The 113,663-nt window shown below is 39.3% G+C and overlaps 3 protein-coding genes across 4 annotated transcripts in view; all 3 read right to left on the minus strand.

The window, feature by feature from the left end:
* Positions 1-13,414, minus strand: part of rassf3 (Ras association domain family member 3) — a 76,405-nt gene extending 62,991 nt beyond the window's left edge. Inside the window, exon 1 of one of the 2 annotated variants that reach the window (XM_039791563.1) lies at positions 12,780-13,414. In XM_039791563.1, coding sequence (XP_039647497.1) covers positions 12,780-13,305 — 526 coding nt within the window. In that variant the 5' untranslated portion in view covers positions 13,306-13,414. Of the gene's footprint in view, positions 1-4,103; positions 4,349-12,779 lie in introns of those variants that run through there. The other variant, XM_039791564.1, reaches the window with a different exon arrangement.
* A 615-nt stretch (positions 13,415-14,029) lies between these two features.
* Positions 14,030-21,221, minus strand: LOC120553692 (apoptosis facilitator Bcl-2-like protein 14). Its single transcript, XM_039792379.1, has 7 exons — positions 21,072-21,221; positions 19,169-19,565; positions 18,459-18,560; positions 18,022-18,089; positions 17,259-17,420; positions 17,013-17,126; positions 14,030-15,017 (listed from the first exon to the last, which is right to left on the minus strand). Exons 2-7 carry the CDS (start codon positions 19,554-19,556, stop codon positions 14,979-14,981), a joined length of 873 nt encoding a protein of 290 aa, XP_039648313.1. The 5' UTR covers positions 19,557-19,565; positions 21,072-21,221; the 3' UTR covers positions 14,030-14,978.
* Positions 21,222-29,648: 8,427 nt separating this feature from the next.
* Positions 29,649-110,121, minus strand: dgki (diacylglycerol kinase, iota). Its single transcript, XM_039791591.1, is given in 34 exon segments — positions 29,649-29,814; positions 29,816-29,826; positions 31,090-31,189; positions 32,486-32,522; positions 32,801-32,921; positions 33,660-33,697; positions 35,176-35,201; positions 36,158-36,282; positions 36,424-36,464; positions 37,446-37,515; positions 38,106-38,150; positions 38,442-38,521; positions 38,987-39,087; positions 44,301-44,413; positions 45,077-45,163; positions 45,318-45,429; positions 46,472-46,545; positions 48,230-48,292; positions 48,631-48,686; positions 48,943-49,021; positions 50,206-50,331; positions 53,953-54,066; positions 54,157-54,217; positions 54,566-54,648; positions 55,310-55,405; positions 57,197-57,271; positions 57,766-57,882; positions 58,201-58,269; positions 58,359-58,424; positions 58,544-58,600; positions 60,112-60,186; positions 64,225-64,320; positions 67,085-67,193; positions 109,641-110,121. Coding segments are annotated over 34 exon segments (2,844 nt in total). The 5' UTR covers positions 109,859-110,121; the 3' UTR covers positions 29,649-29,711.
* Between the last annotated feature and the right edge of the window lie 3,542 nt (positions 110,122-113,663).

Genomic DNA, 113,663 nt, shown 5'->3' on the forward strand with positions numbered 1-113,663 from the left:
CTCTGTTTCTCTTTGCTCACTTACGTAGCTTGTTATGACTACTGTGTCTCCCCAGTTTCCTGCGGTCACTCTCTCTCTCCATTCATCCATTCACCCTCTCATCTTTTTTGACAATGAACTTGATCCACAGAGGAAGAGCCTTCTAAAGCCAAAAATCCAAACACCCATCCCATCATGCATACTGCATGGGTTTTGATTTTTGGATGAGTCATCAGTCGGTCAGTGAAATAACTCAACAACTGTCAGATGGATTGTCATGTAATTTTGTACAAACATGTGTGATCCCCAGAGGATGAATCCTACTGACTTTGGTGATCCTCTGACTTTTCCTCTTGCGTTCACCATGAGGTTCACTTTTCTGGTATTGAGTGAACAATCGTTGGATGGATTGCCATGAAGTTTGGTACACACATTCATGGTTTCCTCCGGATGAATTGTAGTAACGTCTAGCACCATCATCAGGTCAAAATCTTAATTTATCTGTTCGTCACAAAACCTCAACAGGTCCCCCAAACCATACGACCATAGGGGTCCTTTATTCCAACCTTTTAATATCAGGGTTTCTGCAGGTTTCAGGTCAAATTTAAGACTTGTTAAGACCTTTTTAAGACCGTAATGAATGAAATATAAGACCTTTATCATCAACTAAGGCCTAAATTCAGTTTTTTTTCCAAGCAAAGTATCTCTAAACTTGCACTTTCCCATAGCTGATTTATGTCTGTGGTACAATCCCAAAGAGACTCGCGGCAATAACACGAAAGCTGATTGGCTGCAATATAAGTTGCATGTTGGTCTCATTTGTAGTCATAATACAGCAAAATTAGATTTGGACTAGCGAAAGAAAGATCTAACACTAAAAAAGCATTAGAGGTAGCGTTGCATGGATGTAGGAAAATTAAGACCCATTTAAAATGATTTAAGACCTAGAACACAATACTCTAGCCAATTTAAGACTTTTTAATGCCTAAAATTTTGATCTTGAACTTTTAGACTTTTTAAGACCCCGCGGTGACCCTGAATATGACCCACAGGAGCGTTTCATGAATTAGCGCCCCTAGCGGTGGCAGTAAATACCACCCACTTTTTACTTCCTCATATCTAAACCACAAAACAGAACGGTCGGTCGCGGTACTAAACACGTCTTTTAATGCTGTGAAATTATAATTATAATTAATTATTTACATTTCAATGTTGTTGCTGTTTCAATGAATCAGTAAAAAATATTGATTATATACTAATATGATAATAATAATAATAATAAGAAGAAGAAGAAGAAGAAGAAGAAGAAGAAGAAGAAGAAGAAGAAGAAGATAAACTGACAGCAGCAATTCTGCATAATAAGTAATATAAAATAAAATTTTGAATGCAGTACTTTTACTTGTAACAGACTATTTTATATTGCATAATTACAATTTCCACTTACGTAAAAGGAATCAGAATACTTCTTGCACAAATATGTGCACGTTTTTTCTCCTATTTCTTTTACAAATTTTCGGAACGTTACATGATGGATCTGTATCTGAAAGCGTATTCTTTCTGCTGCTTTTCTCTTCTTCATTCTCCTCTGTTCTTCCTCTCTGTCTCTCTCTGCTGTCTCTCCCAGGGATAAAAGCTTTCCTCAGACGCCAACAATCGATCAGACTCAATCAGAGGAAAGATACACAAACTCTTTGACCTTCTATACTTTTACTGTAGAGGAAAGCTTTCATGTACACAAGAGGAGGGAATTATTTGATGTGTTCTGATTGTCAGATTAATAAAAGAATTAAGTGGTGAACAGAAACAAATCCTGACATGTTAACAGCATATGATTGTGTGTTCAATAAATAATGCATGTTTGGTACGACTTCACATAATGATATTCCTTTTAGGAGGAATAAATCTGGACCCTCTATTAAATATAAATATTAAGCTCCTTTTATTAGGATGAATAACAAACTAAAACATTGTGACTTACAGGTGAATGTATGTATGAATTAAATTGACTGATTAATGATAAATGTGTCGTCAAATAACAGAAATTGCATCAAAATCTCATAATTTTCTTTTGTAAAATGGAAAACAAAAGACATTTTTGAAAAACAATATTAATAATAAATCACGAGAATCAGTTTGAGATAATATCCAGTTTTCAGTTTTTAGCAAATGTTATGCGTTTGTTAGTTTGTTTTTGCTTTATATACATAAAATAAGCATACATGAATTGTTTATATATATTATATGAAACTACAGTTGTTAGTATAACGTTCTGGTGAATTTATAAAAATTGACAGATGCAGCCAAAACAACAACTGCCTCTGCACCAGCAGCCTGTAAATCACCACACAGAGGGCTCTTATTGTGAAACAATCACCACACAGAGGGCTCTTATTGTGAAACAATCACCACACAGAAGGCTCTTATTGTGAAACAATCAACACACAGAGGGCTCTTATTGTGAAACAATCACCACACAGAGAGCTCTTATTGTGAAACAATCACCACAAAGAGGGCTCTTATTGTGAAACAATCACCACAGAGGGCTCTTATTGTGAAACAATCACCACACAGAGGGCTCTTATTGTGAAACAATCACCACACAGAGGGCTCTTATTTTGAAACTCAGCAGGATTTCATCTTATAGGTCAAAGATCAGAAACCACAAACAGGACAGACTCAACAGTTTTTTCTCCTGCGTGTGAAACAGTTTATTTTTTTTAGCACAGGCTCTCTAATCAGGTCGGTGTGTGCAGAGAGAAGCACAATGAAGCTTCATCTCCTTTAACACTCGCCTGCGGAAACACACACTCCATCCCACCACACGCCCACAAAGGTCAAAGGTCATAGTCGGCTAGAGCGCTGCCAAGTTTGGCCCGTGCTCCCTTTGTTTTGGACCACCATGGCATTTGACATGCTCGTGCTTATTCTGCTATTATTTTGAAAGTGCCGTAAAATCCTTCATGTAATGACTATGAAATGTACATTTTGTGCAGCTAAAAATACATAATCTGAGTTTTACAGCAATGTAAAGCACAATGCCGGTAAACTGCTCTGTTGTTGTTATGTAATCTACGACAAATTACATGAATTACGGTATTCTTCAACATCAATATTTATTTTTTGGCCCGTGGCCTTCCATCCAGATACATTTTGGCCCTTCAAATGAAATCATTTGGGCACCTCTACCTATACCTATACTAAATTAAGCACATTTCAAGCAGCGCCAGTGCTATGAAACGGTACACACTTCCTGTCTCCTAAATGGGCGTGGCCTTGTTTGAAAGTGTCGTGAATGTCGTGTGGATGGATGAAAAGTTTTATTTGTATACTTTGTTAATATTTTCTTTTGCTAACGTTAGATATTAACAGAGCTAAAAGACATATTTAGCATTACAGAGATTAGTTTTGTTGACCTTAGCTTATCTGTGTTGGCAGATCTCGTGAGAGTTTGGTCCTGATACAGAAACAGGTCTCAAACTGAGTTTATTTTCTCCTGATGTGTCCGTCTGAAAAATGCCATTTTAGTGTCAGAATGTTCTGGAGATATGTGGCTTGTGAAGAACGGGTCCAATATTTACTTTAGTGACTATGACTGTGTGTGTGTGTGTGTGTGTGTGTGTGTGTGTGTGTGTGTGTGTGTGTGTGTGTGTGTGTGTGGACAGGTGTTTGCTGAATACAGCAGCCATCTGTTCTTTTCTGTTTCTTAATAATGTGTCTTTCTTTCCTCTCTTTTCCTCTTTTATAAGACTTGAGTGGGTCAGAATAGATACAGTTATCATATCACCACAACACACACATAATACACACACACACACACACACACACACACAACACACACACTTCAGTCTACACGGTCAATTAGACACACTTACTAAATAGCTGCAGACACTTGAGATCTAATATAGTAAATCAAATTAGCGAATCAAATTAAACTTGTTTTTAGCCGGACATTTTTCATATTTTGTTCCTACGTGTAATATCTTTTTGTTTCCTGCTGCCACAGAACCCTTGTTCAGCTCACTTTACAGCAAACCCTGTCGCCTCTTGGTCTCTTGGTTTCCACATACAGGAAGAGAAAAGAAAAATAGGACAGTCGGAATCACACACACACCCCCAGGACTCACCGGAGTTCCTCCACAGCAGACTGACTTCCACTCGCCCGGAGCGTCGCATCACTTTCGGAAAGCGGTAGAAAAATCTTGACACTCTCCTCAAAGTTTTGCCAAAGTTTTTGGCAAGGCCCATTGCTCAGCACACACACACACACACACACACACACACACGGATACAGAATCCAGATGACGATTTAAATCCAGGGATAACTCAATGCATATCCAAAATCATCCTTCACTGTCACCCATGATCTCTCTCTCTCTCTGTCTGGCTCTGCTGCAGGTCTAAACTGGTCCCCCCACCCCCCCTCACACACGCTGACCCCCATTTGCCTGCTGTCCCTTGTTTGTTCAGTCGCTGTGACAGTTTGGCTCCACAGAAGACAAGATACACTCATCTGTGGCAGCTGATGACACACACACACACACACACACACACACACACACACACACACACACACACACACGCACACGCACACACACTGTAGGCAGCTTTAGTATTTTGCACAATGGTTCAAAATGAGCCTGTCCGTCCTCTGTGATAAACTGTGCTACAACGTGAAACACTCTTTTTCTCGGCTTTATGATGCTCTGCTGGTTTTGGAATCTTATTTAAAAAAGAATATGAGCTGCTCTCATTAATATATTATTATGTTAAATATTACTTTACACAATTTCTGCTCATGTTTGTTTGTTTTACAATCCTTTTGAATCAAACATACATGCATTTGTTCTCTTCTTACCGTGACAGGCAGACGTGGAAGGAGTATGATCTTGTACTTAAGTAAAGGTATCAATACCACAGTTTAGAAATACTTACAAGTAAAAGTACTGCATTTAAAATCTTATTGAAGTTAAAGTACAAAAGTATTTGCATCAAAATATACTTAAATGTGCTAAAAGTAGAAGCACTCATTATTCATAATGACCCATTTTAGAAAAATATATATATTAATAAAACAATTTATTGGATAATTTATATTTTGTATTAATAATCTGAATCTGCAAAGTAACTAAAGTTATCGAATAAATGTAGTCAAAGTACGATATCTGCCCCCAAAATGTAGTGCAGTACAAGTCTAAAGTAGCAGGAAATGGAAATAATCGAGTAAAGTTACTTGCAATCGGAGCTAATCGCAGTACTTGAGTTACATTCCACCACTGCAGTCCAAGAGGAAACACTCAATATGTATTTGTATATACTGTATATTCATAGCAGTCCTTTGTGTGATGAACATTATTGCCCACAACACAGACATGTTGGATAAAACAAACTGGCCATTTTGCACGGAGGGAAAGTTCACAGGGTCATTTAAAATGAAATAAAAGATAAGATAAAAGATTAGAGATGGATTTTCTGTTGTTTTATGTGAAAATGACAGAAATCAGATGGAATACAACAGAACCAGGGAGCAATTAGAGATCCTTAAATGCTTTCTACCCCACGACTAATGAACACACACACACACACACACACACACACACACACACACACACACACACACACACAGTGTATCTGTTGCAACACTAAACCCCATCAGACAAAGAAGTCTCTGTGGCAGGTTTCTGTTACTTCATCATGATGAGAGACACAAAGAGACGAGAGAGGGCGAGAAGGCGAGAGAAAGAGAGAGACAGAGAGAGAGAGAGAGAGAAAGAGAGAGAAAGAGAAAGAGAAAGAGAAAGAGAGAGAGAGAGAGAGAGAGAGAGAGTCCAGGAAGTGTCCCTATCCAGTCTCATCTGACCCACTTTGAGACACACATTGATGTAAAGTGAACAACTTGGTTTTCTTCAGTATCAGTGTCCACATCAGTGGTGGTATGTAACAAAGCACATTTCCTCAAGTACTGTGCTTAAGTACTAGTAGTATTGTACTTTTGTGTACTCCACTACAACCTTAAACAACTACAACAGTAAAATCCTGGTTTTACATTAATGCATGAGAAATAATAATCTAATGATATAATATATAATAGTGTAACGGTCACAGGGGGCATTTTTTATACTTGTAATTCATTTTAAGTACATTTTCTTGATTATACTTACATACTTCAATGCAGGACTTTTAGTTGTAACTGAGTATGTTTACAGTGTGTTTTTAGTACTTATACTTTAGTAAAGGGTCTGAATACTTCCTCCACCACTGGAATATACAGTATTTCATTGTGTTGTCATCCTGAGGAGCCGCTGTTATTTAACAAATTCAACTAAATATGTGACGTGATGATTAAACATAGAAACTTACTGAACAAGCTAAAGTAAAATGGGCACTCATTAGAGGCGATCAATACGTCAGCATGGCAGATATTATCGGCTGACTTTAGCTTGTCAAAGATGTGTCAGTATCGACGTATAGGTCAGCAGGTAAGTATAAAGAAATATGTACGTGTTCATCATCAAACTGAGTCTCCATTACACTGTTTGTACCCCAGAGACCACTGATAACAACAACAACAACAACAACAACAACAACAACAACAACAACAACTGTAAAATGTGCATATCTTCTCATCTTGGTTCTTCAAACACTACATTTAAGTAACATTTTAATACAACCGGAGCACACTGCATACCAGAAACCTATTGGGTGCAAATCTGATGTGTAATCTGTGTAGTTTGGACACATTCTTCCAAAGAGAAAAGCTGCAAACCACCTCTTCCTCGAAAAATTAAAAAAAATAGGCAGAACCTGACAATGCTTTATTTTACAGCTTTTTCCTGGAAAAAATAAGTAATCGGGTACTAATTGATGGGGATAATAGAAAATGTTTCTTCCAATTCATAACACAACATAGATATTCTTATAGTGATTGTGCTACATTTAAAGCAACACCAAAGCACTTTTCCTCTTCGGTCCCCCTACAGGTTGGAAATGGAATTGTGTCCATTACGTCTCATCCGAACTACAGAGCCGCTACCCGATCTGGCAAACTTGCATAGCGCGGTTTTAGCCGATAGAGGGCCGCAAAGTGAACGCAGAAGTGCCGTTCACCCTGTTATGAGTTGATGAACCACTGAAACGATTTTGGAAACATTATTTTAAGGTACAAAAGATTCTTTGGTGTTGCTTTAAGTCATCTTTTGTAATCGTTTGTTTAAGATATGTGCTTGTTAAAAAACTAATCAACCAGAATATTGTTATCTGATTTGTTTTAACTCTCAAAAATCGACATTGTTCAGCCTCAAAGATCCCACATCGGTCTGGCTTTTCATTGTGGGGTTTTGTTTTGCACTCAAATTAGAGAATTTCACCGACAAAATGGTGAAACTTTAAGTCCAGTGGAAGCTAGTGGTGTAACAATACATTGATCTGGATCGATATATTGATTCAATGCTCAACGATCCAATATCATCGATGCAAAGTAAAAAAAAAAAAATCGTAATCTTAAATCTTTAAGATATGCCTTTATTTTGAAATTCCAGCTTTATATTTATACTTTTTATTAAAAAGAATTAGTTTGTTTTTCATTCAAATGTCTGGAAAAGCTCATTAATAAAACTGTCAAATCATATGTATTTGTTTATATAAATGGAACTTGTGTTTATGTTAAACGGGCATATGATATTGTCTCATATTGATCGCAGGCCCCTGAATTGAATCAAATTAAAGTCATAATATGGCAAACTTTGTGATATCAGCAAATATCATATCCTTGTCCAAAGACATGATATAAAACTTGCGATTTACACCCCTAGTGGAAGCCAGAATCGGATGTATATCTTTAAATCAACCAAAAATATGAAATCTTCATGATGTAACCTGGGTCAGTTCAACCGGTTTGTAGCACGAGAAATTAATTTTTAAAAGAAATAACTGACCTGCTGTTGCTTAACTGACTTATAAGTGACTGTTTTATGTGCGTTAATAAGTGAACTATTGAACCGTTGTCCCCTGCAGAGAGCTACAGGACAGTAGCGACCACATGCTTCACTCCAAAGTTTGTTTTTTCATCCGAAATATTATTCTTGTCCAAAGGTTGTTGACATTCAGCTGGGCCTTTAACAAGCTTCCTAAGTGGCAATCAACTGCATTTTAAATGAGCGTACACACTTAATGTATACACACAAAGTCTATCAGTACTGCAGGTAAAACTGACTGAAAACACAGAGCTCACTGTGCAGGAATATTGTCTGTAAACATAATGAGTGTAAAAGGCTAAAAGGCTAACAGCATAAAGGCTGTGCCAGCCTTGTTTTAGTGTATATTTTCTACATGACTTGTTGCTCTATGTATTTGTGTTTTTTAGCCCAAAAACAATACGGTAGATAAATGAAGTAGGTTTATAGTGCGGTCCATTTGTACTCGGAACTCGGATTTTCCGAAGTCAAAGTCGGAAACGCCCCCTGACCTCGGATTTCCGAGCTTGGAACTCGGGCAACCACCAAGGGGGTAAGCTTTAGGGGTGGGCGAAAAAATCGATACAGCATAGTATCGCAATATTTTCTGTGGCAATACTGTATCGATACACAGACGCCAAGTATCGATCTTTTATGATATATGTGTTGGTCAGTTTGTCTGCTTGACAATCTGCTTTTGCAGCAATACAATTGAAGTGTGATGAACAAACAGAGAAATCTATCTTTTTAGATGAAACAGATGTTGACAAAGTTTCCTTTTGGGGACACAATTTGAAATTGGGAAAAATTTGAAGTTGGAAAAAAGTTAATGAATTGCAATATATCGCAGAATATTGCAATATGTTTAAAATCGCAACAATATCGTATTGTGACATACGTATCGTGATGATATCGTATCGTAAGGCCTCTGGTGATTCCCACCCCTAGTAAGCTTCACTTCAGAACTCGAACCTCCTATGGCGCCATTTTGATGCTACAACAATATCACCTCCCGTTAGCATCCCATTGACTGCCATTCATTTTGATGTCACTTTGACAGCGAATAACTTTACATCTGAAGCGTTTAAAGACTCTATTTGTCCGTTGTTTATTTCTAAAGAAACACAACAATGTATAAAAGGCTCCATTACCTTGTATCTCACGTTATGGCTCCGTAGTAGACGTTTTTGTAAAAATAGGTTAACGATTGTGTCATAACCACGCGACTTACTGTCGTATAGTAGAGGAATTACCGTACAGTACAGGAGAAGCTAGCAGGCATTACGACTTACATTCGCTGTTTAAGTTTAATTAATGATGTTAACTAGCATGTTATTGATCAATAATTAGCCTGTGCCCATGTTATCTCCTTACATATACCTACGCTCTCCGTCTCTGTAAGATTGGCAATGATTGAGATTTCTTTTGGCACAGCTACCAGAAGACTTCCAACTTTCAGACAGGTTGCTCACGTCACATTTACGTTGTCTCTCTCAGTTGGAGGCTGCGCAGTAACGCTCAGCGCTCACCGGAAAAGTGCTTCTAATATCCTTCACTGGTCTCCGTCCAGAGCAAAGGGATCTGTTGGTCCATTATATATATATATATACTGTCTATGGCAACCACCGAGTACCCCGAGCTAACAATCCAACATGGCTGCCACGTGCATCAACAGTTGTGAAAGCTGTAGTAACATACAGTTATAAGCACTTCTGTGTAATTTGTGTCTCACTAAATCAGTCGTACACGCAGCGCCGTCCATCTTCTATCTGTGGACATGTTGCTACGCTGTTTGTATGCACAAAAACAGCGTAATGCATTATTATAAACTGGCATTGCTAACAACGGCTAACCTGGCTAGAGCTATTGAAAACAATGAAAACCCCGGGTGTGACGTCACTCCCAGCTTCGGCTTCCGAGTTCCGAGGTAACTGGAACGCACTATTACAACAACCCGTTAACATTCCCTGACGGGTATTTTTATGAAAGATATAGATTTTCAGCAGAGGGAATTACGTATCTTTGTCGGCTTGTTGAGGCGTGTGTCGCCAATGCGCACATCGGTTTGAATTATGTTTTTATATTTTTTATTTGCTCTCACGATCGCTTACCACTGCCGGGGTTGCAACTGAAATAATAGGCTAAAGCAACGACAGTTTATGGAAAGCAGAAGTGTAATTATGATCAGATCTTGTGCCTGACTGATGGGGAAGTGATATTGACAAGCGTTGTGATTTACGTATCTACAGTGTCGGCTATTTTTTTGCCAGTGTGCCAGTTTAGCTGGTGATCATGTTAACTGGTGATATTTGCATAAAATCAGTGAATAATCAACAAGGCCCTGCCTACTTTTGAAGAGCGTTCTGTTCTGCCTCCGCCCCTCGAGTGCCAGAGGTTCACATTTTTACCCCCAAAACGGAATAAAGTGTTAAGTGGGGTCATGCCAGTTTGTTGTACATCAGTTAGGTTTTGGTATGTGAGGCAAAGATGAACCTACTTTACTTTTTTGAGGCTTGCATTTGCCCATGTTAAATTGTGATATCAGCAGTTAACATGGACGTATATTTCTCTCATATGTTAACCTGTGTTAACTTAAACTAAAAGTCCATTAAAAGTCCAATATATAGATAGAAATCACAACTGTGTAGTGTAGTGGTATACACGACATAGAAGCTAGTCTAATAACTTTTTATAGGACCGGCTTCACCTAACCTATAAAACTCTGGCACTCGAGGGGTGGAGGCAGAGCAGAACGCTCTTCAAATGTAGGCAGGGCCCTTTTAAATGTTCACAGATTTTATAAAAATATTACCAGTTAACATGATCACCAACTAAACTGCCACACCGGCTTTCCTTCCTGTTTTAGGAAGCAGCGACTGTATTGCGTTTTGTATGCAAAACCGTGTCTGTGTTCTTCATATTTATGTAGAATCATAGTTTGCTTTTCTTATGTAAAATATGCGGCTCTGGTAGATGTTTGTGATTGGTTGCGCTGTGCAAAACGCCTCTTTAATGTGAACGCGGGCGTCGCTGGATTGGGAGACCCTGGGTTGACTGAACTAGTTGTTAACCAGCGTTATATATGTCAGTGGTCGTGACACAGCTTATGCGGGACCGCGGTTGTTAGGTATGGTGAAGCCGGGTAACTGAAAGAGATCCAGGGCATGTTGATCTTGATTTGTAGTACAGGCCTCTGGTATGACAGAGATTCTTCTTTGCTGTTGTTTATATACATATATACATATTTACATATTTAAATCACATTTACAGCTACAGGTCTGGACAGGACAGGAAAAGAAAAGAAGTAAGTAAGAGAAAGAGAAGAAGATGAAACAATAGTGTCTTTGATAATGAATGAATATTATTGAAAATCTTACAGAGAGTCTTACAGTGTTTCCATTACAACACATTAAGGAGGAGAGCCTTTTTCCTGTTTTTCCTCTTTGTATTGTTTGGCAAACAGAAGTGCACACAGAGGGAGGTCCAATTCGCACTCGAAGAGACGTTAACATTTGTTTCCTTTTAGACCTGAACCGGTCCGTCTGCCTTCCAGCGGCTGAGCTGCGTCTCACAGCCCTGCCTACAGTAGGCTACATGTCATCCACATCATTCAAACATGTGGTCTTACTGTATGTCTGAGGGTGCTACAAAAAATGTCTATATGCTACTTTGATAAGAACTTATTTAAATGATTTATGTTTTCTTAAAAGTCTTTGAGGTCAGTCGATACAAAAACAACACAAAACAAGACTCTATAAACCCAAATACCTCCAAATATACTTTCATAAAAGGTATCATATTTGGTCCTGCTTTACAGAAAACCTTTTAAGAAAACTATCTAATGATAGCTCCTTTGATGGACATAAGATTAGGGCTGAAAAAGCAGCACATCCTCAACATTTAGGAAGCTGAAACCCTTATGGTTGGGGGTTTTCGTCCTGATATCCTGACATCAACAGCAATATGGCTGCCATTTATTGTTTATACAATCTATTTAGTTGAAGGACGAAAGTGAAATGTTTTAATATTGTATAATGATATTGTTTCAGCTCTGAATAACATACTTCTAAACTAAAGAGGTGAGTTATGGGGCGCCTGGGTGGCTCACCTGGTAGAGTGTGCGCCCCATATACAGAGGCTCAGTCCTCGCCGCAGCAGGTTTAATTACGACCTGCTGCATGTCATTCCCCCTCCCTCTCCCCTTTCATGCCTACACTGTCCTGCCAAATAAAGGCCTAAAATGCGAGAGAATAAGGTGAGTTATTAAATTTAAAAAAGCAGCCAAGGATCAAGTGGGTTTACTCACTGCCAGGTAAGCCCTTTTAAGAAATCACTAAAATCCACTATTTGTCATTTTACTTTTGTAATTTTAATATTTGTTGTTGTTGTTGTTGTCCTTCATTATGGCCTGGTGCCTGGTATTTAATTATGTTGGAGAATACTGATTTATTTTCATATTGAAGTCATTTATTCAGTTTTTCCCCATAAATGGTCAAATGTCATCTAAAGAAATATTAGAATCATTCTTAAAAACCCAACATGTGTGTCTCATCACATAAACATAACCTCTAGGTCCTTTGTGCTAGCTATAATTTCCCTCTGTTCAGGTTATGCTCTAACATTGTGCCATCTACTTCTGATTTAATGGTTTGGATACTTATTGATTAAGGATTCATTTAAAAAACACTTTATTGATGTTGCATTTACAGCCATTAAATATAACATTTCCATTTAAATTGAACCTGCACACCCTAATTTGTTTATGATCATGAATAACAAAGTATTAGTCTTCCTCTGAAGGGGCTCCTCATCTTGAGAGTCCTGCACCCCCACCCATCAGTACAGACTCACCTGTACAGGTGAGACCATGCTGGAAGATGTAGTAGCAACAAACATCACACCAGGTGGCATTGCCACTGGGCTCGAAGCTGTGTCCCTCCCCGGACTCCTCTTTCACCCTGGGGTCCCTCTCTCCGGGGGAGAAGATGGTCCTCACATCGGGGGCTCTGAACCCCTTTTTCCTGCCGCGAGCTGGCCCTCCACCGTGACCCTCCATCCCGTTCCTGCCGGCTCCTGGCTCGCCGTTTCTCCCCTCACGGCTGGGTGAACTCTCCGATGGCTTCTCACTCCAAGCCGCCTCCAGACCGGCCGGTTGAGGCGACTGGTGCCGCCGGACAGCTCTCACAACCACCGCGCCCTTGTTGGCCTTAGAGATCCGCATCTTAGCGCCCGGCGGCGGCCAAGTAGCCTTCGGTGCCTCGCTCTGCGTACCGGGGTATTGATTGATATGAACAGTCCGCACATTTAATGGAAAGTCATCCGTGACCGAAGAGCGCGTGGGCACGTATTTCCTACCCTGGTGAACGACGTTAAACATTACGCACACTCCTCATACTTCGCTGCGTTACAAGTCGGTGGAGGAGTATTAAACCACTGACTGAGCTACAGGTGAGACGTCATTGATGACACCGACCGATGAGCCGTGTCCTCTTGGCGCTCGCGTTTGTTGTCGGTGAGCCGGTTGAGGCAGGCCAAGGCGTGCAGGGGAACGGGTTGGATGACATCTCATTTCACTGAAACATCAAACGGCACAGCATGCTGCGCAGCACGTTGCAGAACAAAAGTACACGCCAGACTCCATTTAAAAAATGCCAATTTAAAGATTAGGCTCTTCGTTTTCAGGAATCATAATCACTTTGCAACTCGATTTAATCAACTCGCTAAATGTATGGGAATGTCCTTAATTCGGCATGAATTGCACTTATTAGTCCAAACCCAGCCACATATAATTAAGATTGACATTTATTTTGGTGTGGCATGCTGCTTCCTATGCAAAATTACCCAATACATAACTTCCCTTGAACAGTAAACCATAGGTATTTCATAGAAGCAAAGTGCTGTTACGGCCTCTTATTTATATGCAGAATTAATATATAAGAACGAGTCGCTTGGGTAAGTATTTAAAAATGGAAATAGGCTATTAAATAAATTATCAAACATTTGACTATATATATTTGCCTATATTAGAAATTCTTTGACTGGGGTTCACTACTGCTGTCTGTACAATGTACAGTTCCTTAATTGACCACAAGGCGGTGCCGTTTTTACTAAAACATGTTTTATTCAGCAAAATCAAGTCTCTGGAAAAGGGATGTGCACATAATAATAAAGTAACAACCTTTAAGTCATTAAATACATCCAGCCTACATAGGAAGACATTTTAACAATTCAGTTACTTATATTAGCCCCCCATTACATAGCCAAGATTTAACCTTACAGCCACATACTTAAATGTGTCATACTAACATTTACAACTTAACATTTCTTGTGACATAATCCATTCATATATTGTGATATAAAATGGCCTTATTTTTCTTGAATACATCCGTAAGGACCACTTGTTATAAACGGAGATGAAATTACAATCAATAGTTTTTTTAGTCATGTAATCATTTATGTGCAGCAACATTAACAAATCCAGACAGCACACACAAGATTTCTTTGGCACCTTTTAACAATTTTAAAAACCCTGAAATGCAGGAAACACCAGCAACAATTACAGATAAGCAACTTCGCGCACCACTCAGAAACTCAAAAAAAATTAAATAATTCATTTTCTTGAAAAAGTGCAAGTGCTGAAAAATATCTAATTAGTCTTATGAAAAATATATTTTGTCCACCAAACCAAAAATAGTGCATATTTAAAACTGCTACATGTACCCTACATCTCCCTGAGAAAACAGAACTATTATGTTACACTTCTATCATATCAAACAGTAGTTATCAATGGCATTAAAATAGTTTCATCTTTGGTGCCTTCTAAGACTTACAAAAAATTGACAGAAGAAAGACCCGACCAATGTACTTATTTATGAAAAGAAAACCCCGATTAACACAGTAATGCATGCAGCAGCTGCAGGTATGTTAATGCTTGTCAGGTCTGGGTTTTATGTGCATGTAAACTGAAGTGGCAGAGTACAAAATGTGTGTCCTGAATCTTATTTTGTTCCTTGTGCAAAAGTTAAAGCCTTCAAGAGAACTTTCTGTTCGCTAGATGTCGTCCTCATCGTCACTGTAGAAGGCTTCCTCCTATAAAAGAGAAGAAGATATATTCATATTCATACGGTTGCCATGTTTTAAACTGCCTATATTTGGAGCAATTCATTTCTTATGCAACTATACCACACATTTTAATAATGGACCAATGAGATAACTGCTTGCAATATCATTTCCCATCTCTCTCAAATAGGGGTGCAAGGGTTCACAAAACTCACGGTTCGGATCAACGTTTTGAGTCACGGATCGGATCAGCACAAAAAAAAAGGGGGGAATTTAAATCATTATTAAAATGTAATATCAATAACTTTTAATAATAATGATTTTTTTTTTTTTTTTTTTTAACTGTTCAATACCTTGAGCGAATCTTGTTGGGGGTGGAGTGGGGTTTGGAGGGGGATAAGGGGAGAAGAAAAACAAGCATCAGACTTAAGCAACACTTTGTGCTTTTGTTGTATTTTCAATGATGATGTAATCAGCCTAAGGTTTCTTTTTTTTTTTTGTGAAGATGCTTCCTCTCCAATGTATGAATAATTGTAAGAAAATAAATAAATAAGTGATCACAAAAAAACAAAACAATAATGACTTCTTTCACCAGTAAGTGCTGTTAAAGACAATAACGACTGAGAAAAGGGTACTTTACAACAACTTTGAACGCACCACGAGGTTTACCAGTTTTTAAGTAAACGCAACAGTTTGCCCCTTTTTTGTTGTTTTTCCGACAACAGCAGTGACCATAGTGCTAGTTTGTGTCTGAAGGCCATTTTATAGTCGTGCGTAAAATCAAAGACGTACCCCCGCAGACCCCTCTGCGTCTACGCCGGACCCTACGCCATAGCGTGACGCGCACCTCTCGAAAAATGTAACTACATTTCACAGCGACGCACGTCACTCAGGCCGCTGCTTTTGGTAGCGTTGCATTTCCCTCGACTCATTTCCTGGTTCTCCTTCTCCATAAACAACATGAAATAGAGAGGGTTAACTTCTCCTGCTACAGAGTCCCACTGTGGTCATAAAGAACAGGGGAGACACTTTGTTTCACTATGACTCTAGAGTCGCTACTCGCTCCAAAGCTAATGGCCATCACTCTCTCTCTTCTCCCTCGCTCTATCACCCACCACACACACACACACACACACACACACACACACACACACACACACACACACACACACACACACACACACACACACACACACACAACGGCGAGAGCTCTGCGTGGAGCCTCTGCACAACTGTAAAATGGCCTTTAGCTCATAGCTTTAGCAGCAGACTGTTATTCGTCCTGTTGGAATCCTCTCCAGTGAAATACAGACATGTACACCGTTTAGCTGTCAGCATTTTAACCGTGTTGAATCCAGTTACTACTGTAGCTAGCGGTAGGCTAACGTGACCTGCTGCCAGGTGTAACGTGTTATTAGTGTTAACTAGCGTGACAGGCAGCGATGTTTCTGTAGCCTCTAACGTCTGTTTGGGAGCATCAGACAGCAGCGCAGGTATTTAAGTAGCACCGAGATGAGGCACCGAAATCCGCGTCGCTATTCCCTCCGGTAGATACCGGGCACCGGTGCCCTATTAGCACCGGATTTTAACATGTGGCGCTAACGTGAACAGAACATTGCGTTGCCTGCATCTTTTCACGGCAAACTTGCGTGTGTGGAACGTGGCCGCACAACAGCTGAAATGTTGTGTTGCGCACAAACGTAGTGTTTAAACTTTACGGAGACAACCAAATCAAATACGGACTTCTTTAGAAATAAGAAGTTTGGTTTGTTGTTATATTAAAAAAAAAACACAAACACTGAACAGGTGGTTGCCAAGGGGGGCAAACAGAGGCCACGAAATGGTTGCCAATGGACTCAATCTGGTTGCCAAGGGCAACCGTTACTGTCAAGCCCTGCATATTATATAGTAACAAAGGTTTATTGGTCAAACTAATTGTTCCAAGAAGGGGTGTGTGTGTGTGTGTGTGTGTGTGTGTGTGTGTGTGTGTGTGTGTGTGTGTGTGTGTGTGTGTGTGTGACGTACATATCCGCCCTGCTGCTGTACCCAGGATGAATAATAATGCTGCAGATATCTGGCTCCGTGGTCAAGCAGTCGGTTGCTGGGCAGCGTGTTCAACGCCGACAGACGACTGGTGATCTGCCGGGAAAAAGAAACATGTTCAAATGTTAGTCAGTTCCTCATCCTCTTAACTTTATATATATATATATATATATATATATATATATATATAAAAATAAAAATAAATAAACACCAGAAGGTTGTTCCTACCTCACAGGTCACAGCGATCTGAGTTTTGGGAGATGCTTTCGGCCCCGGAGAGTCGGGGTTGGGGCACCTGAGGCCCATCCTCGTGAGAAGGGTCGTCATTAGCAGCTTAAAAAAACTGTAGTTCCAAAAAAGCTCTGTGGCTACACCAGCATCTTTCAGCTCCTGGTGGAGAAAAAGAGACCGTTTCTGTTCAGTGCTTTTTCGCCGATAAGATTTGATCAATACTGAGGAATTAACTTGCACCATTTCACACACTCAAATATATGTTTAAATGTGCTCGATAGCAGAAATGCCATGGGGAAATAGAGCAGAAATGTGGCTCCATTTTATGCTCAATGGTGTTTTAAGCCAACGTCTCCTTCCAGGCAGTGCTGCGACCGTTGACTTCAAGGCACCTAACCCTAACCTTAACCCTAACCATAACCATAACCATTTCCTAATCCTCGCTGCCTGGAAGGAGACGTTGGGGGCTTAAAACACAGATAAACATATTTTACTGCAGTTTCTCAACATCCAGTGGCTGATAAACGCGTCTCAAATGGTTTATCAGCTGTAAAAAGACATCTATTTCTGAACTCTAGACCTGCCAGATATGGTGGAAGATTGGTGCCAGAAACAATATGAAGCCATATAAACCGATAATAAACAAATACAACTTCCAAACCTTTGCCATGAAAGAGTTTCCTACAACAAGATCTGCAAGGCTGAAGGAAATTCGATATTTATGTAGGTTTTCATGTCAGAGGGAGACATTGTTTCTTACCTTCTCGTTCAGTCTGTCTCCACTCTCCCTCAGCAGCAGGCCGATGGTTTTCTCCACATTCACATCAACTGTACACAACAGAACACGTGATTATCGATCAACATTCAACAAGAAAACAACAGGTGGCCTTTTAAACCCAAGTTACTGCGCTGAAACAGCTTTGACAGCTGAAGTAATATTAGTGACACCAACACTGACATTGCTAAATGTGCAGCGTAAAAGCTTGTATTCTCTTCACTCTCGGGTAACATTTTTGTCAATTAAACATGGCCACAAAGAGTAGAACAGGTAGCTCTACGTATATAGTAATTTGGAGGCATTCATCGAGTTGAAACCAGAGAGGTTCAGGAGAAGAATATTTTTTTTAAAAGTTCTTGCATAAGGCCTGATATATATTCGTTAGCCGTTTATTTTGTAGGAAGGAAACCAAAACTCACCTGCGGGCGAGTCAGTCTCTAAATCTGGAGGAATGAATGGGATTTCATCAGCGATATTTGTTAGCTTGCCTGCTAAGTCTTTCAGCTCATCCTCTTCTTCAGCTAAAAGAAAACATGCAAATAAATAGTTGAGAGAAAGTTAAAAGAGTATGAGCACACACGCACAGATGTGTTAACAGTAACAACTCCAAGCCTGTATCTTAGACGGGGATTCCTAAAGAATAAAAACATCATCCTGAAAAGAAAAAAAATCCCCCAATTAACAATCTGTTACGTCACAGTGAAAACCCACGAGGCCTGACTGACAGCCTGCTAGTAGTAAAACTACAAAAACAAGATTTAGCTGTTTTATGACTAACTGGGAGGTGATGGAAAATGTGTCATGCAAGAGATTCACAAACAAACCTCCAAATTAAAGAATAGTTGAATCTTGATTCCTGATGTGGATCACGCTTTTTGGTAAAACTTTTAACCTTCTTATACTAGATTACAACAAATATCCCAAACATCATATATTAACTATCGTCCTTAGTCCTCTCCAACCTCCAGAGCTCTCAACATTATGGTGACTTCCAGAGTCATTATAAAAAGGCCATTTTACACAATGGTTCAGATGAATTGATAATGAAAATAATTGTGTGTTTCAGCCCCTTACTATACAGGAGATCTAAATATGGAGGGGGAACCTGAGGCTGTGTCTTAATACTCACAAATTGAAACCACATCACCACATCTGTCGTCAACATCACGCTGATTCACATTATTTTGGGGCGGTTCTTCTGCCCCGGTCTGAGGTTTGATACAGCTAAAAAGGGTCGGCAGGCTTTTCCATCCCTTCTTCCACTTCTTCTTCCTCTTTTTCTCCTCTTTTTCAGTCACGCCCGGCGTCTGAGGCGAGGATCCGTTTGCATCTGTGCCACCTCTTAGTGAAGTCGGTACATCCTGTGTGGATGACTTATTTTCCGGCCGTCTCCTCGCTGCGTAGGCCATAAGGAGCCTGAACTCCACCGTGTCCTCCATGCTGTCTGTGTCTGAGGTAGATTTCGGGCTGTTGGGGTTGGAGAAGGGGTCGTGGATTTCCACGTGCCCGTTTGCCATGTTGGTTTACTGTTGATTAAAAAAAATAAATAAATCATACTGAGAAAATTAAGACAGTAAACTTAAAATCATTCATTTACAGCTGAATAGGTTTGTATTATAAATGTGTTCTCGCCATATATTCATTTTTTTTTTTTTTACTTAAATTTTATTATTCTGCAAGAAAAGTCAGAATAAACCATTACTTCTGGATGTTATTTTAATTATTATTATTATAAACAATTTTTGTGTTATTTTAAATATGTTTGGGTTATATTTAAAATGTATCTATAAAATGTAAGAACATTGTGAAAATGCCTGATTGATCATGATGAACAATTAGACAATCAAAAGCCCAGAAATACTAATTTTTACAATAATATAAAGAATTGAAAACCAGCAAGTCCTCACATCTGAGAAGCAGGAACCAGTGAATTTTTGCCAGATAAATCAATTATCAGAACAGTTGCCAATTCATTTTCTGTTGATTAATTTATTGCTTCTGATTTATTGTTGTTATGTTGTACTGCCTACACACCCCAATATGGGTAATGTAAATACAGTTGTTTTTATTACAATTATTATAAATAATTCTATTCTATTTTTCCATTCCCTATACTTCATGTATATTTTTTTTCTCCTATGTCTACTTAATGTGTAGCTATTTGTGTTATTTTGACGTGTGTACATTTTCTTTTGAGCTGCTGTAGCACAAGAATTTTCCCACTGGGATTAATAAAGCCTATCTTATCTTATAATTGTAGAATACACACGTTTAAGATAAAATAGACTATTAATCCCACACTGGGGAAATTCCTTGTTATTATATATATATATATATATATATATATATATATATATATATATATATATATATATATATATATATATATATATATAGTCTACAGTCTTTTTATTGATCTGATATATCAATATTTATGTATTAATCGTCAGTTTAAGTACATTTGTGTCTGTCACTGTTTAACAGCCTCTGGTGGTGGCTAAACTGAATGACACTAAAGTAACTCGGATCATGTAGAGGCATGTTATCACTAACTTTAAGCTTTATAACAACCTGTTGTTTCCGCGAACACGCGATCAAATATAGCCAGTAATTTAACAATAAGTTAACTTACGGTTAGACGACGATGTTTTTGACGACGACATGATTTAGCTATAAGAGTTTTAAAACTTGTTAAAAGCCACTAACTTACAAAGCAAAAAAAGTTGATGTTACGACTTAGCTAAAACTGTAACAGGTCAACATACGTGAAAGTACACTTTTCAAGTATCATAACTAGTTTGTTTAACAGCGCTAGCGTTAGCCATATAACTGTTAGGGAATAGTATCCTTAATGCAAAGTTAGCTGTTAGCTAGCTAGCTAGCTCCCTGTCATTAACGTTAGAAAAAGCCTCGGTTACAAAACTAAACTGCCAAAAGTAGCTAGCTAGCCTACCAAAAACACTTTACCCTACTTTTGAGAATTTACTTCATGTGCGTACATGATTTCAAAACATAAAAACATTAATACTCACGGTCCAAACGATTAAAAAGTACACTAAAATATCCACCCAAGTGCTTCAACCAACGTCTACTGTACGAGTGAATTAACACGAAGACCTGTTGGCTGAATTTAAAGTCCCCCCCCAAAAAAAGTTGACAACCTGCGTCACACGTAAGACGTCTTAATCACATGACGCAAGACGCAAGCTAGTGTCAAATAAGCTGTGCTCGTTTTTCTTGTTGAAAATCAGAAAATAAATACAAATATTGACTCCAAATGTGAACAATGCATAAAATATAATAGATGTGTTTCACTATCCACTGCTCTTCAGCCACAACAATCAACAATTTCAAACTGAAAGTGAAACTGACACAGTGACACAGCAAATGAAAAAAGTGTTTCAACTTTATTTATTCTAAAATGATAAGGTTACTCAAATGACATTACACCTGTACAATCTGGCATGCTTTGTCATTATGCCTTTCAAATGTATATACACGTTTTAACTTTCTTCCCTTAAACATTTTAAAAGTCCATCACAACGTTAAAAGGTGGGGGATTTTCTGCTGTGACAGAAACTTCCAGAACCTTTTTGTGTTGGTTAAAACACAAAAAACTACATCTCATCTTTTGTTTTGAGTGTCGTGTCAGTGATATAATAACCTTGTTTAACATCAAAATACTTTATGTTTTGGCACTAACGTTTTGAAAACAGAATCAACCAAAGGAGGAGGAAGTTTACATTTTTACTGACATTTAACCAAGTGAGGTAATGACTATTAAACCATGTTGGGCTCCTGAAATTGAAATCTACAGCGTCTTCATTGCCTGAAATCTTTACAAACAATTAAAAACTGAACCTGCACTTGTTTTGAAGATGAATGGGAGGCCATTTTCTCATTTCTTTTCCAGGAAGTGATCCATATCATCTATTTACTGACATTACACATTGGTGCAATGTCTGACTCATGAACAAACATGAGCAACACAGCAATAATGTTAACATGACTCACCGACCTGCTGACTCAACAGTCACGTTAAACCTTTTGCCGTTATAAAATAAAAGAAACAGACTAAAGATTTGAGTTTGATATTTTTGGTTGGTCTTCCAAATGTAGGATTTCCTCCAGAAAAGTTGTTTAGCCAGGTAGCAAGTGTCTTTTTTTTTGCGACGAGGGTCCAGCTGGGGCCAGTCACAGACTGATGGCAGCATTCATGTAGGGCCCAATAGTTTCTGTGAGAACAGAATCTTGGACGGAATCGCATAGGGCCTTAAATTAAATCAGAGCTAAAAGCTAACTGGAGATTTGAAAATATGACTACGTCTAAGTTTCCAACCGAGCCGCCCCACTGCAACTGTAGTTTAAAAAACATCTTACAAATACGTAACAAAATGAATTCCCCTTTGACTTAGGCCTGGTGGGCCACCTGGCTCGCAATACACTGGGGGAAACCCTGAAATACAGTATATATTTCTTTCAATTAATTATTTCTTTTCTACCAGTCATCAAGACAGATGGTTCCCACAAGGGGTCACAGGATGAATCTAAGGGGTCATCAGATTATTAAAATGATACTGTATACAGCTGGGGGGGGCATCAACTTTTGTTAATGTGAAGTACTTACTCTCCTCAGACTTCTGAAAGTTACGAGCGTCACAAGTTTTTTAAAAAAAGCTCGGGAACCACTGATCTAGTAAACCCTATGGAAGCCCATTTCCCCCAGTAATTCTTTTTTTTTTTTTAAAGATGAAAAGTTAGTTATGATAAAAGAAAATGCACTTGGTATACGTGAACATTTTGGTTTACTAAGTCAAACCTATAAACAAGTCAAAATTATAAAACAAAAATAAATTATAGTATGACAAGTCTTAACTATACAACAAAGTCTTAATTGAGACAAACATTGAGACAATATGTCAAAATGATAAGATGGAAAGTCAAAGTTATGAGACACAAATTCTAAATTATAAGACAAAAAGTCAAAATTACGAGGCTAATGAAATCTAAATTATAAGACAAAGTTCTAATATTTATCATAACTAACTTTTCGATCTATTTTTCTTTCCTTTTACTGGCAGAAATCAAGTTCCATACAACCCTGTAAACTTGTATTTTAATATAAATACTGAAATAAGTCATCTGATCTGTTCGGCTCCAGTTTTAGATGTATTTCATATGCGTAATTATTAATTTTCAAAGTTTCCACACTGATTTAGCCTGTTTCAACGGTTTATAAACTGGTCTGAAAGTTGAAGCCATGTTTTACAGATAGACGCATAGCAAAAAAAAAAAAAAAACTACAAGTATGTTGAGATTGAAAGTTCATCTTAGAAATGATCTCACCACCAGGTTTATAAATTAGCTGTTCTGGAGCTTTTAGGTCATATTATGAAATGTTGTTTCTGTGCTCAATAATTACCTTTCAATCTCAAGTTTTCTTTATTCAACATGGACAAGAACTCAGCGCTCAGAAAAATGGACATTTGAACATCTTACAGTTCAGTCTGCAGAGGAAGAGTGAGTGGTAATGTGATTATTTTGGCCTACCCCAGGTATGTTTGCCCTGCAAGGAAATTCCCAGCTGTGACTCAGCGAGCTTCCATTTGATTTTACAGCCACCCAAGAAAGCTCTCAGACTCGTGTAACGTTCAGGGTGTTTTTAACAGTTAAATGGGTGACAATTCATTTCCTGTTTACTTATAAAGAGAGAAAAACCAGCATGTTGATATATACGTTTCAGTACGCCGGTAATGCCAGCTCATCCTTGTTTATATTCGGAAGGTTGAAGTTTATGACAACAAGGAGTGCATTTCTCCAGCACACATAGGCGTAATTTACAAGAGGGATGGGAGGGTGTTAACCCCTCCCAATAATCAAAACTTGTCAGTGCAACCCACTCCAAAAACCTATTATAATTTCCTTCACATAAATTGAGACATTTGCACCATCAATTCATGCAGAAAAGGCACAAATTGTTGCAGAAGAATTCTCAGAGATCTCAACCCACCCCCAATGCTGAATCCAAAGTTACGCCCTTGGTAGCACAGGATGAAGATATGAAAGAGATTAAACTGTTTCTAGTGGCAGCAGAGTCTCATATGTGACCTTTTAAAAAAATATTATCATCACTTTTCGATTATAGGATTACTAACATAACTTGACACAGCCTGTAATATAGACTGGTAATGATTTACAGAAATGAGTTGTACACTAGAAAAACCCCAGTGGCTTGTAAGTACTTGAATAGTAATCTGTGCTGATGTGCATGTTCAAGGCTCCAAAACTATGAGCAATCCTAACAGGACCAGAAACATATTTAAAATCAACATAATGCAATAGCATGTTTTTTTTAAAGGTTTCAGTTTATACTCTACTGTACATTTGACCTTCTTTATTCTTTCTATGACAAAGTGCTTTTTAAAAGAGAAAAGAGTCTCAATTATCAATTCTACATATTCGTGTAACTTTTGTATAACTAGCAGGTTGTACATAGTGCCAACGTCCACGTAAAACGTTAAATCAGTGCAATGGAAGGAAATATAGTTTTTTTTTTAATAAGCAAAGTGTTTCTATATCAACTTGTAAAACAAACACTGAGTTACTGGGAAATACAGATTCTTCTCTATTTCATTCAAAACATAAGAACTGACTGCGGAGTTGAATCATTTCTTGTAAATATGTGTATATAGTGTAGCTTCCTGTAAGTAGCTGTGCACAGTCTAAATTATAACATACATGTTAGTGTACTGGATGTTTTTAATGCTTTTTTGTCATGTTTAATATCATCCACCACTTTGGTCCAGACTAAATGATCTCAATAACTATTTAATGGATTGCCATAACATTTTGTACAAACATTCATGATCCCCAGATGATGAATCCTACCGACTTATCCTCCAGCACCACCACTGGGTTGGAATGTGTGGAGTGACATTTCTCAAGAACTATTGGATGGATTGCAATAAAACTTGGTTTAGACATTCATGTCCTGTTTTTTGGTGCTTGACTTTTTTTTTTTTTTTAAAGCGCAAGCATAAGGTCAAAATTATTCTTTGTAAAACTTATTTATGACAAAATTCCCAACATTCCTGCTTCAACATTAGCATTTAGCTCAAAGTAGAGCAGACATGGCTGTAGACTCTTGGTCTTGTTGATATATTTGAGATATTTGATGTATTATTGTCATTACTTGAATAGCTATTTGTTTTGAGATCATCCTGGGTTGTGCTTTGGAGTTAGTGTGCACATATGATGCAAAAGATAAATAAAAAACATTATAGCCGCGCACTATGGGGCATCTTTGCATCTGAATGTTTACATTTTCGTGGAAAAAGTGACTTCAAAATGTTTCTTAATGGTTTCCAGATAAATGTTTTTTGTCTTAAGAAAGAGGAAACACACAGTTTAGCAACTGTCCAGCAGTGTATGTCCACACAAGTCATTCAAACAGAAAATAATGTCAGAGGCAAAACTACAGCATCACATCTTCTTTTAACAAATGAATCAAATAAAACAACAAACTTCAAGTAATCCCATCATCATCATCATCATCATCATCGGCAGCAGAAAAATATGAAATACAAAAGCAAAAGAGAAACACATGTCTAACCTAAGAGGAAACTCTGGTAGAAATAATTTAAAACTATAATAATTGAATAGTTTAAAACAACAATAATGCCATCTTTTATGCCATTACCAGAACATAATCCCAAGGAAGGAGGTAAGAAAATGCCATGCATAAACCAATGCTGATGTGAGACACAATTTAATACAAAGTTTCTACTCAATAGAAAGAGTGATAAGAAGCGTGTGTGCGCATGTCATTCAGAGCGGGCCGAGCGTCAATATTCACAGATTCAGTTCAGATCTCATTCACACACACTTTGTCTCCAGACACTCAGAGGAAGGTCTCAGCGTCTCAGTGTGGGACGTAGACAAAGGTAGTCATCGTAGAAGTCCTGCATCATGAACATTTTAGGAGAGAAAAACTATACTCTGACAAGAAAATCTAATCGGAGAGGCTTGAAATGTGGATTTAGTCGAGGAATTACTTAGAAATGCAGCAGAACATCTCACATACCGTTAAAGAAAAAGATTGTCGCGTGAGTTTGGATTAAAATGGGAAAAGAAGTTTAGATATTCATCGCAAAGCCCAAAAAACATTTATCTTAATTTATACCACAGCCATGGGAAAAAAAAAACTGGCTTCTGATTGGCTGAAAAGTATCTATTAAAAATGTATTTTTGATCTGAAAGAAATGTGTTGGGTTAGGGTTAGATTTTTTATTTTAGAGCGTATGACTGCGAATAAGCAAGAGAAGCGAATTGATTACAAGAAAAATTAGTAAATTAAAGAAATAGGCATTTATTTATGATTACTAACTTTTTCAAAAAAGTTTGATAAGGATTAAGTACCTCATACAACCCCATTTCAAAAAATGGCAACAATCCCGTACTTTTGCTGCGTTCCAGACACAATTTTTAGCCCGTAAGTTACGACTTCAAGTCACGACTCACGACTTGGTAGCGTTCCAGGCAAAGTCACGACAAAGTTAGCGGCTACCTAACGTTGACGTTAGCTAGCGTTAGCTGACACTAGCGATTTCTAGTCGGCGACATATTTTGGAACCTGTAGTAGTACACAATCGTATGTGTATTGTTTGGATTACAATGTGCGGAATTACTTTACGTTGCCTATTTATGTCTATTTATTTCTATTTCTCACCGTTAATCACCGGCGTCTGTACAGCATCAACCATTGTTGTTTATGTGTTTGTGTGACGTCAAAAACTGTAACTGGGAGTACAACGATCTGGTACCAGTTCACGAGTAGTAAGTTATGGGTTTGACTGCCGTATTGCAGCATTTGACTAGATATCTTCTAAAGCTTACAGCCACAAATTGTCGCTGGAAGCTTTGGAAGAAATCTAGTAAGTGGACCTTAAACTGCAAAAGATGCTGCCTCCTTGTTTAACACCTCTATTTTCAAATAAAACTTTTACCGGCCAGGTTTTAATTGTAGAGAAAAAGACAAAAAGAAAAATGACAAAAGCCCTATGGAAACACAAAATGTAAGAAATGACTCGTAAAAAAAGGCTGAGTAATACTGAGTATTAGTAGCTAAAAAAGGGATTTCCAACCAAATTTCCCGCATGTTGTTCAAAAAGTTAATATTCACTGCAGTTTAAAATGCTTCAGACTTCTACTATGGCTACATGGGAGTCTTTCAAATGCTTCGGTGTCCCCAGAAAGACTTTTGGGGCGAGCGGTTCCTATTTTACATGTCAATTTAGTTTACAACAGGTTATATCAAAAGAGACCTCACAGGGTTGTTTTAAAAGTTCAATCCATTGACATACATGCACACAAAATTAAAAAATAAAATAACAAGACAATCATATACCCAACCAGCACTGAAGTAAAACTGCACATTCAATACTCCTCGGTGCTAAATGGTCGACGATGTTAAAAACATTAATGTAATGTAAACGATTAATATAGAAATGCAAAGAGACGTTATCTATTCATATTGCATTGCATATGGCTCAGATTTTTCTTTTCTTGGATAAATGCTGCAAACACACACACACACACACACACACGAGATACGCATGAAAAGACTCACACACACACACTATTATAACACACAGTCTGTAGTTATGTACATGCTGCACAGAGAGCAGAGTGAAGACTGTTTCTGTTGCAGCTGTACCGACTATTTTTTTCAAGTTTGATATGAAATTAGGAATATTTTCACACAAACATACAGTACACACACACACACACACACACACACAGTCTGTAGGTATGTACATGCTGCACAGAGAGCAGAGTGAAGACTGTTTCTGTTGCAGCTGTACCGACTTATTTTTTCAGGTTTGATATGGAATGAGGAATATTATCTCACACACACACACACACACACACACACACACACACACACACACACACACACACACACACACACACACACACACACACACACACACACACACACACACACACACACACACACACACACACACACACACACACACACACACACACAAGCTGCATGTGAAAAGCCTTCTCAGGTCAGGAGTACCAGATACACACTGTTAAAAGTTAAAATATTTGTTTGCGTGACGGCAGCTGGAAAGTCAGACACTTGAACATACACAGGTTTGTGATTATGCTCTAAAACGCCCTTTTAAAAAAGAAAAAGCAAAAAGCAAACAGAATCTGGTCTGTCCTTCATAATCAACTGGCTGCATTGTAGTTACAGATGAACAAATGCGTTGTTTTTTTTCCTCTCTATGCTGGTCCGATACTGGCTTAGTTGTACATTTCAGATTTTTTTCATAAACAATATCTAGCAACGTTCTGTGATTAAAGTTAAAGGCAAATGGGGGAAATTGTTGTTTTAGCTCCAACACTTTGGAATGAACCAGTGATTCCCAACCTTCTTTCAGCTTCTGGCACCTTAAAACATATCATTATAAACTGGGAGCAGTCGGAGCAAAGAGTTCTTTTTTTCCTTCTGAGCTTGTTTAATTAGTAGAGTCTTTAGAGGCCTGAAAAAGTGAAAGTATCAAGTATTCTAGAAGGAAAAAAAAAACATTTAAAAACAGAAATATGACAGAAATAGAAATATATATTTTCTTTCTTATACACGTCATCATTTTGTGACCCTTAAAATGTATTGTTTGGACCCCTCAGGTTGGGAATCAGTGGAGTAACAGCCTCCTCAGTATCAGGTCAGCTAAGTCAGTGCCACATTTTTAAAACCCCTTTCTGTGCAGCCTGGAATCTTTATAATTCATTACACATTCATATTTTTTCATTTGTTTGTTTAACATCTAAAAACATTTGACTACTTTGCAGCTCTGGTTTTAGAAGGTGCTATAAAAATACATTCCTTTTTTCCTTTCTTCCATAGTAATGTGAGACAGTTGAAATAAGATTTTTTTTGTTGTTTTATAATGTTATCAAAGCCCTCCGTGGCCCCAGTAATGTGGACGCTGACTGAAACAGCAGGATGGAAACATCAACATTACATCATTTGGTATGAAAGCAGAGATGTGTGTGAAAACATACCACTGTGATAGATTGTGGGAACAGATACGACACTACGTCCGTGTAATGTCTTTGGCACACAGGTTTCCCGGGGTAAACATATATAAAACGTAAGTTATTTTGATTATTTTCAACAGAAATCTTTTTTTTTTTTTTAACTGCTTTTAAATGTTTGAACAACAAATTTTCCCCCCCCAGTCTTACTGAGTGAACCCATTCCTAAAATATGAATTGTGACCAAAATAAACAGCTGCTCAAGTGCACTTGCATCCTGAACCGTAAATAGTCCTACGATCGGTCAGTCACTCAGTCAACCAATCAATCAGCACAACCAATAAATAGAATATGAATAAATAAATACAAATAAATAGTTGACCAATAAAATCTCCACTGCAGTGCTGCTGTGAGCGGAAGCTGTTCACTCCTCTGGTTGGTCTCATGGATCTCTCCGTCTGAAGAGACCAGCCGGACTCCACACTTTTCTCTCCCAGATTGGTCTCCACTACCGAGTGTGTGCAGAGTCCAGAGAGACCGAGTGAGTGCGTGTGAGAGTGTGTTTGTTTGTTTGTGTGTGTGTGTGTGTTTGTGTGTGTGTGTGTGTGTGCGCGCGCGCCTCAGACAGCCGTCTCCAAGTCTTCGTGGGCGGCAGGAGAAGATGTGTGTTGTTTGGCGTTCAGGAAGGTGGCGAGCTCCGAGTCTCCCTCCCGCCTGGTCCGCTGGCGTCTTCCCCTGGTAGGTGGACACACACACACACACACACACACACACACACACACACACACACACACACACACACACACACACACACACAAAAATAAAAAAGGAGTGTAGGGCTGGAACTAACAATTTCCCAAATATCAAGCTGACATATTTAAATTGCTTGTTTTGTTTAAACAACAGTCAAAAAATCCAAAGAAAAGCGGTAAATCTGCACTTTTTTGAAGCTGAATCTGTGATTTTTTTGTCATTTCTGCTTTCAAAAAAATGACTCAACAATTGATTGATTATCATAAATATATATATATATATATATATATATATATATATATATATATATATATATATATATATATATATATATATATTTTGTTTTTATTTTTTTGGGGGGGCATTTTAGGCCTTTAATTCCACAGGACAGATGAAGACATGAAAGTGGAGAGAGAAGGGGGAATGACATGCAGCAAAGGGCCACAGGTCGGAGTTGAACCAGCGGCCGCTGCGTAGAGGAGTAAACCTCTATATATGTGTGCCTGCTCTACCAACTGAGCTAACCCGGCCACGATTATCATAGTTTTTGCAAATTATTTTCCTGTCCGTCAAGTGATCAATTAATCGAGCTGTAAATATTATGCAACACATTTCAATCTAATGCAGTCCACTACATAAACCATTATCTCCAAGGACAAAGCTTGTGTGCCCAATGTATCGTATGAAAGGCAGCAGCTAACAGGTGGTGTGACTTGGAAACAATGAAGGTACAGTCTCCAGTTCAGGGAGGCGTTTTGATAGACTGATAGAATATAAACTGCCTGTATGACAAAGTTGTGGGTCAAAGGTTGACTGTTTTCAAGCGTGACAATAAAACTCAAAAAAAGAGAACAGAAATTCCCACCACAAAAAGCAATTCACAGTATATTGTATATAATATGTGTCGAGAGAGGACATTGGTGTGGATTTATGTTCTTCCTGTGCGGTTTTGACTCTATGTACAAACTCTAAGAGTATGCTTTTTCTTTGAGTGTATTATTTTTTTTTTTTTGTGAGCCACTTTGCGATAACACGTTTTTCTGTTGTGGCAGGAAGGTTTCGATTTGTTAAGCACTCTTCATCTGCAGCATGCAGTAAACATATTTCTCTGTGGATCATGTACAAGTCATGCTCGTCCTCTTGATATGACTCAGCTGGATTTACAGGAAATGTGTGTGAGTCTACAGTGTGTGAGTTCATAAAGTATGTCTATGGTTGTAGTGTAATGTGCGAGTGTGTATTTACCTGGAAGTTGGTCTTTTCGAGTGACGCACCGGCCTCCACCAGCAATCGACACACAGCATGCTGCTTCTCTGAGGCTGCTTTGTGCAAGGCAGTTTCCCCTCTAGACACACACACACACAAACACACACACACACACACACACACACACACACACACACACACACACACACACAGACACATACACACACACACACAAACACACACAAACACACACACACACACACACACACAAGATCAGATAAGCTGAGAGAACGTTACAGAAAAGGTCAAAAAATTCACTTGCCTTGAAAAGTGCGATTGCAATCTACAGGTAAAGATTACTGGCACACTGATCACACTGACGTAAAACAAGCAAATTGGATTAAAAAAAAATAACACACAGCAGATAAAAAAAATATATACCTACACAGAGAATCATTTAGTAAAGTCTCACTTTTCTCTTTCTGCTCTCAGCGAAGGCGGTCGCTTTCTCTCCCTCTCCCTCCCAGGCCTACCCTGCTTGCTATCTTGTCTCGTGTTGTCTGCTGTTAACTTCCTATACCCCCAGTCCCATGCCTTCGCGGCGAAATGTGCAACTGTACATTTATGTTATGTTGTATTGTGTTATGTTATGTTATGTTATGTGCAGCAGTGCAAATGTACTGTTGTGTGCTTATGTGCTGAGGTGTTTTTTCCTGTTCCCACACTGTTCTTATCTTTATGAGGATAGTCTGAGAGACGCTTTTTTGTTTCCCTCTCCTCTCCTCACGTCATGCTGTATCTGTAGCGAGAGTTAGGAGAGAGTTGAGATGGCGCCGCATATGGCGACTCGGTGTGTTTGTGCATGTTGCTTTAATGCTTTAATGTGACTTGCACCTACGATACCAAGACACATCCCTTGTGTGTGTAAACATACTTGGCAATAAAGCTTTTCTGATTCTGATTGCCAGACTTTCCTCCACAGCGCTGTGGAGGAAGGTCTGGCTAGTCCACACAGCATTCCGGGATGGGAGAAAAACGTGCTCTGGTTTATCGGCATTTCTTTAAACCAATCACAATCGTCTTGCTCCGGACAGAGCCACGGTGCCTCTGCAAAATAGCCTCGGGAAGGAACTTGTTTTGGTGGAACATGTGTACGTTCAAAAGTTGTTTTAGTCGTGCAACAGAAAACTCAGATTGGACAGATAGTCTAGCTAGCTGTCTGGATTTACCCTGCAGAGATCTGAGGAGCAGTTAACCATAGTCCTCACAAATCCACCGGAATTTAAAATGGCAACACAAAGGAAGCGGAAGGCGACAGACATCCGGACGAAAAGAGGGACATCCGGCGGAATTTCCGGCGGCACCGGAGCAATCCCAGAAGTGGACTGTCGCGGACTACATTTAGTAAAAACTGAATTAAAAGAAGTCAACATACTTCTCTCTGTCGGTCAAATCCAGAAGCACCTTAGAGCCTGAAGAGGCGGAAACAAGAGAAACATGAGCAGCTTGGAAGAAGACACAATGAATTATTTAAGAAAATACACATTTACTCATTTCAAAGGAGTACTCCACCAATTTAGGATACACTCCTATAACAATGTTAAACTTAAAACAACTTAAAAGGGGCACTGTGGCCCAGGAGGTAGATCACAGATCGTCTACCAATGGGAAGGAAAATGCTACGTAGAGCACCTTTAAGGTCATTTCACACACACATTTACCCATATGCACACATCATGCACAGTCTCACCCTGTTGCAGTATGAAGCTGACCAGGTCTGTGTGTCCATCCTGGGCAGCTATATGTAACGCTGAACAACCCGCAGAGTCTCTAACCAACAAGCTGACGCCTCGACGCATGCACTCCGACAGCTGGAGACATCGACACAAACAGAAAAAAAGATGCAAATTAGGGTTTTTAAAAAGTAAAGAAAATGCTGAGTCCTCATTTGTAGCGTTGGGGTGTGTTAATGGAAACATGTTATAAAACATGTCTTTGTGTTGTTTACAACACTTTGTGATTCATGTGTTTTTTATATATATATTATATATAGCATGGTTTGTAGACATTTCATACACCAACTTTACAGTATATTCAGCTTTCTCTTCAGCACTACAGAACGCACCAAAGCAAGAGTTGCTTTGGGAAACGCTTGTAATCATTTAAGTGCGTTTGTAGAAAACACTTTTAACTTGTAAGATTGATCGGTAACACTTTACTTGAAGGTATCTACGTAAGAGTGACATGAACACATGACACTGTCATGACACATGAACCCTAACCTTAACCCTAACTTGTCATGACAAAAACCAGATGACACTTACTAAAAGAATGTCATAGGTCATAAACGTTTATGACTTGTTTATAATGTTTATGACACGTTCATGACAGTGTAATGTCACTCTTATGTAGATACCTTCGAGTAAAGTGTAACTGATTGATCTATGTCAACCCTCAAATGTAAAAACCTTTATGGAGATTTAATGAAGTGATTTTATGCTGAATCACTAATTGATTAAACTACCCCAGTCTGTGTAAATCCCAGAGGATGCAGCAGATACAAACAGCTAAAAGCACATTCCCCGACAGTCTGTGTGATTGCACTTTACCATAGAAAGATCTCCTGTACTGGCGGCTTTCAGCAGGGCTGTAAACACACAAAGAAATCATCCTGTGAGATCGACAGTGCAGAACAGAAAGTCTATGGTTGACTGATTACTGCGGACTTTTCTAAGTTTCCATGGATACAACTGTTTGTCTGTAAAGACCTTCCTCATTTTCTAAATATCTCTGCCTTTGTGTTGAAACAATGATGATTAACTATGAATAAAGTTCAGGGATTTTTTCTTATTCAACCAAATTGTTGCCTCGGATGTTAACTGCGTTTGTGTGTGTGCCAATAATACACATATTGAAAGTGAAGCATTGTTTAAGAAGAAGGAAGAGATGTTAATCACAACAACAACAAAAAGAAAAAGGGACTCTGAACTTTCAGTTTCACTTTCCTACAAATCCACCGTCAGGGGAAGGTCAAACTAATTTCCTTGTAGCAGAATATTTTCATGGTCTGGAGCCATCAAATGCCTCAATAGTACAGCTAAAAATACTTAATGTCAAACACGACCTCAAAGTAACTCAAATACCTGCCTCGGCTTTGCCTTAAGTGTACCTGTAGTGTATGTGTGTTAGAAACATTTACAGACAAAGATTATAGTTAGAGTAACAAAATAAACTAAATGTTTGATAGTGTAATCATGTGCAAAGCCACAGCACCAGTGACTGTGGGGTTTCCAAAGTTTCCAAAGATACTGAGTCACTTTTTTTTACTGCTTTCTGGAACTGAACTGTAGACAAATTTACCCCCCCCCCCCAAAAAAGAATAAAACAAACATGACAAAGCCATTTTTCTGACTGAATATGAAATGTAGGAAATTATTTATACATAAGCAGAACAAGAAAATACAAAAGGATATTGTCAAGAGTCATCAGATCAATTTGTGAGTGTGGACTGAGCTGTATATTGTCAGTGTGGCGGTTTAAAGTGGAGCCAAACCTAAAAGTGGAAAAACATAAACATGTTTGGTCATGTGAGGATGAGGAACAGCAGGTTTGTCGTATGTATAACTGTGGAGAGTCCCAGGAATTACGATGACTTATCACTGACACGAGACCAGACAACCAGGCCACAGTAAATATCCTCCAACTTTCCCAGAACAGGTCTCGAGAAGCCTGAACACGGTGATTAAAGAGACTGCCACCTGTTTTTAAAAACATCTGCAAAGCCCTCAAGGGATGTTAAGATTTGATTTAGCTAGGGGACTAACACGCTTCTTCAAGCTGAAACAGTTGCCTTTGACAGATATCCTTTGACGTGCACATTTCTTATAGACAAACATACACAGAAATGGTTGATATGAAGCTTAAAAATAAAGCAATCCAGCATCTTTCTGTATAAAAGTGCAACTTATTAACAGGGAACCAGTGAAATATCATCATTCCGAAAGAGCTTTTTCACTCTAAACCACAGATACAAAAGGGATGTGTGTGTGTGTGTGTGTGTGTGTGTGTGTGTGTGTGTGTGTGTGTGTTTGTGAGTGTGTGTGTGTTTGTGGGTGTGTGTCCTACCTTGTTCCTCAGATGTCAAGGAAACACTGAAAATAGAAAGAAACAGAAGAAATTAAAATGCGATTGGCGCATGTAGCAAACGTCTTTTCGGTGCAGGAAGTAGTGATTATTTTTCTTTCTTTTGATTAATTGTTCACTCTATATAAAATATGGATAATTTTAGTCATTTTATAACCAAAAATGAAGAACATTTGCTGGTTCCAGCTTCTCAAATGTGAGGATTTGAGTGTTTGCTTTGTCATATGTGATAGTAAACTAACTTATTTTGCCTTTTGGGCTGTTGGTCAAACAAAACGAGACGTTCAAAGACTTTCAGTGTGTGGGGAATTATAACAGGCCCTTTACGCTATTTTCTGACATTTTATAGGCCAAACAATTAATTGAGACCTCGAATATTCTTTATCATGTCTGTATTTACATGTTGCATTTCCTTAAAGACTATATCTGCCATGATAGCGTATATTTTATATATATTTATAATCTATTAGTTGTTATGTTTATAAAACGCCCGGATATGTCCATCACAACTTTCCAGAATCTAAAACAATAACTTCAAATGTTTTGTCTTCAAAAGATAGACAATTTACAATTATATAAAAACTGAGAAAAGCTGCAAATCTTTACATCTGAGAAGCTGAAACCAGAAAATAAATGACAGATTGATTATCAAAACTGTTGTTGTCAATTAATTTTCTCTTGGTTGACTCGTTGATCATTTCAGTATTATCCCAAGGGGTAAAAAAAACAAAATGCATGTTGTTCATACAGATTATTTAGTAAAAATGTATGTGACAGCACATGTGTATCACTTGATTTACATAATCATGAATAACTGCACATGTGTAGTGAGTACAAGTATCCATACATATTTAATCTTCATGCTGCCATGCTGGTCAGGTCTCCCCCTAAATGGGACTAACCACGTTAAATAAAGTAAAACATAAAAGTGTGTGTTCTATATCACTGCATCATGCTCACGTACCCAGCCGTAGGCTCCACCACCAGATCAGGCATCCCCGTGGATGATCCCTGGCTCCCCACCGGTCCCTCGTGATCCAGGATAAACACCTCGTCCTGACAGATCTCTGTCACAAAGTGAAGGTGCTCCTACAGACACACATGCATACAGAACAGAGGCATGTGATTCTATACGAGCCGGTAAAGCCAGTAAATATTTGGCAAAATCAAACAGAATACCAATTCATTGATTTTTGAACTGTTAACCAAAACAAACGAGCTAGTGTTTACCTGAGCCTTGTCGATGCGATAGAAGCGGTCAGCTGATGTGGCTGCAGAGACACACAGTACATGGGAAACACTTAGAAAATATGTTAAGCAATGTATTTCACATCACTTTTACTGTTGCTTGTAGGGGAGTCACGATTCTCCAAATCCATGATCCGATTTGACTTAAGGTCACGATTCGATTCAATTTAAAAAACGAATTTCCCAGCAGTGACGGCAATGCCACAATAAAAGCCACTGGATGGCAGATGGGTACTTTACATAATCAGTTTGAGTTTCTCAGAGTTTACGAGGTGCAATTGAATGCACCATCAGTTTAACAAGGGGCGCCCGAATGCACCATGAAGTCCTGTCGATGCCCACACGTTTATCGTTCGTTGTCCGTTTCCATAAGTCACAGGGAAGGCAAAATGTTGCCACACGGTGACTTCAGGGAAGTGGGAGGATCTTCCAGTTCTTTTGTTTCTCCGTCATCTCCGACTCGGGCAGTGCCAACGGAGTCTGGGGAAGGGCACCTGCAGGTTACCGGTAAACTGACATTACCCTGTGTCTTTAGCTGCGTGCTACCAGCTGGTAAGCTGACGTTATGCTGTGACTTTACGGACGTGTGCAAGTAGGCGGGGGTGAAGAGAGAAGAAAATACTGTGGGAATCGGCGATCCTGCTTTTGATTTCGATAATCAAAATCAATGAAACTACCGGAATGTCACAATCATAATAATATTTTATTTGTAAAGCTCTTTTCTTAATATAGTTACAAAAGACTCTAATACAAAAATACAGCAAAGCAGAAAGTCAATTTGTAGGAACAGTAAAAAAAAAAAATTTGATGGAAACCTGAAAGAAAATGAATGTGTTCACTGCACGAGAACTTCACCTGGTCCTCTGTGATTCATGGTTTTGATCATGAGTCATCAGTGACAGCAACATTAAAAATGACTCAGTCTCTTTAAGGTTTTTTTTTTTCTTCACATTTAGTTAAAAAAGTTTAAAGTTTCTCAAAATGTCAGTGTCTTATTTACTTACAATCCAAGAAGCTCCAGTTAGGAGAGAGTCTACTGGTTGAACTGGTCCGGGGGACGCCTCTGCTCTCATCCTGAGGACAGACATCAGACACTTATGATCTTCATCATCACTTTTATGAACAATAAACTCAGTGGAGAAGTGTTTACACGGGAAAAGAGAGCAATCCAGAGAGAAAAAAAGTGTTTTTAAGTGCTTATTATTGAGCAGTTGAACAATCAGTAACACAACAGAGACAATTGGGACAATGAGGCAGAGTATAGTGTAGTTTAGATAGGTGTTAGAAAATTATTATAATATTACTGTTATATGTCCAGAAATGTTTTTTTTTTCTTCCAGTGTGGTAGAAGAGGACTCAACACGGGTGTCAGTCTGTAAACCTAAATTTCATTTACTGTATTAAGCTTAAATTTGTAGGTTAATTCCTGATTTAAAAAAAAAAGGGTGTTGTGTCCCCCAGAGTTTTATTTTTCATTCTTTATGGAACACCGCTAAAAATATAACTACCATATAATTGTCCAAAATCCTTGAAACTCATGACACAGATTTTAGGTATTCTAAAAATGTGTGGGATTTTAAATATGTAGCAAAAACCTTATAAAGCTGTCAAAAACGGATAATAACCCAGCTTTCCCTGCAGAAAGACACCCAAAAGTGATATACCTGATAGTGCACTCTGTGGCCAGTAGATGGCGCCTGGTGTAAGTCCTAGCAAGCACAGCAGACAGGTTTCAAGGTTAACAAACAGCCAAAGCAATTACATCCAAAACTTCCACAGATGTTAGCTCGGTTAGTTTCCCACGAGAGACACACAGCTAAAGAGCAGGCCTGCATTCCCAGTGGTGTTGGTTTGCTTATCCGTCTATAAATAACGCTGCAAGCGTCATGAAATAATGATGGGATGAGGAACAAACAGCAGAGTGGAGAGAGAAAAAAAGAAAAAAAAGAAAACGAAAGGGATGATGAGCATTAATGATGAAGACAAAGGGGAGAACTTGCCTCTTGTAATCTGTCAATGTAGAGTCTGCATGTCTCCAGGTCACAGTCCCCCCTCACCACCACAATGCCTACTGGGATGGCTGCAATGCACAAACACACACTTTAGAACATAATGCACTGAAAAAGTAGGTTAAACTGCATTTTTTTTCCCGGCTGCGTTCATTGACATTTTATCATCTTGTAAGGTTGATATGGCAACAGTTTCTTCTTATTTACACGTCCTGCAGTTACAGAGCAGATGTACGATTCATTTGGAGGCGTGTTTGTGTCCACCTGATGAATGTAAGTCTAAAATTAAATCAATAGAATCATGTTAATAATTGTGAATACTCATGCAATCCATTGTTTGTATAAAAACATTGATTATAGCCACATAAAAGCTTCTTATTTTTTTCAGAGAGAACACACATGCACGCACGCACGCCCGCACGCCCGCACACACACACACACACACACACACACACACACACACACACACACACACACACACACACACACACACACACACACACACACACACACACACACACACACACACTCCTTACAGATGTCTCGTAGTCGTTCTTTGTCGTACTGCAGCCTGTCGTACTCCTGGAGGCTGATCCGATTCACTCGAAGACGCAAACGATCTGGAACTGCGTGAGGACTAGAAAAAACACACAACACAAACACACACGCACAATTCAGACATGTCCAAACATACAATAATAAGGATACACACATATGCATACATATACGCACAGACACACACAGACACACGCATAACAAACCAAATTTTGCAGCTTTTGCAACATAATATTTAATTCCTCATCTGTCGTGTTTTGATGAAAGTTTTCTAACTGAGCTCAAGTTTTAAAGGTGTAAAGTATAACCGAAACTTTGCAAAAACAAAAAAAAGTATTAAAAATAATAATAATATACAAGGCTCTACTATCCTTCTGCGACGCGACCCTGATTCTGTGTTTGAGCTTGAGGTGGGCTAACACATTTCTAAGTCAATGTTTGCCTTCAGCGAGGATGGAGGTTGAATACTGACGTCAGAAACATGGTGGGTGATAAACAAAACTACAATGAGAAAACACTGTTGGTCACACAGCAGCTGTTGGCGAAATGACCCATCTACCCAACCTCAAAAAACTCAAAATCTTACCTGCAAAGGAACCAAAAAGGGTGTAAAATTAAAGTACATTTTGTTCTTCTCTGTCACAAGATTATGAAAACAGCTTTTCTAGTGGAGAGCGTGGACATAGAGTGAGAGCCAAGGAGTGGTGCAGGTGTAATAAGCTCAGGGTGAGGTTAAAGGTAAAGGGACTACAGCGGGAAAAACATCAAGAGGCAGAAGCACATTCAGAGGAGAGGCTTCAGTATGTTGCCATACACTCTCATTCTCCCTCCCTCTCTCTCTCTCTCTCTCTCTCTCTCTCTCTCTCTATTTTCTCTCCCCACATGTATCAAAAACTCACATTCAACACAATACGACTCAACTTGGGTTCAACCAATACAATTTTTTAAAGCCAACACTGACATAAATTTGTCGAGATTGACATTTGATTTTGATGCTGCAAATAGTATTTACTGTGAGTCAGTATTTATCACCTTTGAAGTTAGTTAGGAGTGTTTATGTAATTGCAAAATGTACAGAATACAAATGTATTAGTTAGTTTGGGCATTTTCGATGTTCTACATTCGACTAAAAGTTTGCATAAAGGGGGAAATGAGAAATGACGAAAAAAGAACAGTTGTGAAATAAATATTAAAATAAACGAAGTGAAATATGTCATCAAGACAAAAACAATTGGACAAATGCAAATGTATACTGTAAGGGGAAAAGAGCTAAAACAATTAATCAATTAGTAAATTGAACCTGCAACAATTTCGATAATCGATTGATTGTTCAAGTCATTTTTCAAGCAAAAATGCCAAACAATCACTGGTTCCATCTTCTCAGTTGTGAGGATTTGCTGCTTTTCTCTCTTTTATATCGCTGTTAATTAAATATCTTTTGGGTTTTGGACTGTTGGTTGGACAAAACAATCAATTTAAAAAACAACATGTGATGGGCAATCTTTTGACGTTTTATAGATTAAATGATTAACGAAACTAAATACTTGATCACCTAATTGATTAATTAGAATTAGAATTACTGCATCCCTCAAATATAAGGATTCAAGGGTGTATATGTCACACACACAGGTAATTCATATATTAAGGTTTTCCTAAAAGAAGGAAAAAAGAAAACAAAAAGGAAATGTAAATGATAGACAGTCGAAGATTATTTTTTTGGGGCATTTTAGGCCTTTATTTGTATAGGACAGCTGAAGACATAAAAGGGGAGAAAGAGGGGGAATGACATGCAGCGAAGGGCCGCAGGTTGGAGTTGAATCCGCGGGCCGCTGCGTTGAGGAGTAAGCCTCTATATATGTGCACCTGCTCTACCAACTGAGCTAACCCGGCCACAATGATAGACAGTCAAGATAAAAAAAAAAATAATATATATGTATAAATATGTGTAAAATGTGCTAGATAAGGCCGAGGATAAGCAAATGTCACAGCAGATACAGTCAATAAAATTGAGTGAAAATTGTGACTTCTCTCTTGAAAAACAAAGAAATTTAGTAACTGTAAAAGACGGTTTCAAGTGTTCATGTAATCAACCAAACAGCATCGTATCAGTGGTTGAAAAAAAGGGACTGGTTTCAGTTGCATTAATGAAGTACTGGTTGAGCCCAAACAGACAAACGATGACAACAACAACAACAGCAGCAGCAGCAGCAGCAGCAGCAGCGACTCATTCATTCATTAATTCACTCACTCACTCACAGATTCACAAATACACAGTTACACACAGTGACAAAGGGCTCAGGTACTTACACAGAGAAGGAGTCGGGGGGAGCAGAGAGGCGGCGCAGATCAGCTGCACACACCTTCTGAATACTATGGCCGCACGCACGCACACACACACACACACACACACACACACACACACACACACACACACACACACACACACACACACAGAAGAGAGGAGGAACGTATGGCAGAGAGTAGAAAACAAATGAGCAGAGAAGATAAGGAGGAGAAGGAGAGAAAGGAAATGGAGCAAAGAAAAGGGGAAAGAAAATGGAATTAAAAAGGAAGAAAGAGAGGATAAAAAAAGATAATAATAATTAGATATTGTTAGATCAAAATAAAGGGACGGTTAGAGAAAAAAAAAGGAGGGGGGGGGGGGGGAGAGAAAAAGGAAAGCCCAGAGGTAAGTAGACAAACACTGATAGCACAGAGTACAGTAGCATAGCAGTACATCAAGCAAAGACACTAGTTACTGCAGCTACTGCTAGTTATTCATATTTACTGTGTACTGTCTTTCTCTCACGTGCACACATTTACTGTAGCTGCTCGACTTTTACAAGAAAATAGACCCACAGATATAAACAAAGAGATATACAGTACATAGAGAAGTATTAGTGCTACAGGGAATGGAGGAGTGTTAGTAGCCAGATATAAGCAATGGGCCTCATTCACCAAATGTTCTTAAAAGAACAAATTGGTTCTTAAACCCCACTTAACGCAGTTGTCACGAAGATTCTGGCGTTCACCGATGTTTTCTCATTTGTTCTTAGGTAAGAACAGAATCTACGCGCACTCAAGAGCACTCTTACGCACAACTGAGAGCTGACATGTTTGCGCAAAACAAGTAGTTGTACCGTTTTCGTCCGTTCTAATTTAAAATGTAATATTTCTCTCCATTATCATTTTGTAACTAATTATTGTCATTATTATTTTTTTTCCTATGATTATTTTCTGGTCTTTTCCGCCTTTAATTTTTGACAGGACAGCTAGGTGAGAAAGGGGAGAGAGAGAGAGAGGGGGAAGACATGCAGGAAATTGTCACTGGTCGGATTCGAACCCTGGACCTCTGCGTCGAGGCATAAACCTCTCAGTATATGTGCGCCTGCTCTACCACTGAAACCAACATAATTTTTTTGTCATAGTGTATTTTTTTTTTTTTTTTTTTTTTTTATTTTTTTTTTTTTTTTTTTTTTTTTATATATTTTTTTTTTTTTTTTTTTTTTTTAAATTTTTTTTTGTGTATGAATTGTGCTAGGCCTATAGACTTCATCAGTTCTGGGCCCTTCTTGGGATACAGCGTTCACTGCATGAGTAATTGCATTCCATGCATCGGTTTTATTTGCTGCTTTGTATCCACTTCTGACGTCTTGTTTCTCGCTAACTTCCTGCAGCAGTACCTCCACTTTAAATTAAACTTTTTCTTTCTTTTGGAGTCGAAGCCTCCGCTGTCATTACCACGCCTTTTCCACATTTCTCTAAGTGTGCACACACTCATGCCCTTTTATGGGAATTAACGAGGTGTTTACCTATGCTAAATAGGACCAACGGGCACTTTACGAAGACAATGGGATTCATCATTCGAGGAACACTGCTGTTTAAGAACCTGTCTTGAATCAGACGTGGACTTTTCTTAGGGACTGTCTTAAGAACAAATTTAAGAAAAAACGTAGGAAGATATTGGTTTATGAGGCCCATTGTTTTTATACAGCAAGCGACCAGCGGTGGAAAGTACATTTACTCAAGTACAATTTTGACATTTGATTTGACTTGTACTTGACATATTTTGTACTGTTTTCATGTAATGCTACTTTATACTTTGACTCCACTACATCTCAGAAGGAAATACTGTACTTTTTACTGCACTACATTTATTTGAGAGGGCAGATTAGTAGTAGTACTGCATTATTCATATGTCTTTTTATATAAAAAGTAACTCTAAATATTATTCTAAAATAATATAACACTTATAAACAAGCATAATGAGTACTTTTGATACTTTAAGTTCATTTTGCTGATACTACTTTTAAATTCATGAACTTTACTTATAATGGAGTATATTTAGAATGTGGCAGTTCCACTTTTACTTAAGTAAAGGATCTAAGTACATCTTCCACCACTGCAGACCTGTTGCTTCACCCCTGATAATAATCAATAAACGGTTCCTTTTATTCTTCTTCTTCTAAGCTGATAAACCACACAGTATACCATGTCAATGTGTGATTGGATATCTCCCCGGTGCTTTTGTTTTGATTAAATTCAACATACATATCCCTCCTCTGATTGTGGTTTGGCGAGCTGAAAGGAGAGGAGTGAATGTCAGCTCCCACTAAACAGACTGTATGACTCACTCCGTGCAACTAGGGCTTTTACAACGCTGCATGACTAGTTCCTGTGTGTGTGTGTGTGTGTGTGTGTGTGTGTGGGTGTGTGCACCAGATGTTGTGATTAATCTGAGGTGTTTGTTTTGGAGGTTGTGTGCACCTTTGATTCTAGCATGGAGGAAGCTTTTTTTGACCAAGGTCATTAAAAACCAACCGCTCCTAAATACCTTCTCAGAGCTAGGCTAGAGGTTCCGACTATTTGTTTTCATATTTGGCAGCTTAGGGGCACACACACACACACACACACACACACACACACACACACACACACACACACACACACACACACACACACACACACACACACACACACACACACACACACACACACACACACACACACACACACACACACACACAGGTCGTAAAAGGGCTTGGGATACTTGGGATGCCCAAAAGGAGGGCTAAACGGCTAGCAAAGTACTGTTACTTATACCCAGGGATATGCCTAATATTATCTATTTAACTGCATCTGTAATATGTATGTCCCTGTAAATTATTTCCTTCTAGTGGACTTAAATAAATTGTTAAAATGTGTGACATTCACACTCGTCTGCATCCACTGTCTGTAAATAGATGACATCACCATGTATGTGTGTGTGTGTGTGTGTGTGAGAGAGAGACTCACTCGTTGAGCAAGGGCACAGAGGTGCGTCTCTTGCTCTTCTGGACCATGTTGGCCTGATTTCGAAGGGAGATTCGGAGAGTGGAGGGAGCCAGTCGACACGGCTCACCGTCCACCTACATGCACACAAAAAGACACACAAAATTCAACATTTGGTTAATTTCAGTATCAGTGCTAATACAATACTTATATCATACATTACAGTACGTTCTCTGCACCTTAGTTTGGGGGTAATAAAACATGTTTTTCCAGAGAAGGAAAAAAGAGAGTAAAAACATGATCAGGAAATCCTTTTACTTCAGTGTGAAGCAGAATTTAACCAAAAGTCAAAGATCTTTGTGCACACAGTTAGTTACATTACAACTAGCTACAGTATACGGTAAAAAAAAAGAGAGGTTTAAGGGTCTCCCTAAAGAGAAATGTTTTTGTTATGTGATTTGGATCGAAGACAAAGTCCATTTTATGTTTTATTGATTGATTATATGAAAATATCCCGGGAGAGTTTAGAGCGCTATACGGCTGTTTTTCTGAGTGGGTCCCTGTTTTGTTTATCTTGTGTCCTGTGTACTTTCCATTTTTACTTCCCTGTTATGGGTTGTGTGAAATGTGATTTTGGAAGCAACGCAGGCGCACCCGGTGGAAAAAAAGGGGTTATTCTTCTGCTGCCAAAAAAAGTAGTTCCATCTCATCTTGTTTTACTCTCCACTGCTGTAATTTGTATCTAATAACACAGTAAATTCAGTCACTCAACAGTCTAATCATTTGGCAAGTGTACTCACCTGAACAGGTACAGTCTTGAAGGTAGTAAGGACGACTTCTCTGCACTGGTGCAATCTCTCTCCATGGCCGCCGACCTGTAGCGCCGCCTGGTGGACAAGATGGAGACTTACACCAAAGTGTTACAATAACAGGAGGGCCGACGTTTACGTACATAAAAACATACCACGCCGTCTCTTTTTCCACGTCACCTCTGCTTTATTCAGTATTTATTTTTCTCGTCTAATCCCCTGTTTCTCTCACCAATGAGGCCATGGTGAAGCCAATAACCTCGATGCAGCCGTCGTCATGGCGCTGCGGTTCAAAGTCTCGGTGGTCGCCTGTGTTTCCCCACGGCATGGTGCCAGCACAGTACCTACGCACACAAGGACATACACACACACACACAAAAATGCAATCTCTTATTTCATTAAAACAACTTAAATGTCCTGGGACCTCAGGTGTCACCACTCCATGATGTGCTGCTACTGATCGACACTTTTAACTTAATTTTGCTGTACTAATTAATTCTATCAGAAATAATTGCGATTAACAATATAATTGTCTCTTTCAGTTAAATTTAAAAATATGTATTCATGTATTAATTTTTCAAACAAATAAAGTCTTGAATGACTCCCAGGATAGGCTACATCTTTTGGTTATATCAGTGTCATGTGACCCAGTTAATATGATAACACAAGTACACACCCTATGAAGTAAATCACGTCTCTTTATTATCTTAAAACATTGTATACTTCTCTTAAATGAACTTGACAAGACCATCAACAGACATACCCCCTTATCTAATGTTAGCAATTAATTGCGGTTAAACAAAGAAACGGCGATTATTTAAAAAATATTGTGATTAGACAATTATGTGATAATTGTTACAGGCCTATTTTCATTACTTTGATGTTCAAATTGAGAAATATTCAAACTCCAGGGTGGTTTGGGAGGCTTTAACTCAGTGGTGTCAGAAGAGAACAGACCCTGATAGCGACCTCCTGCTCCTGCATTAAGGAGCTACTAACCCACAAGGTTAACAAATTATAATTAGGTCGAATATTTGGGCATGAAATGATCCCAATGAAATATGTTAGAAAGTTAGATGGCGCTGACAGTCTGATGTTCAGTTTAGCAGCCAGGATACTGTACGGTATATCAGTCCAACCCTAATGGAAATAAAGAAGTATGGAGGACACAATGTCACATTATTATTTTGTATATCTAGTAAAATGAGTCATTTTCCAAGCTGTGGGACGCTTGATGTATGAAATAGATTTTTGTCCTGTATGATTGTCCTTTTACCGATTATGATTATCACATTTATTTCTTAAGTTTCTTTTTTTTTTCTTCAAGTAAAAGAGGCAACAGTGCAACCAAACTCTACACAGTATCATGGACTCTGTTTGACCTACCTGGGAATGTTTAGAAACACAATGCACTGAAATTTCAGCTCCTGGATCTTGGCAGTTAGATCGGTACCATCACACTGAGAAAGACAGAGACAGAAATGTAGACACAAAGACAAAGAAAGTGAATATTATAAGTTGTGGCTTTGACCAGTGATTGATAAAATGGGGTACATGCACTCGTGTATTAAGTTCTTTTGACTGTACAAAACAACAGATTCTCACTCTCAGATCCTTCATTTGTTTTTGTTTTTACACGGCGCATCAACCTTCACTCTTAGTTCTCAGTTTTCCTTCTCAGTTTGAATGCTCTCGCTCTCGGTCTTAAACTTGTTGTGATGTGAAGGAGAAGAAAGTGATAGATGCAGGTCAAAGGTGGCGCGTCAGACCTGCCTACTCAAGGACGCCCTCGAGGAGCTGTTGCAGCAACAAGGAATGTGGAGAATTCTTTCTTTCTTTTCTAAGTTTTTCAGCAAGGATGCCAGCAAAGCATATTATTTTATGTTCAGTGAAATAAAATCTTTGCTGAAATGATTTTCTGATGAATTTCTGATGATATTCTAGATTTTTGTTATTGTCAACAAATCCCATGAAGATAGATAGATACTTTATTTATCCCGAGGGAAATTTTATGCATCCAGTAGCTTAGACAACCATAACACAACACATACACACATATATCTCACATACATAAAAAAAAAATCACTCACAGAAATTTAAAGAGTTAACAATTTGTGAAGTGATTACAAAGGTCTGGTATGGACTGACCATGTGATGCAATGACCAGGATACGGTGCTATGGTAGAGTGTGTGCAATGGTGGTAGTGCAAAAGTGAACAGTGCAGGGATTGAACAGTGCAAAAGACTAAAACCAACAATGAATTGATTCTTCTATTGTGTGTGTGTGTGTGTATGTGTGTGTGTATCCAAAGCCTGATTTATCTTCTTCCTGTGTGCCACAGAGCTCCATTGTTACCCATAAACTATTAAAAACACATCAATGAGCCCCACTGTTACACTGGGTAACGTGTCCCTACATTACCATGAACACACACACACACACACACACACACACACACACACACACACACACACACACACACACACACACACACACACACACACACACACACACACACACACACACACACACACACACACACTGTAGTTTATTCTGACTCAATCCCACAGACACCGTCCTGCTGCCAAAAATACTCACTAGAGCACCAAATGTGGATTAGTGCGCCGCTGAAAATAGTCCCCAACAAATCCACAATTTCCTCCTGTTTGTTTGATTAAACTACAGTGACCAGGTGCTTTAGGAAAATACTGATTATTAAAAAAAATAAAAATAAAACTAAAAAAACAAAAATATCCTTCAACATTATGGTAAACTAAACATCTTTGGGCTTTGGACTATTAATTGAACAAAACAAAAACAAAAAATCAAAACAAGTAGGTTAAACTTGGATTTGGGAATTTGTTGTTTGGGCATTTTTCACTATTTTCTGACATTTTGTAGACGATTAATCAAGAAAACAGTCAGCAGAATCGATAATGAAAATGATTGTAAGCTGCTGCTCTAATCCTAGTACAGAGGTCAGTGGCCCTGGTAAGGATTCAGTGTCTTGCTGAAGGGCACTTTAGCACGGTGGATGTTAAAAGAGGAGCTGGACGGCTTTTTTAATCACCCGGCCGACCTGCTGCCCAGACATGTCGACATGGAAAACGATACAGACCGAGAGCGAGCGTGTCAACACTCACCACCACTCTGACGTGCTTGGACAAATCCCTCGAGCTTCTCTGGAGGAAATCTGAGAATGCAGCCTGCAAACACACACACAGACACACACAGACACACACAGACACACACACACACAGAGAAAAGGGCCCAATCAAACAGAATTACAGTTCATTACATTTCCCTCATTAAAAAGAGATAACTCCCCTGCATGCTTCCTCTCGCTCCCATCCATCATTTCTTCTTCACATCTCTCACCCTATACAGAATATCTGCCGGTTTTAAATAGTTAAAATTAAGATTGTCTGTTCAAAGCTTTAGATTAGAATCAGAAGACAAATAATTAATTTCTTAATGAACATTGCTAATCAAAATGTTTCTGAGTGTGAATGTGTATGTGCAATAAGTCAAGTGGGACACTCACTCCTGCATAGAACATCTTGTTGCGGAAGCGACTGTTAAACTTTTCAGGGTTGGCCTCTGGAAAGACACAATCAGAATACATTAAACATGCAAAACAACACAGAGACGTCGAGTACGACTGAGAAAATCGGATTCATTTGTGCATGTGTGCATGCCCTGAATGTGTCCTTCTAAATGATTTATTTCATTCTGCTCGTCTTGCACGATGCATACGATGCATTAATGTGAAAGACGAGGACTTGATGGAATATAAATAGAGTTAATACAGGATGAAATGTAAAAACAAAAAGACATTACAATAGATTTCACCAACCTCTGGACTCATGGAACTCCAGGGTGACGTGAGCGTCGAAGCCCAGGCTGAAGTAGTTGTTAAACACATTCAGAGGCAGCTGAGGACACAGGGAAATATATTCAAGAGAGTAGGTTTGCATAAATAAATACTGCACAATTTATTTGCATAGACAGCTCATATTCCAACTCTAATTAAGGCATTTATGTATACAGTACAGTACATTAAAATGCAAATACAGAAATTTGCATGTTCTGTACACATTACTTTCACAAAACACATTTTCAATATGGATTTTAACCTCTACCAGACAAACACACACATTTTTGCCACTTGTGAGGACACTGTATTGACTCTCAGGGTTCACCAACCTGTTGATGGCGACAGACCTGTCAATCTTTACTTTAAAAAGTGATATGTGACTGCATCTGTTGTGCTAGGTTACTGCAAAGTGACAGCTTCCTGCCGTAATCACTGGGTGAGCTAGAGGTCGCCCTGGCTAGTAGGTTTTTAAAGTTACCAGCCAACCAGATTTTCCACTAGTCACGTTTATTTTTTATTTTTTCCTAACTAACTTTTTATTTCAGCTCCTCTGGTCTGTTTTCCAGCCATTCTGTTCGTCTTCTCGGTTTCAGCTTAGCTCGTAACCGATAACACACACGCTAGGCACATATCCAATGGTTGTATGACACATCACGACATAGTGTTCATGGGAAATGTAGGATTAGTACTACAAGCAGGGTTGCCAGATAAAGATTGTGTTTTTCAAGCCAAACACACACAAAACCGCCCAAATTTCTTGGCGGAAAACAGACCAATCTGGCAACACCGACTCGTCGCATCGTTTCTGCACCCTGCAGATTCAAACCGACACAGTGTTCTTTGCTTCATTTATCACCAGCCAAATTGGCTAGTAACTAGTAACAATGTTACCCGCCAAAGTTAATGTTTACCCGCATTTGGCGGGTATGCAGGTGTCAATTTAAAGCCCTGATTACAGGGATGAATTGTACAAAAAGAAACAACGTGCTGGTTATATGAGCTGCAGGAAATACACTGTGATAGACAGTAATGCAATGTACAATGGTCCCCTGTCTCTTGAAAGATGCTATGGTAAAGTTCTGCACATAGTGGCTTCAACTTGAGCCTTGTTCAAACAAAGTCTTCACCCTCAAATAAAAGGTTAACCTCATAGGGTCCAGCTTTTTCTCTATCCCCACAATGTGATTAATCCAACTACAAACACACATACTGTACACCCTAACCGCCAAGCGGACTTCTGACCTTCTGTGTGCCCTCCTCTGGCTGCGCAGCACCTTTCTCTACTAGAAGGTTCCACCTGTCCAGCTGCACCACCGAACCATCCTCCACATAACATAAAACCTTGGACACCGGCTCATCTGTGTAACCCTGCAGAGGAAGAAAACAAATGTACAGTCAGCACAAGAAGGAAGCAAAGGGAAGGAGATGGTAGGAGAGGGAAGCAAAGGGAAGGAGAGGAAAAGATAGGAAAAGAAAGGAAGGGAAAGGGAAGCAAAGGAAAGGAGAGAAAAGGAGAGGAAAAGAAAGGAATGGGGAGGGAAGCAAAGGAATGGTAAGGAGAGGAAAGGGTAAGAGAGGGAAGCAGAGGGGAAGGAAAGGAAAGGAAAAGAAAGGAAAGGAAAGGAGAGGAAAGGAAAGGAAAGGAAAGGAAAGGAAAGGAGAGGAAAGCAAAGCAGAGAAAAGGAGAGGAAAAGAAAGGAAAGAATAGGAAAGAATAGGAAAGGAAAAGAGGGAAAGGAAAGGAAAGGAAAGGAATGGAGCGGAAAGCAAATGAATGGAAAGTAGAGGAAAGGATAGGAGAGGGAAGCAAATGAAAGGAAAGGAGATGAAAAGAAAGGAGAGGAATTAAAAGGAAAGGGATGATATGGGAAAGAAAGGGAAGGTGACAGAAGGAGGAGGAAGCAAAGGAAAGGAAATTAAAGGGATGGTAAAAAAGCAGAAAGGAACAACAGAGAGAGTGGATAAAAAAAAACCTGCAGTCAGAAACTCCCAGTGAAATATAGGACAAAAAGGACACACTAATTACACACATGGTAGATGTGAATTTTCAGCTCCGTCCTCGTTCAAAGCATCTATCTCTCTCTGTATCAGGACCTTTTCTGCATTGTACTCCAGGAATGCTGTCAAAGTCATTCACACGTCCTTGGTCCATCATTCCCCATGCAGAGACTGCAAGTGATAGTAAAATACTAGCAATGCTTTCTCTGAAGTAAATATTTGGTTTAATCCCCTTAGCTCCGAACAAGTCTCCCCAAAACTAAGTATATTAGTAAAATCCTATGATCCTATAATATAGAGGCCAGTTCATGTCACACATATAATAAAGCAATACGGATTATGCAGATAATGTATCTTTGTATAGGTTTAGAAATACCTTTATTAAATAATAACAAATCATTTAATATTACCAGAAAACAATGTAAAATAACTGAAGAACCATTGCAGGTCTTGACTCAGACTTTTGACTCATGCAAAGAGATACTTTGTGTATTATCATCGCTACAAGCCCACATAACGGGTCGAAAGAAAAGCCTAATGTGGGTGCTTGTAAAGGTCTCTTCTTCTGTGTTGCGGTACAGTTATGCAATTTGTGTGTGTGTGTGTGTGTGTGTGTGTGTGTGTGTGTGTGTGTGTGTGTGTGTGTGTGTGTGTGTGTGTGTGTGTCAAGGGGGGGGAAGATTCTGGACGCTTAAGTGCTTCACCTCATTTTAGTAACAAAAACTCAGAGCTCAACGGGCCCTCGTACAGGAGGATGATATTATTAGATTTCACTTTAAGTTTCTGCCACTTAGTCTGGGCACCCAAGCCTTTAATAAAAGAGAAAAAAAAGAGACCAGTTGGGGATTTTTGTCACTTGTGGTCACCTACTGAATGTACAGTAGAGTAGCACTGGTGCTGGCGTGCTCCAGACATTTGATGATGGTATAGTGTAATTCAAACGTAAATGAAAATACTTAAACCAGCAATACCAGATTTTTGGGTCACTTTGGCGAACATGAATGTATATATACATACAGCAGGTACAGAGCGATATTATGATTCCTTTGGAGTCATGTTTATTATCATCTGATATAGTAAGATGATATGTTATATTCAATATTCTCTCTTTTAGCTCTGTTTTTGGTCTCCACCAGCTCCTGAGGGAAGTATGTGTCTCTTCAGCTGCTAAATGCTTCACTATGTTCACCAGCTAGCAAGGTCCAAAATTAGCACCATCTACTAGCCAAATGCTAGTAAAATATGCAAGTGGCTGGTAGATTTGCTTCACTCACCAGACAAAAAACAATGGTAATGTACTGAGTGGCTGGTAGAATTTGAACATTCACTAGCCATTTGGCTGGTGGAGAAAAAAAGTATCTAACTGTGTTTGTCTGCTATTGTCTGCTGAGCAGTGACTTTTTACTTTTTTTTGTACTAAAAACCACGCTAGGAGAGCGGTGAGAGTCAACCCAAACAGTAAAGTTGTGGGGCGGACAGCAAAGCTCCGTAAAGCCGAGGGCAGCTGCACATTCAGATGATAACTCTCTGTAGGTTCATCACTTCATTTGATACATTGTTATTATCATGTATTGTTATTGTCTTACTGTTTAAAAATGTAATTGTTGTTGTAATATATATATATATATATATAGAGAGAGAGAGAGAGAGAGAGAGAGAGATATATATATATAGAGATATATATATATATATATATCTCTATATATATATATACATACACACACACATACACAATATAAATATTTATATCTGTACATAGTAGTTAAATGTTTGTTTTACCTTTGTCCAGCTTTGTTGTCCTTGTTTTTAGCTGTATTTATGTTTCTGTGCAAGTACAACCGGAGTCATACACTTTGTATGTGTACAAATACTTGACCAATGATGTAATGTAATGCACTAATTTGGTTTCACTGCATAAAGGAAAAAAAAATGTTATTTGCAGGACTAACGCAGAACGGAGACAGGATAGAATTATTTGAAGGGAACGCTCAATACTGACGGTCATCTTTAATTGTTGTGCTGTGCCTCAGTGAGGTCAGACAATGGCTAAATGTCAGGGTTAGGAGGAAGAGTTACGCAGGAAGAACAGTGTCGCAGACTTCCTGGAATGTGGGTGAGTTTTTTTGTCGCTCCCAGAGGTGTCTGAGAGGTAAATATTGGGTTTATTTTAACATATCAATATTTGTCCATAATTCACACTTATCAGATATTTTTATTCTTTTATATTTGTCTAGGCCATACCTTTGCTTATTTAGATACCTATACTGTGTATATATATATATATATATATTGCTGGCTTTGTTATTAGGGGCCGAGCAGCAAAGCTGCGTGGACCCTATTGTTTTTGCAAGTATTATTATTATTCTTCCTAAGAAATCCATGTTCCAATGCACGAAAACTCACCAAACTTTGCACACAAATCCAGTCCTATGCCAAACTGAATCAATGCTAATAGTCCTGATGGAGGCACTACAACAGCCATCTAAAATTCTAAACTTTTAAAAATCCATAACAAATCAATCGCAACTTACGTCAAACTGTTTCTTAAGGTGCATAACAGTGACTAACGTTTTGGAAACTTTATCTCTGTACTGTTCTTCACAAAAATAGCATTCCGATTTTAGATTTTATTTTATTCTTAGCTGTATCTTTATCTTAATATCCATTTACTACACTTTCATCTAACTTATGATGTGGAGTGGCCGGTTAGCTCAGTTGGTAGAGCAGGCGCACATATATAGAGGTTTATTCCTCGATGCAGCAGGTCCAGGGTTCGAGATGGTTTTCCTGCATGTCTTCCCCCCTCTCTCTCCCCTTTCATGTCTGAGCTGTCCTATCATTAAAGGCAGAAATGCCCATAAAAAAAATCATAAACAAAAAAGAAAATCAGTCAAGTCATTAAACAGACATAACAGACTACTGTGAATGAGTTAACACAGGGAGGAGAAGCGGCTACGTCCTGCCGCTCAGAAGTCAAGGCTAGGAACTCACCCCACCCCAGTTGAGCGTCCTGGCGAGGTCATTTCCTGTTCCCAGAGGAAGAACAGCGACCGGAGGCTGGGGGTTCATCTGCAGCTCATCTAGAGTGGACAGGATCCACCCCACCTACAGAGAGACATGCACAGAAAGTATAAGCAGAGATTCAGAGCAGGATACACGTTAAGAGAAATAGATTATAATAGAATAGAGTCTTACCGTTCCGTCCCCTCCGCAGGCAAGGATCCTCAGATTTGGCACTTTCCGATACAACTCCAACCTGACAATTTCACACAAAGTGCACAAAGCAGAGAATAAAAGAGGATAATGACTGAAAAGGAAGTGAGGAGATACTGTACAGCACTTTTCCCCAGTGTTGGATTGTGGTAATAATGTGAAAAAAAGAAGTAGAACATTATCATTTAAATGGTCACAAAAAACACAGTTTCTCTGTAGTTGCATTCTTTACACACTCATGCATTGTTTTCTAATTAAATAAAGCAGAATACAAAAGTCAGTCAATCTATTTCAGACCGTCAAAGTCAGAATGTCACGCTGACGGTGACCCAATGTGAGGAGGCTGAATTGTAACAAATGCCACACACAATCCCAACTAAAGGGTACTCACGCCTCTCGCAGCCCCCCCTGTGACAGGTCAAAGACTTGTCGAGGGTTCAGAATCCACATGAACATCTGTAACACCTTGGCACCCTACAGAGAGACACGACGAGAAATTCACAGTAAGGGTTTTCCTACAACAACTTGACAAGGACATTAACAATTGTACAATCTTAAACCCTATTGGAACGGCATTGTTTTGGCTGGAGCCGCTCCTGTAATTGTGATTACGACCAAAACGTCTCTGTAATTTAAATCCAGCATGATGTTATCATGACGATAACGAAGTAAACTCAGGTTTATTTGATCAAACTAATACTGTTTGAACGGACATCTTCCTAATTAAATGTTCTATCGCTGGCAACTGGCAGATTGTAATAACTGACGAAGGCTTTTATACCATAAATAAATTAAATAAATCAGCCACTGACACCCTGTACAGTGGAGGCGTAAATTAATAAAAGCAAATCATTTATTAAAATCTGATAATGTCATGATGCAAGATCGTGTTGATATCTCTTGTATGATAGCGTTCAGTAGAAAGGCTAGAAATCGGGGTCACACAATTTTTATTACTGCAATGAAAATGATGTATAGACAAAGAGAAAGTAGTGCTGTATATAACTGGTTGGAATAACCAGGATGCATATAAACTATGAGTATGAGTATACATGATGTTACAGGAAGGTCTGATACTGTTTCAGTTCAAAGCTTGAAGGGATCTCAAACAGATGAATAGAAAACATTTTCTGACCTGGTTGCCTCCACTCTTGGGGTTGACAAAAACCAAGATAGGCTTCATGAGAGGTGAAGGGAGGGGCTTCAACATGAACGGACGCCACTTAGACTCCTAAAGAAAGAAAGAGACAGAAAAAGTTAGACAAAGAAAGATGTGTGGAAAAATAAAGCATGTAATCCCAAATGCTGAAATGATTAGTCAATGAGTAAGTGAACAGAAAATGAATCCTCAACTATTTTGATAATCTAAATCTACGGCGTTCCACTTCCGGGATTGCTCCGGTGCTGCCGGAAATTCCGCCGGATCACGCCCTTTTCGCCGGATGTCCGTTACCTTTTTTTTGTGTTGGCGTTCTAAACTGCGGTGGACTGTGGTTAACTGCTCCTCAGATCTCTGCAGGGTAAATCCAGACAGCTAGCTAGACTATCTGTCCAATCTGAGTTTTCTGCTGCATGACTAAAACAACTTTTGAACGTACACGTTCCACCAAAACAAGTTCCTTCCCGAGGCTGTTTTGCAGCCGCAGCGCTGCTCCGTGCGGATCTTAGCGCCGCCCAAGACGATTGTGATTGGTTTAAAGAAATGCCAATAAACCAGAGAACGTTTTTCTCCCATCTCGGAATGCTGTGTGGACTAGGCAGACCCTCCTCTTTTCTCTCAATAAACACACGTGTCATTTGTGTTAAAATTCACGTTCATACAAGTAATACCTATCTCAATTCAATTGCGATACTACATACAGTATATCCATTTCTCATCCATTTCAGGAATACACTGTGACTCCACAATTTCAACTTGTTGCTACTTGGCCTTTAAAAATATTTATATTCACATTTCCTACATGAGTGCAAATTCATTCATCCATTCCGTATCCATTGCAATAATAGATGGTGATGCTATAAGCAAGAGCAGAGTGCGGTATGGAATCGACATTTATCAAATACAATTGCCAAATATTCACCTTTCCAGTTTTCTAAAATTTTGGATTGTAATGAGTAAACAATAAATTGAATAATCATTTTAATAAACCTGAATAATGATGATTAAAGAAGTTGCACCACCTGGTAATACATTTACACACTAGGGGTGTAAGAAAAAATCAATACACTCGAGTATCGCAATATTTTATTTTGCAATACTGTATAGATTTTCAAAAAGGCAATATCTTTTTTTTTTTTTTACGTTAAAAAATATTCATTTAAGACAGTGGTTCACGTTTATGTTGTGTTTAAACCCCCTACCGCTAGATGGCTATGCTGAGACGCACCACTAGTGTCCTTGCCTAACAGTGCCTAGCAGTGCCTGACTTTTTGCTAGAAGCTAACAACGTAGCTATGGCTGAACTTTGGCCTACTTTAGCATGTAGACATTAGCTCACTAAGAACCTGGGAACCACAATCCCAAACTGGCAGTTTGACTTTCTGTGTACTGGATTGTTTGCTTAAAGTAAACTTCTTTGACTTTTATGAACATCATGTCTTTTTTTTTTAAATATTAGTTTTTCTAAAATTATACTTAAAAAAAATCCCAATATATCACCTTACGCACAATATCGAAATATATTGCAATATACTGAATCGTGACCCATGTATCGTGATACGTATCGTATCGCCAGATTATTGCCTATACACAGCCCTATTACACAAACACTAATCCAGGTTCTTGATGTTCAATGATCTATGTTGTCAAAGTATGTGGCTCAAAAACCTCCTGTGGTCCAAATACATGGTATTTATTTTTATTTATTTAGTTGAATAAATCACCTATACATAAACAACATGTTAGGACAGTGAAGACATTGTGAGTAGAAACTAAAACGTATTAGTCTGACCAGCTGAGAGGAAAATACATAAATCTGAAGCGTGTGCACTAATATTCAGTCTCGGTCATAGTGTTACTTACATCCAGCCCCTTCTTGCTTGTCCTTCGTTTGAAAGATGTCCGCTTTTTTCTCCTGGCAGAGTTCTTAAGTGAGCTCTAGGGTAAAAAACACACAGAAGACACACACACACACACACACACAGTTCAATGGTTAGTTTACGGTCCCTCCCCATATCCCTTGTGATGGTTATTAAGAGTGCAATAAAACATGTGATGTGACTGAGGAACGTGTGTGTTTGTGTGTATGTGTGTGTGTGGTGATGTAGACACAAACCCAGAGTTCCCAAGTTCAGACATGTGTCAGCTCATATCACATCATCTCTCACACATGCACGTGCACACACACTCACGCGCGCGCGCACACACTCACACTCACACACACACACACACACACACACACACACACACACACACACACACACACCTTTTAGAGTTTCAAATTTAGATCCAACAAAGTCATTTCTCATTACGGTCAAAAAATGACAGCTGGTGAACTTTATCAACCGGAGGACTGACTGGTGGGGGGGTCTGTAATGGAAGTGTGTGTGTGTGTGTGTGTGTGTACTTATACTGTATAAGTGTGTGTGCACCTGTGGTTTCCTGACTTTGATGATCCAGGACGGCGGTACTATGACTCCAGCGTGGGCCCCCAGTGAACATGGCTCCTCAATCTGGTGCAGCATGAAACACGTCACCTTATTGTGGAACTGCAACAAAAAAAAACAAAAAAAAACACACTCCTCGTTTTAAATGTATCCTATTAATCAATCCATTTTTATCAAAGACAAAGTTTACATCTGAGCCACAGCTGTCTGAAACTCTGCCTCTTAAAAGGGTCATTTTAACCAAATGACAGAAATATAAGATTACTCAAGTACACAAACACTGTATTACTTCATATTTAAGATTATTTTGATGGAACTAAACACTATTTCTTTAGTGAAGTCTAATTGGAGTGAAATTGTATTTTTTTTTTATACTTGAGGTACTTGAGGTTGAATTAATACAGAGAAAGAATAACTTACCGCCTGTTTACACCAGGAACAACTGATGGCAATTATTTCTTTACTGTGGAAGAACTTCTGTTGAAAACTCTGCAGAAACAGACAGAAATGTATATGTAATAATAACTGTAAACAACATTTGTTTGTGTGTGTGTGTGTGTGTGTGTGCGCGCACTTACCTTTCCACACTGTCTACATTTCCCATCCTGTCTTCGTCTGTGAACCCAGTGATGCCTCAGTATGTTCTGCTGTCAGAGGGAGAAATGCTAAACATGTTCACGTTTTTTCTCTTCACACACAGTGTAAACAGCATCCGTAAAAATTCTGCTTCTCTCACACGTATAAAGTCACGTGACCCACTTACATCTCGGAGGCACCGGGTTCCTCCCTCTCTGAAGGTTGGCTTACATCGGAAGTTAATCTAGAGGGGGGACAGAAAAGCAAAGACAGAAAAACTAAAATGCTGTGGTTAAATTCAATCGGACTACTATGACATTTTAATAATGAACATAATGTCTACATTTAATGAAAGGAATCCAATCAACACTGAAAACATCTCAATATATTATGTCACATTGTGTCAAACTAGACACCTTGTAGATATGTAGAAATCAGCAATGGCTAGCAGGCAGGTAACTTGTGTATACAACATGAATATATTGGATCTTTGCTCTCCCTGTGGCATCCACAAACACATATCAGGGGCCCGATGTTTAAACAATGAGTACGCAGAAAAAGAAGAAGGACCTCACGCATACTTCAGATCAGTACACGTTTTTTAGATCCAACTGTGGGCAGGGTTGGGTACCGGAACCCGGTGCTAATATGAAACGACCCGTATCTACCGGAACGAATAGCGACGTGGATTTCGGCGCTTCATTTCGGTGCCTCTTAAATGCCTGCGCTGCCCTCTGATGCTCCGAAACGGAAGTTAGAGGCTAAACAGAAGCATCGCTGCGTGGGAAGCTTACTTCTGAAATAATATATTGTTATCAGTTATTGTTGTTACATTTTTAATAAATCATTTAATTTTGACCATATGGCCTTAGCAATAAACAAGCCGTTCTTTAATGTCGCCGACTGTCGTTTATTTTTTTTTAAGTATTGTTTTAGCAACGGTATCAGAAAAAACCCAAACGATACCTAACTGTGGGTGATATGTTAAGAAAAATATTAAATATAAGGTGTGGGACGGAATCTAAACAATCAAACTTTGTTTGTTAAGGTTGTTTTACTGATTGTGTTTTTATTTTTATTCTACTCAGCGTTCTGTAAAAAGTAAATCAAAGGCGCATTTATAAAGATAGTTTTTAACTAGTTTTTTCATTTAGGTCATTATTTCCCTAATAATGGTCTTTTCATTATATCCTGAATTGTGAAGTACTTTTTAAAGTCTGATTCAATGTTTACTTTAACTTATGTTTAAATTAATCATTGATCAACTTTCTGGCTTTAGATGATGACGATGAGATAATCAGCGTGTTTACATGGGATGAATTAATGGTACATTCACTTTAAATAGCCACGGTTGTGCATAACAGTTGCAACACCTCTTTGAAATTGCACTTCTTCTTTGCATATCTTTTCAGTGACATGTCTACTAAGTGGTGAGGCAGGCAGAATTATCGATATGCTAAAAATCCATTTGTGGCAGGCACGTGTCTCGCTTCATAAATCTCTGCATATTTCTGTCTTTGTGCGTACAGATTTTTATACATTTAGCCCCAAATGTTAACTTGAACCGCATCGCTTGATGAACTACAAAAGCCTATTAGCCTATTAATTAACAGTATTGTTCAAGTTACCCAACATGCATCTGTCCTACGTAAGCTAACAACATGTTTTAGCAATGAAATTCTCTTAAATGATAGTGTGTCAAGCCATTGTATTAAAATGTATGATTCACTGTGTGTGTGTGTGTGTGTGTCGTACCTTTTCTAGTTGCTCTATGCAGCCAGAGTGAACAACGATCTTACAGACAGCACATTTCCTCCTAGGGGCCGACTTCTTAAAGGAGAAAACGGAGACACAGAACAGAGGGGGGGGTGAGATACTCAGCAACAAACAAACACACCACAAACACAAGCAGCATGCAGGGATGCATTGCACACTGACAATATGTGTACCCTGTTACACACAGATCAACGCTCACACGGATACACACAGAGATGTGTTTAAGGTGCCCGAACATTTCGCTTCTCCTCCCATTCAGTTTTAACAGCATTAACAGTACGATGACAGCTTGACATGTGACAGTTTATTTCTATTCACTATTTAAGGATGAATTAGTGAGCTTTGGATATGCTGGTAAGCTGATTTTTTTTACTTTTGGAGTGAGCCAGGCTAGCTGTTTCCACCTGTTTCCAGTATTTATGCTAAACTAAGCTAACCAGCTGCTGGCTGTAGCTTGTACAGATACTGTAATCGTGAGTGGTATCGGTCTTTTGTGTCTAACTTGGCACAAAAGTAAATAAGCATAATTCCCCAAATATTAACATTTTGCTTCAATTATTGGGAAAAACATACTATTTTTAAGTAAACATGGCTAATTAAAACAATAAATATGCAGGTGTAAGATGGCTCAGCGATAGCCCATGTAATTTGTGTCTGGCAACGACTCAATCAGCAAACATTCAAGATGACAAAGTGCTGTTTGCCTTCAATAAATAATATTGCCCTGCTGCCCTTGCTCTTACAACATGCAAACTACTCATTATGGGTAAATAATAGGACAGCTGATAATGGAGTGCTCTCCAGTCAATGGGTTCACTCTGAACTGTCACAGCGAGCAGCACTTAATGGCACAATCTCACAATACAAAAAAACAGCCTTTAACTCTCACATCTCATTGGTTAGCAGGTTGGAATGTTCTCACAGTGCAAAAGAGCCACCACAAAACCCTCTTAACACGAAATACATCCTGTAAGCGGGCAAGATGTTCTTTTTAAAGATCTTCTGACTGATAACATGTATGGGGATGATGGCTCTTGGACAAGTAAATTGCGTCAATGGAGGAAAGCTTTTTCTTTTGTAGCTATTTGCGGGCTGATAGAAATCTTAATCATCTTCTTTTGTATTGAGGGTTTATGTAATCCTACAATCATGGTTTTAAAGGAGTTTGTTGGCAGACAGTTGATAAAAAGAATTAACGTCAGCAATTCAAGTAATTCAGAAAGTCTTTAAAGGCCAGGAAAAAGGATGACACTAATGCGTTCAAGCCCCAAAAAACATTAAAAGAAATAAATAAATCAATTTTAGTGCTTCAAGTTAGAGTTTGTGTACTTGTCTGTTAGTGACAGAGGGCAAACAATTACAGGTTCAAAGAAACAGGTTTAATATCCTGTGTGGTTGTCGCCAATTCTATGCGCCTGTAACCCAGTCAAGGAAAGTTTAATTTTGTATTTATTTATTGTTTGCACTTCATTATCATTTCATTTGATTCTGGTAGTCCATAAAGGGACTACCAGAATTTTTTTCATATGTTCAATATTTTGCATATATTGCATTTTGCACATATATTCATTGTTATCCAGTGAAATTACTGATTTAGCAGGGGGGGGTTTAACACTTTTGCAAGGCGCTGTATCCGTGTCACATTCTCATTAGGGGCTGAGCCCCTCTAAAGGTCTGATCTTAGAATCGCCCCTGCCTAAGGAGCAGTGGTTTAGTGGTTTGGTTGTTTGGCTCTAGTGTTACAGTTTGTACAGTCTCAGAGAGTGAGCCTGGGCGGCAAAGACATTCAATACACTGGTGACAGTTCACTGCTTACACACACTCAATCCTGCTCAAACTGTGAGAGAACATTTGGTCAAAAACTTTTATTTTATTTTTTTACAATTTTGAGGTACTTGAGTATTTTCATTTTTAGCTACTTTATACCTCTACTCCACTCTATTTCAGACTATTTAAGAAAGGATTGTACTTTTTACTCCACTACATTTATTTGACAGCTCTAGTTACTTTTAAGATTTTACATAAAAAACATATAGATGAGTTTATGTTACGGTATAAACACGATACATTGATAAAGATTAAAGCAGTGGTTCCCAACCTTTTTGGCCCGTGACTCTGTCTAGTTGGGGCTCTTTGTCATGTTTTCAGATGGCCATGAGTTGTTTGCAGTTCTACCAAAGAGGAGAGATACATCCCTCTAAACCTTTCAGATGGTTTCATTTAAATGTGTTTGAGGCCCAAAAAGGACAAATTGATCATCATTGACATTATCAAATGGCTTTATCAAATCAAATATATTCAGTTTACTACCACATAAGACAGAGAAAAGCAAATCTTTACATTTGAGAAGCTGGAACAAGGTAACATTTTTTTCTTAAAAACAACAACAAACGATGAATAGATTATTAGAAATTGTTACAGATAAAGTCTGTAAATCGACTACTGAATTAATTGAATAATTGCTTCTGCCCTATACTGTCATTTTTTTTTAAAGATTATTTTTTGGGGGCATTTTAGGCCGTTACTGACAGGACAGCAGAAGACATGAAAGGGGAGAGAGAGGGGGAATGACATGCAGCAAAGGGCCGCAGGTCGGAGTCGAACCTGCGGCCGCTGCGTCAAGGAGTAAACCTCTATATATATTTTTTTCTGATTTCTTTATTTAAAAAGGGATGGTGCACATTAATCAACATGAGTACAATGTCCAACATGTAAATGTGCCAGATTTAGCTATACAGGCTAATTTTCATCTGTAGTCCCTATATATATGGGTGCCCGCTCAACCAGGTGAGCTACCCAGGCACCCATACTGTCATATTCTGGATGGAGTATGGCTTCCTTTACTTGACAATTTTTTGCATTTATTGAAATCAGAGAGTTAATGTTGCTTTGTTAAAAATACAATAACACAACGGGTAATCAGCCATTATCTAACTGAGCCCAAGTAGGAATGTGCTTGTTCATGTCAGCCATGACTTGTCAAAGTCTGAGATTCCACCGAGGTCACGTTGTCTTTTTAAGTAGCTGAAAGCAGGCAGCGCTGATGGAATATTTATCTAATTAAACATTTGAGAGATTGTAGTGAATTTATTTTTGCTGCAGCCACGTCTTACTGGCAGCAGTCTCACCATAGTATTGTCCACTCACTCTGTACTGTAATTACACACCATCAGTGAAAATGTCCAGATATGTCATTATATTTTTGTCAGTATTAAAGGTTATTTTTCAGCTCTCCAATTCCAAGTGCTGCTCTTTGTAAGAGGTGTGTGGATTCAGAGAGGGTCCATAATTTACACATCTTAACACACCGCTCTGCGTTTGAAGGTTCACGGTCTCTGTTTTCCAAGTAATTCATTCGGCTGCTTTGCAGCCGTGGATCACCTGAATGAGACTGTGGCATCCTGTTTAAAAGAACGCTAAATTGCTAGACTGCATTTAAGACTGGAAGCATACAATACGCCTCCCTGCAAAGGACACTGGGACCGCCTGCTCCGTACACGAACTGAGTGACCAAGATTTGACTATGTGAATCATAAAAGGGCAGAATTGTTTGCATATGATTTTTGAACATGTTAAAACATTAAGCAATTGATATGTGAAAAACAAATGTAATCCAAAATATATCCCTCTTTAAATGAGCTACTGGCATGTACAGTTGCACTGAAATCAGTTTTCTACTGAACAGTAAGATTTTAGAAATTCCAGTGCAGTGTGTTCTTATTTTCAGCCCATATTTTTGATGTAAAATCCAGAATCAATACTTAATCTTCTTTATGTATTGACTGCCTTGTGGCCAGCGTCTGCCCTGTGTTTAGACCGGCCACACCTGGCAGGTGGCAGGAGGATTTTTGGATAAGGTTAGAGCAAAGATTCCCTACCCAGCCTTGTGATAAGTGGACGACCCGCTCTTCCTCCTGAGCCACAGCCGCCCTTTTTAAGTATAACTTGTCTAATCTGCATATACAGCATTAGACATTTAGATTAGACATACGATTCCTTTAGCCCACACACTATAGCATCAGTATTAGTACTTTGGCACGCACGCACGCGCACACACACACACACACACAGGTCAGTGTGTACAGTACTCACTGCGGCCTTTAATAGGCAGGTGTCCTCTCCGAGATAACAGAGCTCTCCTGAACAACTCGTCTCCATCCATAGGTGATCCCCGTTCACTGCGTTCTCCTGCAGAGACCCCGACAGAGGAAGAAATAAGTGAGGGGGGGGGGATAGTGATATAATAACTCACATTATCCTCCTGCATCTCTCACTTTTTCTCCGTCACATTAAACCGCAACCATATGCACATAAAGACTCACTGAAAGCTGTCAACAAGTGTGTCAAGCACATAATTGCCGCTGCTGAGTAAGTGGGTAATTTCACAGTGCAAGGTAATTTAAGGTTTTAATCAAAACACTATAGGAGCTACTGATTGGAGTGCAAACACACACCTTATACACATATAATGTACAGTAAGTGTATGACTGCATGTATGTGCCAGTAAAAGGATGTCACTACTGTAGGTTCATTGTGTGCCTTGGCGGAGATCTGCGCTCTCCGAGCGCCCTTCTAGTTGCAGATGTAATTGTCATATAGCCATGGTTGAAATGTTGATGATTAGTGACCAACTGGCCAAACAGAGCTGGACCACGACAAGAAAAGAAGAGCCAAAGCTGTCTGATCTTTTTCTAATCTCTCTCTGGTTCTCACAGTAAACCACAGGCAAAGTTGCAGTACAGAAAATCACTTTCAATGGCCATTTGTTTACATTTCAATTTCCTTCTTCTATAGTTTGCGATCCTACATACAGCAGGAACACAACTAGTAGAAAACATCAGTTCTTAGTGATGTCCCTTTTCTTTCATTTTGCTAAAATCTTGGAGCAGCCCCACAGTGAGTATGGACAAACACTATCTGAGTCATTAGCACCTAAAAGCTGTAGTAAAGAAACCATTAAATGTATATTAATGATCATTAAGTACAATGATTATTTATGAGTGTGTGTGTGTGTGTGTGTGTGTGTGTGTGTGTGTGTGTGTGTGTGTCGTGCAGAGAGTTAAAGGGCAGCGATGACGTGGTGGAAGTGTCCCTGCAGACCGAGCCAGAGGGGAATCTTAGAGGTGTGTTTGTCGTCTTACACCTTCCAATTAAATAATACAGCACGTTCTTGCCGACGTTTCTTAAACTTGCTTACACAGGATGCATTTTTAGCCATTTTTTTGTATTTTTTATTTTTTTTGTCCATTGTTTGTTTTTATTTCTGAGCCTGGTGTGCTCTAATTTAAAGATGCATTGATGTTTCTGAGTAAAAACCTCCGTCTGTCACAGTCATTCTTTTCTTGTTGAATCAGATAAAAATAGAAGCTTTGCCTTTCCTCTGTTGGGCCCACTGCAAACAAGGTAAAGTTGGCAGCAGTTATTTCTGCACAAACTATCATTAAAATCAGTTCAAACAGGAACTTAGATTGTTTTTGTGGAAAGTGCAGACCAAAAGGACTGAATGTGCACTGGAATTTCTGAAAAACTGTGGTACAATATACAAATGTTTAACTCATTTAAAGCTATAATGTAGTAGTTTCTGTCGCCCCCATGAGGAATTCTAAGTAATGACAACAAAACTGTCGGTGCGTCCACATGATACAAGCCTTCCGTGATCGCGCACAGCCCCCACCCCCCTCCTCCACGCAGTTGCTAGTAACCAAGGAGGACACAGAGGATTAAAAAAACATGGACTCTTCAGAAGAGGTCATTATCTTCACTCGAGCTTCTGCGCGCGAAAGTCACCGGACGCCACCATCTTCTGAACATAGTCATACTGAGAAATCCAGAGAGAGTTGTGTGGAGCTGATAGTCTTAATTAGCTTTGTAGCAACTCATTTGGCAATGGCTTGAATGTAACGGACGTTCATTAATATCAAAAAGTTATGCACTAAAGCTTTAAAGAAATCCTTTCTAGGTAGCTATTTTCAGTATGCTGTTTGTAGTTGAGATGGTTGAGTTTAGGTACTTATGGTTAAATCAGATTTGTAAGATTTGAACTGGTGGAATTTACCATAAACTGGAAGTACACTCTCACTTTGGGGTAAAGAATGTAAATTATTTATTACTGACAATTTCTAAGCTTCCCCTTGATTTGACATTTTTCTGCTAAACCTGGGCCTTTTACAAACGTAGACACTGTTGAAAATAACGCTAGGATTGGTTTTTGCGGTCATAAATTGCTTGAGATATCAGGTTTGGAGTGCAACAGCTGAAATGAGCAAACACATTTTGGTCTTTGTGAGGTGAAATAGCTTTACAAAACGTCCTATTTGTATTCACATGGATTTTAATGGAAATTCAGATGCCTTGTTGCACTTTTTGACCATTGCTGTCTAATTTGCGGAGTGGTTTCATGACATTTTTCAAAGTACTTTCCATATCAACTTGGCATTTCCCTAAGCATTGGGCCTTTGCTACATTTCAAAGCATAAAGCGTTTTATAAATGTCTTTTTAGCTTTACCTTGTTTTTCTGCTACATAAAACCAGAAAAAGTCACAGCCCACAAAGTCCTGACACATAAAACTTTTCCTTCCCACGCTCAGTTATTAAGATGTTTTCTAGTAATGATCAAAAACCAAAAAGAAAATTGCTGCTTTTCATTTCCACATACGAACATACAGCTGTTGAAACCAGTCTGCTAACAAATCTGTTAGCATTAAAACCCAAATGTCATTCAGTGACTCAGCCAGACTAAAGACAGTGGAGACCGGGAAAACTATTTGAACACACATTCATGTATATATGCATGATGTACATTTGGCATTTAAGTCTGCATGTGTAAAATGTAAAAAAAATACATAAATCTATATGCAACAAATACACAAACATAGAGCAGAGAACAAAGAAACAAACTGAAATCTGATGATTATTCATATTAAATGATATAGGTGTATGTGCATGTCTGACCGTCCAGTCCACGGAGGCACGTAGCTCCTTGTTGGGCCCGTTGGATACGGGAGGCGGGGAGGGTTGGGGTGGACCGAGGTGTTGGAGGCCTGAGCGGGAGATCGCTTTCCTAAAAAAAAAAAATAAATAACACAAACACAAAATTCATTAACAATCAAAAACAAAAGCCTGTAAAGAGAGAGTTGCAAAAATCAACACTGTCATCCTCGTGTATGACACAGCTCTCTCACCACAGAGCAGCTAAATCACAGAGAGAACTAGATTTCAGTATCATTTAGTATGTAAAGTTAATTATTCATGGGATGAGACCACATTTCAGAGGGTTTAACTGGATATATTTGGTTGAGGAGAAGTGGGAACAGCTTGGAGGAGAGGCTGCCAGCAGCACTTTGGGGTGACGGAGACAGATCTGTTCTGTCAGAGGATGAGTCAGCAGTTCCCCCCCATCTCTCTCCATGTTTCAGTCTCTGACTCTCACCCTATTATACTTCCTCTTCTCATTTACTGTCCTCTATATGTTTATCTGTTGCTCGGTTTCGATTTCTTCACCATCACTACCTCCTCAGGACCAAAACCTCACGCCATAAAATCTGTTTCTTCCCCTCTTAGCCTCACCCTCAACGCCCCAGTCCCCCATTGACGTAGTGACACTCAAGCCCCCCCCCCTAGACACACACACACACACACACACACTACACCTTGCACTAACCTCCATCCTGGACTATACATCTGTCCATGGCACACCGTGCTTAAACTATTTAAACAGCTATTTTGTATATATTTGTCTTCCTTTTTTGGTATTTATTGTTTATTCCTAATAATGTTTAATAGGTTTGTTTGTATGTACAGTATGCACCCAATCACCAAGGCAAATTCCATGTAGTTCCACTACTGTGGCAATTAACTGCGTTCTGATTCCTTCTTCTGTACATCATATCACCGTCTCTGTACATATTCATGCATTAACTGTCCATCCAGCATCTATCAATAACAATGGAGTTTTCACTAAAGCAATAAAAGACTATTCTTTTAGTGGTAAAGTTGCCTGTAAAAGGCCCAGAACGTATTTTCTCAATCACCTTTTACTATGAGCGTTTGGTTCCTACAAGAACACATTTTGTGTCAACGTTTATTGGTTATTTCATGTGAGAGAACTCCGTATCGGTGTTCCTATGTGTGGTTTTCTTACTGGTATGAGTTGGAAAAAAAGTGACATCACATTTGCCACACCTACACAGTCCTGATGAAGCAGATTACCTAAGGGCTTGACTGTAAAACTTTATTAAATGACAAAGATTTTCTTCTCCAAACTTCAGTTTTGACTGTTGTTTATTTAGTCATGAATATTCATTGTTGTAGAGAATGCTTAAGATCAGGGCCGGTCAACATGCATATTAAGTTGCTAAATATGACTTTATTGGAGAAACAAAATCACTAAAAGAAAATACAGTATTAAGTGCTCCCCAAGAAATGAATTCTCAAGAAGGTGGAAAAGTCCCTAACATTGTTTTTACACTATGTGACACACAATCTCCATTTGAACCCAAAGGAAGCAAGCATAAGCCCAGCAATATCAGTGGAAAAAAATAAAACCATCAGATTAAAGAAGTTTCCAGACTTATTACGGTAACTGTATTAACTGATTAAACTGTATATATGCATATAAAAGGTCAATATCACTTCAATATTTACAGACGAATATGGTGCAAACTGATTTTAGTTGCTTTTAAACATGACTTCAGAAACGGTTTCTGAACCAGCGCTGCTTGGCCTTTTTTCACTACGTTTATCTTTATGGTGGACTCAATTCAATAAATAGTTTTTGATAAAAGGGCGAGTTTTTTTATTCCTCAGGTTAACTTTTTTTCTGTATGTAGCTACAATATAGCAAAGATCCTTTCATTCATACACACTTTATAACTTTTGCAGATCTGGAAAATGCTGAATTCCCAGTCCCTCCAGAAAAACGCGATTATGCGATAATTCAACGCATAATCAGCCAAAGTCCGCATATTCATGCGGGGGCCGCATTTTTTCAAATATGCCGCACTTTCGCCGCATAAATTGCAGATTTCCGCGCAAAATATGCGGTGCTTGCATGATTTCATAATCCCCGCATTGTCGTTGCAAAAAAGTCACATATATCTTAGCAGAAAGTTGAAAAAATGTTGCGTTTACTTCACAAAAGAGCAGCCATTTTCCCCTGTTGCCATGGGAACGTTATGAAGTGATGTAATTACGCGACGTGAACATCATCGAAAAGCAGGTGTTGGAGGTTGAATTTGACGTGTACTTTGAGTCTCTTAAGTTGGTATCCAATAACAAACCTATCTTGATGTCTACTCAAATTTCTTTCTTTAAGTGCTCCTGCTGTCTATATTATTAACGATTTTTGAAAGTCTGTCTCTTTTGTATCTTTTATTTCCCTCTGTTTAGTCTATTACTTTTATTTTTACTTTAATATTATATTATTTGTATATATTTTTGTATCTTATTTGTTTACTTATTGCAATGACTGAATATCTGTAAACTATTTTTGGAAATTAAGTTAAAAAAAAGCAGGGTGTTGAGGGAATCACTTTTTCTTCTCTTTTTCATCAAACCGCAGTTTTTGCAAGTTCCCGCATTTTTTGCAAGTTCCCGCAATTTCATCGCATAAAATTGCATAAATATCCCGCATATTCCATCACATTTTTTAAGAAAACGTCCCGCATAATCAAGGATTTTTGCCCGCAACAATCACAAAAAACTGCGTTTTTCTGGAAGGACTGAATTCCTGAATTAGAATGTAAGACTTTTACAGTACATTGGTATGGGGATGAATGGATGAGAGTGTGTGTGTGTGTGTGTGTGTGTGTGTGTGTGTGTGTGTGTGTGTGTGTGTGTGTGTCTGTCAATGGAAAAGGCTGCACAGGAGCATCTGACCACCCTGTTGAAAGTTTCAGTGGCCGCCGTCTTTCTAAAATTATCAACCAGGACAAAGAGGAGTCCACTTACACACACTGTAACCTGATGACACACTCTGACACACACCCTGACACACACCCTGACACACACACACACACACACACACACACACACACACACACACACACACACACACACACACACACACACACACACACACACGACTCTTGGGATAAAAATAGCATTGCGTGGGTGACAAAAGCACAAATGCAAGGACGTATGGTGACTGGACATATGCCACATATAACGGCGGATCAAACACACACATATAAACCTCATGAGTCTAATGTCAAAAATGTATTCTGATAAATGTATATTTTTGGTGGAAATGATAAAGGAGGTTTGAAATTTTTATTCCATTAGGAAAAAATTTCATTAGGTTTGATAACCTGCGGTCCTAACTGCTGAGATGTGAGGACATGACAGCATGGTAGCGCCGGGTCCATTAAGGGAAGCAACACGAGCGGCCAGACGATCAGACAGGTTGGGTTTACGAACCCACAGTTTCATTGAAACCACTTGTTTGGAAGTGAAACCGAAGGCAGAAAGTGGACGTGTGGCATCTACAGTAAGTATGAAATCAAACGATGGAATGTTAAACACAGACTAAGCTCATTTGTGGTTTGCTCCGTTGTGTGTGCATATTTAATCAGCTTTGCTGTCCTTTTTGTTTCATTTCGCCCTGAGTTTTGCTTGAGGATATGTGTATGGAGGAGAGGTGGAAGAAGTATTCAAACCGTTAAGTAAAAGTAGTGATACCACACTATTAGGAATACTCAATTACAAGTCCTGCATTAGAAATTCCACGTAAGTAAAAGTACAAAAGTATTATTAGCAAAATGTACTCAAGTATCCAAACTATTTATCTGTCAGAATGGGCCTTGTTATCATTATTAGTATCATTAAACTAACAAATCCCCAGACCGGCAGGATAAAATCTGGGTGGGGAAAGTGAAAGAGCAGCGCTTGTCCCTCCCTCATTACCACCACTGAGATGCCCTTGAGCAAGGCCCTTAACCCCAACGGCTCCAGTGGAGCTGCTCAGGGGCCAGCAGATCAGACTGTGGTTGTACTGGGCAGCTTCCAGGTATGAATGTGGAACTGTGTGAATGTGACAGGTCGTCGTTGCAAATGAGAATTTGTTCTTAAATCGACTTACCTGGATAAATAAAGGTTAAAAAAAAGGAACATGTTAACAGGTGGAGCTGATTTGAAATGCTTTACATACTTTTGGATAGTTACAGTAAATCTATAAACCTAAGTACAGTATTTGGGTAGATGCACTTAGTTACTTTCCATCACTGTGTATGTGATGTTTGTCGAAAATCTATATTAAAACAGGAAGTGAAAATGAAGAGAAATGTTTTACTTTCTGATTCAGCTTTGACCTTTTGTACTTCCTGTTCTGAGCACAGTTTTTCCAACACAGTGGATTACTGCAATGGATATTTTAGGTGTGTTCACCATCGCAATAATTGACGAGTACAACTGAGGGTTTGTCTACAACCGGACAGGCTGACTGAGCTGCTGCTCTGACGGACCGTATTCTTTCTGCATCCAGCCATTAAGTTGGTGAGTAAAATATTATCATAGTAGAAATGATGGCCTGAACCATGGAAATAAGATCTTGATTGATCATCCAACACACACAAACACTTTACCCTGTTGCTTTTTCAGGGTTTCTGCAGGTTTCACCAAAAGTCAAATTTAGCACTTTTAAAGACCATTCTGAATGACATTTAACACCTTCATCACGACATCAACTGAGCCCTAAATTCAGTTTTTTTCAGTAACGCTAAACTTGCACTTCCCCATAGCTGAGAATAAAATCAATTTTATGTCTGTGGTGCAGCAAAATTATATTTGGACTATCGAAAGAAAGAACTACAACACCACAGAATAAAAAATAAAAAAAGGTTGCGTTGCATGAATGTAGGAAAATTAAGACCTGTTTAAAATTATTTAAGAAAATACTTTTTAAGGCCTAAAATTTAAATTTTGAAATTTTAGACTTTAGACCCCCCGGAAACCCTGTCATTACCATTTCACGGTGATTATGAACTGATTATGGTTGATTAGAATTCAACCAATCAATCAAACTTTATTTATAGAGCACTTTAAAACAACCAAAATGCTGTACAGAAGAATAAATAAAAGGAACAAAGTACATAACTCACACAGGCATAAAATACAAAACGGAATACAAATAAAACAAGTTAAGGGACATAAAACAAGAGAAGACAGCCATACAGTAAAACAATAAAATAAAATGAATGAATGAATGAATGGTGTGTCCCTGATAGGGCTGAGCGATATGGAGAAAATCAAATATCACAATATTTTTGACCAGATACCTCAATATTGATACCGCAACGATATTGTAGTGTTGACTATTGGTGCTTTCACAAAATATTTACACAATGAGATTTTTGATAAATAATCATCAGTAATGTGGATATAATGACTAAGTGGGTAAAAGGCAAATAATAGAACAGCTAGAACAGTCTGGTAAGTTCAGAAAAGTACATCACTTTACTGTAATGCAGCCTTTAAAACCAGGAAAAGACAACACTTATGCCATATTACGATATCCAAAATCTAAGACGATATCTAGTCTCATATCACGATATCGATATAATATCGATATATTGCCCAGCTCTAGTACCTGAGTGTGTTTTGTTGCCAAAAGGCAGAGAGGGAAAGGCTTCTAAAAAAAGACCCAGAGGCATCAATGTACTTGACGTACTAATCACAAAACAAGGTAAATGGGAATACACTCTCATTCAGAGGTCATGGGGCAACACTAGATTTGAGTGAGTCCTAATCTACTAAAAGCAGACAGGATCACAGGCATTAAGGCTCACTGCTGAAAGCCTAAACACACAAAAAACTATTTGCAGTGTGAAGCTTCTGCAACACAGCACACAGCACACAGCACACACACACACACACACACACACACACACACACACACACACACACACACACACACACACACACACACAGTCTCACTATCTTTGTGGGGACCCGTCATTGACATAATGCATTCCCTAGCCCCTTACCCTAACATTAACCATCACAACTAAATGCCTAACCTTAACCCTAACCCTAACCTTAACCCTTACCCTCACACTAACCATAACCTAATTCTATCCCTAATCCTAAAAGCAAGTTTTAACCCTCAAACAGCCCTTTAAAGTTGTGGGGTCCAGCATTTTGGCCACACAAAGCTGTCGAGACCCCACAAGTATACTGTATTCCCGTTTTTTGGACCCCACGAATGTAGTTAAACAGGATCACACACACACACACACACACACACACACACACACACACACACACACACACACACACACACACACACACACACACACACACACACACACACACACACACACACACACACACACACACACACACACACACACACACACACTCTAAAAGGCAGCATCAATCAAATCACACCACATCATCCAGGTATATTCAGTGTGGTTTATTTGTCTTCTTATGTAATAATGTGTCCAGTCAAAGAAAAAGCAGACAAATGCAAACACTCAAAGAGACAAAACGTTATGTTATGCCATCACAAAAACTTTAATTCTTTTTTTGCTCCAAGCAGCTGACATGCATTCAACAAGACAGACACACAACTGTTTTGAGAGTATAAGTGGGGGAACATATTCCATTACTGGTTGGAACACACATTAAACGACTGCTTGTATTTCGGAAACAGAAACTCAACAAACATTCTCGTTGTAATAAAAACTCTATTTGGGTCGTAGAAATAGTCCCATTCTGTATGTAAGTAGAAGAAGCAATACTGTCCTACAAAGGCAAAAGACCTTAACTGGCTAGAGTGTGGAACTGAGGAGAAAATACGTTAAAGTTTTTGAGCTGTCCAGCCTAATGATGAATAGGTAGGACACTGGAAATCTGGCAATTAGATGTTTTAGTAATGAAATTTATCGACCTAAAAAAATTTGAGCTCAAACTTGACTTTTGACCTCTATTTTGAAGTGACTGTACTGTTTGTATTGTCTGCAAAAAGTGAGAAGTCACGCCAAGGCAAAAAGGCAGTAACTTCCACATGATCAATATTTGGTTGCTGATCACCATTTACAAAATCATTATAGTAACACCTGTTTAAAATCTAGTGTATGACAGTTAACTGTCTACACCGTAATTTAAACGAGGCAAACTTTAATGGACAGTAAAACAAAGGCAGAGCACGGTAACAACAGGCAGACACAAGTAACTTCATATTGACGCACGGCTAAACAAAGAGTACACCAACCCAATTTGAGTGTTCCAAAACAAAGTCAAAGAGCGCTAACTGGTGTTACGGTGTCCCGCCTGGGTTTCTCCTGGGCTTTTCGAAGTTACTGTTAAGACAACCCATTATTTTCTCGACAAAACAACAGAAATGACTCAAGATACTTATACACATGATAAAGGATGTCTTGAATTACTGGAATTGTTGGGGCTTTGTAAATTATAGAATGTGGTCTAGACCTACTCTATCTGTAAAGTGTCTCGAGATAACTCTTGTTATGATTTGATACTATAAATAGAATTGAATTGAATTGAATGTCGCAAAAATATCATTAACTCATTTTCGACCAAAAACGAAGTTAAGGCCTTTTGCCTTTGTAGGGCAGAATATAAAAGTGTAAATATACTCCATCACAAATAAATGTAAGAAGTATTGCAGTATGACCTAAATTTATTTAAATTCTCAAAATTAAAAATATGTATAATGCAGAAAAGCTAATGTTACATTATCATATATGTATACATTTTTTTAACTACTTTATACATTCCTGACTAAGTTCATTTAAAGCAATGTTGTTTTGTAATTGAATTTTTCAGCTGTTGTTATGCAAAACCTATGCTAAACTACAAAGTATCTGATATCTATAGTTGTCATATAAATGTGGACAATATTTCCCTCTTAAATGTAGTGTAAAGTAGTATAAAGTACAGGCAAATCAAAAAATTGTACTTAAGTACAGTACTAGCAATAGCAAGCTGGATTTGGAAAACAAACTCCAACGAGACATAATGTTCCTAAAAATCAAATGTTTAATAAATGAGAGTTCACCCAGACCATGGTATGAAGTTAAAATAATGGACTAATACTCATCTGATTGACCAAAACTAACATATTTTGACAGATCTTGAAATGAATGGTGTCTCCTGGGCTAATGTCACATTTGAACAAGTCAGGTAGGGAGAAAGAAACCGACTGTCAGTGTGTTAAAGCCTCCGGTGCAGAGATTAGATTGAATCCTGGATGGTGGAGTTGAATGCAGCTGCTCCCAGTTTGAACACCACCTACTCTCTCCTCTCGCTCTATTATCGTGTCGCTCTCTCCTTCCCTTCCATTACTCTCCTCTAATCTGGCACTTTCCCCTTTACTGTCTCTGAAACTAATCGCGCTCCTCTTCCTCCTCCACTCTCTTCTATTCTCCTCCTCCTCCTCTTCCTCCTCCACTCTCGTCTCCTTTGTGTCTTGTAAATCACCCTCCCCTCCCATCACCTCTCCCCCCTCTAATCTCCCTCTTTTCACTTTTGCTCCTCCTCCTCTACCATTCCTCCTCTGCTCTTCTTTCTCATCCACCCCCTTCCCTTATTTTCCTTTGCCTCCTTCTCTTCCTCCTCCTCCTCCTCCTCTTCCTCCTCTTCCAGCAGAGGTGGGTTGTCAGAGTTGCCATGGTGACAGCACAGCGGGAGCATCGGCAGCTCATCCAGTAATTATATCGGTAGTGAATCTGCTCTCTCTGTGTGTGCGTGTGTGTGTGTGTGTCAGCAACTTTACCAGTAAACTGTAAATGCAGTTACTTAGACAGAAGCCTCATCACCCCATGTGTGATGACTGTGTGTGTCTCACACACACTCAGACACACACACACACACACACACACCACACACACACACACACACAGTTTATATTCACATGATGTAAATCTGTGTGATGCCTCAACATTTTTCTAAATGCAGATCTTGGGTAACCAAGAGGAGGGGTCAACAGTTACTACAGTCAGAACTGTTTGTGTAGTATTCAGGTGATTAAGGTGGAAAGAAAACCGTCTCCACACCAGTCATTTAACCAGTTTCTGTGTACTCAGCGGGCCTCGCCATAGCTAGGCAACGCCGCTTACGATTAATGATAAAGTAAGAACAAAAGTGTTAGCCACACAAATGAAAAGGCAGCTGCAAGTGGGAGGAATCAAATGTAACATCTTCTGACTCGTGGAGCAGAGGATGTGGTGGATATATGTGGGAAGAAGTTGGTTGACAAAAGAGACACAACTGCACCAGTGTGGGTTTACTGTAGTGTTTAACCAGTTTCTATGTGCAGGCAAATCTTTGTTCAAGGGAAAAAAAATGTTATGCTTTCATAACCGTTTTTTTAAAAAGGCACTGAGTGGGAAATGTCTTTCTTTATCCATAATTGAGCCTATAAAGCTTCAAATGTTAAAGAGTCATATGCAGCACAATCTCAGAAGTGTTTTCTGCAGATTATGACTTTATGTAATTTAATACTTTTAAAACAACATGCAGTGTAAAAAAAAAAAATCTACTTTTTTCGACAAATGATCATTTATCAATTTAAACTTGTACTTTCTTTGAGGAGGGTTGTGGGTCTATACTGCTGGTCATGTTACTCAAAAACAAGTAGTTTCAATTCAGTAAAATGAATCTGCAACTATTTTGATAATCAAATATTTTTTATCAAAACATATTTGATTCAAAAATACTTGATTCATCCCTCAAGGCTTTGAACAGAGGTTTGCACTATGAGGGACATCCGGCAGAAGATCCGGTGGCGACGGATGTTCTGGTGATTATCCGGTAAATGAATTGTTGTCGATGCAGACTAAACCCACACAAATGCACATGTAGTAGCCAAAAAGTCGCCCTTGGTTTTTATTAACTTTAGCTGAACTAGAAGTCACCTTGAGATATGAGTAACTGCCAAAAAGGTTAATTTTTCAGGACTTTTCCATACTTTCGTGTGATGAGTTACCCTGGAAATCCAGAGTTCTCGCGAGAGCACAATTTGTATTTGTTCAGCGAGTCACTCTGGCATTGAGTAATGATGCTCATTAACTATGCCCTCGTAGCAGAGCTGCACCAATCACATCGGTGTATCTGATATAGGCGGGCCAGAGGCGAGCTAAACAGAGGACGACAGTTTAATCTACCAGTTAGCTCCGCTGGTATCTTAGCTTATGGGGTTTATTGTTGTAATTGGTCGTAGTGTTATCCAATTGCAAGCAGTGAGATTTTCAAATGCATGCTTGGTGCCGCCCCTCGGGTTGGGCCATTTTCATTACTCAATGCCAGAGCCTTAATCTTTCGGATTTGGGTCTGGATTTGCAGGCTATTGATGAGTAACATCTACATTGAAAACGTCTATCAGCACCAAAAGAAGCTCAACAGCTGCACAAAAAAAATCACACCAAAAAGTAAAGAAAGAAAGAGTCCGAATCAGCCTTGAAAAGCCCACAGCAGTCATTTAGACTATGAAGTAGCATCTCAAGAACGGATTTGCGTCACTACTGGGTAACAGGAAAAAGCTATAATATGACATGTTACACCGGTTTAATTGACACGGTAACAGGCAGAATTTCGAAAGGTTACCATGGCAGCCGCTCTCATCACTCACCTGTAGCCGAGAAGCCGGTGGAACCAACGCACCTTTTTAACCCTCCCTCTCCTCCCTCGCTGTCCACCTGCTCCAACATTTATCATGATTATTCTCAGAGCTTCTCTCACTTATTCAGCTGCTAACATCCTTGTCTCCCGGACTGAATCCGGCAACATTTCCCTGTGCACTCGCAGCACGGGTCAGGTAATTAGGCCAATCGACGTGACAGGCAGCGGGGACCTGACACCAGACACCTGAGCTCTGTGCTGCTGTGTAACAATGTGTGTGTGTGTGTGTGTGTGTGTGTGTGTGTGTGTGTGTGTTTTGATTCGGGTAAGGGTTGAATTAAAGTAGGTAGTACAGAGTTACGATTTAGCTCGAGATCAGGCTCGAGGTTATAGATCAGGAGGACGGCCAAAGCGGTGGGGAGATTCAGGTGTAATGGTTATAGGAATGAATGTAGTCAATGGAAGAAACAATAGCAGGTGGGAGAGCAGTGGTGTCCAATGAACTATGACACTGGATCCATGACGCCTCCGCTCCGTCATCAACTCTCCTCTACCTTTTGACAAGGTAATAAGCAAATAGGCTTCATAATAAAGCAGTCACACAGGGATTAGAGTCGGTCATTATATCAAGATATTATAAATAACATTGGTACTGTGATGTTAGAGATATTGTCTGGGATTTTGGTTTATAATTATTGCGTGTTGTCTGGTCTGGAATGCTGTATTACAGTGAACAATATCAAAATCAGTCTGTAATGTGAAGGTACATGTTCTGAAAATATTCAAATGAGAAAGTGTTTATATGTAAAATAACAAACAGAAATGTTATATGAAAGTACCTAATCATCTTGATGCAAAACTTCTAAAACATAAGCTCTCTGACGCACAGCACTGCTAGCCTGATGAAGCCAGTGACATTAAAGAGATAGCTAACTTGGTGTTCATCCTAAAATACTATCACTTTATCAATACCATGATATTGGTTAAAACGTTGCCCTATAAATCCACAGTATAGAGTTTGCATAAAAGAATAAAAGGGTCTATTTCCCCCTTCATCCATTCTTCTATTGCTTCCTTTTTTGTCTCCTCCTCTACAGTATGTCACCTTCCCCCCTTCATTCCCTTACAGGTGAATCTGCTCTATTTTTGGGACATTACGTAAGAGATAACCTGGCAAAGGCAACCTGAGAAACACATGCACACACAAAAGCACATGAGCTCATGCTTACACATGCACGCACTGCGCGCGCACACGCGCATGCGCACACACACACACACACACACACACACACACACACAAATTTGATTATTGACTGTGCAGAGAAAAAAAACTACATTCCAGAGGATTTAAATTTCTCCTTGTGACCGAAAAAATAAAACAATATAGAAGGGCTGATTAATTAATAAAATGCTTTTTTAACTCCTGTTTCCACGAAGAGAGCGTGATTACTCGTGAACATTTTATAAAACTATTAAGGAAGAGGACAGAAAATTATTTGGCAAGTGGTTTGCAACTGCAAATACCTGGTGCTGTATTCACAAAACATCCTGAGGCCCAAAGTGGCTCCTGGTTGAATTAGGAGAAACGCCTAAAAATGAGGGGGGGGGTCAGTCCTACAGACTTATAATATCACAGACTGATCTCATGAAGTGGCGTATGTATGACACGCCAATTCTTATGCCATTTTGGCGTGTTGTCAAGACGCATAATTGCTTTTTAGTGTGTTTATCAACGCAATTCGCCCGCCATTGACCTACATTACGAGTGAATTTTCGCCGTAGCGAGTAGTATATAAGGGACGTAGGACCGCATATGGAGGTTGGTTGGGGTGGCGGATGGGTAAAACGCAGGACTTACACCCAGGAGAGCCGGGTGTTTTCAGCAGTTATTTTTTTGTTGTTGTTGTTTTTTTTAAGCCTTTCCCAATGTTTCTTTCCTAAACCCAACCGTTTATTGTTTTCCTAAGTGTTTTTTTGTCCATGTTTTTGTTGCTTTTTTGTGTTACTACAGCCTTTCCCTGTGTTCTTTTCCTAAACCCAACTTTTTTATACGCGGGACGTTCTACCGATAGTAACGTCACTTTCTCTAATACATCGCGAATGGCGACGCGTAATGGTGGGTATGTTTACATTTACTGTATACAGCGTAGACATACATAGAGACATACGTGGATAGCTGAAAATGCGTACAGATAACACGCCATTTGGCTTTAGGAAAGTGGCGTGTATGTTTACGCAAAGTCATGATGCCATGTTGAATATTAATACAAATTTATTCACAAAGCATTTTAGGTTTAAAAGTCTTAAGTCTGACAGAAGTCACTAAGACCTGTTCACAAGCAAATGCTGCAGGGAATGTGTCTCACCGCATCAGGGTTTTTGTAAAAAATAGACCGTTAATCCATATTTTGATGGTGACCACTTATTAAGGATTCAATCGGCTCACCAACAAAAACAAATAACACAGTCAGGAGATGACAACTCCATGCTACTTGGACAGCAGTAAGATACAGCTGGCAGCACTGATGATGACCTCGGCCGTCTCATTCATTAAACCAAAAATGTGCTCTTCTTCAGACCTCATTGGTTTGACACTTCACAAACTCTGGTGGTAAGATATGACGGCAGTGTCACGTCCAGCTCGGTCCAGTCAGCCACTAGAACTTGCGATGTCTGCAGACGAGAAGCCAGTGAGGGTTCGTGTTATTCACCCACGACTTGGACTTGTTGAGTAACACCTCTCCAGGTGACCATGCCAGTGACATCGGTCGTCCGTTGATTTTAACTGCAAACCGACGACAACGAGGTGAAACAACTTCACAAACCCGATACGAGCATGATCTGTCAGCTGCAGAGAGTTCCAGACGGCAGCCTTAATCTTAAGATGGACACACAGATGCTAAAGCGTCATTTGCACGGAGCTCAAACATTAGAGTTGACCGTTAAGGACACTTTCGGCTACTGGTGGCCCATCCTTCATTTAGTACAATCTAACAAGCGCTCGCTCTATTTTTCTTCATCTTCTGTTTCTTTATCTCTCTCCTTTCAATCTTCCCCTTTCTTTCTATCTCAACCCAATTTCTCCACCTCCTTTCCTTTCATTTTCTCTCTCTCGCTCTATTTGGGTCATTGTGAAAGGCTTGTTTGTTGCCGCTGGTGACACAGCATGCCCAGAGTGAGTGAGTGTGAATTTGAGTGTGAGTGTGAGCGTGAGTGTGTGTGTGTGTGTGTCTACAGGCCTGCTCTCAGTGCCTCAGGTAATGGGGTGTGATGGATAAAGGTTGATCACCACATGCAAACACACCCATGCAAACACACCCACAAAACTCGCACAGGCTCTATGAGACAGGAGTCCGGTGGGTTTGAGCATCTCATGACGATGGTTGTCAAAACAGGAAGCGCGCGCACGCACACACACACACACACACACACACACACACACACACACACACACACGCCACGCGCGCACACACACACACACGCACACGCGCACACACACACACACACACCAACCTTCACACACTTTTTGTTCGAAACTCTGAGAAAGAAACAAACTAGGAACAAATTGACATGTTGTCTTAAACTGAGGACCAACTAAAAATCCACTGTGGTTAAGAAGAAAAAGAGGAAGACATACTTAATAACAGAAGTGTCACGAGTCTTCAAATCCACGATTCAATTTGATTTTCGAATTTTAAGATCACAATTCAATTCAGTTTGTTCGATTTAAACTTTTGTTTTCAACAGGGACTTTTCAATAACATAATAAGAGCCACCGGTAGCAGAAGGGTACTTTGCAACAACCAAATTTGGAGATATATGGGATTAACTTGGCAACAAAAAAAATGACTTTACTGTAGATGCCAAAAGGTTGTTTTCTATGTTATATTAAGAACACAAGCAAAAAAAAGAGACAATCAGAAAACAATCCAAGCAGAAGCAATAGCCTCTATACATTACCCTGCAGCTGTATCACACAGCACTGTGTGGCTCGGCCTCAGAGCCCACAAACATACACTCAGAAACAAACCGGAACGTGACTGCACACAATAGCAGGAAGAAATCAACACACAAAAGACGCACACCCTAAGACACACAGAGTTACTATAGCGAACTACAGATAGAGCTTCTTCTTCTCCTTGTGTGGTAATTTATTGTCAATCTGCACACGCTACACAAATCACACACAGACATTTTCCATCTCCCTGCTGTGGACTGGTCAATGTGTTGGTGTGTGTATGTGTACATGTGTGCAGGAGGGCAGGGTGTGAAAGGCGTGGTTGTCATGGCAACCCCACTCAGACTTCCTTCCCAGTTTTATCTGAGCATACAGCATTCCTGGAAAAAAGGGGGAGCATACAGCATTCCTCTCTGTGTCTGACTGTCTTCCTCCCTGTCTGCATGTCTGTCTACAGTGTGTACAGTAGGCTACCTCTTCTAAGGCTACATCTACACTAACACGTTTTTGTTTAAAAACGCATACATTTTTGCTACATTTATGCCACACGTCCACACTAGTCCGGCATTTTCGAGCCCCTGAAACGGAGACATTTGGAAACGCTGTTGATCCCGTTTGAGTTTAAAAAAACTCTGGGAAACTCAGATTTTCAGATCGGTTGATTAAATCAACTAATCGGTTAGTCGATACAATTGAATGAGTGTTAGTCGACTAAGAATTTCTTCAATCGAGCACAGCCCTAGTTAGATCGGGCCATTTTTGGGCTGGTGGAATAGACTAGAAGAGTTGGTTCACAAAAGGAATATACGTGACTATTTGTAGGTTTTATGGGTATCCATTTTGCTTTCAAAATATGCCAATGTCTTTAGATAATAAAGGGTTTCCTGCAGCATTTTTGTAGTGGAGGCCCCCAGCCTCACCTGAATCAAAGAGCACCTCTGCTAACGTCAGAAGAAGTTACTTCACTGTTATGAAATATAATGTTTTACTTACACGTATAATGTTATCAAGCTTCAGGGAAAAACAAGCAGTGACACTACATTCAAGGTCTCACTCTGTGGTGTACAGGTGGTTATGAATCTAAAAAGGAACAAGAAAATAGGTGTTTTTTGTTGTTGTTTTTTTTACATGAAAATTCTCCAGATTACTTTAATGATTAAGTAACACAAGCCTGCTGCTTGATTTTTCACATTGTTTATTAATCAATAGTAAATTACTGAATCAGTAAGTGATGGCATGCTGATAAACAACGCTAAATCACAGACACATTCATGTTTATTGTAAAGGTGTAAGTAATCTATTATCATGCAGGTTAAACACTTAGATAATTGAATTTATTAGTAAATGTTTTATTGATGCATTAACTAATTAGTACTACTTCATCCTACTGTCTGTCGTTACATTTCTATACATAAGCAGACTTTGATTTGAGCTGAGCGGAGGTATTTTCTCTACTTTAATAAGTATAATATATTTAATTACGGTCTACTTTTCTCTTCTCTGTGTGTCTCTGACAGGGAGTGGGTGTGTGAGCGCAGCTGCAGTCGGGTACATTATCAACTCTTATTAGATCACTCGCTTTACACGCACAAACACACACACACACACAAATATGCAGGCACGTCTGGACAACATACTGTTCTTGTTAAAGCAAGTGCAATGTGACCAATACAACACACCCACCCACCCACCCACACACAGGAAAGAGAGGACGAGAGTGAGAGAACTGCCTATTGTCGGTGAACTGACTGCTAACAGTGGTGGAGTGTCAACTCAACATATTGCCGCGCCGCACACACACACACACACACACACACACACACACACACACACACACACACACACAATAACAGAAATACCAAAGACATAAATGCAAAACGAACAGTTTCACAGGAGGAGCAGATGTTAAGATAGCAAACACAAGTAGACAGAAGACAACAAATATGGAGTGCAAACAATCTTTATTAATTTATCAACAGATAAATAATCAATAATTTGAGTCATTTATGTTGATTAGGTTAAATATCACTGTAAAAGAATAAATGTCTTTGGGTTTTGGACTGTAAGTTGGACAAAACGAGCTATTTGAAGATTTCCTAATTTTTGCTCTGGGAAATTGGGATTGGCCTTTTATTTATTATTATTCACATATTTATTTTAACAAAATATAATACTTTTTTTTTTAGCTCTTAAGAAAACTTTAACCATTTAAACTGCAAACATGCAACACATTAAAACATTTACAATACATTTTTGTTGTGTGTATGTGCATGTGCGTGTGTGTGTGTGTGTGTGTGTGTGTGTGTGTGTGTGTGTGTGTGTGTGTGTGTGTGTGTGTGTGTGTGTGTGTGTGTGTGTGTGTGTGTGTGTGTGTGTATATATCCGGTTGTGAGGCTGGATACAGGAAGCCTGACTCTTTCCCTCTGACCTTCCTCCCTCTATTTATAAGCAGTCTCTCTCTCTCTCTCTCAATATCAGGCATGTCAGTTTTACCCTCACAACTTTATGTGTCCTTATTCTCTGAATTTAATCTTTCTGACGACAGTACAGTACACAGTACTGATCATTTTTAACAGTGTACTGATTTTTACAGTTGGTATGCACCAACGCCTGTTAATCAAACTACTGCCAATTGCCTTTTACAGACAAGCTACAGAGTAATAGTTATTGTTTCACCACCTTTCACAGCTTGTTTTCCAGCTCTGTTCAGCATGCATGCTGGTTTTTTTTTTAGGCACACTTTTTGTCTGTCGGTCATTAATGGTCCCCAGAGGATGAATCCTGATGACTTTGCTGATCCTCTGACTTTTCCTCTAGTGCCACCATGAGGATCGCACTTTAGGGTTTAGATGAAATGTCTCGACAACCATTGGATGGATTGCCATTAAATTTGGTGCAGACATTCGTGTCCCCTAAGGATAAATTGTAACTCTGATGACACCTTAACTTTTTATCTAGGTCAAAAATTCAATGTGTCCAATACGTTGGTTTATGACCAAATACCTGCCGAAAACAAATGACCGCCCAAAATTACGGTGGCCGACAGGGGCAAACGCACTGCGACTTAATGAAACACACGCAAATAGACATAACACAAAAAAAATAAAGAAAACATCTTAGCAAACATTCTCTAGCAAACGCGCTCCAAATACACACAGCACAACCAAATACACAAACGCGCTGCAAATAAAGAAACGATGCATAAAGAAAAGCACACGAACTCTGAAAATAGAAACGATGCAAAAAGAAAAGCACACAATCCCCGAAAACAAATGCAAAAAAAAAAAAATACGCTGCATCCAGAACGTAAGTTCTCCAGGCCTCTAGGGGGAGCGCTAAGTGGAACAGCTTGATTTTCAACCCACTTTCTAAATGAACTGTCAGTAACACACACACACACACACACACACACACACACACACACACACACACACACACACACACACACACACACACACACACACACACACACACACACACACACACACACACACACACACACACACACACACACACACACACACACAAAGTCAACTGAAAGACATGAATAGATACAAATGGATGTTAACAGAAGCAAATCGAGGCAAAGACACAATCATTTGTGTTGATGACTTCATGGAGTTGTGAGCATGTTGGCACGTTGATGCTAGATTTTATCTCACTGCTGTGCATACAAAAATTATTTTGTAGTGTGAACACACTACAGACTCAAAAACATGCTCAGAATTAGTATATACTATGGATCTGGTACACAGACCACGTCTCTGCCTTTCTCTCAGTTGTGTTCAATTCCAATCCCGCTTCCCCGGCATGACAAGACAAAAACGGTGCACCAGTCTATCTCTGAATATTTATAAGTCTTTTTAGGACTTCAGGACAGACCATATGTGCACATTTGATGCTGTCCTTCACTGGACAAGCTGAAGGTCTGGATGTGTGTGTTTGTTTGCCTGCCCTTTGCTTCACTTCTCCATTGGCCTACATTACGTCTCCTCTGGGGGTGGATGAGGAGGAGAGAGTGAGGACTGAGAGGAGGGAAAGTCAGATTAGAGAGGAAGAAATGAGTGTGAAATAGAGAGAGAGAGAGAGAGAGAGAGAGAGAGAGAGAGAGAGAGAGAGAGAGGACAAGAGGACACGTGAAGAGAGAGGATAGGGGATAACTGTGAGAAGACAGAGAGAGAGAGAGAGAGAGAGAGAGAGAGAGAGAGAGAGAGAGAAGGAGAGTGAATCTGTAGGCGGTCTTAGATTTGCCCAAAGGCCTTGGCTTCGCTCCTCATTCTCCTCCTCCTCAACATCCTCTCTCCTTCACACTTTCACTCTCTCCTGCTCTCTCTCCTTGCCCTTCTCAACCTCATCTACCTCTCTACTCACATCCTTATTCCTCCATCCACCCACTTTTTTTATCTTCCTTTTTTTCCAGTCACAAGTCCGGTTCAAATTCAGATCCAATTTGGAATAAAGCAGCAGGTCTAGAAGACTTCAACAATCAATAAAACCCATCATGATGAAATGTGCCTTGGTAATGGATAATTTGGGCGTTTGCATTAAAGGGGTGATAGAACGCAAAACCGATTTTACCCTGTCATAGTTGAATAACGACAGTTCGGTGGGTAAATAGGACATACATAGAAGCTCAAAATCCCATTGACACCCCTTTACTATGAAAATCTCATATTTTGAAACTGCCGCTGAAAACGGGCGAATCTCAACAAAGCTAGTTGCTTGCGTAAGCATCTCAAAATCTGGAACCTTTGTCACAGCCGTAGGTGTATTAAGAGAACGGTCACGCCCCAACATTTGCATAGGCTACACAACTGACCTGAGATCAGTTAGTCTTCTGAATCTAGGTCGTGCAGATCTCAGAAAATGTATACATTGTTCATATGCTATTTTACCATTAAATTCACTTCTGAGACTTTTTTATGCAAGAAATCAACTATGTAGAGGTCACATATGGGCCGTTTTACGAAAAATGTATGTCTAATTGCAAATTTTGTCCGACTGTGTGTCGGACTTCAGAGGCCGGTGCTGCCTGTGTAGCTGCCTCGCTGCCCGGCCTGCCTTCCTTCACAGACCCCGGCCTGCTGTGAGCTCGATTGAGCTCCGGCACGACTGGCAGCCCACAGCACCTCATACCCGCGCAAAGTCACCGCTTTGGGCTAATGAACTACGAAACGCCGCTGCTCTGACTGAGCTCCAGGGTCTGCAACTCCCCTCTTCCTGCTAGCTAGCTAAATGCCCGGTGTATGTGAGTGAAAGCACGGTCAGCGAGCTTGTTATGCCAGCATTCTCTTACCACAGGTTCCAGTTACTCTTTTAATGTGTGTAATTATAATGTGTTGAGTTATTTAAACAAACGATTGGGGAAATAAATGCCGCTTGTCCGTGAGTCTCATTGATAGAGCCTGCGGCTGGATGGAGCTGTATCAATGAGAGCTAGCTAGCCTCCTCTTAGAATTCCTCTGGAATTCACAAATATTCATTAACTTGAAATCGGACACCGTTGTTAGCTTAATAAAACATTTAGTTAGATGTTGTATATGTGGCGTGACAAAATTCAAACTGTAAATATACTCAATATCGACCATAAATTAAGCTAACTACCGCCAAATCTGTACACATAGGATTGAAGGGACAGTCGCAGCTAATCGAAAACCCTTACAGCTCACAAATATTCATTAACTTGAAATCGGACACCGTTGTTAGCTTTATAAGACATTTAGGTATGTTGTATAGCTAAGTGGTAGAGATTGCTGGTGTAACAAGCTCCGCTGACCGCGCTCACTCTCACACACGGGCCATTTAGCTAGCAGGAAGAGAGGAGATGCAGGCCCTGGAGATCTGTCAGGGCAGCGGTGTTTGGTAGTAGTCCATTAGCCCAAACGGTGACTTTGCGCGGGTATGAGGTGCTGTGGGCTGCCAGAGCTCAATCGAGCTCACAGCAGGCCGGGGTCTGTGGAGGAAGCCAGGCACACAGTTTTACCAAATTTGCAATTAGCCATCCATTTTCATAAAACGGCCCATATTTGAGCTTTATATAGTTGATTTCTCGCATAAAAAAGTCTCAGAAGTGAATTTGGTAAGGAAACCTTGCAGTGTCAGGAATATGAGATTCTGTCGCGTTTCTAATGTGTGTGTATGGGGATTCGCTCAACCAATCAGCAAGCGACCTGTAATGCGTGTGAATGGCAATTCGCTCAACCAATCAGCGCGCGTCTCTACGTGTGTGTACGGGGCTAAGGCTCAACCAAGCAGCGCGCAGCTCATCTAAATATTCATGACCATACCATATTTGGAAGAAAAGCTCTTGTTACAAATAGGGCCAAAACACAGGGATGCATAAGGGGCAATAAAATATCAACCAGGCCATTTTCAGCCCAACTAATGTTACATACCCCATTAGGAGACCATAAGGAACAGTGTGAAATACCATATATAATCATTCTATCACCCCTTTAAAAAAGGTTCTTGCAACATTCATAATCCAGAAAATCATGCTGACAGTGGCCATCGACGGGTAAGTAGAAAGAGAGATCGCGTCAAGGTTCAAACATAGACGCAGAGTCAGACATTTGAAATCAATATGAACTCATCTCTTCCTCAATTTAACGGAAATATGAAATGATGCACCGGAAAAGCAAGCATGTCTTTGTTTGTGGCTTTAAACTGTGGTAGGGCTACTGTGGTAGGATTGGCAATTCTGGCGGGAAACAAAAGAAATACGTTGTCAGTGAACAAGTTTACTGATACATTCGGTATCAACATTTCCACATTGTGTTAATAGAGCACAAGGTTACCCCAAAGGTGTCACAAGATGAATATGAGGGGTTACAAGATGATTGACGGTATAGGACAGCAGAAAAAAAAGATCGTTATGCCACACAAAACTAGTTTATTTTCTACTCTTTGGCTGCTGCTTCACTACCAGTCTTTCTCTTTCTCTCTCTCTTTTTGTCCAGCAGAGTCAGCAGAGTATCTTTTCCAAAACTCCCACTCAGAAAACCCACTCTGTTTCTATAAGTAGAGGAAAGAGAGGACGAGAGTGAGAGAACTGCCTATTGTCTGTGAACTGACTGCTAACAGTGGTGGAGTGTCAACTCAACATACTGACACACACACACACGCACACACACACGCACGCACACGATGGGTTGGAAAGAGGCCAGAATTTGAAAAAAGCCGGTGAGGTAACATGAAAGAATTATTGTAGAAAAAAAGAAGGTGTTTTACAAAGATTTACAGACATTCAAGCCCCAAAGAAGACCCACAAATTTGTTGAAATGACACGTCCTTTTCAAAAGCATGAGGCTGATTTGAAACACGGCTGATCTGAACTAATATTAAACTGGATGCCCGTTTATAAATGAGCCACATGTTGTACTTGCTTCTAAAGTGTCGACAACAACACAGGGGTGTAATAGACAGGTAATGTTCTAGTTTGTCAATGCCAGCCCCACGGGAGACATTAGTGCCTGAATAAACATACTGCACTCTCTAAATGAACTGTCAATAACACACACACACACACACACACACACACACACACACTTTTTCAAACGCCATAAAAGGACACTGACTGGATGTCTCATTTATGATTTATTTTGCGTTCTTTCATGCCAAGTGTTTCTGAAGCAAGTGTACTGGGACTACAGATCCTTTGCTTTGATGACTTTAGGTGAGTTTTTTAACGCACAGGGTGTGTTCAGATTGAACGTGACGCAAACTTTAGGCAGCACAAATACATACAAAGTCAACCGAAAGACACGAATAGATGCAAATGGATGTTACAGTTTTCGCCGATTGCTTACACAGTGAAATCAAAAGTATTTCACAATTATTAAAACCTTACACTGAAGGACCAGATCATTGGCCCAGATGTGCACCGCTATAAGCACAATGTCAGCCTCACACTTCTTGCAAAACAACACACACACACAGTGATTTTGCAAAACACTAAACACACTTGTATACATTAGACACAGAAGTATATCATGATGTCACTTTCTTGAAATTCCAAATCACTGACTGTCATATTACTTCAATCTGCCAATCTGTGACACACAGCCATCAGGTGCGCAAACACTTGATTGCTTAATTGTGGACCCACCAATCGGGTTTAAGCACTATAAAAATGTAGCAGTTAGGTCTAGATTAGGTTAGTTAGGTCTTTTTTAGAGTTTTTTTTTTTTTTTACTGTAATCGTAACCTGTACTGGATACAGTATTTTAGGTTTGTCTGTGGTTTGCTAAGCTAACAGTGTCATGCACACTACTGTATAAGCATAAAAACTGGGACATGTTGTTGTTGGCATTCTCCATGTTGACATGTTGACTGATTTGGGTATATGGAGAGAAATACATTATATTTTCCTCAGTCTGCAGCATTGGTCTTGTGTAGTGTTTGGTGAACTTATTGTGTATTTGCATTTTCTCGGTGTACTTCATTTACAGTACTCCAATCACTGAGAAGTAAAATTGCTAAAAGTGTTTCAGATTAGCAGCAGCAGTGTGTCACTGGTTCAAACCAAACAGAATTAAGTCATATGAAACGTGTGCGTTTCATATGGTTACAAAATATGGTCTTTATAAAGTTGTGTATAGTTTTTGCAAGAGTGTTTGATTTTGCAAAAGGGTCTGAGGTGTTCTGCTAATTGGGTGTGTGGTTGTGCTAATTGGGTGTAGTGTTTTGAAAAACCGGTCCCCGTTTTTAAAATAATGCTTAAGCAATAAAAAAAAAAAAAAAAACTGTAATAGAATTAAACTGAGGCAAAGACACAATCATTTGTGTTTATGACTTCACGGAGACAGGATCAGAAAGAACAGGTCCTGGAGGAAATAAGAAACCATTGGGAGTAGTCAAGTAAAAAGTACAATATTTCCCTCTGATTGTAGTGGAGTATGATGTAGCACAAAATGGAAATACAAAAAGTTGAATACAAGTACCTCAAAATTGTACTTAGGTTAGTCACTTTTCAGTTTCCACCGCTGGCCAGTTAGCATGGTGTTATTTGCGATTACTTAAACAAAATTTTCCCTTGACATTAAAAGGAGCATTGCATCTATATACAAGTTGTCCACACGCACAAACAGATGTGTGCAGTATTATACTACAGCAATGAGAAAACTGTATGTATATATTCTACTCTACAATCAGCTAATGCATGTCATGAACCACAGCCAGAACATAGGAGTGATACTACCCTCTCCTCACCCTCTCTCTCTCTCTCTCTCTCTCTCACACACAGTCACATCTTCCTCTGACACCTACATAATTACAGTCTGTCAGAGTGTGTGTGTGTGTGTGTGTGTGTGTGGGGGGGGGGGGGGGGGGGGAAGGCATCAGATCGGCGCTGTGCATCTCTTTCTGACCTTTAGTGCTTAGAATAGACACACACAGAACAAAAGAGAGAAGAAAAGCATAGAAAATAAACAAAGAAACAGAGGTTGAGAAACAGAGAAAAGGATAAAAGGAGAAGAGACACAAGCTAGGGGAAAAGTGTAAAAAGAGAAAGCAAAGCAGAGGTGAAAGGAGAAGTACAATTGAGGGTAAGAAAGACAGAGCAAATAATTACTAGTAACAAGTATCAAAAGAATCTAAATCTTTACAGTATAAACAGAGAAACCAGGTAAGAGTACTGTCTCTCCAACCTCAGGCTACAGCTGCCTAATAAAATCAATTATTTACTAATGACCCTCATCGAACCTGAGCAATTAGTGCGCACACACACACACACAGAAAGTGAGAGCGAGCTAAAGATGCTGTCTCACTAATTATAGCGTGTCTCTGCAGCTGAGTTCTCCTAGGTCGTGTGTGTGTGTGTAGGCTACTCATCTTTGAGCTGAGAGATGATCAGTGCTCAGTAATCCTACCCACACACACACACACACACACACACACACACACACACACACACACACACACACACACACACACACACACACACACACACACACACACACACACAACACACACGGCATTTCTCAAAGCCCAGGGCTAATCCATGCAGCACGTACATGTTTACAATCATGGTATTGTATACAGTACGTGTGTATATTAATATAGGTAGAGAGGGGTGCAGATGTACAGTAAGTGGTAGAGAAACAGAGAAGTAAGAATAACCCAGAGTTTGGTATACATCCACATTTACCAAAGAAGAGAATAGAAAACTAAAACGAAAACAAACCACACAGAATAAAGCCCAAATCTCTCCATTATGGATGTGGAGCTGATGGAGCAGCTGGCGGTGAGCCCCACCAAATTAGTCAGCTCAACCAGTTGGCATCCCGAGCCACAGATCTCTCGCTCTCTCATCCATCAAAAACCTTTGAAATACATTTAAGAGACGATTACACCCGACAATAAAGCGATGAGAATAAATCTAAAAATAAAATGCCCTTTTGTCAGTCCCTTAGCTGACGAATCCATCTGGCAGAACAGCTCAAAATGAGAAGTCAAATTAAAGGATCAGAGGTCAAAAACGTGAGGCCGATAGTGGTGGGAAATTAAAATTGTGGAGCAACGTGAAACATGTCCTTCATATCTAGAATCTAGAATAAAAATGAGTGCTGTCAAACGATTAAAACATTTAATCGTGATCAATCGCATTAATGTCATAGTTAACTCGCAATTAATCGCACTCGAACTTATTAGCTCGGTTCACAACGACAAAACACACACAGATCACTCTCAATCGGTCTCGTCAATGGAACCATTTGGCAACTTTTTAAAAGTAAACTTTCCATTCAGAATCTTATTGGCGTCCATTTCGGCTTCTCGCGCTCGACATCCACTCAAAACCTAACGTTAGCCTGCTACTCTTTGGTCAGCTGTTGTTAAGTTTCCGGTCTAGCTAGATCCGGTGTGGTGTTGTAGTTTTTCTAACGTTACTAGTTGTTGCAACAGCATGTGAAAAAAAACTACAAAGTTTGCTAGGCCAAAAAGAACGTTAATCTCGAGATTAAAAAAACTGACGCCATTAAAATGGGTTTGCGTTAACTCCGTTAATAACGCGTTTAACTGACAGCACTAATAAAAATGCATTTATTTTCCAAAACTACAAAAAGAATCAAGTGTTTCATGTTTAAAAATAAAAAATAATTAAAATAAAAGCTATTCCAGGTTTTGTGACGCTGCAAGAAAATGAAAAGCTCCTTTTTGCCTTAGGTGAATATTAAAATATTGTAAAACGTTAGCTACGTTTGTCTCTTTAAAGCAAAAACCTTTTACTTATTGTATAAAGGTATGATATTACAGTGATGTCATAAAACTGCTTGTGTTGTCTGACTAACCATTCCAAAATACTTTCAATTTACTAGAATATAAGACTAAGAAAAGCACCAAATCCTCACAAAGACAAGCTGGAACTGGGCAAAGTTTGACATTTTTATTTGAAAAATGACCTAAACAACTAAACAATTATCATAATTGTTGTCTATAATTTTCCTGTCGATCGAGTAATGGCTTAATGGAATAGTCCAGGGGTGCTCAAATTTATCACTCAAAGGTCCGCATCTGATTTTTATTCCAGGGTCAGAGGTCAGGAACAATTCACAGTAACAAAATAACATCTAATCAACTCTAACATATATTCCAGTTGAGTACTCCGTTTTCCTGGTCAACTTTTGTACTGATTTGGGTACTGTTACATGGATTTTTGGAAGTTTCTTTTAAAACTTTTTTTCTCTCTCGATTTTTTCAACTTGTTCAACGTTTTTGTCGTCTTTATCAACGTTTTTGTCGATTTGTTTCGTGTATACTCAACATCACTAACAATTTATTGATCAACAGAAAATGTATTGCTAAAACAGAAAACGTCACACTTCATAACGTATTGGATTATTTGTTTATGGGATGACTGTTGACTCCGGATGGACTTGCCGTTTGGTCCGGATGCGGATCTTGGTCCGGACTTAAAGAAGCCCTGGACTAGTCCTTGTGCAGCTCTATGTGAGATGTTCATCATATAAACACTATATGTATGTTTTGCTTTAACAGATTTCAGGGTTATATGTTTCTTTAGCATTCTCTGATCTTAACTATTAGTCGAAATAAATCATAATTTCTGCTTTTTTTCAAACTCAAAAATTAGGTATAGTGTCATTTAAATGAGGTTGATTGACCATGAATTTAAAATAGAAGTGTTGAAAAAAGTGCCAAAATCATCAAATAAAAGCGCCAAAAAAAGGTCATTTTCAATTTTGTCCCCGGAAGGACAACAAGGTAATGGTCGACGGGAAGGCAACACAAGGGTTAATGAGTAGTGGAGAAGGGGTAGGATTAAATAAGCTTATGCTTCTTCCTATTCCTTTTCGGACATGCATGCTTGCTTATTTATATATAAAAATTTTACATGTTCGAAATCAAGCCTTCATTCATTTGTTCATTAATGCCATGCCATTAAACCGAGCTGAAACTGATATAAGAGCGAGACGGAGAGAAAGAGAGTTAGAGCTGCAGTGATGGAGTCAGTGTCACCTCAGCGGTCGACTCCACAGGTTCATTATCGGCTCGAACGAGACAGATGGGCTTGTTGGAAGTGAGCGAGGAGGTGCTACTTTCAGAGTACAAATGCAAACCAAGAAACCATGGCTGCTGATTACTCTAGAGCAATGGTTCCCAAACCTTTTTACGTCAAGGACCCCTAAACTGACACACAACACAAATTATACCAAGGACCCCTATTTCAGGGATTTCCCTGCCGTCATAAGGTTTAGGTGCAGCACCCGAGCCGTTTTGGGCAGCACCTGGGCCGAATGAACATGACTAAAAGACTTATCTCAGATCTGATGATTGTAGTCGGACTTCTTAAGCTTTAGGTTTGGTCTTTAAGCTTTTGGAGTCTTATGTATTTATTTATGATCTGCTCTAGCTTTTCCAACGTTTCAGACACAGATATGGTGATAGTAATGCTCCAAAGTGATGCAAAAAAAGAGACGTAAAACTACCCCAAAAGGGACACAAACCGGCTACAAAGAGACGCTAAATGACCACAGAGACCCAAAACAACGCCAAAGGCAACAAAAATGACCAAAAAGAGACACAACATGACTAAAAAGAGACGCAAAAACCCACAAAGAGACATCAAATGTATGGGGAAATTCCATGTTTAAAAAAAAAAATAAAAATAAACGTCACATTTTCTTGGGAAGACCCAGGACTAGGTGGAGGGATTATATCTCTACCCTGGCCTGGGAACGCCTTGGGATCCCCCAGTCAGAGCTGGTTAATGTGGCTCGGGAAAGGGAGGTTTGGGGTCCCCTACTGGAGCTGTTGCCCCCGCAACCTGACCTCGGATAAGCGGATGAAGATGGATGGATGGATGGGTCACATTTTCTAGAGGAAGGACGTCTGTGTTGTATTGTATTGTGATTATATCGTATTGTATTGTGACTGTTTTTAAAAGGTACCTGGCTGCGAAGACAACTTAATTTTCCCGCTGGGCATTAATAAAGTCATCCATCTATCCATCCATAAGTCTTCCACAAACCGATGGAAAATAAATATATAAATATGAATTTGTCCTAGGGTCCCCCATCTGATAGGATTTTTGCTTTTAGATGTTTTATTACAGATGAAACCCATAAACAAAATAGACATTCTGTCATTATGTTACTTATGGATAAAATCTGAAGACTTCTCTTTTCATGCTGCGTTTTTTTAAATCAAGTAATTTCTTACACTGCACTTTTATTATTGTATTTATTTACCTGTCTTATTCTATTTTATTTGTTTTTGTATTCTCTTTAATTAATGTTTTTAATTGTTTTTAACTGCTTTTTAATGTTTTTTGTAAAGCACGTTGCTGAAATGTGTTATTTAAATAAGACTGCCTTGCCTTATAGTGAAAATAAATGATTCCCCTTTTTTGGCTTCAGAAGGGACCTCCAGCCCGGAGACTATCTCGCTAACAGGCAGTAATCCTGTCCTTTCACAGTCAGTCAATTAGCTATTCAATCAATCATTCAGCCAGCTGTCCATCCAAACACATTTTCTCACACACAGTTGGTGTGTACATGTGTCCAGCTTCATCCTGTCTAGCTTTGGTTGTTGTAGGGCTGCTCGATTATGGGGAAAAAAATCATTATCGCAATTATTTTGAAATCACAATTGTTTAACACTATTACTCATTGTCTTCTGGAAAGATGTTGCAATTATTGAACTTAAAAAATAGTGAAACAGTTAAACAAATCAACCAGGGAAAACACCTAGAACTGTGAAATTTCTCTTAATACTTTTCCCGTTTGGACATTTTTTTCTTCATTAAAGCTTTAGTGCGTAACTTTTTGATATTAATGAACGTCCGTTACATTCGAGTGAAGATAATGACCTCTTCTGAAGAGTCCATCATGTTTTTTTTAATCCTCCGTGTCCTCCTTGGCTACTAGCAACTGTGTGGAGGAGGGGGAGGGGGCTGTGCACGATCATGGAAGGCTTTTATCAGTTTTGTTGTCATTACTTAGAATTCCTCATGGGGGCGGCAGAAGCTACTCACTATAGCTTTAAGAACACAGGACAACAAACCAGCAAAATAATCGTTTTTCTCAATTATTCTGTTTTTGTGATCATTAGGAGCCAAAATCGTAATCACGATTAAACTTTCGATACATTGCAGCCCTAGGTTGTTTGAATGAATGTCAACACGCTGTTTTAGTGCAACTAAAGAAAGAAAATCAAACCAGTATAACCTTTCAAAACAACTTGACTGCTCAAAGAAAGACCTTGCTGTTTTATACAGTAGCAAGTAATTATGTTAATCATAAACATAAAAACCCAGCAGGTACAGGAGCTCAGTGCTGTCACGGCCTTTTAGGTGCCGAGTTATGAAAATAATCCATTTTGTCGCTTGTTTTTTTATGAGCGAGAAATTTATTTGTACAAATATTTGCAACTTAATCACTGCCCAGTTACTACAGCTTATGAATGAATGAAAAACTGTAACCTTGACGCATGAGAAAATTATAACAACGAAGCCCATTTTCTTTCTAGTATTTGTGGTTTTTTTGGGGGGTTTTTTAACTGAGAAACCTCTACGATGAGTGTGTGGACTGTATATTTTAACACTGCGCTGCATAGTACCGTGACAAAATTTACAACTTACCCCTGTCCTGTACATCTGAGGAATGTAAACAGACACCTACAGTCAACTATCAAGCAAGGTCCAGGGACATGTATGCATGTATTGAAAAAAAGCAACAAAAACATTGAAAAAATGGTCGAAAAAAAACCTCCAAAAAGAAGCAACAAAAACATTGAAAAAATAAATGTCCAGAAAGATGACAAAACCATATTTTTAAGTTGACAAAAACTCCAAAATAATCAAGAAAAACGTAAAAAAAATAAATAAAAAAAAAAGCATCAAAAATGTCGGGAAAAGCGACAAAAACATTGAGAACCCAACAAAAACGTCCAGAAACAAAGCAACAAAACTTTGGAAAAAGCCCACTTTTTATTCGCGCCTTTGCATAAACTATAAAGTGGCAGGGGAAGGGTATCTTGTCTTTTACCAAAAAAAAAAAAAAATTCACAAGTCTTTCATTCAGGACAATTAGATGACTGTAATGTTTGTATAGAGCTCAACAGTCCCGCCCCTCCTCCGAAAGACCTTGGGTTCCCGAAGTAAATTTCCCATTCATTTCTCTCATTGACGTCTGGAGAAATCTGTATATAAAGAGTTTCAGACCATGCCTTAGGCTAACCAGCTACGATGTGACTCATAAGCATACAACGTATCATTTTGAGTGAAAACAACTAACAGAAAATCCAAAAAAAGTCAATGGTACAAGACTGTGTACATATTTTCATTTCAGAGCGAAAGTTTAGCTAATTCGGCTAACCGCTAGCTGAGACAGCATATAATAAGTTTAAAAGACCCTCAAAATAAAACCTGAAAATAACCGTTAAAATATATAACAGCTGTCACGTCAGCTGTAGCCGGCTTTTCCCAGTGTTTAGTTTGAGTTAAAGATTATTTTAGACTGAATCAAGCTGTCAGCTAGCGGTTAGCCAAATTAGCTGTTAGCTAAACTAACGTTAGCTTCCCGGTGTAGGCTAACGGCAGAAGCGTGGAACAGATCGTGATTTGTGCAGTGTCGTAAATCCTCGTAAAACGGGATTATCATCTTGCGCATGCGCATGACGGATCGTGCAGGCAGCACAGATCGGGTACTGACACCCCCCCCTCCTCACCAGCATGAGTTCCACCAATCAGAGGCATCACTGTGGGATTGTGGGATTGTTCAGGATTGTCGGTAATGAAGTACTTATCCAAGACATCGCGAATAAAAGACATTTATCTCAAAACAAGGTTGGTGCCCCAGGAACTTTTGGCGTCTATATGAGCATATACAATCGCTTAGTCACGTCGTAGCTGGTTTTAAGTCTACCATCGACGGTTACGATTTTATGGCTTATACTCATATTGCCAAAGGAGAAATTGCATTGTACTTTTACTTCCAGAGCCAGCTGTGGCTGGGACTGTTGAGCTCTATTGATGAGGTCAATTTAGTTACCATGCTGTTGCCTTTTCTGGTATTATACTGAATGTTCAGGTCATTTTCTGTAGCTATAAAGATGAGTTTGTTTTCTTGTAGTGTTTACTGTCAGACAGGTCAGAGAAAGACGTTGCTCAACAAAGCAAGACGTTTAACAATAGCGCTCTTCTGAAATCATTTGTGAACATACAAGGCCAAAGTCTTTAAAGTCTTGCAGAAACCTTTTTTCCCACAATCAGACAAGAAGTGTCTGACAGAGGAGGAAGTAATTGACTAATCTTCACCATGTCAAGGCTTCTCTCAAACAAGGTTCCTCTTCTTCTCTATTACACCAGGAAGATCCACTTCTCTTTTCTCTTCTGTTTCGCCTTTCACCCTCTTGGGTTGTTTCTTTTCAGCTTCATTTTGAAGCAGAAAAAGCCTCTTACAGCCAGCCAGACGACTAATAAGGAGCGGCTCCTGACAGCCAATCCCCCATAATGCCTTAGCACACTGCATTATAGGCAAAATAATCCCCAACACACACACACACACACACACACACACACTCTCAAAAACTCCTGAAAAGGCTAGGAAAGGAGAGAGAGAGAGAGAGAGGGAGAGAGAGAGAGAGAGAGAGAGAGAGAGAGAGAGAGAGAGGGAGAGAGAGAGAGAGAGAGAGAGAGAGAGCAGAAATCTCACTACTGTTCCTAAAACAGACATCATCATTCCTCTTCTTTTTAGCAGAAAATGATTGATGTGCGTAAGCACACACAAACACACCGCCAGCCAACTGGAACAGCGTTATTCAGAGAAGGTGGGGAGGTATGTACTAACGCCTCGGTCTGTCTACAATGTGTGTATAGAAAGATAAGGTAAGAGACAGCAGAGAAACACATCACATCATCGTGAGTAACACAGGCTTACGCTAACATATACATTATTCGCCACAAAAAGATACAGTATCACAGCATCCGTTCTGCTCAAAATGCTCCCGTATAGCTCAGTTGGCGCCCATATATAGAGGTTTACTCCTCGACGCAGCGGACCCGGGTTCGACTCCGACCTGCGGCCCTTTGCTGCATGTCACTCCCCCTCTCTCTCCCCTTTCATGGCTTCAGCTTTCCTGTCAAAATAAAGGCTGAAAATGCCCCCAAAAAATATATATTAAAAAAAAATAATAATGATGATTTAAAATGTTTCGTAGGTTGAGAGTTACTTCACCTGATCATCCAAAAAAGTCATGAAAGGCACTAAAAAAAAGAAATTTAGGCAGTGTTGTCAGCTAGAGAGGTAACTAACTAAATTCATTGTTTTCAACTAACAAGTAAAATTGCACCCTTAGGTGTCAGTACACTCCATTTACACACGGGCGTAGAGTCAACGCAGAATTATAAATCAAGCTTAACGGGAAGAGTATCATCAATATGCATTGTATATCTGTTCATCCATCCTGAGGATGAGATGAGAGAGGGGAAACTGTGTCAGTGAGCCTTGTATTTCATCAACAATTGGTGCTCTGATCATCTGCTTAAACATTCATGAGTGTCTTTAAGCTGCCCAGACTCGGAGCCAAAGCGTTCCACTGAATTTAACACAGACTGAGCAACAAAACTGACTCATATACTGGTTGTATAAACCATAAGGGAACCGCTCTTTGTACAGGTTACTGCTGAGTGTACAGGTGTATTCAGGTGAAAGCTCTCATTCCTTATTGATTTGATTGGTTAAATCCACTTTAGCCCTGACGGGAGAGAGCCGATAGTTAATTTAAGCTAGGGTGCAACGAGCCCTTTGTGCTAGTTACTAACAAATATGAATAATCTTATATATTATCTTTACAGAAGGATTTAAATCATTTAAATCATTCACAAACTACATAGGAGAAGCACAGCTGAATAAAAGACCAGGAGATCAACAAAGTTATTAGTACATATAATCTGAAAACCATCAACATATGTTTGAATGTTTCACTGGATAAATAAAAACGTTAAACTGATGGCGGCGTTACGTTGAAAAGTCAGCCCATCACCATAGTAACACGGTTTATCTACTGGGCACCATAACTGTCTTCGTAACATTTCTTGACAATCCATCCAACGCTTGTTGAGATATTTCACTTAAATAATAAAAAGTGTCAACCTCATGGTGGCGCAAGATGAAAAGTCAGGGGGGGGGGCACCAAAGTGAGTAGGATTCATCGTCGGAGGACCGTGAATGTCTGTACAATATGTCATGACAATCAAGCAGACAGTTGTTTAGATTTCAGTCCAGACCAAACATTGCCATCCCTTAAGCCACTAAAAAATGGAAAGTTAGCGAACCAAGTATTACTGCAGGTGTCATTCAAACATGTGATATGACAGATCAGTAGAGTTGGGTACTGAGACCCGGTACTAATACGGCACCGGTGTGTTAACGACCGGTATCTACCAGACCGAATAGTAATACGGATTTCGGTGCCTCATTTCCTCACCGGAAAAAAACCAAACGATACCCAACCCTACAGATGGGACTGTGAAATTTCTATTGACCGCTGATTATACTGCACCCTCGTCCTTTATACCCTATCAATGATTTGTGATTTGATTTGTCAGTGAAATGTTTGTATTGTGTATTGTAGTACGTAGTGCATAATTGCTCTACATTTCTGATTCATACCAAATACACAAAAGCATAACCGGATAGCCTACATCTATATTTTTTGTACACACAGGATTTAAAAAGGATCCTATATGCGAGTACTCCCTGTGATGAATTAAATGTGTTGAATGTTGTATCCTGTTGTGTATAATGAGTATTTCTTCTGTGTCGGCCTTTCAGACTTAACTTCCCTGGGGGGATGCATTGCACGGTGGTTGCATTGCTCGCTTAGACAATTACTGTAAGCAGCATGGCATTACAGCGGTTTTCTAAATCTGAAATACGGTTTTCCTTCAGGCTGTTGACCCGTGTGCATTGTTTATATAAAAAGAAGTAAAGCTTTGGGTCACAAGGTTTTAAATTCATGACTGCCTTTAAGAGCCCCGAGGTAAATGTGCCTATGAAATCTGATAAAGGCTCAACTCAAACATGCCGCTCCACTAAATATGTTTTAGTGCCAAGTTTTATTTTTAAAAAATGCAAATGTTCTAGAGCAACACAATTAAAGCATTTGGCATACAGACAGAACACTGGATACATCTTTGGTAGACTGGGGAGTAAAAGTAAAAAATATATCCGGGACCTTAAATGCTTTAGTCAGACGCCTGAAGGCAGTCTTGGAAGTCGAGTTATCAGCCTTGTTTTATTTTTAGTTAACTTTATTTGCTCCACCTAATGTATTAGTTCTCCATTGGGTAATACAGTAATTGTCTCATAGTGCGTCCTATTCCTCCTTTTTTCTGCCTGTCTTGAGTCACCATTTGACTTTGTCTCAAACATTATTCGACCCCTCTCTCTTCCCCTCCCTCCCTCCCCCCCCATCTTTTTCATCCCTCCCTCTATTCTCCCTCTACTCTCTGTATTTTGTCCTAATTGAAGGCTGAAAAGAGTTCTATATTCTGGCAGCGTCAGATGATGAAAGGCCTTTGATCACTGTTTACCCCCGCAGGTGGTACACAGCGGGAGCAACATGAGATACATTTATATCTTATGTTTTTCCTCTCTTCGTGTCTCTCCAGTCTTTCTTCCCCGTCCCTACTGTACATTGTCCCACAGCCTAAGAAGACATGAAACCCAAAGTAAATTGGACTGTGGGATGACATGCACTTATTGTGATCCGTTGTTTGTGAAGTGGGCCTGTAAATAGTGGAAGGATAATGTTTCGACATCCTGTCCTCTGGCAGTTTGTTTCTGCACCATTTCCCACGAAGGCGGTGGTGAAATCTCACCACACGATAAGCTGGGTGACGAAACAAAGCATTTGTTTCTTTGTATTTTTCCTTCTCGGGCAAACAGGTCATGGTGGCATGTTTACTCAGCAGAGTCACGGTCGGGGGCAGATGGCTAGTCTGCCAGGTGGAGGGTCGAGCAGAGGTTCGTGTAGTCATTAAAAGCCTCTGTCCATCCAGCTGTAGCATCACGTGTGGTTCTGAGTGCTCCAAATGTCAATCGTGACACTGCTGACATATCAAAGAAGCAGGCCATGGACAGTGTTTAACAGTGGGACAAATACATCTTTGTGCAGACAAACAAAAAAAGACAAAGATAGGAAACAACTGCTTGACACACCTTAAATTGGATGTTTTTTCCTATTAAACAATTTTAGTATTTTACATGTAATCTTGCATGCATTTGTCATATTTTGATATATTGATGTCAAGGTTATTTCACTTGTATGTCATTTTATCGGTTATATTATGACATATACATATCATCATAATGATGTAACACAATGGATAAAATAACCAGACAAGACTGCCTGTTTTTTATTTCATACAATTCATATTTTGCAGATCAAAATATTTCATCACACTGATGCAAACTTCATGTTAATATTCAAAATGGCCATAAATCTGTCCTGTTCATCATTGATTTGCAACTAGAGCTGACTTGATAAGTCAATTAATCAAGTAGCCATAGAGTACAAATGAATTGGCAACTGTTTTGACATTCTATTAATCTTTCAGTTGTGTCATATATAGTTAACTGAATATGATGGAGGTTTGGACTGTTGGTCGGACAAAACAATCAATTTGAAGGCTTTCCATTTGGCTTTTCTTATTCTTTTACATTTTATAAGGGTTAATTGTTTAGACAAAACAAAGAACATCCTATAGTTGAAGTCCTATTTGCAAAACCTTGCCCATAAGTGCCCGATACATCCATAAAAGTTACGTTAAATCCTGGTATATATCAACATATCTCCCACCACTAATTCCAGCCAAGTTGCATTGCAATATTTTATATTTATCTTGGTACAGCCATCAATCAATTGTGACATTAGTAATAGGGTATTTCAGTAGGGATGGTCGATTGCTTGATTAGGAGTCTAAAGGCTGTGAAGATGCAGGCTCACCATTAGGGCCCATGTCGATGTGGATACTGTTGATCAGTGGTTCTCAAGCTTTTTTCAATAATCTACCCCCTTTGAACAGTTTTTTTAAGCCATGTACCCCCTAACCAGCGCAAATCATTTTTGGTAGAAAAAGAAAAGTCTATATAAAGAGGAAGAATACAGCGATGTCAGCGATAGATTTACTAAACAACAGCCTTGGACCTGGAAAAAACATTAAAATGCTGATAGTAAAAGGCGACAAAAACGTAAAAATAAAACCGACAAAACCGACAAAAAAAAAAGATGGTAGAAAGAAGGAAGTAAGGCAAGAATAGGTGGAAAATAGTAATAAAAAACGCAGTAGAAAGAAGGAAGGCAACATTAGGGCGACAAAAGTGACAACAAATTCAATAAGTGACAAACTTCGAAAAAAGTGACAAAAACTTTGAAGAAAAAGACAGTAGAAGTAACTATAGCCTTGTAACTGAAAAACATTTTGCAAAAAATGTCATGTACCCCCTGCAGTCCTCCAAAGAACCCCTAGGGGTACATGTACCCCCATTTCAGAAACACTGCTGTAGATGACTAACTTTCTTGACAGTTGGATGCTCCAAATAATGTATAAATTAACTGCTGACCAGCTGACTGTCCCAGATAGAAGAAGTGCCAGGAAAAACAACTTTCTGACTCATTTAAAGATTGGGTGTCCAGCTGCTTGACTTACTAATTGAAGTAATGTCTTACAGACTAACTGGCGTGCTGACTAACTGGTTGGCATGACACACACACACACACACACACACACACACACACACACACACACACACACACACACACACACTCTTTCTGACTGTCATGAAGGCAGACGGGTGAGACGTCTAAGAATAGATAAAAGGAAGGACAGTATTCTGGGAACACACACAAACACACACAGACAAAGTGTGACGAATGCCTGGCAGATAAGTTGCATGTGCCTTACGCTGCCATAAACACATTACCACAAAAGCACGCAAACACACTGCCTTTGATGTTCAACGACATCATTTCTCAGCTCTTTCATATTGCCACATATGGTAATTCACGTGTTAGCACTGGCCACTTCAAAGCTATGTAAACTACCTTCATACAAATCATCTCCCTTGACCGCCTAATGCCATTTCCTCCACGTGGCTCATCCCATGATGAGGAAAATTCACAGATTATCCATAGCTTTATCCAATAAGGCCAAAGGTCAAAACACCAACACTAGGGTTGGGTATCGTTTTTTATTTTTTCGATTCCGGTGCTAAATCGATACTTTTAAAACGGTGCCGGTGCCTAAACGGTGCCTGAACCGGTACTTTTCAATAAAGTTAAAAAAAAAAAAAGAAGAAAAAAAATAAGGGTAGTAAACAACAGTCATTGACTTGTTTATTGCTAAGGCCATGGTCAAAATTAAAGATTTAATAATAATGTAATAACAATAACTTATTTCACCAGTATATTGCTGTTGAACCCCAGATGGGAAAAGGGTATTTTACAATTACTGTGAATGCACCACGAGGCTACCTGTTTTAAGTGAATGCACAGTCTGTGTTGTTTAATTCCGACAGTGGCAGCTGCAAGTGAATGCACCGTCTGTGTTGTTTAATTCCGAACAATGGCAGCTGCAAGTGAACGCACCGTCTGTGTCGTTTAATTCCAAGGGGGTAAGCTTCGCTTCAGAACTCGAACCTCCGATGGCGCCATTTTGTTGCTACAAAGGTATCACCTCCTGTTAGCATTCCACTGACCACCTTTTTTTTTTTACGTCACTTGACTGCGAATAACTTTACATCTGAAACGTTTAAAGACTATTTGTCCATTGTTTAGTTCTAAAGAAACACGACAATGTATAAAAGGCTCCATTACCTTGTACCTCACGTTATGGCTTCGTAGCAAAAGTTTTTGTAAAAATAGGTTAACGATTGTGTCATAACCAAGTGACTTACTGTCGCACAGTAGAGGAATTACCGTATAGTACAGGAGACGCTTGCAGGCAGTTTCGACTTACATTAGCTGTTTAGGTTTAATTGCTAATGTTAACTAGCATGTTAGTTAGCAATAATTAGCCTGTTCTTATGTTATTTCCTTACATATACCTACACTCTCCGTCTCTGTAAGATTGGGAATGATTGAGATTTCTCTTGGCACAGCTACCAGAAGACTTCCAACTTTCAGACAGGTTGCTCACGTCACATTTACGTTGTCTCCGTCAGTTGGAGGCTGCGCAGTAAAGCAAGGTATCACCGGAAAAGTGCTTCTAATATCCTTCACTGGTCTCCGTCCAGAGCAACGGGGTCTATTGGTCCATTATATACTGTCTATGTTTAATTCCGACAACGGAAGCTGCGAGTGAACGCACCGTCTGTGTTGTTTAATTCCGACCATATAAACATACTGTATATCTATGAATTGCGACAACGGCAGCTACTGCGCTGCAGAGCAGACTGTTACATCCCGCTGTTGAAGTCCTCCACAGTGAAATACAGTCAGACTTTACACTGTTTAACGTTAGCTGTCAGCATTTTACCGCTGTTTAATCCAGCTGCTAGCTAAAGGTAGGCTAACGTTACATGCTGTCAGGTGTAGTGTAAAGTCAAGCACCGAAATGAGGCACCGAAACTTTCGTTCTTATTCGGTCTCGTTACTACCGTTTACGTCGGCACCGGTTCCCTATTGGAACCGAGTTTCGGTACCCAACCCTAACCAACACCACCAACACCATAGTCTATATCCACGACGTTCCACTTCCGGGATTGCTCGGTACCGCAGGAAATTCCACCAGATCTTTTCGCTGATGTCCGTTTCCTTCTGCTTTCTTTGTGTTGTAATTTTAAATGGGTAACTGCTCCTCAGAGCTCTGCAGGGTAAAGTGAGACAGCCAGATAGGCGTTCTGTTCAATCTGAGTTTTGTGTTGCACGACTAAAACAACTTTTGAACGTACACGTTCCACCAAAACAAGTTCCTTCCCGAGGCTGTTTTGCAGCGGCTCCGTGCGGAGCTTAGCACCGCCCATGACGATTGTGTGATTGGTTTAAAGAAATGCCAATGAACCTGAGCACGTTTTTCTCCCATCCCAGAATGCTAACCAGGCCCTCCTCTGCAGCGCTGTGGAGGAAGGTCTGGCAAAGCGAGACTACCAACACGAAGACATGGTGGCATGTAACCGACACTCCTGTGTGCCCCTGTGTGTTATGTATGGAAGAGAAGTGCAGGGAAAAGACACAGACAGACAGATTTATGACATAATTAAAAAGGTACCAGACTACATACATACATACAATTAATGTGGAGGAATAAAAATTAAGCCAAAATCTCATTTCCATTATAGTCCAGAATAGTCTATTCTCTCGAACAGTGTAACAAAACTCCATAAAAAAATAAATGAAGGTGCACTTTTTCATTAATAGTAAAATGTTCTTCTTGTATTTAGCCAAAATACATTTGTATAAACAATAGCAAACAATGGCTGCAGTTACATGAGCCAAATGTTCTCTTTCCAAATGTAATTAATCCTACTGGGGATTTCCAATGAAGCCATGCACAGTACATGAGCACTGAATAAACTGACTGGGAAATGCTGCAGGAGCAGAGGGGGACATGGGTGGAAAATATTCTTTCAATATTTTTCTTCTTATCCAAAGTGTAAATTTCCTATTCCAGAGCTTCTCTCCCCAGGATCTTCGTAAAAGGAATAGTTCGAGATTTTTGGGAACAGTCCAATTGCCGTCACTGTGAGAAAAGAAATAGTCCAGTACATAACCCCCTGTAAAACCACAACCACAAACCACTGATTAAACAAATACAGCTTGTGAATTTGTGAGCTTCAGAGGTGTTGGTGGGCTGATTTTTATTTATTTTTGGACAGAGCCAGGCTAGCGGTTTCCCCCGTGTTTCCAATCTTTATGCTAAGCTAAGATGACTTGGTTGCTGGCTGTGGCTTCACATCTATCGTACAGCGGCATCTATCTCTTCATCTAACTCTCTGCAAGAAAGTCAGTTATTTTGAGGTGCAGTTTGCTGCTCGACTGCACACATTCAAACAGGTCCAACAGCTGTTACAACAGCTTTAAGAGCAACCGGACAAATGTAGTCCAGACTAAAACAGAAGTCGTTTTGCAGAGCACCAAGGCTCAGTGACTCATCAGTGACCATCATACAGAAAAAAACTAAACCGAAATGTCTGAAGGATAGCTAACAGCGTCCCCACATGTCAAATATAAAAGGTTTATCTTTTGCAAACATTAATATTAGACTTGTTTAGAATACTTCAGTCAGTGTTCACCAGAATAAACTAAAAGATGTAAGTGTTTCTGCAGCTGAAGATTGATCAGCGCACCTCTAAACATCCCCAAACGTCTCACTCATCTCTTGAATTTGTGCTGAATAAATAATGAAACGTCATGACTTCATGCTGAAACTCTGCAGCACATATTATGAGAGTCACAAGATAATAGAACATATCTGTGGGTTGTACAAAATTCTTCATCTAATGTCAGCCTTTACTCCAGAGTGCATAAATTAGAAAAGGGTTCCGACATGATGCACAATGTACCAAATCCATCCCTTCACCAGTGTACTGCTGTTTTTTTTTTGACTGAGGCAACAGATGTATCAGAACAAACTACTCGTGCGGTTCTAAATTGGACAGGGCCAACCAGCTGTGGCACTCCCCATGATGCACAATCTCCTGGAAACCTCACCTAACCCAAGACGGTTTCCCCCGGGGAAAACACAGAGAGGAAGAGAGCCTCTATAAATGACAATAAAAGGGAAAGAGTGGTGAGACTTCCCTTGGTAATGTACGTGCCTTACAGTACGTGTAGCTCAAGTGGGCGTTTAAAAGAATATGATAAGATTTAAAAAAAATGAATATAATGATGCGGACAAATTATCATCTGTCAAATGGATTGTAATAGGATTATACTGTCCCATCCCTTTTTCAAATGCGATGAATTTCCTTCCCAAATCGGTCAGTTTATTCTGTTTTAATGTGTTTACACAATGCATATTTAATCTCATTGCACTCATGAAATGCTATATGCAAAACTAATATGAGCCCTTCTTTTCACATGTTTTAGTGAGCACAGATTAGGGTTGGACGATTAATCGAAAATGTATAGACATCGAAATTCTGACGCTGTTATCGACGTATTTTTCCCATGACGATAATTCCAATAATTTTTATGAAACTGAAATGTGACTTTTTTCACAAGACATTTTCATTTCAAGCAATGTGTGCTTTCATTTCAATGTTATACATTTTCAATAAATAGCCATAATAGTTCCAGCTTTGTGTGTTTCCTTCAATTATTTTAGAAATCACAAAAATAAGCACTTTTTTATTAGAAAAATATCTCACCTTCAATATTTGAGCCTATTTACAGTACAAACCTTGCCAATGTAAAAAAAAACGAATCACAAAAAAGTTAAAATGTGCAATTAATCGTGATTTGGATTTTAGGTCATATCATGCAGCCCTAGTACAGATTTATTTTTCAAATGAAGGTAAATGGATAAAGATGTAGAGTGAAAACTAAAGTATGAAAAACAACCAGGCAGGTATATGACCTTATCGCCATATTACTCTTAGGATGAGTCAAAAATCAACAAATATTCAATTGCTGACATGGATTTTGGAGATTCTAGATGCACAAACTGTTGCTTTACTTTGCCAGTTCCCCAAACAAGTCATTCAGACACAAACAAGTTCAAATGATTGATTTGACCTCCAAATGCAGATCATTTTGGTCGACACACATTCACAGTCAGAGCCACAGACAAGCAATGACAGATGCCACACATTCCTGACAGTGACATTTGTGTTTGTTTGTGTGTTTGTATGTGTGTGTGTGTGTGTGTGTGTGTGTGTGTGTGTGTGTGTGTGTGTGTGTGTGTGTGTGTGTGTGTGTGTGTGTGTGTGTGTTTGGTCTCTGGCCAGTTTTCATCACTATCAACAGCAGCTGCCAGTCACACCAGGGTGTCAGGCTGCTGCTGGCATTTACACATACACACTCATATACACACACACGCACGCACAATGCCCAAAAATCAATACTGTTTCTCCTCCCCTTACCCCACTTCCCCTCTGCACATGCTACAACACCACAGGGATATGCAAACGCATTGTTGCATATGCAAAATTGTCTTGATCCCGTACTGACATGAGCTTAAATGCTGCTGTGTATGATATCAATACCATGTTGAGGCTGTTACCAGACAATAATGTGGCCAGCCTGGACAAGCTAGCATACCCCAGACCGTGTGTAGCTATATAAGAATTTAGCTTTGAAAATTAGCAAAACATAACCTCTAATATAATCCCTCACTCTCTTTGTGTCCTGTCCTGTTTGTGTTTATACGCTTTAGCTAGCCTAAATGACATTCTGACATTATTTAAAATAATCATGAGGGCTAGCAACATTCATAACAAATACAAACACCAAAATATCTCATTTGACCAGTATCCTGTTCAAGCATCCTCCCAGCTCCCCACTCACCGATAGGAGGTCTGTTTTCTGAACGCCAGTCCTCTTAATTTCTCTTCCAGTGTCTCCTGCTCCATGTCGGGCAGACTGCTGAACGTATCGCTGCAGCAGCCAGTTTCTTCCGAGCCGGCTCCGGACTCCGAGTCACCCCCGTCGGCTCCAAGAGGTGCCAGGCGCCCGCTAAAGCCCCCTGCAGCCAGGCTAGTTCGATCCTTCACTTGGGGGTCCATGCTGGTCGGTCCTTGCTGTCTCGCCCCGCTCTGGACCCCCCCTCTCTCTCCCGGCTTGTGAGGGGGCACAGGTGCCGGTGGTGGAGAGGAAGATTGAACGGTTTTGGGGGGAGTAAATACGACAGCGTTAACGTTTCTGAGCGACTTGAGCGTTGTGATTTCTGACCGTTGACCGCTTTTATATATTACAGCCAGGCACGGCAGCACGCGCAGCCGCCTGGACAACAGACCGAACTGCACTCACGAGCTCCAAACCAACTGGAAGCGACCTACGTCAAGCTAACAACGTCAGGCAGGAGGGGCAGCGTCTTAACCTTCAAAATAAAGCTTTTCCCCAAATTACTCCATTTAACTACTAGAAGACAGACAGAGCGAAAATAATGTATATGCCTACATGTGTACTGGTATCTACTGGTTAAAAAGGGTTATGTCTGAAAATAATAATTTTCATGACATAAAAGCAGTTATCCATTGCTATCTATCTATCTATCTGTCTGTCTGTCTGTCTATCTATATTATGACATACGTTTTTATTTTATTTTAGATATTTGTTAGATTCGTTCGGGAGCTAGTCATCTAAGAATTTCACTATACTGTGTATATTTTTTTTTATATGATATAGTATCTATATTGGGCATCAGTTTATTTGTATTTCATGAATGTTTACACTTTATTCATCTGCTTATCTTATGTCAACACAAAATTATGATGAATAAGAAATCACTTCATCATTTTATCATTCTTTAACGTCCCCACTGATATAATTTGTGCACAAATGTTATTTAAACATTCTCTAATTTGATAACTACATATCTTTTCTACACAGTCAAAAATACAGGTTTACAAAAGGTTGAGTTACAACTAAAGACTTTGGATTTATTTTGTGAGAATTTCTTTTGCAAAATCTTTCAGATCAGAATTTGATCCAATAAATAAGTGATTTAATTATGTCTAAAATCAATCAAAAACGATTTTCCATAATGTCAAGCCAGTAAACTCTTCGAAATGCATTATGCTGTATAAATATAGTAGATTTATTGGTAATCAGTGCTTTCTGATCACGATGGGTGCACTATTAGTTATCTTAAAAAGGCTTTTATTTTTCAAATAGATGACCGGAAGTCGGGTATTTGATCCTTTGTGTGACATGACAGGTTTTAAAAACTGCAAAAGCACGATCTGCTGTGAGGGCGGCGACAATTAACACGTCGAGTGTGTGCGGACTACAACTAACTGCAGCACCCATCCATCTATAAGCTTATCCGTCTGTGTCCGTCCATCCATCCATCTGGCCCATGGGATGAGCAGCATGGCATTGTGGGATATTCCCTCACCTCCTCCTTTCTGCAGCATCATCAGTCAGAAAGTAGGGCAGAGGGTGAACGTACACGCACAAACACATGCATCCTCTCAGTATCTCACTCTCACACACTAATCACACACACACACACACACACACACACACACACACACACACACAGGCTGCGTTGTGATGATAGTATTCTCACATTGCCTTTCATTAAGTGTGAGCTCATTCTTTGCAGCAGCAGTAGGTCTTCCTGTCAAACATCAGGACACATCTGTCCTCCTGCTCCACTTCACTGCACTGAGCCATCTGTTTTATAAAGTCATCACTGACCTGAGATGAATTGTTTGACCTTCACATACCTTTTTCTGCGGGGAGCATCTGTAATCTCTGCATTTATCAACCATGAGTAATTTAACAAAGCACACATTTCAAATGACAGGCTTGGATGCAGTCATTCTAGTTGTCATAACTTCACTTTGGTTGAATGTATTTATCATTGTTACAACCCTTTTGGTCAACATCATTTTGACTTAATATGTCAACATTTGGACTTTGTATCTCATATTTTTGACTAAATAAATCAACATTTGGACTTTGTATCTCATATTTTTGACTAAATAAATCAACATTTTGACTTTGTATCTCATAATTCTGACCCACTAAATCAACATTTTGATTTTGTATCTCATATTTCTGACTGAACAAGTCAACAGTTTGACTTTGTATCTCTTAATGTTGTCTTAGTAATTAAAATATTTAATTTAGCATCTCATCATTTTGACTTATAGCTCATAATTGTGAGGCAGAAATGTGCTTCAATTGACCTCTCCAGAAGAGGAAGGAGGGTCAAGAAAAAAAAACACCATTTAAGAAAAAGAAGAAAAAGCCATCTTTAAATTTGATGAGACCAGACTCTCATATATGTTCACAAAGACAGAACACAATGCAACTTTTTCTATACGCCCCTATTAAAAGATTTTTTCATGTCTTAACTAACTAGGTGTTTGCATGAAAACTCCTGCAATCCTGTGAAATCAGATCACAGCTCCGTGATACAAATGTTTCATCACACAGTTTAGGAAGCCTGTTCTGTTATCGATTTTATTACAAACACGAAGCACCATAACTGGAGCGGTAATGGAATGTATTGTTGCTGCGTTACTATGAGACTGGACTGTTATGAAGTTGTGGGACTGTGTATTGTCTGTATCTGTCTTGGTACTGTCCTGTCCTGGTACTTGGTAGAGCAATTCGCACAACTAATTATGAGGCGCTGCTGCTGATCTATTTCAGGAACCTTGTCATGATGGAGGAGATATAAACTCCTCTGTAGGCCATTGTGTTAACCCTGAGACGCCTGTCTGTCCTAATGGAGTTTTGGCCTTAACTTAATTTAAAGTTGCACAGAAACTGCTTTGAAGCTAGCAACAACTATTTATCATCCGCTGAAGTAAACATTATATTTTAAGCAGTTGCTGCACTTATTTTGCACGTTTCTACTTAATGTAAAAAAGTAACTGTTTGCATTTAAAATAACTATAAAGAAACCAGCTCTTATGGAAACAATAAAACGAGTCTGCAGCCATGCTAGTAGCTTTACAAGGCTGTACTTAAAACATGTCAGTGCTTCGAGCTAAATGCTAATATGCTCACAATGACAACGCTAACATGTTGATGTTTTGGAGGTATAATGTTTACCATGTTCACCATCTTGGTTTAGCATGCTAGCATGCTAACATTGGCTAATTAGCACTGAATACAAAGTACAGCTGAGGCTGAATATCATTAGTTTTGCAGGTATTTGGTCATAAACCAAATGTTGACCTGATGATGACGCTAGAGATAAAGTTCTTATAATATATATACGTAATATTTCACTGTAAGCAAAAACATGACATCATGCACCGTTGTTATACCAAGATGTTTGTGCCTTGTCGCTCACCATTGTATTACCATTATATTACTTACCATGGCAAGTCTAATGGCATTATTATTTGTCCAATATGTAGGCCTAATACCAAAGGATCATGGTACTTTTTACAGTATCCCCAGCTCAAAAAATACTATAACAGCTTGTTTTTCTTGGCTTTCTGTCTTTTCTAATCAGGGGCGTCGGACTGGAGGGAAAAAGGGGACTTAGTACCCAGGGCCCTCATGTGAGGAGGGCCCAAAAAGATGGTAGAATGAATAGCTGTGGATGCGGGGAGGGGCCCATAGAAAATGCCTTTCTACAGGGCCCAGAATTTTGTTGAATTTTGCTACGCCCCTGTCTCTAATATTAACAATTGACCATAAACACAACACACACAATCACAGAAAATACACTTTTACTAAGGAAAATACTATATTCATTTGAAAGCAAAAAGACAGGAGTGGCTTTACAAAGAAGCAACATGGAAAATAAATCTGATTTGGGAGAAGAAAAACTCTCCACTGGCTGCTAGTTTAAACTAGAAGAGAATTTTCCATAAAAATGTTAGAATAAAATCAATATCT

This window comes from Perca fluviatilis, chromosome 23, assembly GCF_010015445.1.
Source record: "Perca fluviatilis chromosome 23, GENO_Pfluv_1.0, whole genome shotgun sequence".
Lineage (NCBI taxonomy): Eukaryota > Metazoa > Chordata > Actinopteri > Perciformes > Percidae > Perca > Perca fluviatilis.

Excerpts from the sequence above, each read along its gene's own strand:
- LOC120553692 (XM_039792379.1), bottom strand. The coding sequence starts at position 19,556 with ATGGCAAACGGGCACGTGGAAATCCACGACCCCTTCTCCAACCCCAAC. Across the intron at positions 18,561-19,168 it reads TGGTGATGTGGTTTCAATTT|CTGAAGAAGAGGATGAGCTG; the intron begins GTGAGTATTAAG and ends GTTTTCTTTTAG. Across the intron at positions 17,127-17,258 it reads AGATCGCTGTGACCTGTGAG|ATCACCAGTCGTCTGTCGGC; the intron begins GTAGGAACAACC and ends TTTTCCCGGCAG.